The sequence below is a fragment of the Rhinoraja longicauda genome, chromosome 2, assembly GCF_053455715.1.
Source record: "Rhinoraja longicauda isolate Sanriku21f chromosome 2, sRhiLon1.1, whole genome shotgun sequence".
NCBI classification, from domain to species: Eukaryota; Metazoa; Chordata; class Chondrichthyes; order Rajiformes; family Arhynchobatidae; genus Rhinoraja; species Rhinoraja longicauda.
In genome coordinates this window covers 84444117-84566012 of record NC_135954.1, presented here as the reverse complement: position 1 = coordinate 84566012, position 121896 = coordinate 84444117, and the positions used below count along the sequence as shown (strand labels likewise).

At 41.8% G+C, this 121896-nt stretch overlaps 1 protein-coding gene across 3 annotated transcripts; it reads left to right on the top strand.

The window, feature by feature from the left end:
- Positions 1-349: 349 nt before the first annotated feature.
- On the top strand, positions 350-99229 carry nxph1 (neurexophilin 1). Of its 3 annotated transcripts, none has more exons than XM_078428955.1 (3): positions 350-367; positions 800-952; positions 97872-99229. In XM_078428955.1, exons 2-3 carry the CDS (start codon positions 899-901, stop codon positions 98631-98633), a joined length of 816 nt encoding a protein of 271 aa, XP_078285081.1. In that variant the 5' UTR covers positions 350-367; positions 800-898; the 3' UTR covers positions 98634-99229. The 3 variants fall into 3 exon arrangements, with proteins under 3 accessions (XP_078285081.1, XP_078285072.1, XP_078285064.1); XM_078428946.1 differs by lacking the exon at positions 350-367 and adding an exon at positions 568-677; XM_078428938.1 differs by lacking the exon at positions 350-367 and having other exon boundaries at positions 578-952.
- The last annotated feature ends 22667 nt before the right edge of the window (positions 99230-121896 follow it).

Below are 121896 nucleotides of genomic sequence, written 5' to 3'. Positions count from 1 at the left end.
CAGCTGATGAAATCCTAGCAATCTAACAATTATAATCAGTGGCTGCAGAATGGTAAAGAATAGAAACGTTATTCTTGGATAAATATTGAGCGCTGTTATTGCTAATCAGATGTCGGGAATGCAAAAAGGCAAGCAGGAAACAAATAAACTACACCGTGGGTGCGCAGATTTACTTTCTTCTGCCAGTCTGCACTCTAGAAGCACTTTTACCAATGAAGTAGCCCATTACATAAATGAAGAAATGAAGAGACTGGCGCCAATTACCTCGAGACGTACATTAACTTCCCTGACCATTTGACAAAAACAAAGACTTTTAATCTTTGCTAAATAACGAGCCATGCGTGTAAACGCTGTGGTTGTCGCTGCGGTGGGTTCGCGGTCTCTCGCTTTCTCTCTCTCCCTCTCTTTCTCCCACCCCATTTGCAGGGCCGACCCCCCCCCCCCCCTTCCACTGTTGGGCGAGGGTTGTGGTGTTCGGGGGAGGGGGGGTGGGGGGGAGGAGGGTGCTCGCTGCCTCTCTCTGATAGGCAGCCGGCTGCCCGATGTCACGGGCAGTGACGTGCTCGAGTGCAGCCAACGCGGGCTGGATTGGCGTTTGCAAGCGCGTTGAGGCGGCGGCAAAGAGGGGCTGATCACCAATGATCAGATTTAATCGTCTCTGAATTGAAACTTGGCAGGCACTGAATTATGAGATTGCTTCACTGTTTTGCTGGATTAATTCGCATTTAATCGTATTTTTTTAAAATCTGAAGTAACCTTGTCTAGTGGTCATGGGGTCTATAATTTCATTTTTGTTTAGATGTACAGGCTGGTGAAAGATCTCTCTTTACTCTGGCGGATACAAGGTGGATCTATGTTAAGAAGCAAAGGGAAGGCAGAGGAAGTTTAAGAGGGGAGAATGCAGGCTGTTTATTGGTACACTGTCCTTCTCCTTCAGAGCACTCTTTACCTGGTAAGTTTAAGTCTACTTGATAATTTCACCATTCTAATAGGCTTTGTGGGAGCGATGTTGCTCTTTACATTGCAGACTTGAAAAGCACGGAATGCCGTCTGATGCTGGTGACTTCGTGGATTGATGTCGTAGGACAATAACAACGTTTAGCTCAGTGCTTCCTGAACTTCGCATTGATACCAAAAGTCCAGGTTTTTGCTGCGAGCAGAACCAAGGGGATTGTAAATGACAGTCATCTGTGCGTTCTCATATCAGTTGGTAGACCTGAGCAGAAACGCTCTCAAACTGGCTGTTTTTTTGAAAAGCAGCATAAATCTGATGATATGTGCCGGGGGAGATTCAAACTGGTGTATCATCGGGGTGGAATTGAAACAACTCCTCTCAGAGTTGCTCGTACTTCAGGTCGACCTAGCAACGAGTAGTTTCAATGTGGGAAAGCAGGTTTTCTGATGCATCCTTACCTGTACGAACTCGCTCGTTTCAAATGAATCGGATGCCTACTTTTGCTTATATTGCGAAACAAGCATTGTCGCCTTACTTTGCCTCATTGATATTTTTTACAAGCCACTTCATTTCATTTGAGTCTCATTTGGCGCCACGCATTTGCAATTATAGTGGGGGGTTTTAAACCCCAGACGGGAAATAAGCATTGTAGGAGTTCTGGCTGCTTACTCTCGTGGTCTCTATGGAGTTGTTTCTTGTTATGGCGAGGGGCAGTGGTTGCAGTTACAAAATTACGCCGCTAGAGAGTGCAGGAGTTCTTCATAGGCACAATTCACTGAATGTGAAGAGGTTAGGAAAGAATACATTTTGTTGATAATACTCTTTTACTACAGTAGACAAATGCATAATTTCAATTATTTGTGTTTTTAGCACTGTGGCATTCTGAGGTTGAAATTTGACCTTAAATCTCTAACTGATTACCCTCATGTGCCGGAACAAAATATTGTGCTGGTAGGTTTCCGGGATATAATTTAATTGTCCCTTAACTTGTTTGAACGACCAGATAAATAATGTAGCAATGGGATAAGTTGCACGAAAGTAAACTCAGGATAGAAAAGGGGCAAAAGATAAAAGGGGCAGAAAAGGAAAGAGAAACAAAATGCTGCTGGGAAATTCCATGGTAAAACGAAGGGAAACAACTGCGACGTTAAATATATATCCATTTTATAGATGTACACACATCGTACTCTTAAACAAAATCAGACAGTTGGAGCCCATCTAACTGGGACTCGTTCAGGATTTAGATATCTACTGTTCAACTTCTGAAACGCACCGAGTTGGCTTTTCTTACATAAAGTACGAACGCTTGATTCCATAATTTAACAGTCTGGGACACTCAGCACACAACCACTCATCGTTTAAAAAATATTTTTAAGGGAAGATCCTAGTGGAGAAATAGGTTACTTTGTAGCACTTTAAAATCTAAACACATCATGGGTCGTAGCGCTTGGTGAAATTGCCGCATTGGAATCCGGTCTGTTTTCATGTACTGTTTTCACGTTAGCTCAATCCCCCCCCCATGGGGGGGATGTTCAAAACCATTCCATTTTCAAATTATGCTGATTTGATTAACGCTTAGTTACAGACTTCATTGGGTAAATTGCTTTCTGACTACAAACCCGTTAATACAAAAGGATTTGGCTAATACTTGCCCATCTCAAGTGAAAGTAAGTTTCCAATCAATTATTGCATTGGAAAAGTATGCATTTAAAAGAATTGGTATTTAAAGTCAAACGATTGCAGAAAATGTTTCAAGCACCCTAATAGAATAAATAAAATAGATTAACTTGCTCAGGGAGTTCGTGTGGGGCTCGACCTAGTGAACAATCAGGGATTAAAATGAACTACAAGGCTTTAAACACACCGGCATCATTTCTGCTGGGGGACGCCAGGTCTGACTTTGAGGATTAGACGAACGGTTAATTAACACATGCTTGTGGAATGTATGCGAGACTCCTTTATTCCCCAATAAATACTGCATTTAAACACGGACGTTTCATGTTACCAGACAGAATTTTATAACTGTAAACTATAATATCTTGTGTAAACGTAATCGTCAAAATAATATCCCAGCAACACAGAAATAGGCATTTAAAATAAAACTTTTCTTTAATTCCGATGCACCCAAACGGGGGGAAATACTTCACAATGAACAATAAGGAATTGCAGACACAACGCGATCCAGTGTGCTGCGAGGTGGATCTAACACTTTTATAATGTGTAGGCCTGTACTGAAAAGAATAGGTTGCTTTCTTTCGCAGCTGGTTGTCATGTCCCAATCATCACCGCCTCACCTCCACCACCACCCCACAGGACACTGTCCCCGGGCCAGAAATCTCTCTTCCAAGGTATCTGCCGGCTTTAAAGGACGCATTCCTGGACACCGGCCAACCATCGGACAGACACCAGGCCTCGGGCAACAGAAGCAAATGACGAAGCAACGGGTAGCTGTTTTATGAAAAAGGACGAAGACAATCTTCTGGGAAGCGTCTGGAGCATATGGCACACGCTCCGCTGTCAGAATGGGCAGGAGCCCAGTTATTCCTTCCAGCTAGACTCAAACTGGGACTCAAAGATGTGTAAGGATTCCCGCCACATGAAAGCATAGGGAGGATATGGTATATTTTGGTAGCACAAAATGGACATGCACTTGCAAGCTAATGCATGGATATATAGCATTGTGCAGCCCCAACTGTTTTGCTGTTATTCCCACATCTTTGCGCCGATCAGGGGAAATCCGGTATAAATTATCCTGATGCCTAAAATAATGATTGACTTGTTTTTCTTTGTACAATTGACTCCACTCTTAATGCAATATGCACCTGTAAAGGCCATGGGCTCTCGGTTTACAGCTCGTAAATGCCATGTAATTACATCATGGGACTCAAAATAAGAAAGTCTTCCAAATTATCAATAATTTTGTCGACTGCTTCACCAAGGTTTATTACCACATTCCGAAGATCGTTCTGCATTCTTCCGGATGCATTTTTGACAAGTCAATGCGGCATTTAATTGTGTATTTATTGTCCGTTAAACTGCATAACTCACATCCTCGTAAGCAAATGACAATTGTTGCCCTTTCGAATATGTCGGCTGTCGGTGATATAGATGGCTTAGCCTAATCGACATCGCCTCGAACATTTATAACTAATTCATTGAATCGAGATTTTTATAAAACACCATTCTGTAGTGTTGTAGCGAGGAATGCCAATATGCAATTAATAAAATTAATATGACTGATATATTCAATATTTTTCCCTTGAGTTAGAAAGTGTATTTTCTGCAGAGATATTTCAGCTCCGTTTCGGAGTTGGTTCGTTATTTTTGGGCACAGCCACCATTCTCTCGTCATCGTTTGATCAATGGTTGGCGCTGTTCTGTGTCCCCCCCCCCCCCTCCCCACCCTCCCTGGTCCATGTTACCGATATCCGATATTGACTGGATCACCAAAAGTCAAACCCAATCTAAAGGGGGTAGGAAGTACACACCCTACTACCAACAATATACATAGACTAACTACCCTGGTGACTTTAATTTGATTATATTTGGTTTCCTGTCGAGGCCTGCTCGCACGTGTGAAAACGAGTGCATCAAACATGTTGTCCTCAGGCACGCATGCTAATTTCCCTCCAATTTCCCCTCCTGCGATTGTATTCATTTTGTCTAGTTCATTTGATTAAAATCGTGACGCCAGCGTAAATAATAGTAGCAGGTGTTTAGTTCTGTTAGGATCCGGTGAATAACTTTTTAATATTGAAATTAAATGAATAAATGACTACAGTTTGAATGGATATCGGCAAGACAAAAAAGCGTTGAAATGTTGGCCATAACGTTAACTAAGGATGATTAAAATAAACCATAGATAGCATTAAGAGAGCGCGTTCAGCTTTGCATTACTTTTCTTTCCCGAGCATTGTTTCGGGGGTAGGCGAAGACTAGGCAAAGAACAAGGTGAACGTAAATTTCATTAAGATACGACCAAAAATTGAAATCTCGGGCGTGTCTCCACCCATCAATTTCGGCACAGTTTGCGCTTACTTAATGCTTTTCATGGCATAGGTAATGTTTTATTGCTGGTTAATACGAGCAAGAATATTGGGAGCTGCTGTTTCTGGAAATGACAGCCGGCCCTTAACAATCTGATCTGTCAATTGGCATGCAGCAAGCAGAGCATTCTCAATAACACAATGCAAGATTATTCTGGCGTTTTACAACACGTCCTCTGTAATCCAAACACAAGCCTGCACATCACTCTGTCAGAAATTGTATATTCACCAATGTGGTTTGCATTTTCTCAACGTGACAATAAAGTCAAACGCAAAAAGACCTTGCCAAATTTGCCAAATGTAAGGAGCTTTCCAGTCATTCAATGAATTCAGCTCGAATGAATTGTCTCTCATGAACATGTTTCCAGGATGAATATTATTAGCGTCTTTTTTTTCTATTTACCCTGTTACTCACAACTCCAAGGACTTGCGAAGCGTTTAGCCAAAAGACGGGGAACCTTATTCAAAAGACGCTCTTTTGATTTTCATAATGTTCTTCAAAGTTGATTAGCGAACTGCATGTAAAGAAAGATGGTAGGGCAAAAGATTGGAGTTGAATGATGCATGCACAGTCAGAATTCCTGTAATTAATAATGCGAGGTGGAATGAATATTATTTGAAAAGTTGTCACTCGGCCATTTGTCGGTAATATATTAAAGGCACTATTTGTATGATTGCACCATGATTTGTTCGTTTAAATGTGACATTTTGCTCATCTGTTCGGGGCTGACCCTCAGCGTAGGCCAGTAATGCGACCTATGGGTAATATTACTGTTGGCAGAAACTTGTTAATTCAAGATTTTTCTATCACATTCCATTAAAATGCACCATTTCAGCAGCAGCCTGAAGCCATGATATTCTAAACAGGGAGCTAAGGAGAATGATATTTGATAGGTGCCGAGGGGCTTTCCATCACTGTGTCCGTGGTCATGTTATCAGTGCTAGTCGTTCTAACGCATTCCCATCCAAATACATTGGACTAGGAATGAGACGTTCCTCTCCAGTGCAGAGGGAAAGCGAAGATTTCAGCGAGTGGGCCAGAAAAAAAAGTGACAGCCATGTAAAAGCCTCGACTCTTTAACACCAATTTAAATGCAATACCGAAATGGATATTCACTGCACCGTTCACATTACATGCTTACTTAATGGATATTAATTACAGTGTTTTGCAATGGAATAGACAAAATGATGGATACAGCTTCTGGATTTACGATTGAGAGAAGTGCTCGTTTAGTAATTCTTCTGATTTATTAAGTGTCCCGGCGATGTAGTCATCTTTACATACAAAACAACAGCTCCCACTGACACAGTATTGTGGCCAATCTATGTTTAGAAGGTTAAGGACCGGTATTCCACTGGCGATTTTATGCTTTTCTTAACCAGATGGAATAAGACGAACTTCATTTAAAATGTGCTGCATCTAGTTTTGAAACACAGAGGCGCTTTTCTCTAAGGACATCTGGCATGCAACGCAAATGCATGGTAACGCTTTCAAATCGTTCCTTATAATTTAAGGACAGATGCCATCTTACTGAATTTTCAGGACATCTCGCTCTTAGGCACTAAGAACTAAAATGAATTTGAATGCACTGTTTTAGCGTTGACTTAGTTCGTAAAACACACGCTGCCGACGTTTTCTTTGTGTGTGTTATTAAATATTTGCACAGTTGTCATTTGCCAGATAATGCACTTCAATTTCCCTCCTATTCTCTTTTGATATTAGAAAAAAATAAATGAAATAACTTTAGATTTTTGAGAGTCTTGAAAGCCGCGTCTGACCTGTAGATTGGACATGCTACCAGCGAGTGGCAGGTTCAACGCCTAAAATTGTCTCACTAAAATAAATATTGTCCCGGGAAATAAATGACTAACCCATCCTGTCTCACCCCCTCCGATCAAAATAACCGCATTGGTTCTGATGCATACAAAATCATTAAAGTATTTTGTTCCCGATTATCGGGATTCAGATCGATTACTTTTCTGATGAAAGGTTCTCGACCTGAAACAATCATTCTGTTTCCCTCTCCACCGATGCTACCTGACTCACTCTGTATTTGGGGCATTTGTTGTTCGTATTATTGAGAACAAGGTGTGAGATGCATGTTGCCAAACGCAAGACTAGTTAGTGCAGTACGAAAAGGCAACCCTAATGTGAAAATCTGTTAGTCATATTTATGGTGGTATTTATTGTTATTTACACCTTCAGTGCCGCAAACACGACTACAAAGGGAATAATATACAGCCCCAGAACCATTCTTGAAAGACGAACAGACAATGACAAAGAACAAACAAGATTTAATTCCAGAAGTTCAGCTATTGAGGCGAATGGCAATATGCACCAAATGTCCTTGAAATAAAAATAATCCAAGAGAGGATCCAGATTGCATTTGATAAATTAGAAATAAAGTATGTTTTAACTGTGCAAACGAATATTTCAATATCTGTCGTAAGAGAGTTTTGACCGAATTGGCAAAGCTGATTACGGCGGAGACTGCAAATCTGAAATACAAACGATAAAAATCTGAAATACTCTGTAGGTCCATGCCGAAAGAAATAGAAATAGAATAAAACCCGATTTAACATTATGAATTAATTGACAATGGTGATTGTTGTGATTGGATTGTGCAGTTACTTCATTGATACACTTAAGTCTTACAACAAACGTGAAAAGTGCTTTTTTCACCTAACCTGAGATCAAACAAGTTCGTTCCAATGAAGTAACGCACTTTGATTGTTTTACTGGAGAGAACTACTTTCAGTTTCGTTAAGCAAAGGTTGCCATTATGCGCACCGACCGCGTTCGCAGAGTTGCAAGTCCTGATGTTCTCCGACATCACTGAATGGTAGCGCCAAGATGGGCTTGGCGCTACAATGGGACAAACTATCGTATGTACATAAGCAAACGTTCGGTCGATGAGAAAAAAAGGGGGGAGGGAGTTGAGAAATGGAGAGAAAATCTGAATAATTGCTAATATCCAAACTGTTACTCCGGAAATTGTCCGATATACATATTTCCAATCTTCATGAAGATGGACACAAAATGCTGGAGTGACTCAGCAGGTCATGCATCATCTCTGGAGAAAGGGAATAGGTGAGATTTTGAGTCAGCCCTTCAGAAAACCTGTCACATTATCGTTAGTTTCTATTGTCGACGTCAACAATTTGCAAATCATGTAGTTAACGTGATATTATCTTTGCATGACAAAATAACACAGAGAATGCCTCTCTAAAATTCTCCACTAATTGTAGACTACCTTGGGAAGTGCTGACGCCATGACGAGAGGAGTACCGAGAACCCGGCTTTCAGTTAAGGATCATGAGAGGTGAAAATAACTTTGTTACATAGAAAAACACAACACAGCAATGACTGTGCTAAATATGATGCCAAGCCCAACCCTCTATACCCCTCCATTCCCTGCATATCCATACGCCTATCCAAAAGTCTCTTAAATATCACCATTGTATCTACCTCGACCACCAATCCCAGCAGCATGTTGCAGGCACTCACCGCTCTTTGTGCAAAATAACTTACACTGCACGACTCCTTTAAACATTAAACAGCCTTCTCACATTAAAGCCATACCCTCCAGTTATTTATGTCTCCTTTTCAGACCCATAATTTCAAATGCCGCGCACGATTTGCACAATTCCCCCCAAATCTTTCGCGATCAGTGAATTTTACTTTAACTCCTGTCTCCAAATAATCGCTCGCAATTTCCGAGATGTAAGCAGAGTTGGTGCAACTCTTCGACACCAACATTGTACAGGAAAGAAAGAGAGGAGGGCAGTGCAAACTAATCCAGGTCATGAAGACAAAATGCCAGTTGTGCAATGAATAATATTTCAAGGAAGATATTTCAAGGAAAATATTCATTAGAGTATTATCTGCGTTCTTCATACCCTTGCTATTCCGTCTTGCTCACAAGTTCTGGGGCTCGATTTGGTTAATATTGAGCACGAGAAGCTCCAGGGACATTGCGAACGATGTGTGGTGGTGTTAATAGAAAGTTAATGAGCGATGCCGGTTGAAGTTCGTGGCGCACAGCAATGGAAAACATAAATGCAGAGATGTCGCAGATGGCCTGTCGAATGACATTTGTCTTCGGTTACTGATCCAGCGAATACCACAGTGGGTCTGGCTTACTTAGCTTTGAATAGGTGCGTTCCTCGAAAAGTAAGAACTCTTGCTCTGGCGACCACCTATCGGAATGTGTGCTTGGGTCGTCCTTCCGGAAACCAAAACCTATGCTCGAGAACCGTGACAATGTCGATGTGCTTCGTTGTTCAGATCGGATGACAGACAACAACTTTTATGGCAACATTTTTCGAATCTACCGTTGGATGTGGCAAGGTATCCGCCCGCTCCACAGTAGCTAGGAAACCAAGTTGGCTTGTCTGTAAATATGACCAATAGCAGAGAGCTTCAAAAGACTAGACCTTGCTCAACTGGCGACCATTCTCCTCCCATTGCCCATGGAGCCCCAGCAGTACGGTCAAACACGGCACCTGTTAGCATTACTTTGGAACTATGATCACATCACCTTCCATCCCATTGAGAGCAGAGCTTCGGCCATTCCTAGAAGTTGACAGTTTAGAAAAATAATGACATTATATTGGTTAAAATGTAATTAGGCAGAACTTCTCATTCACACGGAGTCTCTCAACATTTAATGAAGAAAAGCTATAAGTGACTTTTCGGGTCGAGACCCTTCTTCAGACCTATTCTTCTGAAGAAGGGCCTCGACCCGAAACATCACCTATTCCTTTTCTCCAGAGATGCTGCCTGGCCCACTGAGTTACTCCAGAATGTTGTGTCTATCTTCGGTGTAAACCAGCGTCTGCAGTTCCTTCCTACACACTCAACGTTTAATGCCGTTGATTGTAATGCATTTCAGTACATCTAACTGGATGGAAGAAAACAAGAGCGGGGGCAAATAGTCCGGTTCTCTTCAGCTTGCCCCGTCTTTAAGATCTCTGACCTCCGCTTCTTCTCTGTACCACATCCTCACGGTCATTCCCCCGATCTTTCAAAAATGTATCTACCTCCACTTTAAATATTTCTAACGATATAGCCTTTACTATTCCTTGGGGTATAGAATTCCAGAGTTTTACTGCTACCTGCATGAAAGTTTTTCTTCCCCCTAGCTTGGTTTCAATGACCGGAAGATTGCCATCCCTGGAGCGTTAGCGGTGTGATAGGCGTATATAAAATTATGAAAAGCATAGATACGATAAGCAGTCAGAGCCGTTGTCCCAGGATGGAAATGTCAAAGACTATTTATTGTGAGGGGGACAAATTTTAAAGGAGAGGCGCGGGGCAAGTTTATTTTACGCAGAGAGTGGCCAGTGCCTGGAACGCGCTGCCAAGGGTTCTGGCGAAGGCAGATGCGATCGTGGCATCTCAGAGGATTTTGGACAGACACGTGGATATGCTGCGAATGTAGGAATGCGGTTCAGCGCATCATGATCGGCATGGATATTGGGGGCCGAGGGCCTGTCTTTGTGATGTAGTTTTCCATGTTCTCTCATTCGAGACCCACCCACTTGTGTAAACATTTCCATTCCTCCAGAGATTCTGCTTGTCGCGTTGCGTTACGCCAGTATTTTGTGACCTCTACCGCGATGCTCCCTATCCCGCTGAGTTTCTCCAGTGTTTTATGTCTATCTTCGGTGTAAATCAGTCTCTGCAATTCCTTCCTACATATCCATTCCTCGCTGTTTGCGCCATTAGGGTCTTGCTTGATTCCATAAAATCGCCCCTTGTTCTTCTGAACTCCCAAGAATACAGATTTCCCCGATATTGCTTCTTTGACGGGACAACCCTCTCGACTTAGATATTCGCCTGGTGAACTTTCTTTGAATTGCTTCAATGTTGCCACATATTTTCTTAGACAAGGAGACCAAAACTTTGTGCAGTATTCCAGGTGTGGCCTGAAAGTTTTAAATAGGATAGTTTTGGTATAAACTACCCTTCTTTTAAACTACAATCCACATTGTAATGAAGGCTACTATGCTTTTTCACATGTTCTCAATCGGAGTAAAATTAAGACTGATTTACATAAGGACACGTTCTTTTAGCTATGACGAACAGAAACTTGATGGAAGAAATAGGTTTTGACGTCCCATTTGGTAAGATTTAGAGAGGAAATTCGAGTTGAAAACCACCGTACGATTTGAGAAAAGAGAAATGTCACGCAGCAGAGGGCACAGCTTCAAGGTGAGAGGGGTAGAATTTAAAGGAGATTTTTTTTACACTGAAAGTGGTGGGTGCCTGGAGCGGGCTGCGATAGTGGCTTTGAAGAGACTTTTGTATCGGCACATGGAAGGGAATGGAGGGATATGGCTCACGTACAGGCAGAGGAGAATGGTTTAATCTAACATCATGTTGGCTACGGACATTGTGGGCCGAATGGCCTGTTCCCGTACTGTACTGTTCTATGCTCAATGCCCACTTTGTTTTAGTGATGGATCTTGTTGGGGATGCCACCACATTAAAGGCGTAAATGGATTATTCCGATACCAACACACTAAATTCACGCACGCGAGTAAATAGCACATGTGCAAAGTTTGGGAAGTAAGAATACATTCGAAAAAAATAGTTTTCATTCACTCACATACAAGAAATAAACTCTCGCCGCAATAACAAAGTAGAGCATTAGAACAAACTTAACAAAGCTACACTGTGAAAAAAAGCTGAGAATGCGTGGGTTGGGTAGAATTTCCAATGCCAACGCTTACTTAGACGGTATTTTATGTACAGTGCCCTCCATAATGTTTGGGACAAAGACCCATCATTTATTTATTTGCCTCTGTACTCCACAATTTGAGATTTGTAATAGAAAAAAATCACATGTGGTTAAAGTGCACATTGTCAGATTTTAATAAAGAGTATTTTTGTACATTTTGGTTTCACCATGTAGAAATTACAGCAGTGTTTATACATAGTCCCCCCATTTCAGGGCACCATAATGTTTGGGACACAGCAATGTCCTGTAAATGAAAGTAGCCATGTTTAGTATTTTGTTCAATATCCTTTGCATGTAATGGCTGCTTGAAGTCTGCGAGTCATGGACATCACCAGTTGCTGGGTGTTTTCTCTGATTATGCTCTGATTATGTATTGCAACTATCTTTAGCTTATGCTTGTTTTGAGGGCCAGTCCCCTTCAGTTTTCTCTTCAGCATATAAAAAGTATGATCAATTGGGTTCAGGTCGGGTGATTGACTTGGCCACCCAAGAATTTACCATTTTTTAACTTTGAAAAACTCATTTGTTACTTAAGCAGTATGTTTGGAATCATTGTCTTGCTGTAGAATAAACTGCCGGCCAATGAGTTTTGAGGCATTTGTTTGAACTTGAGTCGATAGGATGTGTCTATACACTTCAGAATTCATTATGCTACTACCATCAGCAGTTGTATCATCAATGAAGATAAGTGAGTCAGTACCTTCAGCAGCCATACATGCCCAGGGCATAATACCCCCACCACCATGTTTCACAGATGAGCTGGTATGCTTTGGATCTTGGGCAGTTCCTTCTCTCCTCCATACTTTGCTCTTGCCATTACTTTGATATAAATTAATCTTCGTCACATCTGTCCACGAGACATTTTTTCCAGAACTGTTTTTGCTCTTTTAAGTACTTCTTGGCAACTTAAGTACTCTTTTAAGTACTTCTTGGCCATCCTATTTTTGCGGCAACCCAGTGTTTTTTTAAAACCTTGCAGTGTAGCCTCTGTATTTCTGTTTGTGAAGTCTTCTGCAGAGAGTGGTCATTGACAGATCCACACCTGACTCCCAAAGTGTGTTTCTGATCTGTCGGACAGGTGTTTGGGGATTTTTCTTTATTATAGAGAGAATTCTTCTGTCATCAGCTGTGGAGGCCTTCCTTGGCCTGCCAGTCCCTTTGCGATTAGTAAGCTCACCAGTGCTCTCTTTCTTCTTAATGATGTTCCAAACAGTTGATTTGGTAAGCCTAAGGTTTGGTTGATGTCTCTAACAGTCTTATTTTTGTTTCTCACTCATAACGGCTTCTTTAACTTTCATTGGCACAACTTTGGACCTCATGTTGATAAGCAGCAATAAAAGTTTCCCCATGTGATGGAAAGACTGAAGGAAAGACTTGGTGCTGCAAGCTCTGTTATACCTGCATTAAAGAGGCATTTAAACACACCTGAGCAATTACAAAACACCTGTGAAGCCATGTGTCCCAAACATGATGGTGCCCTGAAATGGGGCGATTACGTATAAACACAGCTGTAATTTCTACACGGTGAAACTAAAATGTATAAAAATACCCTTTAGTAAAAGCTGACAATGTGCATTTTTACCACATGTGATTTTTTTTCTATTACAAATCTCAAATTGTGGAGGACAGAGGTAACTAAATAAATGATGGGTCATTGTCCCAAACATTATGGAGGGCACTGTAGTTGCTGTGTGCATTTTGTTCTATGAGGAATATGGGGAACCATCCAGTGCTTGTGCTGGCTCGCTTATCCAGAGCCTGCCCGCTTATCCACAGCCGACCCATTGTAAACACCTTGGTCCTGCATAGTAACTTCTGCAAAGTGTCAAACATTTGTTTCTGAAAATTGAATGAAAAATAAAACGTAGATACCTTAAATGCACCATTATTATTTCTGTTATTCAATGTTTAATATTAAACTTGATTAATAGAACAACCCGCGTAGTTACTCCAGTACTTTGTTCTTGCGCAAGATTCCAGCATCTGCAGCTCCTTGTGTCTCAAAATGCCGCCATTTACACGATCTTCAATAACCGGAAGATTAGACTTTCAAATGCCAAGAACGGTCTTAAGGAGAGATCTGCACTTCCTATCTGAGTGTCGCTAATATAGTCAGGTGTTTTATTAGGCCCGTATGTGTAAATCCAAATGACGTAGCAACGTATCACAGCATACAAATCTCGCAAACTATTGACCGCACTAAAACGTTAAACGATTAGTATACAATGTAATAGCAAGGATACTCAAACTTATTTAATGGAATAAACAAGCTTGGGATTGTTCCTCGTAGAGTCCGAGGTTTCGCGTTCCATTCTTAACCCTATCTTCTATCTTACCCCTATTTCCTCGATATATTTGCACTGTAAAATTGCAACATCTCATAATTTAGTACAAAAGCTGCACCGTAATTATCGAGTAAATTTGTACAATGACGTGTAGCATTTGATACTCGTGATTGTTGCAATAGGAATGTGAACAATATTTTACAATTATTTATTTTCATAATTGTATCTTTCCCTCGCAGCTTTCTCTTCGTCATTCTATTACCTGCATGACACCAAGGATAATGAGCAGTAGTCCATTTAGAGGCTATTTCTGATTGGTATCAGTGGGCTAATTCCCATTCTGGATTTCTACTTCAGATGCACAATAATGTAACAACGTGCCCCAGAACAGTTGGGTAACGACTACTTCTTTGCTATAATGAGCTATTTAACTAAAACATTAACAGCTTAATCTCATGCTTTCATGTAACTCCCACTGTGTTGGCAGGATTTGGACTTGCACCTCACTAATATTTGGAATACACATGAATTCGGAAACTCCGCGTCTTCTTCTCCCATCAGCTGTTAATTAGCCCTTAAGATTTACAGCTCCATAAATCCACCATCCAGTAATTAAGTCTATGCCGGAGACAATAAAATGTCTGAGTGTTTCAGTTATAATTTCTGAATTTGCAGCAGACGAGGGAACTGGTCAAGTGATATTTATAATCTATGGAAGAGCACCGATTTCAGTAAGGTACTTCATAATGTCAACACTGCATACACAGTGCTTTATGTTTGATGGCAGCAAAAAGAAAAAAAAAGTTTCATCTCACTATAGTCCGCGAACACCCCCGCCTTCACTTGCCCACCAACTCCACTTCCACGAAAAATCGCTTTCAGCAGATACTTGTTCCCAAGACCCAGTCACCGAAAAGGCTACTGATAACCTGCCAAATGCAATACTTTCAAAAAGGATCAGTACTCAAGCGCAGTGATCGTACACAGCACTTGACATTATTTGTCTCTTATTGTAGTGCGTCCTGTTTGAAAATAAGAAGGGATTCGATGTAATTTAACACAATCCTATGAACACTAATCTGCTATTGATACAACGTCCTCCAGAGAGCAGGCTGTGGAGGAGTCTCTGCCACTGAATACATGCTTATTGATAGACTGGACTGTGATCCATCGTGCGTTGATCAATGAAAAGTAATTGTAATTGAATATTATGAAAATATTATGAGGGCATCTTTCGCAACACATTCAGAATTCCGATGCAAGCAAGGAAAACATATGCAACTTCGCAGTAACAACCCGCATTTACATCACGTTTCACACTTCACTATTTGAATTGAATAGCATGAAAACTGTCATGAATTATGCATGTCTTGACAAACGTCAGATTATTGTTATCACCAGGATACGGATTAACATTTTATACGTTGTAACGAAGAATAGTTTTTATAACCAGTGACCACTTTTTTTCAAGAATAGTAATACGCAATCTTTATTAACACATCCCATTTAACGTACATTTCAGCTCCAAATTTCCGATTACTCCAGCTTTGTGTGTCTATCTTCGATCAACACGAGGTTGCGTGCATGGGGGGGGGGGGGGGGGGGATTCTTCCCAGATTATTCTGAGACCATGGATTACATGGTTTGAGTGCATCATTAGATTTTACCGAGACGTACAAAAAAAATGCAGTTGCTGCAATCTTGAGCAGCACAGAGCAGTACACGAATTCGCCAAAGTAACTCGGCGGGTCAGGCAGCATATGTGGAGGGGATGCACAGACGACATTTCGGATCGGGCATCATCAAGTCAAGTCAAGTCAAATTTATTTGTCACATACACATACTCGATGTGCAGTGAAATGAAAGTGGCAATGCCTGCGGGTTGTGCACAAAAATAATTACAGTTACAGCATATAAATAAAGTTAATAAGTTACTAAACATAGCACAAAAAGTGTCGACAAAAATTTAGTCTCTGGGGTTATCAAAGTTGACAGTCCTGATGGCTTGTGGGAAGAAGCTCCATTTCATCCTCTCCGTTTTCACAGCGTGACAGCGGAGGCGTTTGCCTGACCGTAGCATCTGGAACAGTCCGTTACTGGGGTGGCAGGGGTCCCTCATGATCTTGCTTGCTCTGGATCTGCACCTCCTGATGTATAGGTCCTGCAGGGGGACGAGTGTAGTTCCCATGGTGCGTTCTGCCGAACGCACTATTCTCTGCAGGGCCATCCTGTCCTGGGCAGAGCTGTTCCCAAACCAGACTGTAATGTTGCCGGACAGGATGCTCTCTACAGCCCCAGAGTAGAAGCAATGGAGGATCCTCAGCGACACTCTGAATTTCCTCAGTTGTCTAAGGTGGTAAAGGCGCTGCTTAGCCTTACCCACCAGTGCGGCACTGTGCGTTGCCCACGTCAGATCCTCTGAGATCCTCTGAGATGGTCTTATCTTTTTTTTTAATCGTCAAGTGATCGCCTATCGTCGCTTACATTTAGTGGCCATCGGTGCTGTCCTCAGCAGACCCAAGGCCTTGCCAACCTCAGCAGCACGAGGGTGGTTTCCCCGTTGGGTCCAAGGAGGGAAGTGGAAGTGGGGATGGTGCTGGAATACTCTTTGATTTAAGTTGTTTTTAAACGGGTTGCGATGTGGTCGTTGTCACCATCCGCAATGAAAACGTTTCATTTGGACCGCCAGACACTTCTGCACTCTGGTCGCCACCAGGTTCAGCAATTAGCTGTTGAAAGACCAAAGAGTACATTGGAGACAGTGGCACGTTATTAACGTGCCTCCAGCTGGATAACTTCGGGTGATCTTCACCCTACTCTGTGAAAGAAGAGTCTTGCGGGACCCTGCTTGTCTTCGGTCCCCAGTAAAGTATAAACAGAATCACGAGATGGTGTTGGGCCATCTGAACGGGCCAGAACACCTTCCACCATCAACTGGAAAATGTGTTAAACCAGGAGCACAGAGACGGAGTAAACGAGCAGAGGGAGGGGGTGACGAAGGAACCAGGCAAATGGGAAGGCTTGGGAGAGGAAATCAGATAGGAGCACAGGAAAGTATGTGGGAAGTGTGATGCAGAGCACGGGCGGATGGTGATGGTACGAGCAACGCATCCTTAGGTTTGCAGGATCCTCCGGGTGCTCCGGGTTCCTCCCACATTCCAAAGGCGTGCAGGATTATACGATAATTGGCCTATTTAAAATCGCCCCTAGTGTGTAGGTAGTGGATGCCAAAGTGGGATAACATAGAACTAGAGTGAACGGGTGACCGATGACAGCGGTGTACTCAGCAGTCGTGCTCCGCAAACGTGAGCAGAGGCTGGAAAGGGAGTAGGATGCCAATGAAAGTAATTAGCTGGCGACTTGGCGCATTTTCCCACTCTTGCCCCAGATTAGGAGTCCATATCCGATTTTGTTCGTCATTCTTCAATTATAACAATTTGCTGGTTGCAAATCACAATTTAACCAAATATAATAACGTTACCAATAGATAGACACAAGATGCTGGAGTAACTCAGCGGGACAGGCAGCATCTCTGGATAGAAGGAATGGGTGTCGTTTCAGGTCGAGACCCGTCTTCAGACTGAGATACCAATATGTGGAGTCTGCAGGTTCTCCGTTTTGACTGCATGGGGTCCCTCCCACATCCCAAACACGTGCAGGATTGAACTTTAATTGGCCTATTTATAATTGCCCCGAGTATGTAGGGAGTGGAACAGGCGAACGACAACAAACAGAGAGCAGGAGCAGGAGCAGGAGCAGGAGCAGGAGCAGGAGCAGGAGCAGGAGCAGGAGCAGGAGCAGGAGCAGGAGCAGGAGCAGGAGCAGGAGCAGGAGCAGGAGCAGGAGCAGGAGCAGGAGCAGGAGCAGGAGCAGGAGCAGGAGCAGGAGCAGGAGCAGGAGCAGGAGCAGGAGCAGGAGCAGGAGCAGGAGCAGGAGCAGGAGCAGGAGCAGGAGCAGGAGCAGGAGCAGGAGCAGGAGCAGGAGCAGGAGCAGGAGCAGGAGCAGGAGCAGGAGCAGGAGCTCTGTTGTCTCAAACGCAAGAAGAAGAAGCGTGAACTGGTGATGATGGTCGGCATGACTTGGTCGGCCGAAGGGCCTGTTTCCATGGGGTATCTCTAAACTAAAAAATGAAACTGATACCAACAACCAACCATCATTTACCTTCCCGATCTCCTTCCTCAAAGAACACCATTCTTCCACTTCTATCTCTGTTGTCCCCAGAATAAATGATGCTAATTTCCATTTCAAGTCTTGCCATTTCTGGTATATGTGCTAACCCTGTTTATCTCTTCATGGATACAGCTTTGTGTGTTAAGCATTTCTAGCTTTCTCTGCTTCTATTACAGCTTTCTTCCATAGGGGGTATTTTCCTTTTAAGTATTTTTTTTATATTCCTAAATTTGTAATGTAGCAGATGGTGGTAAAGCTTCCATTTCGGAGATATTATTTCTGAGTGGTATTTGAGTGACTGCTATTGAGTTATTTTTGTTAATGATACTGGTTTTACTCAGAGCCATGCTGATAGATAAAATCATTGACTTTATAATGAAGGGGCATAAAGGAGAGGGTCTGAAGAAGGATCTCCACCCGAAACGTCTCCCTTTCCTTCTCTCCAGAGATGCTGTCTGATCTGCTGAGTTACTCCAGCATTTTGTGTCTACCTTCGATTTAAACCAGCATCTGCAGTTCTTTTCTGCACATTTGCTTGTTAGGTTCATGTACAATGGTGCGCCACTTGAGGGTGGATTTTTCAGCCTTTATCAGTCAGTAATGCTCATTTATTAATCATAAATGTGCATCAGTAGCCATGTCTTGTCTCAGATTTGCGTTAGCACAAGTTCATTCTTAGTGCATGTCTCACCTGCTGGATCAATAGGTGGGAGACTGAAGTTGCACCAGAACTTCTAGAAGGTGCTGTGTGGATGTCAAAAGCAAAAAGTGTAAAAAAACCCACTTCAAGCCACCTTCTCTCTCTTTCCCATGGCAATCATTTCCAGTGCTTTCCCCATAAATAGACAGATGTACTAAGCTTTCATGACCAATACATGATTGCAGGACTTTGTTACCCTTCAGAACTAGGGCATAATGCCTGGGGAACAATTGCCAAGCATCATGTTGATCACATTAGATGAGATATGCTGATGTTCTTCTGGTACAAAGAAGAGAGTAGAAAAAAATCCACCTTTCAATGCAGGCTGCATGAATAAGAGCAACATTTCATGCAATGTATTAAATGTTTCCAGAGAGAACACCATCAGCTGCACTGGCCTATGCATTCCAGTTTTGTTTTACTCAATCTAAGGCATGCAGACATATCCGGCAAGGCAGCATTTACTGTCCACCACAGATTGTCTCTGCATTGAGTGGTTTGCTAGGCCATTTCAGTCAAGGGTCAGCCACAATGCTGTTGATTTGAAGTCACATATAGACAAGGGCAGCAGATTGCTTTCCTTAAAAATATCATTAGACAACCAGATAGGCTAACAAATAACAACCCAATGGCTTCATGTTCACCTCTATCACAGGCGATTTTAAATCCAGCCATTTGGGTTGCTAGTCCAACAGCACAATCCCATGCTACCAAATTCTGTAGCCTGAGAAAATCAACTCAAAGCCATTGAAAGTGGGTATAGACTGAAATGCTCCACCTGATTTCATAAGTTCATAAGTTATAGGAACAGAATTAGGTCCCTTGGCCCATCAAGTCTACTCCACCATTCAATCATGGCTGATCTATCTTTCCCTCTCAACCCCATTCTCCTGCCTTCTCCCCATGTCCCCTGATACCCTTACTAATTAAGAAACTGTCAATCTTCACCTTAAAATATCCATTGACTTATCCTCTGCAGCTGTCTGTTGCAATGAACTCCACAGATTATCCACCCTCTGACTAAAGAAATTCCTCCTCATCTCCTTTCTGATGGCACGTCCTTTAATTCTGAGGCTGTGGCCTCCGGTCCTAGACACTCCCTAGTGGAAACATACTCTCCACATCCACTCCTTTAACTATTCAGTAAGTTTCAATGAGGTCCCCCCTCATCCTTTGAAACTCCAGAGACTGCAGGCCCAGTGCTGTCAAACCCTCATCATATATTAATCCAGTCATTGTTGGGATCATTCTCGCAAATCTCATCTGGACCCTCTCCAACTCCAGTACATCCTCCCTCAGATATGGGGCCTAAAACTGCATACAATACTTTAAATGTGATCTGACCATTCCGTTGTAAAGCCTCAGTGTTACATCTCTGTTTTTGTATCCTAGTCCTCTCAAAATAAATGCTAGCATTGCGTTTGCCTTCCTTACTACTGATTCGACTTGCAAATTAACTTTTCGGGAATCCTGCACCAGCACTCCCAAATCTATTTGCAATTCTCTCCCAATTTAGAAAATAGTCTATGCCTTTATTCCTACTACCAAAATGCATGACTCCACACTTTGCTGCACTGTATTCCATCTGCACTTCTTTGCCAACTCTCCCAACCTACTTCTGCAGAGTCCCTGCTTTCTCTACACTACCTGCCCCTCCACCTCTCTTTGTATTATCTGCAAACCTAGCCACAAAGCCTTCAATTCCCACATCCAAATAATTTATCTACACACCGTGAAGAGTGGCAGCCCCCAACACCGACCCCTGTGGAGCACTACTAGTCATTTGCAGCCAACCCAAAAAAACCTCCTATATTGCCACTCTTTGCCTTCTGCCATTGAGCCATCATGCTATCCATGCTAGCACCTTTCCTCTGAAACCATGGGCTCTCATCTTTTTTAGCGGTCTCACATGCGGCACCTTATCAAAGTCCTTCTGAAAATCCTGCTACATTCACATGGAAAGATGGCTAAATCCATCTGATTCCAAGGTGCTACAGCTATTTACTACAAAATAAGTTTTGGTAGTTTCCAAAGAAAATCCATTTTTAACATGGCTCTACTATGTCATGCATTGTAATAGTAGTTATTCACTGTTCGAATATAATTTTATTTTGAGAATTTGCCATGTCATTTTAGCTGAGGCATGGTAGAGTCTCTTGAAGTAATCCTGTAATTTCTTTCAAAGCACTGCTATCACACCATATCTTACTTTTTTTGTGAAGGAATTTGGACTGTTTAGTTTTAAATTAATGTGATAATAGTTTGGTTATAAAGCCTCATCTCATACAACTTATGACCAACCCAACATATCCCATTTCTACTGCTCTGCTTGTTTGATCAATTTTCCAAAAATATGTTTGATAATAATACAGGATAATTCTCTCAGACTCAAAACCTTTTTAGAGATGGAAAAACATTTTTTTTAGCTATAAGGAACAATTTAGGTTATGCACATAGGATTAATTAAAAGAAACTCAAAATTCTGGATTAACACAGCGAGACTTCTTCTTGCGTTTGAGGCAGGTTCTGTCTGTTATGAAGCTGCTTCTGCTTCTGCTGTCTCTGTTTGTTGTCGTTCGCCTGACTGAGGTCAGTTGACAGGGTTCACCACGGGGAGGTCGACAACATGAGCCCCATGCAGCGAGTCAGGCAGCATCTCAGGAGAACTTCATGGGGTCCTGACCTGAAACATCGCCTATCCATATTCTCCAGAGATGCCATCTGACCTGTGGAGTTACTCCAGCACTTTGTGTCTTTTTTTGTAATCCAGTACCCACAGTTCCTTGTGTCTCTATTTAGCCCAAGTATCAATACTCCCATTAGTTTATATATATCTAAAGTTTTAAATACTAAAGAAACTAATTTCTGATTTAGTATAATTCAGACCTAAGGCAGTGGTAATAAGAATAGTCCTTTCCAAAGCAATAGAATACAACATTAAAACAGGTACATTTCAGCAATAATCAGAATTTAGTGGCCTGGGCTTCCCTGAATTGATTGCAGCTGCTGGTAGGATGTGTATGTTCCAAGGGCAGAGATATCACAGAAACATAGAAAATAGGTGCTGGAGGAGGCCATTCGGCCCTTTGAGCCAGCACCGGCATTCACGGTGATCATGGCTGACCGTCCCCAATCAATAACTCGTGCCTGCCTTCTCCCCATATCCCTTGATTCCACTAGCCCCGAGAGCTCTATCTAACTCTCTCTTAAATCCTATGTGGCAGAGAATTCCACAAATTCACAACTCTCTGGGTTAAAAAAAAAATTTCATCTCAGTTTCAAATGGCCTCCCCTTTATTCTAAGACTGTGGCCACTGGTTCTGGACTCGCCCAACATTGGGAACATTTTTCCTGCATCTAGCTTGTCCAGTCCTTTTACAATTTTATATGTTTCTATAAGATCTTCTCTCATCCTTCTAAACTCCAGTGAATACAAGCCTAGTCTTTTCAATCTTTCCTCATATGACAGCCCCGCCATCCCAGGGATCAATCTCGTGAACCTATGCTGCAATGCCTCAATTACAAGGATGTCCTTCCTCAAGTTAGGAGACCAAAACTGTGCACAATACTCCAGATGTGGTCTTACCAGGGCCCTATACAACTGCAGAAGAACCTCTTTACTCCTATACTGAAATCCTCTTGTTATGAAGGCCAACATTTCTAATATCCTGCTCCACATCCTCATGCTCAAATGACAAATGTCAAAAAAATCCCAAGGTTAAGTCTGAGACTCATAATTCACGTCACACTGTTCATTTTCCTAATATGAATAGACCTACCATTGCCTGATATGATGGCAGTCAGAACAATACTAAGATGCACTGCAAATAAATCTTGATGTGACCATTGCACAACAATACTGCCAACTGATTTGCACAAGGTTTTGTTTATTTGATATTGTTGCCTACTTTTCTATTATTAATTTCAGCTTACTCCTCTTCCGAACCTGCTAACGCCTCGTGAAGTATTGCACCTCTCATGCATTGAGTGTCTTGAGCTTCACACCGTCTGAAGTCTGAACAACAGTATCTTTAATGTATCATGGATTCCACATATATTATAGAGGGATGCAAGTGTATGTTTGAGATATGCTGCATAACAAGTAGAGCATCCTATGTAGAAGAGCAGGAAAAGAGACAAATGATTTAAAATGAAGCATTTTGTTCTTTAATTGCCTCAAGGTGCTTTGTTCTATCACAAAATACGCTGAACATTTTGTGAATATCAGGTAATAGTAATTTTATGAATAAAGATTTTTACTGTTGGTTGACCATATATTCACACACGAACTGTGTTCCTGCATTCGACACCAACACCATTGTCAAGTTTGCAGACGACACAACGGTGATCGGGCTTATCACCAACGGGGATGAAACAAACTATAGAGCGGAGGTGCAGAACCTGGCGGACTGGTGCTCGGATAACAACCTGTCCCTAAATACCACCAAGACCAAGGAGCTGATCATCAACTTCCGTAGGTCACATAACGGGGAATATGCCCCGATCTCTATCAACGGGGACAGTGTGGAGAGAGTGTCCAGCTTCAAGTTTCTGGGCACTCACATTTCGGAGGACCTAACATGGTCCAATAACACTGCTGCGCTGGTCAAGAAGGCACAACAAAGACTGTTCTACTTAAGAACACTGAAAAAGTCTGGTCTACCCCAACAGCTGCTGTTGACCTTCTACCGCTGCACCATAGAGAGCATCCTAACGCATGGCATCCCTGTGTGGTACCTCAGCTGCACGGAGGCAGAAAGGAAAGCTCTACAGCGGGTAGTCCATAGAGCTCAGAGGGCCATCGGAACACAGCTACCAGACTTGGAGGGCATCTACAACACACGATGCCTCAGAAAAGCCACCAGCATCCACAAAGACTCTTCACACCCCTGCAACAGTCTGTTCGAACTCCTTCCATCGGGCAGACGATACAAGGCCTTCTACGCCCGCACCTCCAGACTCAGGAACAGCTTCATCCCCAGGGCCATAACTGCTATGAACTGGTCCTGCTGAGCCGGATGGCCGCAACGCATAGACCAACTTGCACTTTACCCTGTCTAAAAACTGTTCCAACTGTTTCGTTTCGTTGGGTTGCTGTTAATTACTTAAATTATTGCATCGTATGGGAGGCGCATTCCCAATCTCGTTGTACCCCTGGGTACAATGACAATAAAGATATATTGTATTGTATTGTATTGTATTGTATTGTATTTACATATATCACTGCTATCCCCTGACACAGATCTTGTTCCTCCTTTCTTTATTAGCAAATTTAGTTTATATTTTGCCATTGAAATGTTTTTCTTTCCATTTGGTTGGCATGTGTCCCATAACAGTATTTGCCACCATTGAATGGATTGTGTCTACATTACCTTTCTCCTACAAGAGCACCCGGAAACAAATTTAAGGACGCCTTAGATATCTTTGGCACTTTTTCATCATCTCCTCACCTGATTTGGCAAATGTATTCCTTTTATAAAGCAGAAAGCAATTAATGATACATTTTTGTTTGTTTTTTGCCTCTTGTGATATTTTCTCTAGTGCATTTTCTTCCAAAATAGAGGTTGGAAAGTCCTTTCAAGCCTCTGTCAATATCACTCAATGACAGGATGCTGAAAATTGGATGAGAGTAGCCTGAGATGTTTAGATTTCCAAAGGTTGGGAAACATCTTTGCACTTTCTCGTAATGTATTGAATTGAATTGAATACATTTTATTGGCCAAATATGTATACATACAAGGAATTTGCCTTGGTGCTTTGCTCGCAAGTAACAACACGATATACAGTAGACAATTAAAAATAAAACATTATAATTTAAACATGTGAAGAAAGAAATAAAATACCAGAGCACAAGGAGGCTACAGACTTTTGGCTGTTGAGTAGAGCTACTGCTCATGGAAAAAAAAAGCCGTTTTTATGTCTAGCTGTGGCGTCTTCGAGATTTATTTCAGTTTATTATTGTCATGTGTACTGAGGTACAGTAAAATTCTTTTGCTTGCATGCCATCCAGTCAAAGAAAATGCTATACATGATCACAATCAACCCATGCACAGTACACAGATAAAGTGTTCAAGGCACAACATTGAAATCCTATAAAATCCGATTAAAGTTAGTTCAAAGTTCTCAAATGAGGTCAGGATCACACTGTAGCTGATGAGAGGACTGTTCAGAATAGGAGAACAGCTGGGAAGAAATTGTCCCTGAATCTGGAGCTATGTGATTTCAAACTTCTGCACCAGTTGCCTGATGGGAGAGGGGAGAAGATGGAGTAACCGGGGTGAGATTGGTCCTTGATTATGATAATGGACTTGCCGAGACAGCGTGAATTGCTGATGGAGTCAATGGGAGGGAGGTTAGTTTGCGTGATTGTCTGGGCTTCATCCACAACTCTCTGCAATTTTGTGGTGACTTGGATGAAGCTGTTATCCAACCATGCTGCCATAAAATACATTCTACTGTGCATCTGTAGAAGTTGGTGAGGATTGTAGGGGACATGTTGAACTTTGTAAGTGTTCTAAGGAAGTTGGTGCATTTTCTTTGCCACAGCTTTTATGTGGCTGATCCAGGACGAATTTGGGTGATATTTATTCTTAGGAACTTTTAATAAATTAAAAAAAATTTAATTGATTTTTTTAAGGACAGGTAGTGTGTCGATTACAATGGCAGCACTCAGTGTGAAACATAGAGGCAAGATAAAGTAATGTCCAGTTAAAACAAAGCATAAGTATTGAAACAAAGTATAGTAGAACAAACAGCAAATAAAGAAGAATAAAGTAAAACAGTTACCTTATTTTTTAAATAATAAATATTATCCAGGAAATAAATAAAAAACAGAAGACAAACCAAAACAAAAACTAACATTGGCAACAAGTGTGGGCCCAAAGATATGTGGATGTGATACACCATGAATAGGACCTTATCTCATCCTGTCAAGCACATGAGGCACATGAGTCAGTTCATTTCTGCTGAGTTATTGACCATTTATCGAGAAGCAGTTTCCAGATTTTCAGGAAGACATTTTCCTTGTTGGCAAGTTTATATCGGAGGCCTTCCATGTGAATCATATTTCCGAGCTCCCTCAGCCGTTGGTGGAATGTGGGGCTTAACTCAGATTTCCATTGTTGTAAAATGAGACGTTTCGCTAGCAGAGTGCAGAGTGAGATGGCCTGAGTAGTAAGAATATCTAAGACAGAGTTCACAGGTAATCCAAATATGGCGAGAAAGGGGTCTGGTGTTATTGAAGCTTTCTACCATCTCTACTATAATGCCATCAATGTATATTGGGATGTGTGTACTGTTTTGCTTCCTGAAGTCAATCACAATCTCCTTTGTCTTGCTGACATATGTATAAATATACTCAAACCATATATGATGTGCCACCTTGGCTCCAAGAGTGTTCTTGCATCTAGGCAAACATATCATGAATTCAAGAAGATTTTAGATACGTGCTTACAGGAACTAAAATGACACTCCAAAACAGTGTTAAATGATGGCTGATTTGTCAGAAATGTAATCCTTTTGATATGAAACTAGTTCCTGTCCACCAGCAACATTAAAGATCCCACATTTAGTCTGGGTACCTCAACAAATATTCAATCTCTGACTTTATGAAGCTTAATAGAGGCATTTCCTGTTACAGGATGTGTATTAATCACGAGTGCTGTATTTCTAACACACTTTGTCAGTGCATTGAAACGATAAGTTATGATATTGATTTCGGTGAAGTGAATTTTGAGGCACTGGCTTGATGATAGAAAATATAGAGAAGATTGTGAGATACTGGCTCTGGCAATGATCTTTTACTGTGATGTAGAGGTAGAGATATTGTAACTTGAAGTAAATAGGTTAACAATTTGGCTTAATTGAATGAATATTAACGTGAATGCAATTTGGGATTCAATGTTTTTAGACTGGGAGGTGGGAAATGTTCTTAAGTTGTAGAGCGGTGGGCTGCATTTCATGGTTGGAGATGAATAACAAGCCGTACCCGTTCACATGTTCATATCTTCCACTTTGCAAGGACTTCATGTGGGCTTTGGTTTTGAAAGTACATTCACGGATGCGCAGCACTCTATAGTTTTTGATTCTGTGTTTCTAACCAAAGATTAGTTATTTAACAGTAGAATCTGACACAGGGAGTCATCCAGACTATTCTACTCAATGCAGAATCAGGCATGGAAAACAGAATTAAAATAAGGAAAGAACGATGGGATGTTAACTCTGTGATTGTGGTCCAGACATTGAATCCCCCCACCTCCCCCTGCCAAATGGGTGGAATAGATGAAAAGTCAGAAAGCACCATGAACTTTAACGCAATTTTACTTAAGTTAAAACCTATATCTGAGCATGCAAAAGCAGTGATGGACGTTGAATGGTTCAGCTGAGGGTTGGAGGTCTTGAACTTCTGACGTGTGGTCCACCCAACTAGGTCTAGTTGCCCAACTCCATTGGATTTTGTAATTTGCTATTGTGGGTTCCAGTTTATTTAGGTGTGGTTGTAAAATTGTGGAAGTGATTCTTTTAATTATGGTGGAAATTACATTCCACAGCCAGTTGGGGGCTTTGAGTATTATGATGTTAATTATCACTCCCGGGTCATTGAGAAGCATTTTCCCACCTTAAAGAAATGTCTTCACCTTGTTAAATGCTGTTATCTTGTCATTCCAAAGGCACTTTAATGAAACGGATACCTAAAATGTTCAGGCCTATTTATTGATATTCTAAAGTGTTGATAAATGGGTTTTGACTGAAGCAGATATTTTTGATAATATTATTTCCAAGAATTAAATAAACAGACTCATACTTCATGCAGGCATGTCTGTGACATACTCTACTATTTGGAAATCCCATTGTTAGCCTGACCCGCTGGGGTTCAGCAGATATGTGTATTGGCCAGCTTGTGTGAACAAACACATATTTTTGCATGGGTTAACAAGGTTACATACCAAGTACAGTTTGAAGGGTTACAAAATGATTTGTAACATATAATCTGGGGCAGGTGTGAGACCAGATGATTCTTGCGGTTTGGGTTGGTGATGGTGGAGGTATGGGAATAGGGGTGGGGGGGGAGGAGGAGGGTGGAGGGGAAGGGCGTGAAAAGAAAGAGAGATAAAAAAGTGACCAAAAAATATAAACAATTCGTTTTAACACCTTCAGTCATGGGTAAAATGTGACAAAGTAACACTCCCCTTTTTTAGACACAAAGAACTGCAAACGCTGGTTAAAAAAAAAGAGACACTGGAGTGCTGGAGTAACTCAGCAGGTCAAGCAGTATCTCTGGAGAACATGAACAGGGGATGTTTTGGGTTGGTACCCTTCTTCACACACACATTTGTTTCAGTTGGTTTTGCAGTGATTAAAACCTATCATAATACTAAAAAGATAACAGCACTGGAGCGAGTGCAGACATTGAGATCAGCATGATCTTCTAGGCATGGCAATGATGACATTCTCAGCAAGATACACCTGAGCAGCTTCTTTGGAAGAAAATTCCAAATTTATCTAATTGATTGTTCATGCACATTATTGTCTTGTATCCTTATTGTTTTGATATGGTTATGCTTTATTCTTAGTTGTTAACTGTATGTTTGTGTTGTCATTTGAGAGTGGAGCACCAAGGCACATTCCTTGTATATGCACATACTTGGCCAATAATATTCATTCATTCATTCAGTTGTTGTGTGAGATTTTCCTGGACACCAAATTATATGTGTATCCAGGTCTACTGATGGAAAATGCACATAGGTGTATTATTCCTCCAGTAACACTCTGGAATTCGCTGTCCAGATTTACTGTTCAGTTGTGTTTATTGCAAAATCTAGCAAAATATTATTCCTGATGTATGGTTGATTTTAGGCCACAAATTAACTGATTATTGAAGAAGGGTCTGAAGAAGGGTCTGACCAGAAATGTCACCCATTCCTTCTCTCCATAGGTACTGCCTGTCCCGCTGAGTTACTCCAGCATTTTGTGTCTAACTGATTACTGAATTTTGGTCTAAATTTGGGATTGGGAGAGAATAGTTTTCCAAGATAAGGCAGATAACATAACTTATCTCTAAACTGCTGGACTTAGCCTTGTGGCCATGGGCTTCAGGACTTCTTGACTGGTAGATCTCAGGCAGTTAGAATTGATCATAATATTTCTTCCAAATTAAGCTTCAACACTGGTTTCTCTCGGGGTACTGTGTTCTATCCTTTGCTCTGCTCCCTGTACGCCCATGACTATGTGGCCAAGTACAACACCAACTTGATCTCAAGTTTGCCAATGATGCAATTGTTGTCGGCTGGGTCTACAGCAATGATGAGACGAAGTAAAGGAAAACGATTGTGAACCTTGTGTTCGGACAATAACCAAGCCCTTAATGTCTGTAAGATGAAAGAGTTGGTTGTAGACCAAATGAAACAAGGGGCTGAACTCAACTTAATCCTCATCAATGGAGCTGCTGTAGAGATCAATAGTCAATAGTCAATAGTCAATTTATTTGTCACATACATGGTCGACAGCTTCATGTTCCTGACCATCCATATCAGCAACACTGTAAACTGGTCCCTTCACACTCATGCGGTAACCAAGAAAATTCACCAGCATATTTGTCAGATGTCCGACAAGATTAGGCATGTCCATGAGGATTCTTTTGAACCTCTTCAGGTGAAATCTCAAAAGTATTCTGGGATACGTCTCTGTTTTCTGGGACACGTCTCTGCTCTTGACTGCCTGAACCTGAGAGAGTGGTGAAAATAGCTCAGTCCATCACAGGCATCACTTCCTTGCATCCAGTCTGTCTTCATGGTGCATTGCTCTGAAAGGTTGTAAGTATCATAAAGGATGCCTGTCATCCCGGCCATTCCCTTTTCTTTCTTCCTTTTGGGAGAAGATACTGGAACGAAGGCTCAGATGCCCAGACTTAAGAATAGCTTCTTCCCCACTGCCATCTGACTCTGAACCAATCAATGTTTCCACACCCCATTGCCAGAGGTGCTGCCACACACTCTTAGTATTAATTCTACTTCATTTGGTTATTCCACTACTGTACTTTAATATTCTTTTGCACTACTCAGAATTTACAGTACAAATTTGTATCATTCTGCTGTTTTACACCTGTCATTTGTTGTATTTAATACTGTATTTATCATTACTGAATGTACACTGTTTAGTCTGTGAGCTTCATGTGAACAAGGAATTTCATTTTGCCCTGATGTATATGATAATACACCAATCAAATCTAATCCTTAGAAAGAAGCACTGGTTTTACCACAACTCTCCAAATTTGTTGAAGCACAGCCAAATCTTGTCGTTTATCTGTATAATCTGATTGGACCTTATACATTGCTACTTCATTAATATTTCCAGTTCATCACCAATTGTTATAAATTGCATATTTCAGCATTAATAGGTAGTAGATATTGAGTTGTGCAACATTTATTTCTGCCCTGACCATCAGAATATTGAATTGGTTCATCAATATAACTTTAACAGAGGAGGAGAGAGGCATGAATTTTGGCTTCTCGTCTTAGTTAATTTTTGTAAAGCCTCTCTAATCATGCTGAATAGTTTTCTGTCATTGGTATTTATTCTTATATACAGCAAATAAAAGGTAATTCAGAATGAAATTCAGCATAGCTGTCTCTGTGGCACTATCATTATTGCGTTACTAAATGTTGGCAGGCACATTTGACAAAGTTGTATGGACTGCTTTGAACTTTGCTTTGTACAATTCATTTGCAAAATTATAGTGCTTATTACTATTAGATATCATTACTTACAGCCAAAATTGGTTATACTTTGTTTCCATAAATTTTAGAACTGTGATGCAGAGACCTCTGGGTAGGCAGTATTAATTTTTGACTCATGGAAGACTAGTCTGCAGGTACAGCAAGTAATTAGGGGATTGGACAGAATGTTATAGTTTATTGCTCGGGAAGTTGATACAAAATGAGGCAGGTTGTGCTTCAGTTATAAAGGTCATTAGTGAGAGCGCACCTGCAGTGCATCTTGGTCATAAAAGTGGGAAGTGGTGGAGGCATGTTTCTCTCAAGGGAGGTCTGTGACCAGTGGTGTTCCACATGTATCAGTGCTAGGACCTCTGTGTTCGTGATGGATGTAAATTGTCTCGATGAAAATGTAGCTGGTCTGGTTCATTAAAAATGAAAATCGGTGGAGTTGAAGATAGTGAGGAAAGGTGTCAAAGGTTACAGATCAACAGGAGATGCAATCTCTGTTTCTCCACTCTGTATTGGACTACCTGGACAATGAGAATACATATGTTAGACTGTTATTTACTGACAACAGCTTGGCATTCATTACCATCATCCCCTCCTAACTTATCATCAAACTCAGAGAACTGAGTCTCTGTTTATCCCCATGAACTGGATCCACGACTTCCTCATCAGGAGACTACAATCAGTGCAAATTGGCATTTACAGCTGTGTGCCCAATCCCCTGATCTTTTATCTCTTTATATCCATAACCGTGTAGCCAGACACACCTGCAACACCATCTTTATATTTGCGACGATACCACCGTTGTTTAATGAATAACAGGTAAAGAGGGGCAGGAGTACAGGAGGAAGATTAAACATTGGATTGACTTGTGCTAGACCAACAATCTTGCTCTCAATGTTTGCAAGACCAAGGAACTGATTATTGATTTCAGCTGGGGAGAGCTAAAGCTCCACAAACCTGTAGTTATCATTGGGATGGCGGTGGAGAGAATGAATACAGTACCCTCCATAATGTTTGGGACAAAGACCCAACACTTATTTATTTGCCGCTGTACTCCATAATTCGAGATTTGTAATAGAAAAAATCACATGTGGTTAAAGGGCACATTCTCAGATTTTAATAAAGGCCATTTTTATACATTTTGGTTTCAACATGTAGAAATTACAGCAGTGTTTATACATAGTCCCCCCATTTCAGGTCACCATAATGTTTGGGACACAGCAATGTCATGTAAATGAAAGTAGTCATGTTTAGTATTTTGTTGCATATCCTTTGCATGCAAGGACTGCTTGAAGTCTGTGATTTATGGATATCACGAGTTGCTGGGTGTCTTCTCTGGTGATGCTCTGCCAGGCCTGTATTGCAGCCATCTTTAGCTTATGCTTGTTTTGGGGGCTAGTCCCCTTCAGTTTTCTCTTCTGCATATAAAAAGGCATGCTCAATTGGGTTCAGATCGGGTGATTGACTTGGCCACTCAAGAATTGACCATTTTTTAGCTTTGAAAAACTCCTTTGTTGCTTAAGCAGTATGTTTGGGATCATTGTCTTGGTGTAGAATGAACCGCCGGCTAATGAGTTTTGAGGCATTTGTTTGAACTTGAGCAGATAGGATGTGTCTATACACTTCAGAATTCATTGTGCTACTACCATCAGCAGCTGTATCATCAATGAAGATAAGTGAGCCAGTACCTTCAACAGCCATACATGCCCAGGCCATAACACCCCCACCACTGTGTTTCACAGATGAGGTGGTATGCTTTGGATCTTGGGCAGTTCTTTTTCTCCTCCATACTTTGCTCTTGCCATCACTCTGATATAAGTTAATCTTCGTCTCATCTGTCCACAAGACCATTTTCCAGAACTGTGGTTGTTCTTTTAAGTACTTCTTGGCAAACTGCAACCTGGCCATCCTAATTTTGCGGCTAACCAGTGGTTTGCATCTTGCAGTGTAGCCTGTATTTCTGTTCATGAAACCTTCTGCGGACAGTGGTCATTGACAAATCCACACTTGACTCCTGAAGCGTGTTTGTACTCGCTGGAATTTAGAAGATCGGCTTGTACTCGCTGGAATTTAGAAGATTGAGGGGGGATCTTATAGAAACTTACAAAATTCTTAAGGGGTTGGACAGGCTAGATGCAGGAAGATTGTTCCCGATGTTGGGGAAGTCCAGAACAAGGGGTCACAGTTTAAGGATAAGGGGGAAGTCTTTTAGGACCGAGATGGGAACGTTTTTTTTCACACAGAGAGTGGTGAATCTGTGGAATTCTCTGCCACAGAAGGTAGTTGAGGCCAGTTCATTGGCTATATTTAAGAGGTAGTTAGATGTGGCCCTTGTGGCTAAAGGGATCAGGGGGTATGGAGAGAAGGCAGGTACGGGATACTGAGTTGGATGATCAGCCATGATCATATTGAATGGCGGTGCAGGCTCGAAGGGCCGAATGGCCTACTCCTGCACCTATTTTCTATGTTTCTATGTTTCTGATCTGTTGGACAGGTGTTTGGGGATTTTTCTTTATTATAGAGAGAATTCTGTCATCAGCTGTGGAGGTCTTACTTGGCCTGCCAGTCCCTTTGCGATTAGTAACCTCACCAGTGCTCTCTTTCTTCTTAACGTTGTTGCAAATGGTTGATTTTGGTATGTCTAAGGTTTGGCTGATGTCTCAAACAGTTTCATTCGTGTTTCTCAGTCTCATAATGGCTTCTTTGACTTTCATTGGCACAACTTTGGTCCTCATGTTGATAAACAGAAATAAAAGTTTCCAAAGGTGATGGAAAGACTGGAGGAAAGACTGGGTGCTGAGAGCTCTCTTATACCTACATTAAGGAGGCATTTAAACACACCTGTGCAATTACAAACACCTGTGAAGCCATGTGTCCCAGTCATTATGGTGCCCTGAAATGGGTCGATTATGTATAAACACAGCTGTAATTTCTACATGGTGAAACCAAAATGTATTTAAAAATCTCTTTAATAAAATCTGACAATGTGCACTTTAACCGTATGTGATTTATTTTCTGTTACAAATCTCAAATTGTGGAGTACAGAGGCAAATAAATAAATGATGGGTCTTTGTCCCAAACATTATGGAGGGCACTGTAGCTAGTGGTTCCTGGGTGTGCAATCTCTGAACATGTGTTCGGGGCCTAGAACATCGATGCATGCACAAAGGAAGCTCATCAAAGATTGAGGAGATTTGGTATGTTGACAAATACTCTATCGAAGATTGTGGGAAGAAATGTTGTAGAGCTCTATCGAACCTCTGCAGGTCTATGCTAGAGAACATACTGGCTGTTTACATCGTGGCGAGGTGCAGCAACCCAAACGCCCACATATGAAAGGTACAATAGGGAGTGTAGACATTGACCGGTCCATCATTGGTACTGACTTCCCCACCATTGAAATGATTTGTAGGAGGCAACAATATCATCAGTGACCCTCACCATGCTTGCAATGCTCCTACTGTGCTACTACCATGGTACAGGTGCCTGATAACCATGACTAGCAGGCTTAAGAACAACTTGTCTGAAGAAGGGTCGCGACCCGAAACGACACCCATTCCTTCTCTCCAGAGATCTGGCTGTCCCGCTGAGTTACTCCAGCTTTTTGTGTCTATCTTCGGTTTAAACCCGCATCTGCAGTTCCTTCTTACACATTTTTTCCAGCAACCATCATCTTGAACACAGCATAGCACTAACCTCAGCAACTATGATCTGTTGAGGGTTGTGTCTTTGGTTGCACTATTGACTTTAGTTTTGCACCATTATGATTACCTGTTATTATATTTTAAAATATATTATAGTATGATTATTATATACTTATCTGCGTGTTTTTGTGATTATGTGCCTGTAAAGCCACAATTTTTATTGTTCTGTTGTCGATATGATGGGTAAACATTCTTGACTCTTGATCAATTGGAAATTTAAATAGAGAAAAGACAGATGGGGTTTATTCTGGAGCTGTTTGAGGTGCTGCATTTTTGTAGGTTAAATGTAAGAGGAAAATATACATTAAATGGCAGGACCTTAGGAGGCATTGTTGTACTGAGGAATCAAAGGGGACAAGTATATAGCTAATGGAAAGGAGCAACACACCTTGATAGAAAGGTAAAGTAGATATATGCATGCATTCATCAGCTGGGGCATTGAGTATAAAAATAAGGAAGTCATGTTGTGGCTGTATAAAACTTTGGTCAGACATTTGGAGAATTGTTGCTGTTCTGGTTGCCACGCCATAGGAAAGATGTGATGGCTTTGGAGAGGATGCAGAATAGGTTCATTAGGATATTGCCTGGATTGGAGAGCATTGGTTATGAGGACGGGTGGAACAAATTTATATTGTTTCCTCTGGAGTAGTGAAGGCTGAGGGGTGAAATTATAGAAGTATATAAACCTATGAAGGACATAAATAGGATAGATAGTCAAAATCTTTTCCCCAGGATAGAAATGTCAGATCCAGAAGACATAGGTTAAAGGTGAGAGGGGGAAAGTTTAAAGGAGATTTGTAAGGCAAGTTTTTTTTACACGGAGAATGGTAGGTGTTTGGAACTCCATGGCAGGGAGTTGGTAGAAACAGATATGATAATGATGTTTTTTTGTTTAAAAAATAAATAAATATATTATTATTATTAGTTTTTTTTAAAGCATATGTACAAATAATAATAAACGACAAACTGGTTATAGTATTCTTACATAGCTTCAATTTTTAAATTTTTAAAGAAAAAATAAAGATGAAAAGAGACTGAAAAAAAAGACTATAAACTAATAGAGAGAAAACAAAGAAAAAAGAGAATTACAAATATAAAGATTATGGGGATAGATCCGGGAGTTAATGAGTATAATTGTACATCCAACCCTAAACTCAAGTTTTAACTTTAGTTTTAAATTTTAGTTTTGTGACAAACCCATTTACTTTTTTAAAAATTCAATAAATGGAGACCATATTTTAAAAAATAGATCTGGTTTGTCAATTAAGGCAAACCTTATTTTTTTCCAAATGCAAGGTCTCGGTCATTTCCGTAATCCACATTTTAATTGTGGCGGTTACTGTTTTTTTCCAAAATGTAAGTATTAATTTTTTTGCAGGTATTAAACTGTAGTCAAGAAAGCGTCTTTGACTTAGCGTAAAGTTTGTAATGTGTTCTGATAATCCTAAAATTATTAATTTTGGATCTAAATCCAGTTGGTTATCGATAATGGTGTTTGAGAGGCATTTATGCCAACACGTGAACAAGCAGGATGGGATAAGTTAGACTGGCATCATGGTAGGTGCAATCATGGTGGACTGAATGATCTGTTCCTATGCTTACCGTTCTATGTTCTCTGATCTGTGATCTATGTAGATTAATGGTCTCCTGATTTAAGGGAAAAGTGTATTGAGAGCAATTCAATTAAGGTTTAATAGATGAATATCTGGATGGGCAGGTTGTCTTATGAGGATACAGGTTGGATGTAAAATTGGGCAGACCAGTGTCAGATGAAATGTGATCCCAACTATGGGTTGATGCATCTGGAAAGTCAAATAGGGAAGCAACATACAGGTATATGATAGGGTACTAAGGAATTTTGATGAACTGAAGGATTTTGGAGGTCATGTCCACATTCCCCTGAAAATGGCAACATAGGGTAATAAAGAAGGCATATTGCATTTCATAGATTGGCATAGAATGCAAAAGTTGGGATGCTCTGTTGCAACTTTACAAAACACCGCTTAGATTACAGTTGGAGTCTTATGTACAATTCAGGTTACCACACTGCAGGAAGGATACAGTTACACTGGAGAGAGTGCAGAGGAGATTCACTAGGATGTGACCTGGATTGGAGGACTTTAATGGGGAAAGATTGAGCAGGCTGGATTTGTTTTCTGTGGAGTGAAGGAAGTTGAGAGCTCACCTGATGCAGGTAAATCAAATTATAAGGGACATATATAAGGTAGATAAAATATTTTCTTCATGATTGGGATTTCAAAAACAAGAGGGAATAGGTTTCAACTGAAGGAAGGTGTTTTATAAGATATTTAAGGGGAAAAGATTTTACACAGAAAATTGTTGATATCTGGAACAAGTTGCCAGAGCAAATAGTGGAATTAGGTAAAATCACTATGTTTAAGAGACATTAAGGCAGGCAGTTAAATAGACAAGAGATAGAAAAATATGGATATGTTGCAGGCAAATGCAATTAGTGTAGATGAGTACAAAGGCTGGCATGGACATAGGGGGCTGACGGCCCCATTTCTGTGCTGTAAAACTTTTAACTGTCAAAGGTTGGTCATGCTAGGCTTACATCTGCCAGAGTTTGAGTGATTTTGACTGAATGTTATGGAGATGATGTTTTCTCACGGGAAAAAAGAACTCGGGTCATTGTTTAACAAAAAGGGGTCGATCATTTAATGCAGAGATGAAGGGAATTTTTTCTCAGAAGGTTACGAGTGTTTGGAATTTCCATTCCCAATGGGCATAGAAGCAGAGTCTGATATTTTTAAGGCAGAGATAGATAGATTCTTGATTAGCAATAGGATGACAGGTTACTGGAATAGGCAGGGATGTGGAGTTGAGATTAACCATGATTTTATTGAAGGGAAAACTAGGACTTTGAGCCTAGTTTAAATACTATTATTATTGGTTGCTTGTCTTTTCTAATTTATTTCTCCAAATTTATCTCTGATGTTAAATAAATTTGAGTTTGACGATTTGTTTTGAAGTTGGAGCTTGTTAAATTTAAATGAGATTAGTGGCACCAAGAGAAATTCCTTTTACTCAATGTTATGTCATTTAATTGCATTGCTTCATTCATATATTGGTGATGTGAGTCTATTACTGCCACAGCAAATGAAGATTAGTTCTGTGGTTCATAACATGAGAAGTGTAAGAAGTGTAAGAAGTTAGAAATACACCATTCTATTTCCAATCCGTGTGAATGATAATGCCTGTTGAAAATGCAGGCTCTCACCTCTGTTATAGATTATTTTGTGCAAGTAATGTAGTTACGTGGAACAGTGGTTATGTCATCTCTGGCGTATTGTGTACAGTATACAGAATGTAAATGCAGTTCAGAGAATGTTTATAACACTGCCACCTGGAACAGATGCGTTTCATGTGGAAATGTTGGCAGGCTAGGCAGTGAGACGGAGGCAGAAAATCCTGAAGGGATGGATGAGGAGAAGATGCTTCCTCTTGTGAGAGAATGATAAAATGAGAAGCACTAATTCTTTCAAAGGCAGTGATAAGGCAAATATGTTTGCTTGGAGGGTTGTGAGACCTGGAACTATTCCTCAAAGGTCTATGGAAGCAGAGTCCTTGAACATTTTTGAGGCAGAGGTGGATGAATTCTTGATAATCAAGGGGTTGGATGCTCACCAGGGGCAACCTGGAATGCAGAGTTAAGTTTGTAGGTCAATCGTGATCTTATTACATGGCGCAGAAAACTGTTGCTAATTCTGAATGTACTTAGAGTCATAGTGTAGGGTGCAGTATTGGACTACCAGTGACATCCACCTATGGAGGTTAGTTCATCACTTGGCCATGGCACATTAATGTGTGATTTGATCATTTTTGGAGGAGGTATAAAGTGATCTTCCAATAGTGATCTATTCACTGTCAGAATTCAACACGAGTATCTTTAATACTTCTAACAACCATAATTTTTTTTAAAATCAAACTATATTGTCTGAATTCTGTGTCCTCAAGACCATCAAAATGGATGGGTTAAAGCCAAGAGAAAATCAAAGTGTTAAAAATCTAGGAAAAAGAAACAACCTTCTTCACATTGACCCACATCCAGTTTTAATGGAGGTGAAATGAATTTTATTTTCAGAGACTGACTGAAATCTCTTAAGGAGGGTACATCTTTACATTTTCATAGCGTTCTGAGACAGGAAGACTTCAAGAAACTGGCAGATGAAAGCAGATGGGAAAGTCTCAATATATCTGGATAATTTGTTTGCAGTTCAGTTTGTGAGCAAAGGGATTATTAATTTTTCATTTAGGCCCAACAAAAATATCTGTTAATAGGGCCATTATTCATCTTCCCAACCTCCCTCAATTAGAGGGTTTGACAGCCTAGTGAGGCGAAAGTCTCCCTTTGCTAAGGAGTCCAGAATTAGGGGCCACAGTCTCAAGATTAGTGGAAAACCATTTAGGAACTGAAACAAAGAGAAATGGGGCTTCGGCACTGATAGTACATCCAATGCATGTTTAACGTCTGCATGGGGTGGGATGTAAAATGCAGGCAGGGTAGCTAAAGTGAATTCCCTCACGTAGTAGGGACGGATATTGATTTATTCAAAACTGGGATCAGTAAACTTCTAGATAATGGAGGAACCAAGCGGTGTAGGGCAAGGGCAGGGAAGCAGCATTGAGGTAGAAGATCAACCACAATCAGACTTGGCCAATGGCCTATTCCTCTTATATTTTGTTTTAAGTCCCTCCATAACGGATTCTTCTGAAAATTGATCCACTGATAACGTGGAACTCGCTGAATCAGGTAGCATCTATGGAATGAATGGACGTGATGTTTCAGGTCTGGACTCTTCCTCAGACTCAACAGGTGGCATTTCGGATTGGAAACTTCTTTCATACAATCTGAAGACAGTTTCTGACCTGAAATGTTGCGTGTCCATTCTCTCCACAGATGCTGTCTGACCTGCTTAGTTCCTCCAGCACTTTATCTTTTGCGTAAACTGATTTTTTGTTTAATTGGGGACATCAAATGGCTCAGATCACAACTCCAATTTATTGTGTGATTGTTTTGCATTGATTCCTTCATAAAGATGCAAATTTTACCTTCCGGACAAAATTAATTATTACCTAGACAATGTATTGATTCGAGTATTAATATGCTAACGTGCAGATTCGCTTTTTGTACATTGTTCCAGAGTTAGAATATTAAATTGGCTCTTTTTAAATCAAGCTGATGTCCTGTACCTACTTGTTATGGAACATACAGGGGTTTTAAATGCTTACTCTACAATCTGGTTAATACAATGTTAAGTCACCAGTTATTCTTCTCTTGCCTCCAAGTTGAAATTTAATATTTAAGACTTTCCATCCTTTGCTGGACGTTAAGTTGTAAGGAATCAACCTATCTTCTTTTCATAAGGTTTGCATTTTGTTATGCATACCATACATTATTTTCTTTATTTAACTTTAACTAATTGTTGTTCTGTTTGCTGCATTTCCAAGCACATACAGATATGGACACTTTTCCACAGTCGTAAACTAGTACTCGTGTATTAACATTTCCAGGAACAAAGCTCTGACTGTTCATAGGTTCATAAGTTTTAGGAGCAGAATTAGGCCATTCATTCCAGGCAACAGATGGGCCTTTCTGAGAGTGAATCCATGGAAAGCAACTTACCAGGATGGAGTCTCTTCCTGTACAGGAGTGTACAAGGGGACCTCTATTCCAGTCTGAGATTCTCACTTGTTTTAAGAAGTCCCAAACAAAACAAGGTGGCATGTCTCATTGACTATCATATGGTGGCTCTTACATCCACCAAGTTCTTTGCGAGGCTGGTAATGATGCATATTAGTTCCAGCCTCCCAGACAGTCATGATCCACTGCAGTTTTGTAACAGGTCCATGGCAGACACCATCTTCCAGGCCTGACATGCATCCCCAGAACATCGGGATAACAAGGACATCTCCACCAGAGTCCTATTGATTGATAAATATCCTGAAAGATGACTGGACTTTCAGATGCATTTAGTGATACTTCCTGCGCAACATAATATTGTAGATGACTGCAGGCCTTGCACTAGACCTTAGGTATGTCATTGAATGATATGAAAAACACTGAAACTGCGTGCTTTTTGTTTGATAAATTATTATGGCAAGTTTTGAATATTATGTCGGTATTGATCCTTACTATTTTAATATATCATCGGGACTTCATGACTTCATTGATGGGTTGATTTGTTCATTCATGCTGTAACTAGGATGTTTGGACTAGGATGTTTACTTATGGAGAAACCAGGGTAAATAAATATCACCCTCTCCATGCTATGTCCCTAGTATTAAAAGGCTTCCATGGTACTGTTGGGCAAGGAATTCTAGGCGGCACGGTGATGCAGTGGTAGAGTTGCAGCACCAGAGACCCAGGTTCAATCCTGACTATGGCTGCTATCTGCACAATGTTTGTATGTTCTCCCCGTGCCCTGTTGGATTCTCTGGGTGCTAAAAGTTTCCTCCCACACTCCAAAGACATACAGGTTCGTAGGTTAATTGGCTTCTGTAAAAATTGTAAATTGTCCCTAGTGTACAGGATAATGCTAGTGTACGGGGATCGCTGGTCAGCATGGACTCAGTGGGCCGGGCGTGCCTGTCTTCACACTATATCTCTAAACTATATCTCTAAACTATATCTCTAAACTAAACTAAATTACAACCACTGATGATGAAGAAATTGTGATATATTTCAAAGTCAAGATCTTGTGTGCTTGCAGCATATTCCAGAGAGCTGGTGCTCCATGTATTTGGTGTTCTTATATGTGCAGGTTTTTGAGGTGCTGTTGAAGCCTAAGGAGGTGCTGGAGTACCCCCTGTATGTGATACAAGCTGCTGCTACAGTTTTTACCAGATTTAACCTGGTGGATTTGTTACTAATGATGCCACTTGCTTCGTCCAGGATGGTGAACGAAAATCAGAAACAACTACGGTTGCTGGAAATCTGTAAACAGAAAATACTGGGAATATTCTGCAGGTCAGACAACATCTGTTGACAGAGAAAATTTGTTTTGTTTAGATTAGTTTAGAAAATGGCCCTTCGGCCCACAGAGTCCACGCCGACCAGCAATCTCCATACACTAACATTATCCTACACACACTAGCGACAATTTACAATTATACCAAGTCAATTAGCCTGCAAACCTATGGGAGGAAACCAGAGTTTCCGGGGAAACCCTCTCAGGTGATGGGGAGGACATACATGGGGTGCACCAGTCATTGAAAGCAAGCGTGCAGGTGCAGCAGGCAGTGAAGAAAGCGAATGGTATGTTGGCATTCATAGCAAGAGGATTTGAGTTTAGGAGCAGGGAGGTTCTGCTGCAGTTGTACAGGGCCTTGGTGAGACCGCACCTGGAGTATTGTGTGCAGTTTTGGTCTCCTAACCTGAGGAAAGACGTTCTTGCCTTAGAGGGAGTACAGAGAAGGTTCACCAGATTGATCCCTGGGATGGCGGGACTTTCATATGAGGAAAGACTGGATAGACTGGGCTTGTACTCGCTGGAATTTAGAAGACTGAGGGGGGATCTTATAGAAACATATAAAATTCTTAAGGGGTTGGAGAGGCTAGATGCGGGAAGATTGTTCCCGATGTTGGGGGAGTCCAGAACCAGGGGTCACAGCTTAAGGATAAGGGGGAAGTCTATTAGGACCGAGATGAGAAAACATTTCCTCACACAGAGAGTGGTGAGTCTGTGGAATTCTCTGCCACAGAAGGTAGTTGAGGCCAGTTCATTGGCTATATTTAAGAGGGAGTTAGATGTGGCCCTTTTTGCTACAGGGATCAGGGGGTATGGAGAGAAGGCAGGTACAGGCTACTGAGCTGGATGATCAGCCAAGATCATATTGAATGGCGGTGCAGGCTCGAAGGGCCGAATGGCCTACTCCTGCACCTATTTTCTATGTTTCTATGTTTCTAAACTCCATACAGACAGCAGTAGAGTGGATCGAACCCTTGTCTCTGGTGCTGTGAGGCAGCAACTCTCTAGCCGCACCACCGTGCTGCCCAGAATGAATGAACATTTTGAGTTTAAGACCCTTCATCATAGGTGGAAAAGAGAGTTTTAAGTTGGAAAGAGGGAGGAGGAGGAATGGACAGGACAGAGAGAATTCTTCCCTTTGGATAAGAAGTTATTTCTTCCTAAAGGGAACGAATGATTCTAGGATTGCCCAGGCCATTCCGATAGTTACAAAACAGTTTAGTCAATAAATGAATGGGAGAAGTGAGAGTGAGAGAAAACAGCGGCACATGTTAAAGTTGTGAAATGCAGATGAGAAATATGGTGGAATCTGAAGCCAAAAGGAGACTGTTGGAAATAGTTAACACATCAAACAGTGCCTGTCGAGAGAGAAAAGCTGAAGTAATATTACAATTGGGTAACCTGCATGGAACTATGGAACTGGTTAGTTCTGATACAGCAATAGAGTTGCTGCCATACAGCATCAGAGACCCGGGTTTCGTTCCTGACTACCAGTGCCATCTGTACGGTGTTTGCCTGTTCTCCCCGTGACCTGTATGGGTTTTCTCCGGGTGCTCCAGTTTCCTCCCACACTCCAAAGCTGAACTTGGTTTGTAGGTTAACCGGCTTGGGAAAATTGTAAAATTGTTCCTAGTATGTGGGGATCGCTGGTCAGCCGAAGGGCTGAAGGGCCTGTTTTCGTGCTCTATCTCTGAACTCAACTAAACAGGAAAATCAAATTTCCTGAAATTGTTGGTTTTGATAGAGTCCTGAAGGCTGCAACATGCCTATTTGGAAGCTGAAATGCTGTTTCTCAAGCTTATGTTGTGCTTTGTTGGAAAAGTGCAGGAAGCCACACATAGATAGAACAGAGCCAGAGTGGGAAGCAGAGTCCCAGTGTCATGAAACCAGGTCATATTGAGCTTAAAGTGTTGTTGGAATTGTGATCAATCCATGCGAGTTGAGACTAATCTATTGCACCTCTGACAAAGGGTCATAGAGAGTGAAAAGATTTGAGAAGTCAGCAGTAAGGGAATTATTAACAAAGAGCAGCCAGCAAGTTTGAACTTGCAGGTAATTCAAGGTTGCAGCAGTTACATGGAAAAGTGCTGGTGGTATTCCCAAAACGTTATGGCTGAATGAATCTTTTTACAAGTTTTGTGTTTGAAACTGAAACTGTGCAGCCACGGTGGCACAGCTATAGAGTTGCTGCCTTACAGTGCTTGCAGCCCCGGAGACTCAGGTTCGATCCCGAATACGGGTGCTGTCTGTACGGAGTTTGCACGTTCTCCCCGTGACCGCGTGGGTTTTCTCAGAGATCTTCGGTTTCCTCCCACACTCCAAAGACGTACAGGTATGTAGGTTAATTGGCTTGGTCGATGTGTAAATTGTCCCTGGTGTGTGTAGGATAGTGTTGGTGTGCGGGGATCGCTGGTCGGTGCGGACTCGGTGGGCCAAAGGGCCTGTTTCCGTGCTGTATCTCTAAACTAAACTAAGCTATTTTGTTCAAGTGAAAGTAATCAGAGACATGGACTTGTTAGGCCAACTGGACCTTACAGTGCTGCAGCTGTTTCTTTGCTCACGTCCTTGAGTGAGCCATCAGATTTTTCAAAGTAAAGATCATCCCATGTATTTATTTCCAAGAACATCAATAGCTCATCATCCAACATCAGTGTGTGCAGGATTCATCCTTTAGAGAGCCTGCTGATCTTCCTGACGTACATCCATTTCCAGGTCGCTTGTTACAATTCTAATGCTGTCTCACACGATCTTCTTAATCCCATCACACTGTCACACCGTGATGCTGATGTTATTATTACTGGAGCAATTCCATGGAATTACTTAGAGTGTGAACAGCAGAGAAAGGTGATTCAGGTCAATGCTGAATATTTATTGCAGGCCTCTCCATCTCACTCTAACAAAATATACTTTGATTCCTTCAACCTTCATTTTTCACTTTAATCACATCTTTGCCATTGCCTCAACTACTCCTTATAGAATTGCACAGTTCAATCAATTACTGGATGGACTTCTCCTGATTTCATAAGCGAACATGAGCATAGTTATGGCCCTAGTTTTGTTCTTTGCAGAAGTGTAAACATTTTCTCTGCATCCATGTTGTCAAACCCTTCCAGTATTAAAAAAAAAACACTTATCTTTTTTTAAAAATTTAGTATCAGGTCACTATTCAGCCTTTTATTTCAGTTAAAAAAACATTGATTTATCGATTTTTCCTGATTGTTTCAGTCTTTTAGTTCTGGTATCTTCCTTGCAATGTTCCTCTGCCACATTTTCAGGGCTTTGTGATCTTTGAACTCTGGTCAACCGGGTATTAACCACATGAGGGGTGGCACCGCATGAGATGCTGTACCTGTCCTTTGTAGAAACAAAGACCTGCAGACGCCGATTAACACACAAAAGGACACGAGTGCTTGAGTATCTCAACAATCCTGGCAGCATCTCTGGAGAACATGGACAGGTGACGTTTCGGGTCGGGTTCCTTCTGAAGATTGATTATGGGGAGGGGGAGGAATGGAAGAAAAGGGGAGAGGCAGGACAAAGCGTGGCAGGTAATAGGTGAACATTCGAGGGAGGGTCGGATAGGCAGATGATTGGAATAAACACCAGAGATAAAAAACAGAAGGTGTGAGGCAGGTTTGAAGAGTTGCAGAATGTGAAACCAGATAGAGGAAAGTAGCGGGTGGGGGATGGGGTGCAAAATAATGAGTCCAGGTGGGGCACAAGGAGGGAGGAGGGGGGGGGTTTGGTGAGAGAAGGGGGGCAGGGTAGTTAGAGAGTACCTAAAATTGGAGAATTTATACCGTTGGGTTGTAAGCTACCCAAGCGGAATAGGAAGTGTTGTTTTGTGTTGTTCTCTGTAAGCGGAGCCTCCTTAACAGCCTCCCACCAGTCTGTCAGCAGCCCTTGTTCTGAGTCCACAACAGACCTCAGAGCAACTTGGGGGTTTCAAAGCAAGTGCTTGCCAAGCACTCCATGGAGCCCGCGTGGAGCCTGAGCTGCTGGCAGCCTATGATATCAGTTAGTACTAATAACAGTTCCCAGCTTGTCATATTTATTTGCTTGGTGCATTCTGTAAACTAGCTGAACCATCAGTAACTGTAAAATGCAGGGAGAAAAGTCAGTTGTCAGGATGGCAGGGTGGCGCAGCGGTAGAGTTGCTGCCTTACAGCGCCAGAGATCATGGATTCGATCCTGACCACAGGTGCTGTCTATACGGAGTTTATACATTCTCCCCATGGCCGTGTGGGTTTTCCCCGAGTTCTACTCCAAAGATGTATGGGTTTGTAGGGTAATTAGCTTCAACAAAAAATGTCCTTAGTGTGTAGGATAGTGCGAGTGTACAAGGATTGCTGGTTGGCACGGACTCGGTGGGCCAAAGGACCTGTTTCCATGCTGTTTCTCTAAACTAAACGAAAAGAACTAAACATTTCCCACGTTTCACCCTTCTCCTTTCAAAAATGTGGTGAAGTCAGCTACAGGCCTTTTGTCACCTTGGTGTTAGGAGATATACTTGGTTCTAAGTATACATAACTCCTTCACCCCTTTTGCCTATCCAGTGTCAAACTCTCCTCTGATAAAGTTTTCTGCACTGCACCAATAGGATGTGACACCATGCCAATGGTGCAGCACAAGTACAGCACAAGAACAGGCCCTACAGATCATAATATCTGTGCCAAACATGATGCCAAGCCTAACACTTACCTGCCTGCATATAATCTATACCCCTCCATTCCGTGCATATCCATGCGCTTTTCCAAAAGTCTGTTAAAAGCTACTATCATATCTATTGGATTGCAAGAACATGTATAATAATCATTTGCTTGTGTTTTATTTAACATCCATTTCATCCCTGTCTTACTGAATACAGTGCATACTAGACTGCTGCTCAGCATGTTTACCTGGTCATTATCTCAATAATTCCCAGCATTGATAACGCAATGAAAACAGATTACATTGCCCATCAAGCACATTGTATGATATGGTGGCCAATCTCTAGTCTCAGCTCACAATGCTGTTCCCATGATCAATAATAGCACTCGTGTTATCTTCCTGCAGTAGGACAAGACTTTTTGCTGTATTTATAACTATTGTTTTGTGTTTTTTTATTTGCTTTTGAATGGTAACTTTAAAGTGCAAAGCCATCTATGTTGGTACATAATTGTTGTACCATCTGAAACATTTGTGATGTTTAATGATATTAAAATATTCCCTGCATGTGATAATACCTAACTCCTGCATTGTGTCCATTGATATCCTTTTAATCACTGCCTCCTTTCTTCCTCAGCAGAAATTTCCTAAAGCCATTATCTTTTATTTCATTTCAAGGTACTTCTCCATATTATAGATAACAGAATAAAGTAACAGAATAAAGCTTTGAAACAAACATCCTTCATGAATGACTAACAAATCCCACCTCACAGTAGTGACCGACAGCACATGTCAAAAATCTATCTCACATGGTACACATTGTTGTCAATGGTATCTACATAGCGAATATAAAATACATCAGCCAATGAAGACATTTTCAAATCCATATCCAAAGAGCTTTAAAGAAAGAAGTTTGGGCTTTAGTTGACACATTTAATCAAGAAGAGTGTGTAAGGATATGACATGGATGTATTTTTTAAATATATTTGTCATGATAAAATTTATTTCTTTGTCTGAAGAAGGGTCTCGACTCAAAACGTCACCTATTCCTTTTCTTCAGAGATACTGCCTGACCCGCTAAGTTACTGCAGCATTTTGTGTCTTTCTTTCGTGTAAACCAGCATCTGCAGTTACTTCCTACACATTCTTTCTTTTCATATTGGTTTAGTCTGGTTGTTTGTCTTGGCATCATGAAATATCTTGCTCACTTTCTTCTTTGTGGGGATAGTGTAATGGGATGTGCATCAACTCTGTCCTTATCTGTTTCTAGGTCGGTGTCACTATGGTGATGATTCTGCTTCTTATGATGCCTGGGTGTCCAGCAGCTGCATCAATAGTGCCATTGACATCATTATAGGTGATGGATTGGCCATTTTCTGTGTAAAATGATGTTTAACTTCACTTTCATGTGTCAGGAAAACAGAGGTTTTATTCGGGCTATTTAAAAATGGAGAAGTGTGATGGTTTTATCTTATGTTTTGACACAGCAGAAAAGAATTCTGTGTTTAAACCCAGTTGGTAGAGCAATCAGTCAATAAGAATCTGCAGTGAAAGAGCTGGTATTTATTAGTCTAGCATTTAAAGAACTCACATAATCTACAAAGATTTATCATTTGCTTTTGAATGCATGTGCTTACTGGTAATATCTTCCATTCTGTGTGTAGTGTCTTTTATTGCACTTCATCCAGAAGGTTTTGGCAGCACTATCCATTTTTAACTTTTTCCAATATCTTCTTTGCCTGACCTTGACTGGGAGTCAGAAAGATCATTTTTTTCAGGTGTAAACAACGCTACTGGCTGAGAATGGTTGAAATTAGCTTTAGGTCCAGATGAAAGTGTAGATCTAATATTCCTTAACACAAATGCAATCTGAAGGTACTAGAAAGCTACACAAAAAATGGGGATTGTTTAAAAGTAAAAATATATAATAAACATAACAATGCTCATATTCATTGAGGAACACCTCTAATGCCATCTTAACAAACTAGTGACAATAAACCACAGTTATCTTCTTGCACATTCTGCAGAGTTTCAAATATATAATTTAATTCAGTGTCTAAAATGACTGTTTTTGTGTTCCTGAGGCAAGCAGAGTGGGAGGACTCATGGCCTGTGATGAATTAGTTGGGTAGCATTGGAGACATTGCAAATGAATTCTGCAGGGTAGGCAGGAGAAATAATATCAGACAGGATGCTACACTCCTGATTACTGATCACTCTGGTAATGTTTCCCCTATTTATGACAACCTTGTATTTATGCACACACACTGCAACCTCATTCTCCAATAGAATAATCTCATGATTAAAACTTTATTGATTCATTTGTGAGTTACCATTGCATTTGGACCACTATCCTGAATAAGTTAGATTCTGAAGAAGATAGGAGAAAATAAAAATCAATTATATGAAAATGTGAACGATGAATATATACAAATGGTATCAATTGTATTTGAATAAAATAGCTTAGTTTTGTTTAGAGATAGAGCATGGAAAGAGCCCCTTCGGCACACTGAGTCTGCACTGACCAGCGATCCCGGTACACTAGCATTATCCTATACATTAGGGACATTTGTAATTTTTATCGAAGGCATATTAATCTACAAACCTGTACATCTTTGAAATGTTGGAGGAAACCGGAGCACCCGGGGAAAACCCACATGTTCACGGGAAGAATGTACAAACTCCCTACAGATAGCACCCATAGTCAGGATCAAACCCGGGTCTCTGGCGTGATCAGGCAGCTCTGTTAATTATAAATTAATAGAAAAAATATTTGCATCTTCCTTGTTTAATGGGCTCCTGAATTGCTGTTATTTCAACATGCTCATGCTGCTCGATTTCTCTTGCTTAGCCTCCCTGAAATCACTGGAGTTCAGACCAATGTGTTTTTATTACATTGTAAGTGAGATAAAATCGTGGATAGCTGAGAAGATTTTGCTTGGCAATTTTCTTTCCTCATGTAATCTTAATATATATATTTCAGCATTGTTAAATGACATAATTTTGCCACCTCTATCTCCTAATATTTTTTTGGCAATTCCGCCCCGCTGTTCACTAATACATTGACTGCGAGACTGACTGAAATACCATTTTCCAAGAGCTCTCTTAGTATTATTCATATTTCAATTAATTAAAGTGCATAAAATGATAATGGATTTGATGAAGTGGCCACAGAGAAATTACTTCCTCTGCTGGGGGAATCCAGATCAAGAAGGCATAATTTCAATATCAGATCTGGGTGATTTTTTGAAGTAAAACTGGGAACACAATTTCATGTAAAAAGTAGTGAAAATATGGGGAATGGTCTTTCAAGAGGTTTTGGATGATGGTCTAAATTAAAATTTAAGACTTAGACTGAGTGATCTTTGCTAAGTAAGCACATTGAGAGATATGAATCAAAGATAGATAATTAGAGCTGAGGTACAGATCACCCACAATCTGATTGAATGGTAGCTAATGCTCCAGGGCCAGAATGGCCCACACTTATTCTTATGTGCAAAAGATTATTTGTTCTTGGTGCAGTTCAGAAGCAGACAGAGATTGGTGTAATGTACGGGGATCACTGGGCGGCACGGACTTGGAGGGCCGAAAAGGCCTGTTTCCGGCTGTAGATATATGATATGATGATGATAAAGTAATTCTGAATTAATAAAATCATTGTACTGTTAATATGCACCTTGCAATTACTGAAATAGGAAATCAAGAGTTTAACCATCCTTGTTTTAGTTTAGTTTTTGTCACGTGAATCAGGTACAGTGAAAAGCCTTTGTTGCCTTCTAACCAGTCAGTGGAAAGACTATACATGATTACAATCCACCATCCACAGTGTACAGATGCATGATAAAGGGAATAATGTTTATTGTAAGATAAAGCCCAGTATAGTCTGATTAAAGATAGCCCAAGGGTCTCCAGTGAGGTGAGACTGCTCCCTAGTTGTTGATAGGATGATTCTGTTGCCTGGAAACAATATTTACAATGATCACTTGCACTGTGTTTGCAAAAATTCATGAATCAACTTATTTTATCCCTCGAGTGGATTCCAAGGTGAAAAGTTACTTGCTGATGTAATTAGGATCTTCATGGCAAGTATCCCTACAGCACAGAATCTTCTGAATACCACAACGTAATGATCCCAACATTAGTCCAACCACAGAACTTCTACAAAAGATTTTCATAGTCAGAGAACCTGTCCTTTTTTTAATCCAGATATCCAAACCACCAAAGACTGAATATTTCTGAGTTGTTTGCATCATTCAGAGATGTTATAAACAATTAAACACTAACCAAAGTGTTCACTTTGATTGGAAAACTGACATTTTAAAGTGCTTGAAACCAAATGAATTATGATGTAAAGTTGATTAATTATCAGGAAATATGCTCAATACATTATGGGTGTTCCTAATGAAATGAAGGGAGCTACTGTGCTTACACTGGGGCTAATCTGATGCATGTAGAGCAGATAGATTTCCCAGCATAAAGGGTGGAGAATTGCAGGATGTACATGTAGGGAGCAGCCCAGCAATAGAGCCTAGTCTGAACATTCCAGCAACACATGAAGTCTGGAGCTACCTCATTCATGTGGGAGTTCTATACTTCATCCTATTTATTGGAATACAAGAGGCCACCGTGTATAAAACTGGTGTATTGCAATATGGTGCAAATATTCCATGATTCCAACTCTGCTCTAAAATCTTTATTTTCACATGATCAATAAATGAAAGTTACATGTTGTAGCAATTCTTGAGCCCAGTGAGTGTCTTGTGTTATCAGGAGAAGAACCTTGAGCAAATGGAATCTCATTTTCTAGAGAAGGTATTTCATCTTCTGTAATCCCTTCCCAGAGAGCTGTGAAGTCTCATTGGTCTGTGATGAATTAGTTCGGTTGCATTGGAAACATTGCAAATTAATTTAGCTGGTTAGAGGGCAGGAGAAAACCTATCAGATAGGATGCTATCTATGCTCATGATTACTGATCCTGATTCGCTGATTTTAGATACGCCTCCATCCTTGAAGACTGCATACATATTCTTGAAGGTTGCATTCATGCTTGTATGTTTCAATGACCATGCAAAGCTGATGAGCTTCTTTGCTGTCAACAGCACTGACAAAACAATTCTGGGAACAATTGTACACAGGTGGGAAATAGTAAAAGGTTTTGGAGGACAAAATGGAGCAATTGGACTCATTGCACCTGTTTCAATGTGAGCTGAATATTCAGTCCCATTTTGATATCATATCCTCGATGACTAACTCTGTCTGCCATGACAATGGTGCATGTCACCAATTCCCGAAAGGGAAATTTCAGAACAGTTTTCCAATACCTGAAATATAACATGGAATTCTTGGAGTGTTCTGCTTATTGCTTCAGAGTAGAATTAGTTGGAAAAATCCACAAATTTGACCTGATGATTTAATATGAGAATTAGTTCCCCACATAAGAATCTCTGATCAAACAGAAAGCATTAATAAAATTATGGCACCCCAATAAGAGATACCATTGAATAAGGTGGCCCAGATTTTCCTGATCTGGCAGTTCAAACTCACAGCTGGTAGAACTGCTGCCTCACAGTGCCAGAGACCAGAGATTAATCCGGACCTTGAGTACCTCTGTGTGGGGTTTACACTTCTTCTTGTGACTGCGTGGATTTCCTTGGGCTGTTCTGGTTTCCTCCTACATCCCAAAGATGTGTGGGTTTGTAGGTTAATTGACCTCTTTAAATTGCCCCTAATGTGGGGAGTGGATGTGAAAGTGGGATAAGATGGAACTAGTGTGAACGAGTGATTGATGGCCAGTGTGGACTTGGTGGGCCGAAGGGCCTGTTTCTGTGCTGTATCTTTCAATCAATCAACATGGAAGGTCAATCCTGCTTGTCCAGAGGGTCCTAGAGTTGAACAATAAGGGTCTGAGCAGCAAAAGGGTCTCAAACGGCATGATGGAGTGACATGTGTGGGACAAAATAAATCCCTTCTTAACTATTAGAGTCATAGAGTCTGTCTATTTGACACCTTACATCAGCTTTGCCAGTTGTCAAAGCTGTCAAAGTTATAACAGTATAACAGTATAACAGAGCTTTATTTGTCGTTCGGTACCGAAGTACCGAACGAAACTACATAGCAGTCACAGAAAAAAAAAAAGAACACAAGACACATAACCCCAACACAAACGTCCATCACAGTGACTCCAAACACCCCCTCACTGTGATGGAGGCAACAAAACTTCCCCTCTCTTCCCCACGCCCACGGACAGACAGCTCGTCCCCGACCAACCCGCACAGTCCCCGCACCGGGCGCTGAAACGTCCCGCGGCCGAACCGGGTGATGAAAGGCCCACGACCAAGCCTTGCGCAGCTAAGTCCCGTGAAAAAGAAATAGAAAATGCTGGAAACACTCAGCCGGTCAGGCAGCATTTGTGGAAAGAGTAGTGAATTACATTACTGATCTGACGTCCTTCGCCAGGTTATAAATGTTGCTGAATGCTTCCAGAACACTAAGGGTAAAAAAAAGAGTAAAGTAAAATTATTGTTCAAGGTCTGAAAAGCATGCAGATGCCAGGAGTTCTATCAGTCTTAGAGCAATTAAATGATTGGATATTCAGGATCCCTGAGGAGAGCCAATAGCACAGGCTGGTGCTGCAATGCACTCTCAGATCTAGGAGACCCGCACCAGCCTAGGGGACTCTGGTTGGAGTTCCCGGCTCTAAGGCTGGGTTAGACCTGCCACAAGGACAGCAGCCCCATCAAAATCAATGGGAATAAGTAACGAACGCAAACAATGGTGGCAAATACATCCTTTTATTGAAGGTCAAATTACGTAAACATTTCTGGATTTCTGCATTTAATTGTTTTAAGTTTGTGCACATGCACTCGGCGTTTTAGTTCTTTTCAAACGGAATTTTTATTCAATAGTTGTCGAGTCTTTTTGAATGTTTGTGAATGTCAGAGACACTCACAGTCCATTTAAGTAATAGGGTTGGCAGCCAGTGAACCAGGGAGCCGGGCCGTATGACTGGCAAAGCCATTCTGGGCCATTGTCCTGGTGGGAGATCAGTGCCATACTATGCTGCTCTGGGTCACACTGACGTGCTGAGATACAGCTGCCCAGACAGAGTCTGCCTGTTCCATCTCAGACAGGCTTTTGGGAAGCTTCAACTGATTGTATAGCAATTGATTTTTTGCTTTATTAGACTCAAGAGCTCCAGGCAAGGGGTGTCCTTAATTAAGAAGTGTGAAAATTCCATGGAGTCTCACTATCCTGCTCAGTCCCTGAATGCTGGGATTGCCATAGCTGATTGGTTCGCTGAACAAATCTCCTGTCTCCCTCCCTGGTCGGAGAATCATTGCCCGACCTGGAGCTATATGAAATCTGATGGTGCTGTTAATAGAGTTGTGAACATTATGTTTAGCCCTCTTGAGGTTCCTGAGCATTTAGTCTGAATGGGAAGCTTTATTCTGCGTTGGCAGCTGGTGGAACTGATCTCACAGCATGGACAGGTTCTCTGCTTCCCTTCTTTTGGCTCAAAAACATATAATCACGCTGACGTCTTGGGGCCTTCCCACAGAATCTATTGTTAGTCCTGGTGATCAAACGAGATGATAAAAGGTGAGGGCTGGCTATCTCAGTCTGCATTCTGAGGAGAATGTTTTCCACCAGGGGCTTCAAACACGACTGTAAATCGCATGGACTGCACTTTATTTTCACAAAGTGCTCTTCCAGGAGGTGAGGCTGCCTATTGGGAACAGTAATATGGATGTATTGAACATTTATCCTTTGGCCACATCCAACCACTTGCACCATCCCTAATGACGAGCTGAGGGGTAAGACTCCTATCTGGCTCCTTAGTTTTATGTCAGCCATGTATCTACCATGAACCCATTTATTTACGTTGGGTCACACGCCCTAATTAAATAGGTAAGTGAAGTAAATTTTTCATTTGTTTTCCATTAAGAACAGTTCAATGTGCCCTAAATTTATTTATTTTTTACTCTTGAAATATCTCTGTTTTTGCATTTATTTAAATTAAACTGTTTTTAAATGGCACGGATTATTGGAGACATTCTCTCTGCCACCCTCTGCTTGTGGCATTCTTAAAGCATGCAGTACTGTGCGGTGATTGGGAATTGCTTGGCTGCTAATGGTTCCAGGCCAGTGTGAGGCGGAGATTGGATTGTCACCTTGTCGTGGTGGAGAAGCTTGTGTGGTCCTGAGATCCTAAGAGCGATGCAAATCAGATAATACTCTGCTTAAATACAATGCAGCCAAACTCAAATACAATAGGTAAAGTGAAGGGAAAGATAGATAGTGGAGAATATAGCTGTCAGCATTGTAGCACAACAGGTAGAGCTGAATTGGACTGTACCCTAACCTTGGTGTCTAGGTGTTCCTGAGATGAGTTTACGGTTGGAGCAATGGCGTCTGCAATGGACTTGTTGCGATGGTAGGCAAACTGCTGTGGATCAAGGCAGCCTGGTCGATTAATTCGGATTCACTCTAAGGGAATGACGATCTTACGTCTGCCACAGTGACTGTTGGTTCAGGCGCACCGGTGACTGGAGGGGCACCATCAGATCACAATTTGCATCACCCACAAAGTAATTTATTTTTCAGTGTTTTCTACAAAGTGGATGGACTCAACATGTCTTCCAAATGATATTCCATCTGTTGGGTCCTCAGTCATTCTTTTAGCATCTTCAAACACCCTTGAAGCCTCCATAACCCATGATACCACCCAGCTTTCTTTCAACTTTGAAAGAAGTCAAGTCAAGTCAAGTCAAATTTATTTGTCACATACACATACTCGATGTGCAGTGAAATGAAAGTGGCAATGCCTGCGGGTTGTGCACAAAAAGAATTACAGTTACAGCATATAAATAAAGTTAATAAGTTACTAAACATAGCACAAAAAGTGTCGACAAAAATTTAGTCTCTGGGGTTATCAAAGTTGACAGTCCTGATGGCCTGTGGGAAGAAGCTCCGTCTCATCCTCTCCGTTTTCACAGCGTGACAGCGGAGGCGTTTGCCTGACCGTAGCATCTGGAACAGTCCGTTACTGGGGTGGCAGGGGTCCCTCATGATCTTGCTTGCTCTGGATCTGCACCTCCTGATGTATAGGTCCTGCAGGGGGACGAGTGTAGTTCCCATGGTGCGTTCTGCCGAACGCACTACTCTCTGCAGGGCCATCCTGTCCTGGGCAGAGCTGTTCCCAAACCAGACTGTAATGTTGCCGGACAGGATGCTCTCTACAGCCCCAGAGTAGAAGCAATGAAGGATCCTCAGCGACACTCTGAATTTCCTCAGTTGTCTAAGGTGATAAAGGCGCTGCTTAGCCTTACCCACCAGTGCGGCAATGTGCGTTGCCCACGTCAGATCCTCTGCGATGCGGACTCCCAAGTATTTGAAACTGCTCACCCTATCCACAATAGACCCATTTATCTCCAGTGGCGTGTACGTCCTTGGATGTTTAGCCCTTCTGAAGTCCACAATCAGCTCCTTTGTTTTAGTGACATTCAAGAGGAGGCTATTGTCCTGACACCAGAGTGCCAGATCAGCCACCTCCTCCCGGTAGGCCTTCTCATCGTTGTTGGAGATCCGGCCCACCACCACAGTGTCATCAGCAAACTTGATGATGGAGTTTGAGCTGAACCTGGCCCTACAGTCATGTGTGTACAGGGAGTACAGTAGGGGGCTAAGGACGCAGCCCTGGGGGGATCCTATGTTCAGGGTGAGGGAGCTAGATGTGTGTTCCCCCATCCTGACCACTTGGGGCCTGGCAGTGAGAAAGTCCAGGACCCAGGCACACAGAGGGGTGCTAAGCCCCAGTTCCAGCAGCTTTTCAACCAGTCTGCTGGGGACTATTGTGTTGAATGCTGAACTAAAGTCAATGAACAGCATCCTCACATAGCCCCCCTGGCTGTCCAGATGAGAGAGAGCGGTGTGTAGAACCTGGGAGACCGCATCATCCGTGGACCTGTTCGGACGGTATGCGAACTGTAGTGGGTCCATGTTGCGAGGAAGGAGGGCGCAGATGTGCTTCTTGACTAGCCTCTCCAAGCATTTCATGACAACCGAGGTGAGGGCCACCGGTCGGTAGTCATTTAAACACGCTGGAGAGGCATTCTTTGGCACCGGTACAATGATGGATCTTTTGAAGCATGCAGGGACCACGGACTTTGCCAAGGAGAGGTTGAATATTGTGGTGAGCACTGGAGCAAGCTGAGTAGCACAAGACTTTAGTACTCGCCCAGATATACCATCTGGGCCTCCAGCTTTCCTCGTGTTCACACGCGTCAGAGCCCACCTCACCTCATGCTCGGACACCGAGAATGTGTGCACATCCCCGGCGGTGGATCCCCCTCCAGCCTCGCTAGCCAGCGCCCTTTCGGTGCTGTTTTTAGACGGCGAGCTGGTGGTGTTACCCGTCTCAAACCGTGCGTAAAAAGAGTTCAGGTCATCAGCTAAGGAGGAGCCGGCACTTCCGGTTGAGGGGGTGCTGGACCTGTAGCTAGTTATAGTCCGTAGCCCCTGCCAAAGGCGCCTGGTGTCCTGCTGCTCCATCTGTGACTCCATCCTGTCCCGGTACCTCTTTTTTGCATCCTTCACTGCCCTTCGCAGTCGGTAGGACTCTCCCTTGTAGTCGTCCATGTTGCCGGATGCCAGGCCGGAGTTGTAAGCAGCGGTGCGAGCATTCAAGGCCACGCGAATAGACCTGTCCACCCAGGGTTTTTGGTTAGGGAAGATACTGACCCTTACCGTGGGGATGATGGTATCGGCTATAGTGGCAATGAAGTCCGTAACCACTTCCGCAAACTCATTTACGTCTCTGGAACTTTCTTGGAACATGTTCCAGTCGACTTCGCTCAGTGCATCCTGCAGCATGGCCTCTGAATGGTCAGCCCACCGCTTTACGTCCCTCGTCACTGTCGCTTCCCGTACTATCCGTTGTTTATACTCTGGCAGCAGGAAAATGGCAGCGTGGTCAGATTTCCCAAAAGGAGGGAGAGAAACGGCCTTGTAGCCTTTCCTGAACGGCGTGTAGCAGTGGTCCAAAGTTCTTTCCCCCCTGGTGACACACGTGATGTGTTGGTAGAAGTAAAGGAAATCAGTGCTTAACGTCCCACTTGGGCGTAAAATGTAAAACAAAGTTTGTTTTTTAATTAGTAACTGGTTCCTTTTGCTCTGATACCTTTGCTCTTCCCTCCTTTCACCTGTTGCATCAGCTGTGCCCCCTATTCTTCTCTCCATAACTTTCATCTTCACCATTTTCTGCTTCTTTGTCTGCAGTTCCTTTTAACTTTCTCCTTTCACATCCTGTTCTTTCTCTCTCCTCGTCGTTATCTCTTGCCTGGGTTTGTTTTCCAAGCTCTCAGTTCTATTTCAGAGTTTCATTGAAAAACAAACCTTTTCACTGAACCTCTATACACGTGACAATAATACACCTAACCCTAAACCTAGTTTCTTTTCTGCTACTTTTTATTCTTATCTTCCATAGATATTTGGAGTGACATGGGAATGTGTAATAGCAGAAAAGGTTTTTGCAGTCGATGTAAAGTACTCCTGATGCTAGCTCTTGTACTCTCGCACAATTCACAGAACTGACATCGTCTCTTTTACATGTGAAAGTTGGAATGGGGATAAGGGGAATAGACTGGGAGGATGTATCAACCAAGTCTGATAAATTTGCACCCTCTCTTTTAAACTTCTGCAGTTGTACAGGGCCCTAGTGAGACCGCACCTGGAGTACTGTGTGCAGTTTTGGTCTCCAAATTTGAGGAAGGATATTCTTGCTATTGAGGGCGTGCAGCGTAGGTTTACTAGCTTAATTCCCGGAATGGCGGGACTGTCATATGTTGAAAGACTGGAGCGACTAGGTTTGTATACACTGGAATTTAGAAGGATGAGAGGGGATCTTATCGAAACGTATAAAATTATTAAGGGGTTGGACACGTTAGAGGCAGGAAACATGTTCCCAATGTTGGGGGAGTCCAGAACCAGGGGCCACAGTTTAAGAATAAGGGGTAGGCCATTTAGAACAGAGATGAGGAAAAACTTTTTTAGTCAGAGAGTTGTGAATCTGTGGAATTCTCTGCCTCAGAGGGCAGTGGAGGCCAATTATCTGAATACATTCAAGAGAGAGCTAGATAGAGCTCTTAAGGATAGCGGAGTCAGGGGGTATGGGGAGAAGGCAGGAACGGGGTACTGATTGAGAATGATCAGCCATGATCACATTGAATGGCGGTGCTGGCTCGAAGGGCCGAATGGCCTTCTCCTGCACCTATTTTCTATTGTCTATTGTCTATTAAACTATAGCCGTGCACAAACTTTACCCCCCCCAGTTATTTATGTCTCTGCTGATGGAAATAGGTTCTTTCTATCCATTCAGTCTAGCTGCAGTATCATTTTATGTGATGCAATTAACTCACTTTTCTCTTCTATAGATAACATCCTCAATCTACTAAATAGAGTCAAATAAATGAATAAATAAATAAATAGATATTTTGCGACATATATCATGAAAAGCAATGAACCTCGTACTGAGCCCTGCAGAATCTCACTGGAAGGATCATTACAGCCATGAACCATTTTGCCTACTTGGGTCCTGCCACTGTGCCGAAGTTGGCTAAAATTTATATTCCTTTGAATCTTATGTGCTTGAATCTACTTTTGTTCCAGCTTTATAAATAAATTGGTCCATTGAGCTTACTATCCTTTGAATAAGATCAAGACTAATCCAATGTTGTCATTAACACCATTTACCTGCTCTTTCCCCATTCCCTTGACTCCCTTGTGGTTTCACCGCCTGTCAATTTCTATTTTGAATGTCTGCACCTTAGCAGCTCTCTCGAGTAGAACATTTAAATGTTCATGACCCTCTCAGAGCAGAAATTCCTCCGCTTCTCCTTAGATGGTCTACTCTTTACTCTGAAACCATGTTGTCTAATTCTAGATAACTCACATCTTCTCAGCATCTACAGTATCCTGTCAATCATCCTTAAAATCTTAATTCCTTCATAGAAACATAGAAAATAGGTGCAGGAGGTGGCCATTCAGCCCTTCGAGCCAGCACCGCTACTCATTGTGATCATGGCTGATCATCCACAATCAGTAACCTGTGCCCAACCTCTCCCCATATCCCTTGATTCCACTAGCCCCCGAGCTCTATCTAACTCTCTCTTAAATCCATCCAGTGATTTGGCCTCCACTGCCTTCTGTGGCAGAGAATTCCACAAATTCACAACTCTCTGGGTGAAAAAGTTCCTTCTCACCTCAGTTTTAAATGGCCTCCCCTTTATTCTAAGACTGTGGCCCCTGGTTCTGTACTCCCCCAACATTGGGAACATTTTTCCTGCATCTGGCTTGTCCAGTCTTTTTTATAATTTTATATGTCTCTATAAGATCCCCTCTCATCCTTCTAAACTCCAGTGAATACAAGCCTAGTCTTTTCAATCCTTCCTCATATGACAGTCCTGCCTTCCCAAGGATCAATCTCATGAACCTACGTTGCACTGCCTCAATTACAAGGATGTCCTTCCTCAAATTAGGAGACCAAAACTGTACACAATACTCCAAATGTGGTCTTACCAGGGCCCTATACAATTGCAGAAGAACCTCTTTACTCCTATACTGAAATCCTCTCATTATGAAGGCAGTAAGATCATCATTAACTCTTCTCAGCTCTAAAAAGTTGTGCACTTTAAAGTTTAGAAGAATAAAAGTAAAGCAAGTGTGCATTACTTCTCTTCATACATCACCCCTTCATCCTTCAACCCAGTAAATCTTTTCTGCCCTGCCTCCAACACAAGCATAATTGACCAGTTTGAGCCTTTCTAAAATTAGTCGACTACATCAAATCCACCTTCCTCAGTGACCACTAAGAAATATTAAATCAAATTTCTCATACAGTCAGTTAATAAATCCATGCTAATTGTTCCTGATGAATCTGTCTCTTCTTAAATAATCATTAACACTGTCCTTGAGAATTGTTTTAATTTCTCAATGTCAAGGTTACGTTGACTGGTCAGGAATTCAGAGATTCATCCCTTTTACCTTTTATAAACTGTGATATAATGTTATCAGTCTTCCTATGGTTCAGCCCATGTCTTTAGACAAGGAAGATTGGAAATTAATTTTTACACCACGTTATATCCTGCTTTTTTGCCCATTACTAGCAAGGTTTCCCCTTGTCAAAGGCTAGTTATTTATTGATTGTCAAAGTTGCAAAACTCCTCAATATTTTATCTCTCACTATGGTTACTTAATTGAATATATCGCTCTGTTCCTCCATTGCTCGCAAAGTTTCTTTATTTTTTTGCAATATGCAGATGTTATTGGTAATTCATTGCTCATTTGTAATTGCTGCTGAACCAAGAGGCAGAGTAAGTGCCTTGCTGGATCTGGAGACACATCGATGCCAAAGCAAGTTACAATGGCAGTTACAAAACATGAATGAACCAAAAGTGCAGTTTGGATAATATAATAGTTTCAAACTTATTATCACTTAAACACACTTTTTGTTTAGATTCCATGTTTATTTAATGCATCCACAATCTCTAAGCCACCTCTTAATGTCTTGCGTGTAACCTCACCAGCTGCTATGGGCGAATTCAAAGTCGTGACCCTTTGAGAGATGAAATTTCTCTGGATTTGCTAATCAGAACTCAGGCTGCTGGGCCTGAAGCTGAACCAGCAAGACACTACGCCTTCTAATGTCTGCAGCAGCCTCCTATTTTGTGTAGAGCAAATGAGGTCTTTAAAAACACTAATCACAGCTTTTACCTTCATACACAGGTTTTGAACATGCAGATATATGAATATGGAGCAGGAGTTTGTTACTTGGCCCCACAAGCCTGCTCTGCCATTTAAGATCACCACTAATGTGATTATTATCTCAACTCTGCTTTCCAGTCCACACAGCCTAACTTTTCACTGCCTTGCTTATCTACCTACCTGTCTTAAAAATATTCATAGTTTTTTCTCCAACTGCTCTTTGATAAAGAGATTTCCAAAGACTCAAAAGTTGGAGAGAAAAAAACATCACTGAATCAGTTCTTTAAATGGCCAACTCCTTACTTTCATTCATGAAAATAAGAACAGCCTTAAGGACCTATGAGTACGTGTAAAGTTGAGGTTTTACATCTGACACAAACGTCCTCTTTTTGCTTTATTCCACCCTGTATACTCTTGGCATTAATAAACACCATGTCGGTAAGAACAATTAGTTCCATTTGCCTACAAAAACCTAGCAAAAACGAGGCAATAGTTTTTAACTCTGCAAGAAATGTAATGGCATTTTTTTCAGTAATGCTTGGCAAAAAGCATGTATACCAGAGTTAATCAGGATTGAGGTCTCCAATTGTATCCTGAACAAACATTGTTACAATTTGCCTTCATTCCATGAGATTAAAGAGAGGTTCAGGTCCAGCCAGTAATACTTTTGAAAGGTACCATTTGCTTCTCACCTATGCAGATTGTCGTTCGCTTCTCAGTTACAATTTTACTCTGAGTATAAACAGGACTCGAGGGCCTGGGCCATAGGGAGAGGTTGAGCAGGCTAAGACTCTATTCCTTGGAGCGCTGGAGGATGAAGGGTGATCTTATCGAGGTGAACAAAATCATGAGAAGAATAGATTGGGAGGACGCACAGTCTCTTGCCCAGAATAGGAGAATTGTGAACCAGAGGACTTAGGTTTAAGGTGAGGGGGGAAAGATTTAATCGGAACCTGAGGGGTAACCTTTTCACACAAAGGGTGGTGGGTGTATGGAATGAAGAGGCCATTGAGGCAGGTACTATCGCAATGTTTAAGCAACATTTAGACAGGTACATGGATAGGACAGGTTTAGAGGGATATAGGCCAAACGCCGGCAGGTGGGACGAGTGTGGATAGCCATGGTGGTCAGTGTGGGCAAGTTTGGCCGAAGGGCCTGTTTCCACACTGTATGACACGATGACTCTAAGAATTTTACCCTGAAATTGCTAAATAATTCCACATGCTTGTCCCCCCTCAGAACCATCAGATTTACACCAACCACATTGTCACCAATTTCATTCTCAGTGTTCTTTTAGTTTTCAGCTTTAGTTTTGGAGATACAGTGTGGAAACAGGCCCTTCAGTCTACTGAGTCCATGCCAACCAGCGATCACCCCATACACTAGCACTACCCTACACACTAGGGACAACTTACAATTTACAGAAGCCAATTAACCTGCAGACTAGTACGTCTTTGAAATGTGGGAGGAACCCAGGTGAAAACCCACGTAGTCATAGGGAAAATGTACAAACTCCATGCAGACAGCACCAGTAGTCAGGATTGAGCCTGGGTTTCTGGTGCTGTAAGGCGGTAATTCTACTGCTGCCCCACTGTACCGCCCCTGTTCTGTAATGATGCAATGGTTTCAGCAGTTCCAGAAGATGTTTTTGCACACATTTCGTAATCTGCGGGTTGCCATGGAGCCACTGTTCTCCCTCACCCTCCCTCTTCAGCTGCTTCACCATTTCAGACAGATTTTTTTGTTTTCGCATTTCAAACTTAGCTCTCTTATCAGCCTTTTCACTGGCAATTTGTTTAGCTGTTACTGTTTCATAGTTTCAAGATTTTACTTACTTGCATATATTCATGATTGAAATAAAAATATTTATTGTCATATTTGAGTGGTAACCTTATTAATAAAGCTGGAAACCGGTTATTACAAGTTTAAGGATTATTGTTAGTGTGCAGTCCATCATGTGCATTAGGTGATTTATTTAAATAAAATCAAAAATGAGTTTAAAATAGCTTTAATAGTTAGTTTAATGGTTTAATAATATGCTCTTGTGAACTAAAAACAAATGAAACTTTTAACATAAGTAATTGTTCCAAAAAGAACTTGTTAACAAGCTTAATTAATGATGTTTTCAAGAGAGACCAAGATATAGCTCTTAGGGCTAACAGAATCAAGGGATATGGGGAGAAAGCAGGAACGCGGTACTGATTTTGGATGATCAGCCATGATCATATTGAATGGCGGTCCTGGCTCAAAGGACCGAATGGCCTTCTCCTGCACCTATTTGCTATGTTTTTATGTTTCTATGAAACACCCAACACTGATTCAAGCTGGAGGTACAGCCATTTTCTGGTTGGTGCTAGTGCAATCATCTTCGAGCGAGTTTCTATGTGTGCCGACTGCAATATGCATTTTAAATTCTGCAGTCTTTCCCCTGGTTATACTAGTTTAAACTGAATTGGAATCTTCTCACTCGAAACAAGCCCGCAGGCTATAATCAGTCTGAAGAAGGGTCCTGACACGAAACATCACCTATTTCTGGGAACAATTCGGAAGATGCAGACTTTTTTCATCTCAAAGAGGAAGAAAGATTCAAAGGGGAGGATGAGGTGACTGTGGCTGACAAGGAAAGTCAAAGACAGCAGAAAACTAAAAGAGAAGGTATATAATAGTGGGAAGCTAGAGGATTGGAAAGCTTTTAAAGACCAGCAGAAGGTAACTAAAAAGGGCAATACAGGGAGCAAAGATTAAATATGAAGGAAAACTAACCAATAATATAAACGAGGATAGCAAAGGTTTCTTCAGATGTTATAAAGAGGAAGAGAGATGCAAGAGTGGACATTGGGCCACTGGGAAATGACTCTGGAGGCATGATAATGGAGTATAAAGAAATGGCTGAGGAATTGAATAAGTTTTTTTGCATGAGACTTCACAGCAGACAACACCAGCAAGGCACCTAAAATTCATGAGAGTCAAGGGGAGGATGTTATTGGAGTGGCTATTACTAAGGAGGATGTTCTTGGGAAATTGAAACGTCTGAAGGTGGATAAGTCATCTGGACCAGATGGACTACACCCCAGGGTTCTGAGAGGTGGCTTAGAGATCATGGAGGCATTAGTGGTGATCTTGCAAGAGTCAGGAGTGGTTCCAGAGGACTGGAATATTGTAAATGTTGCTCTGCTGTTCAGGAAGGGAGTGAAGTGAAAGAGGGAAAACTATAGGCCGGTTAGCCTGCCTTCAGTGAATGGTAAGATTTTAGAGTGCATTGTGAAGGGTGAGGTTTCCGAGTACTTAGAAGTTCATGACAAAATAGGCCAAAGTTTTTTTGTTTTTTCTTAAGATGCTGAATAATTTGGAATGATCTTTATAATCATTACAATATCAAATGGTCCTTCAACAATGACTTAGTTCTTTTCACTAATGTTACAGTTCAGAGGTTTGCTACATTATTGCCTTATGAAGAAAGGTTGGATGGTTCGGCTTGTATCCGACTGAGTTTAGGAGAGTGAGAGTGATCGAGTGTTCAAGTGTGTCATCTGCACCAGGAGTGGAACAATGAAAGTCATACTTACTGCAGCATTCCAGGCACATTAAGTGCAACAACGCAACAAATAAATATACAATAAATTATCAGATATTCTAAGTAAACCAGACCATGATAGTGCAAGCAAAAGTACATAGTGTGAGGTGCAACCTTAGTCGTGCATCCATAGTATTTTCGTGCTGAGTTAGGGTTGTGCAGAATAGTTCAGATGGTTGATGAGAAAAATCTTTTCTTGAACCTGCTTCCAAACGATATCTGGGAGATGAGAGCGTAGCCAGGATGGTTTGGGTCTTTGATCATATTAGCTGCCTTCTTGCGGCAGTACTTCCTGCCGATCCCTTCGATGGTGGTGATGGATCTTGAATGAAATATAATATCCCCACAGGTCTTGCAGGTAGAAAGGAACTGCAGATGCAGGCTCACACCGAAGATAGACACAAAATGCTGGAGATCCTTCTATCCAGAGATGCTGCCTGTTCCGCTGAGTAACTCCAGCATTTTGTGTCTATCCTCAAGTCTTGACAGGATGGATTAGGAAACAATCCTGATCTCTGGGGATATCCATTTAGGACAGAGACGAGGCAAAGTGGGTTTTTTCTCCCAGTGGGTCATGAATTTTCGAAATGCCTTTCGTCATTTGAGGGCGGAAGTAGAGTCTGTGATGATTTCAAGGCTGGGGTAGATTTCCACCTGCCAAGCAAGGAGGTGAAAGGTTACTGCAGGTGCAGGGGAAAGTGGGAGTTGAATTTACAGCCAGATTAATGATAATATTATTAAAGTAAGGCGTATGCTCTAAGGGCTGAGGATGTGACTCTTGTCCCCAATATATTTGTTTGGATGAAAGCACCTCCCTCTCGTAACATTAATATAGTTTGAGAATAAGTGGGGTTTCTCAGGTACACTTTGTCTCATCCACTTTCATGCTCAATTTTCATATCCTCTGATTAATCTGTATAAGGCAGGAACTTTCAAAGATGTTTTATACAATCAAAAACCTTTTTTTTCTGTCATCTTTTCAATAAACCTCCCTTCACAGAAGTAATAATATTTATTACAGGGAGTATGGGGAGAAGGCAGGAACGGGGTACTGATTGAGAATGATCAGCCATGATCACATTGAATGGCGGTGCTGGCTCGAAGGGCCGAATGGCCTCCTCCTGCACCTATTGTCTATTGTCTATTGTCTATTATGAATATTAATTTGACTTGATACTCTGAAACTGTTCGTAACATAACATTAATACAAATATTGTCATGTCGAACTTGATGAATTTTACAGTGCGATTGCTTGCCAGATGTACATTTCTTTCGTTGAAAGTCACACAATATGGTACGAATAATTGTTTTCTGAAAAGCTTTATATAATGTTAACCAGTCTCTGTACAAAGAAATTTGATGTTGAAGAAAGCAATTATTTTCAACAATATATTGTGTATTTTTAGTTTTTGTGAATTTATTAACGAGCATGCTTTAAATTGCATAAATTATTTATCCATTAACAAATTTCCAGCTAGTAGAATAAATGTGTTGAAACAAAGAACTGCAGATGCTGGATAACATGCAAAAGGACAAAGTGCTGGAGTAACTCAGCGGGTCAGGTACTTTCTCTGCAGAACATGGATACGGGATGTTTCGGGTTGGTACTCTTCTTCAGACATTGTGTCTTTGTGTCAAAGATAGACACAAAAAGCTGGAGTAACTGAGCAGGACAGGCCGCATCTCTGGAGAGAAGAAATGGGTGATGTTTCAGGTCGAGTGTCACCAATCCATGTTGTCCAAAGATGCTGCATGACCTGCTGAGTTACTCCAACACATTGTGTTCATTTGAGAATGAATATGTTGACATCTACAATGTCAATTCCATCCAAAATCCTGCTTGTTTTTAATAAGGATCCTTAATTACTCTCAGATATAGTGTGTGCAGGCTAGTCTTGCTCAATCTCTCTTCATAGTTCAACCTACCCTTAAGCCAGGAATCAATCTGGTGAATAGCTTGGCACTAATGAACCAACTATATCCTTCGTTATAAATGGAAATCAAAACTAAACATAGTGCACAATGTGAGATCTCGCCAAATCTCTGTACAATTTCAGCAAGACCTTTTTCAGTTCAATCCCTTGCTATGAAAGCTAATGTACTGTTTGCCTTCAGCAAGAAAAAATCTGCTGGAGGAACTCAGGCAGCATCTTTAAATTAGACTTTAGAGAAACAGCATGTAAACAGGCCCTTCGGCCCATCGAGCCTGCACCGACCAGCGATCAACTCGCACACTGACACTATCCTACACGCTAGGGACCATTTACAGAAGCCAATTAACCTACACACCTGCACTTCCTTGGAATGTGGGAGGAAACTGGAGCACCTGGAGAAAACTCACGTGGTCACAGTACAAACTCCATTCAGACAGCACGTGTAGGTAGGATTGAACCTGAGCTTCTGGCACTGTAAGGCAGCAACTTCACCACTGCACCACTGTGCCACCCTAACAATGGAGAGAAATGAGTAAACAGCATTTCTTCAAACAGATGGAGGATGGAGGAAAATGGAGAAAGGAATTGGTTGACAGAGTAGAGTGTGGACTGGAAGCAAGGTTTATGCGAGCGAGGTGAGTGGGGTGAGGGAGGGAGGGATTTGGGTGGATGAGGAGGGGCGAGTATGCTATCTAGGTGTAAATGTCACCTTGTCAATTTGTTATAGTCTAACCTCATTGATGTAATGACCAAGAAGGCACACCAATGCTTCTACTTCCTCAGAATGCGAAGGAAATTCAACATGTCTCCAATGACTCTTACCAATTTGTAAACATGGACTGCAAGGAGCATCATATCCATATGCATCACAACTTGGTTTGGCAACAACTCTGCCCAAGACCACAAGAAATTTCTGCGAATTATAGTTGTAATCCAGTCCAGCCTGCCCGCACAATCTTCCCACCCACCACTCCCATTAACTCCATGCACACTTCACGTCACTTTGGGAAATTACCCATCTAGGACCATTTACATCCTGGCCTTCTCTCTTCTTCCCTCTCCCATCGGGGCAGAAGATTCAAATCTTGAAAGCACATACAAACAGATGCAGGCATAGTTTCTACCCATCTATTACTGGACTATTGAATGGACCTCTCCTCTATATGTTGACCATTTGCACACTCCACACAGATACATACTAATCAGAGTGTTTTAGTAGAAATAGATCATTTAAAAATAAATATTTTATGCTAAAATTGGTATGAGAAACCTGAAAACAAGTGATGACATTCATTATTACATTAATTTGATTCCATGTAGATTTACTAAAACATGAGGTGATCTCCTTACTGAATAACATCTACATAAGTCAGATAATAAAACTAACATCTGCAGTTCCTTGTTTCCACATTTCACTGCTCCATTGTGAAATCTCCTTAAAGTATGCCTACTTTGAGGAAGTTTTCCTCCTCTCTCTAACAGTTCTGTGAGTCCCTCTCTCACTGTTCCCCCTTTATGGATACCTGCAGCACCCATGTTCTCCTAAGATGCTGCCTGACCCATTGAGCTACTCCAGCACTTTGTGCCGTCTTTGATAAAACAATATGTTACTGGATATTTGGATAAGCACAGGACCAATCTAGGTTACTGTTCAGTGTTGAGTTCAGTGTCAAGTTCAGTATTGATTTTGGAATGAGTTCTGATTGGAGTGCTGCTATTGTTTCATTAACCCTGTATTAGGAAATCAACACTAAAATAACATTCCTAAATTACAATCTCGTCACAGTGTATGAATGAGAAAGTGCATAAAATGTGGATCAAGATCAGCATCAATCAGATGGCTTAAAAAGCTCATACATAATGAATGAGCACTTAAATAATTATCAAGAGGACAACAGGCAATCAAGCAGTATTCCATTAGGAGCCAGGAAATGTTTTCATTTATTCTTTTTTTTTGTGCAGAATTTGCTGCCTTTCTGGTTTACTGCCTATCCCCAATTGCACTTGAGAATGTGATGGCGATCTCTCTTCTTGAAGTATTTGGTTGCAGTTTAATCTGGACAAGTGTGAGATGTTGCACTTTTGGGGGCCAAATGGACAAGGAAAGTATACAATAAATAGCAGGACATTTCAGAGATTGATGAACAGAAGGATCTTTGATTGCAAGTGGATAGAGTGGTAAAGAAGGTGTATGGCATGCTTGCATTCATGATTTGGGATGTTGAGTATAAAAACAGAGTTCCTGTTGCAATTGTGTAAAACTTTGGTTAGGCCACATTTGGAACATTGTTTGTAGTTCTAGTTGCTGCATTACAGGAAGGATGTGGAGGTATTGGAGAGGGTGCAGAAGAGGTTCTTCAGGTTGTTGCTTGGATTGGAGAGTATTAGCTATAACGAGGGGTTGAACAAACTTATCTTGTTTTCTCTGTAGCATTGGAGGCTGAGGGATGACCTGATAGAAATCAATAAACTTGCTTTGCCTTTGATGGTGTTAAGCTTCTTGAGAGTTGTCTCCACAAGGAGATGAGTTGCTGCTTCTGACCTTTTCGTATGATTAGCTTTTTAGTATGAGTGCAATGATATTGCTAATTCACTTTCACTGCCTGCATTATAGTGACTTTGACTTCATCTGAAAACCTGTGCTTATTTGTGAGTGTGTGTCCATTCATGTATGCACATGTATGCCAAGTCCCATGTTTTACATGCACATGCCCTGTTAGTTTCAGGAATAAACATGGTGGCAAATGACTCAAAGATTTGTGATTTAATATATATTGCAGAAAGAAGAATAAAATTTTAAAGATTTTTTTTGTTTTCTTGGAATGGAGGAAGTTGAAGGGAATCTGATAGAGGTGTACAAAATAATGAGTATTTTAGATAGGTTAGATAGTCAGAAATGTCTCTCCATAGCAAATATGTTTAAAGTTATAGGGTATAGGTTTAAGATAAGTGGTAAGAGGTTTAGAGAGGATCTGATAAAGAATTTCTTCACCCAGAGAGGGTTGGAATCTTGGATGAACTGTTTGAGTAGCTCACAAAATGCTGGAATAGCTCAGCAGATCAGGCAGTATCTCTGGAGAACATGCATTGGTGACGTTTTGCGTCTCAAATCTGTAGTTCTTTGTTTCTACTGCTTGTAAAAGTGGTGGAGCCAGGTATTACAATACATAAAAACATTGCAAAAGAATGTAAGTAAAAATACATTTTAAAAAATCCACTTAAAAAAATTAGGTCTAAGAATTAAGATTAATTAATGAAACAAAACACTGAACTGCACTTATTTTTCTAATCAAGGTCAGTGACTATTGTTAACCATGGGCTGTATATATATTGTGCATCTAAACCCTCAGCTCATTTGGTCTCACACTTAGATACAGTGTTAATTCCAGTAGTGGAAGTGGGAGATTAGAAACCAGTATCTAAGTGAGGTGTAGCAGGAATATTTTATGCAGCTTGGTTTTTGTGTTGTATAGTGTTCAGGCTACAATTATACTGTCATGGCAGTATTGGTACGAAGCTTAAATTGTTGGCATTGATGTTTGCACACATTGATGTTCTAGGTATTTATCTTTAGCAACTATCGTATTGTAGGTATTACCTCCATGCTTCTATTTCTACTAATACATTTGCCAGAGCTGGCTGATGATCCTTTGGAAATGTGGAGAGATAGGCTATGAATTGATTTGCTTGGAAAGAGCACATCTACTCTGTCCAAGCCCTCAATGTGAACCGGACTGTGATAACTTGCCAAAGTCTTTATAGAGTCATAGAGCACGGAAACAGGGCCTTCGACCCAACTCATCCATGCTGACCAAGACGCTACATCTAAGCTTGTCCCATTTGCCCGCATTTGGCCCATATCCCTCCAAACCCTTCCAATCTACACCTATCAGCCAAAACATTTTGACCACCTGCCTAATATGCTGTTGATCCTTCGTGTGCCGCCAAAACAGCGCCGACCTGCCGAGGCATGGACACTACAAGACCCCTGAAGGTGTCCTGTGGTATCTGGCACTAAACCATTAGCAGCAGATCCTTCAAGTCCTGTAAGTTGCGAGGTGGAGCTGCCGTGGATCGGACTTGTCGATCCAGCACATCCCACAGATGCTCAATCAGATTGAGATCGAGAATTTGGAGGCCAGGGCAACACCGTGAACACTTCATCATGTTCCTCAAACCATTCCCGAACAATGTGTGCTGTGTGACAGGGCGCATTACCCTGCTGAAAGAGGCCACTGCCATCAGGGAATACCATTGCCATGGAGGGGTGTACCTGGTCTGCAAAGATGTTTAGGTCGGTGACACATGTCAAATTGATGTTCACATGAATGGCCGGACCCAGGGTTTCCCAGCAGAACATTGCCCAGAGCATCACACTCCCTCATTGTCATCTTATCATCTTCGCACAGTCAATTCGGACCAGATGGGATAACCTTCGTTGCCCTCGCGCATCAATGAGCCTTGGGCGCCCTGTCGCCGGTTTGTGGTTTGTCCCTCCTCGGACCACTGTCGGTAGGTAAGTGCTGCTGGTCACTGCTGACCGGGAGCACCCCACAAGCCTTGCCGTTTCAGAGATGCTCTGACTCAGTTGTCTAGCCATAACAATTTGGCCCTTGTCAAAATTGCTCAGGTCTTTACTCCTGCCATTTCTCCTGCATCCAACACATTAACTTCAAGAACTGACTGTTCACTTGCTGCCTGATATATCCCACCCCTTGACAGGTGCCATTGTAACAAAATAACCAATGTTATTCACTTCACCTGACAGTGGTCATAATGTTTTGGTTCCTCGATGTATGTACCTGTCCAATTGTCTTTCAAATGCTGTTTTAGTATCTGCCTCAACTACCTCCACTGGCAGCTTATTCCATATACATATCACTGAGTGACTGTATGCAATTATCAACTATGTATGGTGTCAGGGAATTTAAGGCAGTTTATCTCAGCAAGAAAAATGAAGTGATACCACTAGTACGTAAAATCAAAGAAACTTTAGATGCCAGAAACTTGATTCTAAATAACAAATAATAATGGAAATACTCAGCAGGTCAGATGTTGAGATGTAGGAGCAAAGAGGTCCTTCTACAGTTGTACCGGGCCCTGGTGAGACCGCACCTGGAGTACTGTGTGCAGTTTTGGTCTCCAAATTTGAGGAAGGATATTCTTGCTATGGAGGGCGTGCAGCGTAGGTTCACTAGGTTAATTCCCGGAATGGCGGGACTGTCGTATGTTGAAAGGCTGGAGCGATTGGGCTTGTATACACTGGAATTTAGAAGGATGAGGGGGGATCTTATTGAAACATATAAGATAATTAGGGGATTGGACACATTAGAGGCAGGAAACATGTTCCCAATGTTGGGGGAGTCCAGAACAAGGGGCCACAGTTTAAGAATAAAGGGTAGGCCATTTAGAACGGGGATGAGGAAGAACTTTTTCAGTCAGAGAGTGGTGAAGGTGTGGAATTCTCTGCCTCAGAAGGCAGTGGAGGCCAGTTCGTTGGATGCTTTCAAGAGAGAGCTGGATAGAGCTCTTAAGGATAGCGGAGTGAGGGGGTATGGGGAGAAGGCAGGAACGGGGTACTGATTGAGAGTGATCAGCCATGATCGCATTGAATGGCGGTGCTGGCTCGAAGGGCTGAATGGCCTACTCCTGCACTTATTGTCTATTGTCTATTGTCTATTGTCTATTGTCTATTGTCTATTGTCTATTGTCTATTGAGGCTTTGACCTGAACCAATTGCTCTGTTATTCTTCTCACTGATACTGCATGACCTATTAAGTATTTCCAGCATTTTCTGTTTTTATTTCAGAAATGATATAATAACTAAAATAATTTAACAGAGAAATTTAAAAGGAATGTTAACAGAAAAAGAGCAAATCAAGAAAAATCTAAACATAGCAATAAAAGATTAATGGCACATTGGCATTTTATTGCCATGCTGTCTTTGCCATCAGTTATCTTTATCTTTCAATGATTTATTGATAATATGCATGGACTATGATGAATTTTGTAAAGTGCACCCCTAAGGACATTGTGAATATGATGTCCTAACAAAGACCTGTTTCTATATTGTTATAACATTATCCGTGTAATTTACTGTATAAGAGAATCAGAACAATCTCATCAAGAGTGCATTCCAACAGAAGCCAATTTATGTGTGCTGAAATATGTCATTATCTGTTTTGTTTATATAAATAATGTTGATGCGTACTTGCTTTCTATTTGTAAAGACTGGCTGAACTTAAACCTCAGAGCATTCTATATAATTAAAATATGAGATCAATGATGCAATGTAAAATGGATAGAGGACAAAGGTGTAGCAAACAGATTGATTTATACATTCTTAAATGATAAATTATTTCTGCCATCCCAGTGACTCTGAGAGTAGATGCACTCTGGCGAGCCACAGAGAGGAGGTAAAACTCAGGCCTGATCACTGAATTTATCAAGGTGAGTTTGGATCACTATGAGCTAGGGAAGTCAGCATTTGCAGATTTTGTTGCTCTGAATGAAGGGCAGCATGGTGGCACAGAGTTGCTGACTTACAGCACTTACAGGGCCAGAGACCCGGTACGATCCTGGCTACGGGCGCTGTCTGTATGCAGTTTGTACGTTTACCCCATGACCTGCATGGGCTTTTTCAGAGAACTTTGGTTTCCTCCCACATTCCAAAGACGTACAGGTTTGTAGGTTAATTGGCCTGGTATAAATATAAAAAATGTTCCTAGTGTAGGATAGTGTTAATGTGCGGGGATTGCTGGTTGGTGCGGACTCAGTGGGTCGAAGGGCCTCTTTCCGCGCTGTAAGTCTAAACTAAAACTAAACTGAGTTACTATTCAATGAAGCTGATAATGTGTAAATATATGGATGTTGGTTGTTGAATGTAATACTCTAACCTAGCTGTGGATTGGTTCTGATATTTTGGGTGCAATACATGGAGCATATTGTGCTCCAATGCCCATTGGGGGTTGTGCCTTGATGGATTAATTTTTGATTGGCAGATAGTTCTTTAGTTTTTCTTTTTGATTTGGTTGTAAACATTACCACTTTGTATTCCTGTTCTGTGCCAAAGTATGCATTTGGATGCGTACTTGCATTCTTCAGCTAGAGATAATCACCATAATGTTCACACTTTTGGATGTGATTTGCAGCCTTTTTTGATGTTAAACCGTAAATCACAACCTAGCCATAAAATAACGATTTTGTTTCTAGCATTGGCATTGCCATATATTTCATTATTTTGACAAAAATTGTGTTCAGATTTGACTAAATTTAGAGCAATGCACCCTGTGCAATGTACATTTGATATCCATTCGTAACCTTTTTCAGAGTTTAGGTGGTCCTCGCTTGCGATTTAGCATCTGTACAGATCCAGTTGCAGTTTTATGTCATTCCTGGTTTGTGACTGTTATGACCCCCTTCAGCTTCAAGGAAGTATTGGCACACAGTAGAGAACAATGAAGGGTTTGTGAGAGGTGTTCCTCGTGTTTACACAGAGAGGGCAGAGCAGAGATGAGCACAGATTGGTGGTCAGAAATACCCGATTAACAAGTTCCCCTTGCGTTTTGTACTTAATCAAAACAAAATGAATCAGATCAAAACTATTACACAGACAGAGTCCAAACTAAGATACAAGGATCCCTAGTGATGTTGAATGTACCGTATTGTTTAGAATCTATTCATTGTTTATAGCTAGTTCAATTGAGAAACTGATGGCGTAAACCTTTGGTACCAAGCCACTCTATTGCCTCTATCAACAGGCACTGATAACGATGATTTTACTGAATCAACCATTAGGATCGGGGAAACATTTTCCACTTTGTATATCACTAAATTATTCCCCTTCTGTTAATTAAAAGGTCTAACATTTCTTCACAGCAAGTACAGAAAGGGATTCCACCTCCTGCAGTGTTAATGCAGGGTTGGGCAAGTACGTAGGTATAACTCGTGAATCTCTAGTGGATTAGTGGATTAGTAACATGTTCACAAACATACATTTTATGATGGAATGTCCTCGGCATAATAGATTCCCTCGTTCTGACATTTTAATGTTTGAGCATTAAATTGAAAAGGAAGCCTACTTAACCAAAAATATACTTGCTCAAAAACAATTAATCTGTTTAAAATCTAAACACAATAAAATGCAATTATTTTGTTCCATCATGTAATAGGTTGTTTATTTCCATATTGCATCCATACATATCAGAACATCACAGCTGATCTTTCAAATATTTGCATCCTATACATCATCTAAATATCCACTGCTGATTGGCATTTATAGCTGCAATGTTTGGGAATGCTTATTTCCTCCCACATTGACATAGAATTTGAATTGTTAAGGTTTCAGTGACATACAATTGTAGTTACTACATCATTTTATTCAAGTTTCTGTCTGGAAAATGTAAAGGTAATGAAAAGTATACCTAGTTGTAAATTTTAATTTGCAATGTTTCATGGCTGTAGAAAGAACAACAATTAGTATGTATGAATAGAAATTGCAGTGTACCTCCGCTGGTCTGTACAATTCCCTTTATCACCTGCTTTGGCTAGGGCCAACTTGAGACACGTGCTGATTTATGAATTGTAGTGATAAGCATCAATATATAATCAGTATTTTTGGAAATGGTTGAGCACTGGGAAACCTTGAATGAATGACAGATATTATTATAGTCTATTTTGATCATGAAAGTAGAAAAATTATATCAGCAATTGATTATGAAAGGCTGACTTCTCATGTAATACCATATTTTGTCAGCAGATGATGCTAGGGCAAGTTCATCTTAAAAAAATGCAAATAGAAAAATATTGTGAAGAAATCAGTAAGAAAGAATTCCTCGAACAAGGAGAAATGATATAGCCTACAGCCAATTGACATGAACTTTGAATTCTCCAATTTCACGTACCCTCCTACCCCATCTCTCCTTCTCATCCACTGAGTTCCTGCTCATCACTGATCCCTCCCCCACCACCCCGTGCACCCCTGCTTTCCACTCTCCCCTACCTATGCCGACGTTCCTTTCCCCTCCTCCACCTCCTCCACCAGCTCGTTGCTTCTATCCCTCCCTATCCTGATTCTCCCATTTTTCTTCTCCCTCTGTCCTCTCCTACCACCATTCTTCTCTATGGCTCTACATTTCACTCTCCATCTTCTTCCCTCGTCAGATTCGACCATTTTCTCTACCTCCTGCCTTGGTTACTATCTCCACCCAGCTCTTCTGCACCTGACTCATCTGCCGATCAACCTCCCCTTATCCGGATCCACTTATCCCTTGCCAGGTCTTGCCCCACCTCTTCCCCTCACCTCTTTCCACGAGCTATCTCCCTCCTCCAGTCTTGAATGAATCCCAACCTGAACTGTTGTTCATCCACAGATGCTTCCTGACACACTGAGTCTCTCCAACTGTTTTTTGCTCAAGGTTCCAGCATCCACATTTTCTTGTATCTCAAAATTATATAATTATTATTGTAGACTATTTTTATACAATAATGAACATAGATTGTTATCCATATTGTGGTGGGGCAGGTAAACATGGGATCTCAAGAGCAAGGAAGGCATAAGTTTTATCATGTAGAACCATGCAATGGAGCGCTTATAATTGAATCACCAACCTGATCATGATGAAGGAGCAGTGCCTAAGGCAGATCATGTACACCAGGGAATCTTGTCTGAGGTGGTTTATGAAGACTTACAGGGAAAGTTCACCACCTGCAATACATCTGCAAATGTTCCCAATGGCAGCGAAGGTTACCAAGGCCTCCAGCTTTTAACTCACACGTTCCCAGGCACACAGAAGCAGTGAGCTGCTTTTCCAAGTACTACTCCCATAAGGGTAAAACACTTGGGTATTCCATGAAAACTCCAATATTCTCTTGAGAGTCATGTTCTGAATTACACAACCACATTTGTGATGATGCACACACAAAACCACTCTGCATCGATGTCAATTTAATTGGATCCGAGAAATTGGGAACTGAGGGCATTGGTGAGTCATGGTGAGCTCAGCACTTTGTTAAGATGATTCCCTGTGTTACATTCTCAACATCATCATAGCTCATCTGCTGCTGCAAGTGAGTGTGATGGCAGTTGAATCTCAGACATACAATGTCTTCACAGCACAGCTGCTGCTGCTTGTTATTATTCTTGTTCATGAAGTGAGCACACAGCACACTAAGAGTACTGAAACTTAACTACCTATTTACCCATTTAAGTACTGCATTGGACACCAATACATAACAATCCATAGCAATCTATGTGTGTGAAAATATTTAGTACATATCTCATGGGGTAATCTTGTTAATATCGTGCTGACCAGCGATTCTTGATATAACTTCCTGTGCCACAGACTTGACTGCACTAGTGATGAAGAGGAAGATGAACAATGCATTGTCCAAGAGATTGAATAGTGAACATTTTTGTTTTATGCGATGGTCTAAATATAGATCATGTTTGCAATAGTTGAAAAGTTTAGGAGGCATCAAATAGAATCGAGCTAAGGCGAATGTATACAAAGACTTTATTTTTAGTTTAAGAAATTAGTTGAAATTGTTGCAAAATGAAAGCAGTTTTGCTCACTGTCTGCAATCGTGCATTGTACAAGAATTGAATTGTTCCTGACCAGGTGGAAAACAAGACACTTGAAGAGTCAGCCCAAGTGGTCAAAGGGCACCTGAGCCTAAAGACACTCAGTCGTGGAGATATATTTTTTAATATGACAAATCAACAGGATGATGTAAGTATTCTCATGTTAAAATAGAACTGAAGAAATTCTAAAATATATTTGGATGAAGGACTGAGAAGAGGTTTTCTTTGCAGTTTGAAAGAGAGGCCGAAGGCAGCACAGAAAGCTGCTTCCACAAGTGTTGTTGAAATAATGCTGGAGATGGAGGCTGTTTTCAAGGACCCTTGGGAGTCAGAGCAGGGGCAGTGATCAGAGTTGACAAAGTTGCTCGGCCTTCTTGGAGGCAAAACTGATCAGCATCCATGTGAGTGTGGAGCTTTTACAACTCCAGGAGATTCGTGTGAGTTATAACGACATACTTTCACCAACTTTCAGATATTATAATAATAATAATAATACATTACATTTATATAGCGCTTTTCTAACACTCAAAGACGCTTTACAAGGTTTACTAAGCCATAAAAGAAAAAAGATATTAAAGTGGCTAAGTTCAGTGGACACCAAAATCAGTTGGGGGGATTGGGGCGGATGATGAATTGGATCTGCTGACTGCAAAATGGAAGCATGACAAAGCTATATTGCGAGTCTGTCTCTCCCTCCACCTCTCCACCAGCTGCTTGTGTTGTTGTATGTGCCTTCTGCTCTTTCTATCAATCACGCAAGGGGAGCGCGACCCAATGCAGCTGTGGCTGGAAACAACTGGTTGTTGGAAAACCCTTGAAACCAACAATATGTCCTTCAGCATCTGCTGTTGCCGTGCCCTGGAGATTTAGCTACTTAAAAAAATATCTAGAAAGCGCAAAACATTGGTAGAGTTGTAGCAACTGCCAGATGGCAACCAACAGGTAATTGATGATTTCTTTAAATAGCATAGGCTGAAGAATGGTTGGATCTTTTCTGCTTTTGAACACAAGTTCAACAATACAACATTGAAAAAAGGTCTCAGCTGGAGAAATGGTTTCCAATTCCTGAAAATGCCGCTGCACACTGATTGAGATTATTGTGTGGCGCTTATTGTAAATTTTGCTCATATTCACTGCACATTTAGTGTCTTAAATGGCATCTCACTGCACCAGAAAGATCGAAAGAGTGGGGATTTAAAAATGTGAAGCACAGATAAAAGTTGATGGAGAAGAGAATGCAGTCTCCCCCTCTCCTGGTTAGCTGATATTGGAAGTATGTCTGAAATTGGTATTAGTATTAGTTGCCTTTGGACAAATTATCATCTGTGAATCATCTGATAGGTGAGCTCTACAGAATAGTGCAGGGCGTGGAGAGAAGCCACTAGTTGTACCTGGCTGTTGTTATCCAGAATATTGTTGACAGGGGTCTTTATAAAGCTTGGTTTATGCTCTTCTGTGGACCCAGGCTGTGGGGAGCTGAGGGTGAGAACATCACAAGGCTCCTATGTACTGTTGCTCTATATTGGCAAATTGCTCCTTCCCCTCTCCACAGCCTAATGCAATAGCAATCCCAGCACTTCCCATTTGTGATAAAAGATTGTCTGCAATTGGAATCTGAGTTAAGAAATCGACTGACTTTAACTTCGAGTGTGATTCATTTTGCCTTAGTTACTGGTAGAAGCACAATTTGTCCTGTGAAAGAGGCCTTTTACCCGTGCAGGTCACGATAGTTGGGAGTTGCTGTTTCCACAGGCCTTCCTTGGGTTATAAATGCCAGACTTATGGACACTGTACATACTGTATGAACAAGCTCTCATAATATTATTGACTTCAGAAATCAATATATGAACTGTTGTTTTTTTCCTATGCACAGCAAAATTAGTTTCCTTTCTCTCTCCGCTCTCAGTAATTGTTCACTCTCATCAGGCATAGGTGCTTTTATGCCTTTCATTGCAATACTGTGGAGGCAAAGTTACCATGTTGAGTGATTTTTCAGTGTGTTTCAAATTATGGACAAAATCGACTTATGGGCGCCTACAAAAACAGAAGTCTTTTTGTTATCCAGGGATGGCCTACATCTCAGAGTTGCTACAACGACACTTTGGGAATGACAATTGGGGAAGGATGAAAAGGAGAACAGGAAGAGAGGGGACACATCAGCAACAAATGACACATTCACAGAAACATGATCTGCTTCTATCTGCCACATCAACACATTTGACACATTTAGTCTCGCCCTGAGCAGAATATTGAAGACGTTTCTTTACCCATCCCTCCCCCATCTTCTCTTTAACTGAAAACTAACTTGGTTTCTTTCTTTCTCAGTTCTGACAAACGGTCTTGGACCTGAAATATTAACTCTTATTCCCTTTCCACAGATGTTGCCTGACATGCTGTGTTTCCAGTATTTTCCTTTTTTATTTCAGAACAAGAACAGACTTAGCCAAAAAAAAATCCGTCACTCGGATGATGTGTTATGCTGAGATTCTTTTGTTGGGGCACACATACCTATTGGGGCGATTCCACAACTAGAATCTGTAGGGTGGTGCAGCTGGTAGAGCTGCTGCCTCCCAGTGGCAGAGATCCAGGTTCAATCCTGACCTCGGCTACTGTCTGTGTGGAGTTTGCTCATTTTCCCTGTGACCCCGTGGGTTTCTACCAGATGCTCTGCTTTCCTCAAAAATGTGTAGGTTAATTGGAATCTGTGAAATTGCCCCTTGTAATGGCAGTTTCAATATGTAGGAAGTGGATTAGAGAGTGAGATAAAATTGAACTAGTATGAATGGGTGATTAATGTTCGGTGTGGGTCTGTTTCCATGCTGTATCACTGAACTGACCTTTTAGAAGAACAATTCCACTGGGAAAGCAGATGGAGGATGGTGCTAAAATTCTCAAGGGGTGTGTATGTACGTTCAAAGGGAAATGGTAACTAACAAACTGGATGTTAAAGAAACTAGATTTGAAAATATCAGAAGAAACTGATTGTGAATCAGTGATTGAGATCAGGCATTAAAAACATCACCACAACCTCCTCTCCCTTCCAGCAGTCCTAACAGGTGATAATGCATGGTCACTCTTCCATGCACCTCTTCATGTGCTTGTTGCCCCTCTTATTTTGTTGTATTTTCCTACTTGGAAAGCTTGCAGAGTTTGAAACTCAAACACTAAATGAAAGGGACAGCACAATTCATTCTGCTAACGAGCCCTGGTCACTTAACCTCACTGCCTCGATAATGACAACAATGATGCCACAGAGAATATTGACTGCATTGAATTTTGAAAATAATGGCTCCTGGCCATTATTTCTATGTTGCATTGAGTTGGTGAAACTTTGTAGGAAAGAAGAACTCCAGACGATATCCCATGCCATCAATCTTGAGCTCTCTGGAATTATGGCTAGGACATTAACAGCTGATTGATTTCATTTTAGTTGTAAGGTAGAATATATTTATCTGTTCATTTCCAAGATAAGCCGAATAACTATTACCTGGCATTCGGCTATTGGCTGTGGGAATCACTGTAGTCGAGAGATAGTGCAGTATATAAACAGAGCATGGTAACAAATCAGCAGTAATGGCATGCTAAAGATCCTGTGCTTGAACAGATATGTGGGCTCACATACTCTGTCACAGTGGCCTGCTTATTAAGATCACGAATGAGATCTAAGCATAGATAGGGGGGAGTTTCATTTTTCGGTTTCTCTAAGTAAAATCTCTTTTTCGTTCTGCAGTTTTTTTAGTTTAGTTTAGAAATACAGCGCGGAAACAGGCTCTTCGGCCCACCGAGTCCGGGCCAACCTGTGATTACCCGTACACCATCCTACACACACTAGGGGCAATTTACAATTTTTATTACCAAAGCCAATTAACCTACAGACCTGTATATCTTTGAAGTGTGGGAGGAAACTGGAGCACCTGAAGAAAACCCACGCAGGTCACGGGGAGAACGCACAAACCCCGTAGAGACAGTAGTCCGGATCAAACCCGGGTTTCTGGCGCTGTAAGGCAGCAATGTTACCACTGTGCTACCATGCCGCCTTTCGAGTATAAGGAACCCTCAGCATGCAATGTTGCAGCATCACATGGCTTTGAGACCATCTGTTATTATAGTCTGCATAGTTATATCAGCTTGAAGAACTGACCATCAAGCATCCATCTGTACTAATCCAATAACAGACCCATTTTATTCTCCCCACATTTTAACCAACTTTCCCTAGATTCCACCACTCAATACGGTTAACTGTCAGTGTCCAATTGGCCTGCTAACACAGACATATTTGATATGTGGGAGAAAACAAAAATGCCATGGGAAAAACCCCAATGTATTCCTAGCAAAAATATGCCAACTCCAAAATGGGGCTATAAGGCAGAGGCTCTACTACCACTCTGCCACCATTGGGTCAACAGTGAGCAGTTGGCTGCTGAGGTCCCAGCTGGATTACAGAGTTGCTCTTGGCCAACAATGTTTGCTTGATGGAATCCTGTAGATGGGTTAATTGGCCAGTGAAAATTGCCCTTCCAGTGTAGGTGAGTAGTAGAATCTGTGGAGAGTTGAAGGAAATGTGGGGGCTGGGGGAGGGGGAGCGGAATTAAAAAATGTGATTAATCTGGGAGTAGTGTAAAATGGGTGGTTGATGGTGGGTGCAGATTCAATGGGCTGAAGGGCCTGTTTCTGTGCTGTATCTCTGTGATTGCGATGGCACATACCCACTTGCTGGTTGCCATGCATGTTCCAAAAAAGATTATCAGTGTGTGAGATCAAAAGGGTGAATAGCAGTAATGGATGTTAGATGGGGATGTGAAAAAAAACAGCATTGAAGGAAATAAATTTAGAAGGATGGTGGGTGAGAACACTTGTGTAACAGCACTGGCGAGATCCATGAGTCGTTTATTTGGACACGTCCTACACCAACTCCACATGCTCTTGCGCACATCCTGCTAGTCCCTTTTGTTATCAGATTTCCTCTCCCATTGCTAGGAAGGAGTTACTCACTATCCCATCCATGATGAAGCTTTACCTTCTGTCTGTACAACCTCCCAACTCATCCACATTCCACTTTTGGATTGGATCCTTGAATGAGAGTCAAAAGTCAAAAGTCAAGAGAGTCAAGAATGTTTAATTGTCATAGATGCTGACACCAGAACAATGAAATTTTTACTTGCAGCAGGTATTTACACAGAGAGTGGTGGAAAGCGATGAGAAGGATGGTGGTGGTTGCAGATACTATAGTGGCATTTAAGCGGCTTTTAGATAGGCACGTGGATATGCAGGGAATGGAGCAATAGGGAGCATATGTAGGCAGCAGCATAACAGGCCTATAAAAGCAATTCACACAGATTATATATAATTAGGACCGGATTAACATAGTAGCAAAAGTAGCATTTGCTATGGGTCCCGCTCCTATGAGGGCCTCTTGCTGTGTTGCGAGCGCCACTCCCCCAAATGCTGCAGTTAGAATGTGTTGCCAATGCCGCGGTTAGAATGTGTTGGCGGCGGGGCTGCACGGACCAATGGGCAGCCGACACGTCACCGCCCAACCGCCAACCCCGAGACACAGACCCTCACCCCCCACCGGGGGTGCAGTGCTGCCGGAGCTCATCGCAATGCCGCTCCGGCACCTCTGGTCTGAAGAAAGGTCTTGATCCGAAACATCGCCGATTCCTTTGCTCCAGAGATCCCGCTGAATTACTCCAGCATTTTGTGTCTATCTTGGGTGTTTCCCGATGGGCCGCGGCAGTGGACAGGGAACGCGGCTGGAGGACTTTATCGTGACGCCACGGACTCGATGCCTCCCGGATCGCTGCGTAGAAGCCCGGGTCGGGGCCCGGCCTTGCGGATAGAAGCCCGGGTCGGGCGAAGCGGCCGATGGAGCCCGCAGCTGGAACCCGGGTTGACACTACAGAGGCGTGAAGTGGGGCGTCGACAGCGCTGAGCCCATGGCGGCGGCAGCGGTGACGCCTCGTGCCGATGGGGCTGCGGCGGCGGTGATGCCTCGCGGATCGACCCACGGTCGACGGTCAGTGAGAGGGTATAGGACCGCCGTGAGGGGAGGGAGGGTAAGAACAATGGAGGACCCGGCATGGGGAGATTGCTGTGTGGGGGAGGGGGGAGGGGGGTGACGACAAAAGGGGAAGCCGCCGTGCTTTGTAACTGTCATTTTTTGTACACTGATTCAAATTTGAGATTGAAATGCATTAAAAGCTAAGATGCCAGAAATATGAAATAGAAATGTAAAAAATGCTGGAAACACCCAATCGGACAGGCAATATTATAATAAGCGTAGCGTAGGTTCACTAGGTTAATTCCCGGAATGGCGGGACTGTCGTATGTTGAAAGGCTGGAGCGATTGGGCTTGTATACACTGGAATTTAGAAGGATGAGGGGGGATCTTATTGAAACATATAAGATAATTAGGGGATTGGACACATTAGAGGCAGGAAACATGTTCCCAATGTTGGGGGAGTCCAGAACAAGGGGCCACAGTTTAAGAATAAGGGGTAGGCCATTTAGAACGGAGATGAGGAAGAACTTTTTAAGTCAGAGAGTGGTGAAGGTGTGGAATTCTCTGCCTCAGAAGGCAGTGGAGGCCAGTTCGTTGGATGCTTTCAAGAGAGAGCTGGATAGAGCTCTTAAGGATAGCGGAGTGAGGGGGTATGGGGAGAAGGCAGGAACGGGGTACTGATTGAGAGTAATCAGCCATGATCGCATTGAATGGCGGTGCTGGCTCGAAGGGCTGAATGGCCTACTCCTGCACCTATTGTCTATTGTCTATTGACACTGTAGGCCCGGACAGTGTAGGCTAACTAGGGTTGCCAACTGTCCCGTATTAGCCAGGACATCCCGTATTTTGGGCTAAATTGGCTTGTCCCATATGGGACCACCATTGTCCGTATTGGGCCCGGGGGGGGGGGGGGGGGGGGAGGGGGGGGGGGAGGGGGGGGGGGCACTATAGGCCCGGACGTCGCCTAATGGAGGTTGTGCAGCAACCCGCCTCCTGGGCCGGGAGGGCCGCCATTGGTGGAGTGGGGGTATAGGTGGGGGGAAAGAAAGAGTCCTGTCCCGTCCTGGTGAGGGGATGTTCAGTGCAGTGGATAGACGTCGATGGCATTCCCACTGACTGCCCTTGGGGTCCAGAGCATGTTGCTGCGCCTATGCCACTGCATTCTGGGCGGCGTGGGGAAGGCGCTGAGCCAGCTGGGGAGAGGAGGGGGGACAGGGGAGCCGAGGGCAGGCCCAGCACCAGGCCTAGGCCTTGGCCTCCACCTCCACCAACGCCCGGCCTCACCGCCGCTGCTGCCGCCTTTCCCCCTGGCCCACCTCAGGCTCACGGTTACCTGGTCACGTCCAGGGCCTGGCTCTGGCGGCTTCCCCCAGCACCAGGCCTGGCTCTCCCGCCACTACCGAGCCAGCAAACCTGCCCCCAAGAGACAAGCTCTTCATGGAGGTCCAGCCAGAAGATGGGTGACGCTTTGGGTTGAGACACTTTGGAAAGGTAGGGAAAAAAATCTGCAGATGTTGGTTTAAATCGAAGAAAGACACAAAATGCTGGAGTAACTCAACGGGTCAGGCAGCATCTCTGGAGAGAAGGAATGGGTGACGTTTCGGGTCGAGACTTCTCCCTTCGGAAGGGTCTCGACCCAAAACGTCACCCATTCCTTCTCTCCCGAGATTCTGCCTGACCCGCTGAGATACTCCAGCATTTTGTGTCTACCTCCAGGCACTGTAGGCCTGGACGCCACCTAACGGAGATTGCGTAGCAACCCGCCTCCCGGCCCAGGTGGCCACCGTTGGTGGACCGGGAGCACCTGGCCGCTGGCTGAGTGAGGTCACATGGGGGCAGGTGGTGACGTCACCTTGTCCCGTATTAAGCGCCCCTTTATAACATATGCTATGGGCCCTGCACTAGCTTAATCCGGCCCTGTATATAATAAACAGTTTAACAAATTAATAACTACAATACCAGTGCAATAAAACCCCAAAGTCCTTAGTGCAACCACAGGCAGCATCTCTCCAGAGATGCTGCCTGTCCCACTGAGTTACTCCAGGATTTTGTGTCTATCTTTGATTTAAACTAGCATCTGCAGCTCCTTCCTACACAGACAGTCCATAGCAGCACATTGTTTGAGGATCGTGTTGTGTTAGTATTGCGTGGTGTTCAGGAGCCTGATGTTTCTTGGGAGGAAACTATTCTGGAACCTGGTGGTTATGGTTTTCAGATGCCGATATGTTCTTCTCAATGGTGAGAGTGTGGCCAGGGTCCTTGGTTACTTCAGTTGAGTTTGTAATGTGCTGGGACACATAATTTAATGACAAGCTATGAGATAAATGCTAAGGAGTTGGCTGTGTGAAAACATCTCAGACATTCTTAAACAGCTTTAAGGTTTCCCAGCAGATATTCCAAAATCCTGGCTCCAAATGTGCCTAGTGTTAGTAACCCTCCATTATGAAAATAGCTGATATTGAAAAGGAAATCGTATTCATTTATATAGCTTTGTAAAAGGCCACTTGCAGTTTAGGACTATCACGGCATTTAATAGCAAAAGATCTTTTTTTTTCCGGCCCAAATAAAAATAGATGTACAACGCATATGAATTTAGTTTGAATTTGGGTTTGCATGCTGCAGAACAATCCTTTAGTCAAAAAATATTTCTCACTATCAAGCAAGCAAACTTCCATTGCACGGATACACTGGAATTATTGGTCAAAATTGTGTGCCATGTCTAAAGGGTTAATTTATGCTCTACCTCGCTTTCATCAAGGAGCCAAGCAAATGACTTCCTCAGAGCTGTTTGTTGCTATTGAGTCACAGCAGTACATTATGAGAGAAAATACTTTCTCAGTCTGAAGAAGGGTCTCGACCCGAAACATCACCCATTCCATCTCTCCAGAGATGCTGCCTGTCTGGCTGAGTTACTCCAGCATTTTGTGTCTATCTTTACTTTCTCATCTTTACTTTTTAGGTTTTACTTGTCAGCTTGAGAGTGTGCCTCATCAATACCTGGAAATGCACTGCTAAAATGTTGCATGCTCATTTAGTAGTCTTAAATAAGCATGCTGATCATTAGCTCATTCAAGAAGGTAATCAATGGCCTGCACATAAATTACCCAGCAACTCAGTTTGACATGAAATAAATCCAATAGACAGCTGCACTGGCATAATTTTTGTTTTGGATATGTACAACAGGTCCCAATGTCTAACAATTTCCTTCACAGCAACAGGTGTTAATGAGAAGACTTTTATGTTGTCTAAGGATTTCAAATCTCAGACCCCTATAACCTGACACAGATTTAAACATCAGTGAGAGTAGGCTAAATGTGCATGAAGGAACTGCAGATGCTGGTTTAAACCGAAGATAGACACAAAATGCTGGAGTAACTCAGCAGAACAGGCAGGATCTCTGGAGAGAAGGAATGGGTGGCGTTTTGGGTCGAGACCCTTCCTCAGATTGTAACTCGGACTCGGAGCGAGTGTAGGCAGTTCTCTTCATACTGCCCATTTACATTGGCTTGTCAGACCATAGATGTCTTTACCAGTTATTGACATCCAAGATTTGTAATCAGCTGAAACAAATAGTAAACCCATGGAGAGGCAAAGGACTGCAGATGCTGCAACTTTGAGCCAAAACACAAATTGCTGGAGGAACTCAGTGGGTCATGCAGCATTGGGGAGGGAATGGACAGGCAACATTTTGGGTTGAGACCCTTCTTTGTACGACACAAATAGCTGGTGGAATTCAGTGGGTCAGGCGGCATATGTGGAGGAAAATGGACCCTTTTTTCAAGACGGGAGTAAAGGGGAAATAGCTGGCAGAAAGAGGTGGGGAAATTGGGTGGGGCAATAGCTGGAAAAAGAGATTGCTCCAGATAAGGAGTGGTTGATGAACAGATGAGTCAACATGGATGAGAGAAGGTTGGAGGTAGTAACCAAGGCAGGAGTGATGAGTGGAAAAGACAAAAGACTGTAGATGGTGAAATCTGATAAGAAAGGATGGTGATATTTTCCGAATGGTGATTGGATTAAACTGGTAAATGAAAAGGCCTGGATTTTGAAATAGATATAACAGTGAGGACATCGGTACATAAAATAAATTGGAAGCAAAATTGTTGTCCCTTGGGGACTATTCATGTTCATGTGAAAATCAAGAAGTGTCTCAGGTTTCTATTCCTTCAGAGAATTAGCCTTACAATATATTACTGTGTAGTCTTCATGTAAATACATTGCAGAGTGTAAAGTTCCTGTATTTCCATGATCAACACCAAATAAACTCACCAGAAAACAATAGTGCTTAAAGATGCAAATGATTTTTTAATGGCATGGTAACACTCAGTTTGTACCAAATAATATCTCTAATACTGTAAGTATACTTTCAGATGTGTCAAATTTTATTCATTCAGCCATCAATTATTGTTTTTTTTAAAGTTACAAATGATCAACGTTGTGATCTATATATCAGTTTTTTTTAAACAGTACACTGTACTTAAACTACTGTTGGAAACTCAACTAATTATGTCTTGACGGTTTAGTTTAGTTTCGAGATACAGCATGGAAACAGGCCTTTCAGCCCACCAAATCCGTGCTGACTATCGAGCACCTGTTCACACTAGTTCTATGTTGTCCCACTTTCCCATCCACTCCCCACCATCTAACCGGCAAACATTTATGCATTGGATATGAACGAGAACAATGAGATTGTTACCTGCTGCTGTTTTACTTACACATTTGTTGCAATAACAACAACAATGACAATAATAATACAATAAATGATCTGTTATATTAATGTTTTCTACTGTCAAATTGTATTTTTGGCTTTGTCAACTTGCTGAACTTGGTCATTCAACATACTGCAATTCTAGTGCACGTCAAGAAATCCCAAGAAGGTAAATGACGTGCTGTGTTGTACTAAATTAGATAATGAACTGTAATTTCCTGAGAGAGGGACAGGTTTTGTAGTAAAATATTGATACAGTTAGATCTTACAGTGTGTAAAATCTATTCTCCAAATTGCTTTCATTACTCTTTAACAACTGAACACCAGTATGATATTACAATTCAGACCACCTACTGGTGTTTTTAATCAGCAATAATTGTAAATGGATGACATTCATCTTAAGACAAAAAGTTTCATGTTAATTACATAAACAAAAGATGCATGCTGTACTGATTTTCAATTATAAAATAGGGCTGATGGAATTACAAAATGCAATTGCTTGAAATGAGGTTGTGGGATTCTAATGTACATCCTGAATTCCCATCCCCACTGGAAAGATTAACCAGTTAATATTTCAGCGAAGTAGTGGAAAGAATCACAAACAACTGCGAAGAATGCCATTTTGTTGGTGTATCAGGAAACCATGCAAGATTATGGTCACAGAGCTCATTTTTAAATTCAGTATAATAGAATGGAACAGTCTTTAAAATATGAGTAGCTTCAAAAGTGAGGATATTCTAAATCCATTTATCAGGATCTGGGATAGGCACAAAAAGCTGGAGTAACTCAGCGGGACAGGCAGCATCTCTGGAGCGAAGGAATTATTGACTTTTCTGGTCGAGACCCTTCTTCAGACTGATTAGGTGATAACAGAAACGAGAGATGTAGACGGTGATGTGGAGGGATAAAGAACAATGAATGAAAGGTATACAAAAAAGTAACGATGATAAAGGAAACGGGCCATTGTAAGCTGTTTGTTCGATGAAAATGAGAAGCTAGTGCAACTTGGGTGGGGGAGGGATAGAGAGAGAGAAGGAATGCTGGGTCTACCTGAAGTGAGAGAAATCAATATTCATACCACTGGGCTGTAAGCTGCCCAAGCAAAATATGAGATGCTGTTTCTCCAATTTGCGTTTAGCCTCACTCTGATAATGGAGGAGACCAAGGACAGAAAGGTCTGTGTAGGAATGATGGGAAGGAGAAAGTGTCCAGCAACCGGGAGATCAGGTTGGTTCACGCGGGCTGAGCGAAGGTGTTCCGCAAAACGATCACCCAGTCTGTGTTTGGTCTCTCCGATGTATAAGAGTCCATATCTTGAACAATGGATACAGCAGATGAAGTTGGAGGAGATGCAAGTGAACTTCTTCCTAACGTGAAAGCACCGTCGGGGACCCTGGAGAGAGCCAAAGGAGGAGGTATAGCAACAGGTGTTGCATCTTCTGCGCGGAAGGTACCTGGGGAGGGGGTAGTTTGGGTGGGAAGGGATGAGTAACCAGGGAGTTGCGGACAGAACGGTCTCTGCGGAAGGCAGAAAGGGAAGGAGATGGGAAGATTTGGCTTGTGGTAGGATCCCGTTGGAGGTGGCAGAAATTTCTGAGGATTATGTGTTGTACGCGACGGCTGATGGGGTGGAAGGTAAGGACTAAGGGGACTCTATCTCTGTTGTGACTAGGGGGAGGGGAAGCAAGGGCGGAACTGTGGGGTACCGGGGAGACACAAGTGAAGGCCTCATTTATGATGGGAGAGGGAAACCCGTGTTCCCTAAAGAATGAGGACATCTAGGATGTTCTAGTATGGAACACCTCATCTTGGGCGCAGATGCGGCGTAGACGGAGGAATTGGGTGTAGGGGATAGAGTCTTTGCAGGAAGCAGGGTGGGAAGAAATGTAGTCGAGATAGTTGTGGGAGTCAGTGGGTTTGTAATAAACGTCAGTCAATAGTCTATTTCTTGTGATGGAGACCGTGAGATCAAGAAAGGGGAGGGAGGTCCAAATAAATTTGAGTGCAGGATGAAAATTGGTGGTGAAGTTGATGAAGTCCATGCGTTCTACATGGGTGCAGGAGGTAGCATCGACGCAGTCATCAATGTAACAGAGATAGAGTTCAGGGATAGGGCCAGTGTGCAGGATCTGGGCATTGCTAGCAAGGTCAACATTTGTTGCCCATATCCAATTGCCCCTGAGAAGGGGGTGAATTGCTGCCTTGAAGTGCTACAGCTCTTTTTGTGAAGATATTCACATAATGCTGTGACAGTTTGCTTTCTATGTTCATAAGTTCTCGGAGCAGAAATCGGCCATTCGGCCCATCAAGCCTGCTCCACCATTCAATCATGGCTGGTCTATCTTTCCCTCTCAAACCTTTCTCCTGCCTTCTCCCCATAACCCCTGACACCCTTACTAATCAAGAATCTGCCAATCTCCGCCTTAAACATATCCAATGGTACATCTGTAGATGTTTAAGAGTCACTGGAGACATGCTGAATTTGCACAATCTCTCGAGGAAGTAGTGGCATAGATGTACCTTCTAGGCTGTCACTTCAGTATGATTATTCATGACAGAACTATGGTAATATTTCCTCCAAGGAACTTGATGCCAAAGATACTAGAGGAGCAAGATAGCCCACTCGACCCTAAAAACCGTAGCATGTTATGGCACCATTTTAGTAGGCAGAAACTTGCAGAAACATTTAAAAAGAAAAATAACGAAAATCTGTGAATTGGTAGATGAGATATATTCTGCATTTTAATGGTATCATCGCACATACTGTTCCCCCAAAACACTGATTACACTGCGAGAGGCAGAGCGGACGGCGGGGTTTGCCTACTAAAATGGCGGACGTTATGCTCTTTTGCATGCTACACTTCAGTATAAGCGATTTCAATGGAGTGGTTCATCTTGTTCCTCTAGTATCTTTGCTTGAAGCTCTCAAGCATTTTCATTTTGGCACTATTGATGTTGATGTTAGCATGTGCTCCACCACGCTTCCTGAAGTTGATAACGTGTTCCTCCTTCTTGCTGATATTGATGGAGTGGTTGTTGTCCTGACACCATGTTACTAAATTCTCTGCCTCTTTCCTGTACTCTGTGTAATCATTGCTCGTTTTCCGGCTGAACATGGCGGTGTCATCTGCAAACTTGTAGATGGAGTTAGAGCTGAATTAGCCCACACATTCGTGAGTGTATAGGAAGTATAGTTGGGGACTGAGAACACATCCTTTGGAGCACTGGTACTGAGAGTTATTGTGGAAGATGTAGACAATAGACAATAGACAATAGGTGCAGGAGTAGGCCATTCAGCCCTTCGAGCCAGCACCGCCATTCAATGCGATCATGGCTGATCACTCTCAATCAGTACCCCGTTCCTGCCTTTTCCCCATACCCCCTCAATCCGCTATCCTTAAGAGCTCTATCCAGCTCTCTCTTGAAGGCATCCAACGAACTGGCCTCCACTGCCTTCTGAGGCAGAGAATTCCACACCTTCACCACTCTCTGACTGAAAAAGTTCTTCCTCATCTCCGTTCTAAATGGCCTACCCCTTATTCTTAAACTGTGGCCCCTTGTTCTGTATGTCACATATCCTCACTAATTGTGGTCAGAAAGTTGAGGATGCAGTGGCAGAGGGGGATGGCGGGGTGCTGACTCAGTGGTAAACCTGCAGGTGATGGTGTTTACATTTGCCTAGTGTAGTTATCCTTCTTGGCGTTGGAGATCACACATTTGGGATGTACTGTGCTGTTCATTTTACAAACAGTAATGCTGCAGCCACTGTATCCTTAATAATAAAGGGAATGAATGCTGGATCACAGCCAATGATGAAACGGAGTTCAGGAAGGAGGTAGATAACTTAGTAACATGATAGCACGGTATCTATCAACTGGGGCTGCAGGGATGAGTTTGGGTTGGATCTGCAGTTAACCAGGGCAAATGGAAATTATTTCATATACTCCTGGTTTGTGCCTTGTACATGGTGGCAAAGTTTTGCAATCTCAGGAGCTGAGTAACTCGCCATAAGATACCCAGCCTCCGGATCTGTTCCTCCAGTCACAGCATTTATGTTCTTGCTCCTCCATCTCCAGCATCAATAATGTTCCTCCATTTGTTGGTGACAGTTGTTTTGGATGATTGCACTTTGTTCAGTCTTGGTGTCTTTACTGCCATTGAATCTCAAGGCTAGGTGGTTTGAGTCTCTCTTGCTGGAGATGGTCTTTGCCTGGCACTTTCAAGGCACAAATATTATTTACCATTTATCACCCTTTTATAAGTTTTATCGCACAAGGCATGGTTTTGCTTATTTGCTAAGGTGTTGATAGCAACCACCTTCATTTGTGAGATTTGATTCAACCATTGAGGTGTAATCCCCTTGAGGCCCATTGACCATTGTTTCATGATCTGTTTGATGCAGTTTGAGTTGGGAAATGCTGTTCTGATGTCAAAGGCAGTTAATCTCACCTCACCTCTGGAATTCAGCATTTTGTTCCATGTTTGGACCATGGCTGTGATGGAATTTGGATTGAAATCGTGCTGGTGAACTTCAGACTGGGCTTTTGTGAGCAGGTTATTGATGAGTATGTGCCTCTTAATACTACTGTCAATGACATCTTCTGTGGCCTCACTGATGATTGTGAGCAGACATATTTGGCAAATCCAGCACAGACGTGTGCCACACAGTTCGGTAGATGCCAATGTTGTCACCACACTGGAATAACTTTTCTAAAGGTGAAGCTGGTGCTGAATTTCAGCACTAATCTTTTATATTACAATTAAGAAGCTTCCTGCTCCTACTGTTGCATCCAGTAAACTCAATAATTTTGCGATATCATGTGAAACTAGTTTAATTGCCTGAGGACAGGCGTCCATGATGGTGCTGACCTTCGGAGGAAGCTGAAATGAAACATCTACTTGGCAGATTTGGCTGAACACAGATGGGAATATTTGAGTCTGCTTTTTTCTGCTCACATAGTGGGTCCTGCCATTGTTCAGGTTGAGGATGTTTTTGAAATCTCCTCTTCCCATTCGATCTTGAATTCTTCACCATCCATAATTAAACATGGCAGGACTGCGGAGCTTTGATCTAATCATTGGTTGTGAGATTATTCATTCATGAGTATTGCCTGCAAATCTCCCAAAATGACTCCAGATAGTGGACGTCTGAAATAACCCACTCTGATGAAGGGTCTCAGACTTGAACCATTAACTCTGTTTTTCTTTTTATTGACGTAGCCTGATCTGTTGAGTATTTCCAGCATTTATTGTTTTTGTCTATTGCATGCTGATTTTGTTGTTTTGCACTCATGTTCCCTGTGTTGGAGCTTCAGTAGAAAGACACTTCATTTTCAGATCGGCCTGGTGGTGTTCATGGCATGCTTTCTGCTCTCCTCCTCACTTAACCTCATAGTCAGGAGGTTTCCTCACCATCATTGATCTGTTACTATGGGCTCTGTTGGGTCAAGAGTCAATGGCGAGGACTCCAAGGACTACTTATTATCTCAATGGTGTCAGGTTAGGTAAGGGGGAAGTGCAGCGAGACCTGGGTGTCCTTGTACACCAGTCACTGAAAGTTGGCGTGCAGGTATAGCAGGCATTGAAGAAAGCTAATGGCATGTTGGCCTTCATAACGAGGGGATTTCAGTATAGGAGTAAAGAGATTCTTCTGCGGTTGTATAGGGCCCTGGTAAGACCACATCTAGAGTATTGTGTACAGTTTTGATCTCCTAATTTGAGGAAGGACATCCTTGTAATTGAGGCAGTGCAGCATAGGTTCATGAGATTGATCCCTGGGATGGTGGGACTGTCATATGAGGAAAGATTGAAAAGACTAGGCTTGTATACATTGGAGTTTAGAAGGATGAGGGGGGATCTTATAGGGACATATAAAGTTATAAAAGGACTGGACAAGCTAGATGCAGGAAAAATGTTCCCAATGTTGGAGGAGTCCAGAACCAGGGGCCACAGTCTTAGAATAAAGGGGAGGCCATTTAAAACTGAGGTGAGAAGGAACTTCTTCACCCAGACAGTTGTGAATTTGTGGAATTCTCTGCCACAGAGGGCAGTGGAGGCCAAATCACTGGATGGATTTAAGAGAGAGTTAGATAGAGCTCTGGGGGCAAGTGGAATCAAGGGATATGGGGAGAAGTTGGGCACAGGTTACTGATTGTGGATGATCAGCCATGATCACAATGAATGGCGGTGCTGGCTCGAGGGGCTGAATGGCCTCCTCCTGCACCTATTTTCTGTGTCTATGTTTCTATGTTTCTACTCCCTCCCACTCTGCTGCCACCTCTGGCGGGTCTGTTCTGCCGAGGAACGTGATGTTTCTAGAATATGTGATGGAAGAGCTGATATTGTCTGTAAGGAATGACTCTGTGCAACTATATAAAGCTGTTGCTGTTGGCAGTGTTCTCCATATTTTGGCACTGATTCCCAGATGTTATGAGGAATATATTCTGTTGTGGGAGGGACATACGACAATAAAACACTCTTGACTTGGCAAGGTTGACTGGGTTGGGAACGTTAACCCCAATAGGCCTTGCAGATGAACCAAAGGTTCACATGCACCTCCTCTAACCTCATCTACTTTGTCCCGTGTGCTTGATGTGGCCTAGCGAGACGAAGCATAGGCTCGGTGATAGTTTTGTCAAACACTCGGTGCGCCAAGGCTACTGAGTATCTCGGTATCACTTCCCATTCTGATACTGACCTCTCTGTCCTGGGCCTCCTCCATTGCCAGAGTAAGGCCACACAATTGGAGGAACAGCACCTCTTATTCTGCTTGGGTAGGTTACAATCCAATGGTATGAACATTGAATTCTCCAATTTTAGATAATTTAAACCCTGTACCTTCCCGCACCCACTCCTTTCTCCCCCCCACCTCCCACTCTATCCATGCCCCAACGCACACCTACCTATTTCTCTCCCACTCCTCCCCGTCCACCTACATTCCTTCCTCTAGCTTCACAATTCACATCTCTTCAATGCTTTTGTCGTACAGCATTCTGTATTTTCATCTCTGGCCTTTGTCCAACCATCTGCCTATCAAAACCCCGCCTCATCTATATCCACCTATTACCTGCCAAACTTTGTCCTGCCCCTCCTCTCTTCCAGTGTCCCACTCCATCTCCCCCCTACAATCAGTCTGAGGAAGGGTCTCAACCCAAAACATCATTCATCCATTTACTCCAGAGATGCTGCCTGACCCACAGTTACTCCAGCACTTTGTGTCTCTATCCTGACCTTTATTCAGCAAGTTTCAATGAGATTCCCCCCCTCATCTATCTAAACTGCACCGAGTACTGGCCCAAAGCTATCAAATGCTCATACACTTCCTTTCCTTCTCTACTTTGGATTATTTTAAGATATCATAATATGGTAGCTATCTCTCACTCCTATTATTTTCCAAGGTTGTATCTAGCTACATTCTAATCATTTGTAACTTCCTATAGCTCTAAAAGAGTGTTTCTTTGCAATCATACAAATTTGTCAATGCTACAGGAATTGACATATTTTAAAAGTCCATTTAGAGGTTCATGTACCATTCAGATGAGACTAATATTGAACTTAACAAATCACAATGACTAATTTTTAATGCTGTGAATGCATTATTCATTAAAACATTACAAAGTTCTGTAATGTTTTTATATACACTACATTCATAGACATGTAAATGTTCTTTTGCCATCTAGTGTCAGACATTCATAATGCACCAGTCTGAATGTTGTTGATGTTTCTATTAAGTCGCTAACATAAGCAATCATTTGGTCAATATTGAGATGTCAACTGTGAATTTGGCAGACTGGCACATGACAGCTCAAACTCGTGTCTTCAAACGTGTTTTATTTGAACGTAATAAAATAAAAAGTTGGCTGCCTTCTCATTTCTTCTGCTCCTCATGAGTTGTGTGAAGCCATGACTTTGAAATGGGATGCATATTACATTTAGTGATGTGTGTAAGCCAAGCCAACGTCTGAAAGTGCTAGCAAGCTGTCATGCATTGTGTGAAATGTAGGTGAAAAGGAAAGGGTGGTGCTCTCCAATGAGTAAGGTTTTATTCTCCCAATACTCTCTTTGCTCATAATGTCCCTCAATTGTGACAACGTGTGAAGGAAAAGGAGCCCGCTCTCCTGCCAAATATTGTTGTGAATACGGAAAGATGACACAAGGTTTTGGAAGATGGGTTACTAATACTGGGAAGATTAGCAGCTGCAAAGAGCTGCAATGGGAGCATAAGAAAGTATGGTGATGTGAGGTGGGATTTGGATGAATATGCTGATAGTTGAGGAGACAAAAATACTGAGACTAACGGTGGAGTGGAGCTAAGCGCAACCAGTAAAGTGAAAGCCTTGTCATGGGTTTTCTTAAGAAGTTATTGATCTTCCTCCACTGCAGCCAGGTTCTGTGGATCATTATTCTGACCTGCTTGAAGAGATGAGGGGGGGGGGGGGGGGGGGGGGGTGGGGGTGGCAGGGCAAAGCTTTGCAAGTGATAGGTGGATACAGGTGAGCGAGTTTGTTGGCATATGGGTGAACCGAGGTCAGAGATGGGCAGAAGATTGAAGGCTGTGAAATAGGAGAGAGGTGTTGCAAAATGTGAAGCCAGAGGAAGGGTTATCAGGGGAAGGGGGTTTGGATAGTGGGGAAAAGTTAGGAATAACATTTGAAATATGGAAAGACTCAGATAGTCAGGCAGCAACTGTGGAGGGGGAAGAGATCACAGTTCAAGTCAATGACCTTTATCGAAATGTTGGACCTAACTAGAGTATAGTTGGGTGATATGTTTAGGTGGGGGCAGTAGGGACTTCATTTCTTGATGAATTAATTACTATTGACCATCTGATGAAACCCACTTATTAGTTCACATCTGGTTCTAAATCTGATCTTTTAGCAGAAGATTGTTGCACTGAAGGGATACTTTGATTAGTTTATTGGAGATATCCTTTAATTCTAATATCTTGAGCATCGCTAAATCTGGCAGCTGTGTTTCTGCAGCCCTGACCTTAAGTTTCACAACTACCCCACCACGCAATCTTATTTTAAGAAGTCTGAAGAAGGGTCTCGACCCGAAACGTCACCCATTCCTTCTCTCCCGAGATGCTGCCTGACCTGCTGAGTTACTCCAGCATTTTGTGAATAACGCAATCTTATTTTCTTCCTTCAAAACCCCTAAAATTGGCATCTGGCCAAGTACTATATCTCCTCGTGTTGCTTGTTTCTCTACTAATGTTTGTGAATGCCTGATGAAACACCCCGGAAGGTTAATGATATTTACATTAAATAACCTTGCCGTAGACTGATGTTCTTTCATAAAAGACCTCAATTTGAATTATTTTTACATGTACATTAATTTTTTTGCTTTTGACTTTAAAATATCTCAAGGTGTAATAAGTTTGTGAGATGTGGATTGCATCTGATTGTGTATGTACGTGTGGAGGTTGTGGGTGTGGTGGAAGGAGAAATATCATGGCCTCAAAAATTCCCATCAGAATGTGATAAAGTTATTTTATTCACAAAATGCTGGAGTAACTCAGCAGGTCAGGCAGCATCTCGGGAGAGAAGGAATAGGTGACGTTTCGGGTCGAGACCCTTCTTCTTCAGAAGAAGACCCTTCTGAAGGGTGACGTCTCGACCCGAAACGTCACCCATTCCTTCTCTCCCGAAATACTCCAGCATTTTGTGAATAAATCGATTTGTACTAGCATCTGCAGTTATTTTCTTATACTACGTGATAAAGTTCTTAATCTCCCGAGGGGAATGTGATTGCTGGCTCAAATTCTATTGGGTACTATTCGTTAATAATTATACCATTAATAATTATTTTGTACTGATACTCAACCAAGACAAGACTTTGCTAACTTAGCAAATATTAAGAGCTCATTAGATATGGCCACTACAGTGGATCATAAGGTTGAAGGCTTTATGCAACTGAGGGGCAGCTCCGTGTTCAAGCTGCTATCTTTGAATGTGGTGCCTAGTTCATGACAATGTGCCTGTTGTATACGTGGATGTGAAAGATTCTCAGCTACTGATCAAATAACAGAGAGCTTGTCTCATTCCCATAGCAACATTCATCCCTCAATCAAACAATCTTTAAATTTTTGTTGTTTTCAAGACACTCTGTAAGAAGAAAACTTGCTATATTTCTCTTTTTAATAGCAATGTACATCAAAGAAACTTGAACCACTTTAAAGAATTTCTTTCAGTGATTTTGTCTTATAGAAATGCAAACTGTTTTAAAATTATCAATGTTTGTGAAATAATATCACCAGCAGAGCAAATGAGATACTTTTCTCATATTTCTGATAACTGTGGAATAAAAACAATGCTAATTCTTTTGTTTTCTCCATAACTATAGGTAACATGTGTTCATGAAAATAACCCTCAAAAATCAGACCTTCTAAAAACTGGCAGCCCTAAGAACACGCAAAAGCATATATGGACAGAAAGTACCAAAGATCTGTCTATCAGTCGCCTGCTTTCACAGACATTATCTGGCAAAGAGAATACAACTGCTGTGGACCTGCACTATGAAACTCCAGTACCTTATTCTGACCAGGATATTTGGGATTGGTTACGAAATGCCTCAGATCAGAAGGAACCCCACCCCCGTGCTAAGAGACGCCCTATAGTAAAAACAGGAAAATTCAAGAAAATGTTCGGCTGGGGAGACTTTCATTCCAACATCAAAACAGTCAAGCTGAACCTACTGATCACGGGCAAAATTGTGGACCATGGAAATGGTACATTTAGCGTCTACTTCCGTCACAATTCCACTGGCCAGGGGAATGTTTCGGTCAGCTTGGTGCCCCCTACAAAAATTGTGGAATTTGACTTGGCTCAACAGACAGTGATTGATGCCAAAGATTCAAAGACATTTAACTGCCGCATTGAATACGAGAAAGTGGACAAGGCGAAGAAGACTACGCTTTGCAATTACGATCCATCGAAAACCTGTTACCAGGAGCAGACCCAGAGTCACGTTTCATGGCTCTGCTCCAAACCCTTTAAAGTCATATGTATTTATATTTCATTTTACAGTACAGATTACAAACTAGTGCAGAAAGTGTGTCCAGATTACAATTATCACAGTGACACTCCTTATTTCCCCTCTGGCTGAGTGGGTCTGATAAAACGGTTATTGTAATTATGTTACTGCAATGAATTCTATATCTTTGTCTTCATTTGTATGAATGGTTTGTACTGTATATAGTTAATCTAGTGTTATTTGAGCTACCTATTGTGTAACCGTCTCTCTTGCTTGTTTATGGGTTTAAAGAGCAAATGCAATGAAAAATAGCCTTTTATTTGTGTAGCAGTTATAGCTTACAACAAACTCATGTACAAAGAAACAATTATTAAAATTAATGTAACTGGTGAAAAAACAATTTAAGAGGTATACATATGCCATATTACTCATTGTCTGTATTAAAGTATTTTATTTCTGGAAGATGATATGTAAATAGGAATAAAATACTAAAAGATTTCAGTTTGAAAATGTGGATACACCCTAATTATGTCACATTAATAACCCCTGCCATTTTCCCAAGGAATTTCCTTCTTTAATTGATGAATGTGTGAATGTGATCTTTTTTGCCGAAGGATATTATCTGGCTCGATCTTGATGGGAGAGGCAGAGTTTCAAACAACACAATTTTACATTGACCAAGAATCTGATATTGCTGCTGATATAATTATTCTCAATGGGCCCAATGACTTTGAGTGCTGGCGTATCCTCTGTGTTAGCTGCAGCACCCTCACTGTTTGACAAATATATTCAACTGCTGACAAAGTTGACTAATCTGAATCCAGTCATTTCTTCGAAGTAATTGTTCTCGAAATCAGACTGCACATCAGACTCCAGAAACAGATAGTTACAATACTTTACAGTCGAACCTAATTGGGGCTCACGTTATCGACCTCCCTGTGGTGAGCCCTGTCAACTGACCTCAGTCAGGCAAACGACAACAGAGACAGCAGAAGCAGCTTCATAACTTCTGCTGCCTCACATGCAAGAAGAAGAAGTCGAACCTAATGCGACAACTAAAATTGAACACAAATTGTTTAAATACCATGATAGGGTCCAATCTTTAACAATGAAAACAAAAATCCTATATGATTGTAGAAAGAAATATGATATTTATTTATCAATGAGTTATGACAACCCTGTTATAAAGTATAACATTTTTTAAGTGGCTCAGGTAAATGAGGAGAAAAGTTATTGTAGAGATCTTGACTTCGAGTGACAATGGATAATAATAAGCCAATAATTTAATTCATAGCCAATTTTACACACACCAATTACATTTATAATTCTAAAATAATTATTTTGATAATTTCATCAGGTCTAGTTCAGCTTCTGCCTATAAATTAATTAATTGTGCCTAATATTATTTAATTATTTTTATACATTTTTATTAAGATTCCTTATTGACAGGGTGTATGCTGTTCTGTGATTTAATTCTCAATGCAATAGCAGTTTCTGTAAATATTCCTCATATATGGCACATTCTAAACCTTTTTATTTGCACTGGTTGGTCACTCGGCATCAGGAATTGCTTGATGGCCACTGCCTATACCTGTCTCACCTGTTCAGTACTGCCTTCAACCACTGAAGGTCACCTCACCTTCTGTCTCCTTTCTCTGTTCATTTACTTATTTATCTATTTATTCACTTCCCTATGTTCTTTAAATCCCTGTAAAGCGTCTTTGAGTGTATGAAAAGCGCTATATAAATGTAATGCATTATTATTATTATTATTATTATTATACTTAACATAACACAATAGTTCCCAATTAAATTTAAGGTGTGCAAGACACCAGGGGGAAAAAAAAAGCTACTGCAATAAAGAACAGGAAGAATGAGACATCAATATACAGAAACATTTTTTTAAAACCAGACTTCTCCTAGGCTCTTGTAACATTGTTCCAGTTGCAATATGGAATTTCCCCAATATTTGCACTGAACCTATTGCCCAGGATACAAACTCCACTGCATCGCTGTAAGTGACTTGAAGCAACCACTTATTTCGTTTTTCCAAGGCTTTCACCAACCTTGCACAAAAGGATTGCTTGCAGATCACCCATTTGAAAATCTCTCCAGGGTAATTGTGAACATGCACAGACATTAGAGGCAAAAATGTCATTGTTATTGCTTCACATTGAAGCAACAACAATGAGAAGCAACAACACTGCATTGCAACTGTCAGGTGTTAAGAGATCACAGGAGCAAGTTTCAGGGCTCCATGTCCACGAGACATATCTGTCGGGTGGAGGCACCCCTATTAGCCCCTAATTGATTTCTAATAGCAATCAAATAATCAGTCCACAATTAATCACAAGAATGGGCAATTAGAAATGGTGCAGCTCAGTATTAAGCAATTTATATTTAACCATTGTAAAATCCTGTATGTTTTCTAAGGAGTGAGTCCTGTGGGTTTAGGTATTTCTAAAATTACATTGTAGTCAACAACAGCTGAGCAGAACACATCTGATATGATCAAATAATTTACTTAATGGTAAGTCAGAGAAAGGCAAATGATGTAGGGAAATGCTACCTACAAATAGTTTGCATTTAGAATCAGATATTTTAAAGTTTAAATAAACAAGAAAAATGACAATCAGGCTCTGGAAGAGTGGAAATCAGACTCCTGTTCCATTTTGCTATATGGTTATCCTTGCTGAAAATAGCCAGGAGCTACTTTTGATAGCTTTGAAAATAAGTAATAGATAAAGAAGCAAATTTCTCCAATCATTGCCCTCTCACTTCAATTATTTCACTGTCCAGATAGTGCTAAGCACACTGTTGCATATTGGATCCCATCAGTAGAGGAGACATTGTCATGAATGATTTTCTCCAGCTAAAATTTGCAATTGCTTCTCACAGCATGTCCTAAAGGGAGGGGTCAGTAGGTGGGATTGACATTTTGTGCACGAAACGTTGCAAAATGACGCAACATGGGAGAGATTGAGTTTCAGGTTTATCAGGTACTGAACTGGAGACCTCACTAAAAAAAGGTGCAAAGTAGCAGAAATACTCTGTATTCACAGAGGACTAGAGGATCGCCAGGTGTAAATGCAGTTACAAAGGTTAACCAGGATGCCAAAAAGCTAACACCCTGAGATGAGTGGCCAAGGTTGATGAATGCATTTTTAGGATCATGTGTTCCCATCTGCATGACCGACCTTGGATGCAGCTCAACTATCACCAATTCTATCAATGTGCATCATGTCCATGACTTATCCAACAATGCAGTGACATTCCACTTACATACCTGTATATTTCATAACTTGCACATGCTGACAATAGCCAGGATTCCACCCTGACAACTACATAACCCAGCAGTCTCGCTGAAAGAAGCAGGAAAAGATAATGGATGGTGGAGGTGTGACTGCAGTTTGGACTGGAGATGCTGATGGTCATTATTGAAATACCCTTTGCTGAGGCTGTGGGGAGGCTCATACTAATGAAGGTAATGAATCATTACATTCTCCTTTTCATAATCCACCTCCAGAAACCCCTTAATATACGCACACTTCTGATTTCCAAGCATGGGTGGCATAAACATCTGCTCCCCCTTCTCCATACCACATCCTTGATCTTTTTCATCCCAGGTAGTCAAGTTCATCCCAGATAGTTTAGTGGATGAAGGTTCAGTTGTCACACATTCCATACTCCATCAGCTCATTTGCTGACACTGCAGATAATGTAGAGGACTAGAGAGACAGGATTTACCCGTGGTAAAGGACTGGGCACGAATGACCTACAACTGGTGCAGGGTAAGGAGTTAGGACATGTCACACAACAATTTGGCACGTTAGTGCTCAGAATTTGGAGCCCTCCCCTTTCAGGTCATGTTGCAGTTATATATGACGTTGGTGAGCCGCACTTAGAGTATTGTGTTCGTTCTGGACAGTATGTTATATGAAAGATGTTGTCAAGCTGGAAAGGGTGCAGAGAAGATTTACGAGGATGTTGCCAGAGCTCTAGGGCCTGAGCTATAGGGAGAGGTTGAGCAGGCTAGGACCCTATTCCTTGGAGTGCAGGAGGATACAATATCATGAGAGGAATAGATCAGGTAGACGCGCAGAGTCTATGTGTGTTTAAGGCGAGGGGGGAAAGATTTAAAAGGAACCTGTGAGGTAACCTTTTCACACTAACGGTGGTGGGTATATGGAATGAACTGCCAGAGGAGGTACTTGAGGCAGGTACTATCTCAATGTTTAAGAAACATTTAGACAGGTCCATGGATTAGACAGATTTAGAGGGATATGGGCCAAACGTAGGCAGGTGGGACTAGTGGAGATGGGACATGTTAGTTGGTGTGGGCAAGTTGAGAGGAGTTTACACTCAGTATGACTCTATGACTTTATGACTATGACAATAGAACTCCATTATCACAACTGTGGACCTAACCACTGGTGTTTGAAATTGACATCATAAGAAGATAAGAAATAGCAGAAGTAGCCCACATGCCCTTTGAGTCTCCTCCAGTATTCACTTTTCTGTCTATCTCCACGATTACCTATGTTGGTCTTAAATCTGCTTAATGACACTGTTCTCCAGGATCCTCTGATAGAAGATGTTTCAGCATCATCTCCCTTTTGCTGTGTCATCTTGAGATGATGCTCACTGGTTCGAGACTTCTCAGTGTGGAAACACCCAGCAGCCACACAGTATTCAGGTGCAAAGATGGCACAGTTGGTAGAGCTGCTGCCAGAGACCTGGGTTCGATCCTGATCCAGATGCAGTCTGTGTGAAGATTATATGGGTTTCCTCCAGGTGCACTGGTTTCCTCCAAAAGCCCAAAGATGCATGGGTTTGTAGATTAATTGGCCTATGTAAATGGCCCCCAGTATTAAGGGAGTGGATGTGAAATGAAGGATAACATAGACCAGTATGAATTGGTTGGTATTTTCAGTTGACTAAGGGGCCTGTTTCCTTGCTGTACCTTTCAATTCAATTCAATTCAATTCAATTCAATTCAATTCAATTCAATTCAATTCAATTCAAATCTCATAGAGGGATCCATGCAGACGTCCCAGTGCAACCCAGGCAGACGTGACTTGTGCTGGTTCACATGCAACAAAAGCTTTTCACTGCAACTTGGTACACTTGACAATAAACTAAACTTAACTATTCTTGCACCCATGTCAGGGAGCAACCAGTTTATGCATAACTCTGAGATCAACATTGAGTTCCTAGCACTTCCCATGTAATTCTTTATACGATTTTGCGATATTAACCACAGATAGTACTGGATTTGTAGAATTGTACCAATGAACAAAATGAATGAATCTGTCATGAATTAGAGACCCTTTATTTAGTATTAGCGATGCACAGGCAGAGTAATGGTGTGGGAGGAGTCCCTAACTGCATGTTCATTCAGCCATGCAAGTCTATAAGTGGAGCATTGAATTCCACAATTACATGAAAATGATATTCTTCCATTGTATGCTAATTTATATAATCTCCCAGACTCAAATAACTACTCTCCATTTCTGATCTATCCGGATGTAGCTGCACTTCTGGAGTCACCCAAGGAACTCTCCTTGAAATTCTGCCACTCGTCCACATCACTTCTGTTGGTCTGATTAAGAGATTTGCAAGCAGTTCCTCCACATGCAACTACAGTGACCTCGGTACATCTGACTGTGGCCATTGGATTCCCTACCATCAGCTGTCCAAAAACCATGCTCTGCAGGATACATGGCAAAACTCCATTACTTCCTCCCTGAAGGGTTTGCTTTAAAACCCATGACTAGATCAGACATTTGATCACTCTTCCTACTATCAGCTTTATTGTCCAATTACACTTTACATTTGTGACGCTTCTTGGAATGGTTTCTCACATTAAAATTACCACATTAAAGTTCCATGAACTTCTTATCCATCTTATTGTTTCAAGTTCTATATTCCAATGAACCATTTTAGACAATAGACAATAGGTGCAGGAGTAGGCCATTCGGCCCTTCGAGCCAGCACCACCATTCAATGTGATCATGGCTGATCATTCTCAATCAGTACCCCGTTCCTGCCTCCTCCCCATACCCCCTGACTCCGCTATCCTTAAGAGCTCTATCTCGCTCTCTCTTGAATGCATCCAGAGAATTGGCCTCCACTGCCTTCTGAGGCAGAGAATTCCACAGATTTACAATTCTCTAACTGAAAAAGTTTTTCCTCATCTCCGTTCTAAATGGCCTAGCCCTTATTCTTAAACTGTGGCCCCTGGTTCTGGACTCCCCCAACATTGGGAACATGTTTCCTGCCTCTAACGTGTCTAACGCCCCTTAATAATCTTATATGTTTCGATAAGATCCCCTCTCATCCTTCTAAATTCCAGTGTATACAAGCCTAGTTGCTCCAGTCTTCAACATACGACAGTCCCGCAATTCCGGGAATTAACCTAGTGAACCTATGCTGCACGCCCTCAATAGCAAGAATATCCTTCCTTCATTGTTCCCTCTCCCCTCTTCCCAATTTCCCAATGTTTCAAAATTTCAATTATCCTCAATGGCTCTCGAGTAACAATTTATGCATTTTGTGAGAAATAGTTATGCTCCAAAATGCACAAGACTTTGAGTGTGCTAACAGAATAATTTTCACAATTGACTGCAAGTCTTATCGGCTGACTGTAAGCATGCAGACAAAGTCACAGTGAAGCATATCTATGCCAAGTCACAGAGTAGCTGTAAACTTTTTTTTCCTTCACATTTGTCTTATCTCTTTAGCACAGTGCTCAGCTTGGTGAATGCATAAATTTCTATGCTGTTATCAACATACTGGTTGATAAATTGGTTCTTGAGTGATATGTTTGCCAGTGCACATAATGACCTGTCAGTTTATTAATGTATCACATTACACAATACAGTTCAGTTCACATAATGACTTTACAGTCATTACTGAATCATGGTTTGATGCTGCTGTAACTCCCAAACTCAAATAATCTCTGTGCCATTTTTAAGCAGGGAAACGACTGAGATGAAACTAGGAGATGTTATCTTGAACAAAGCGAGCTAAGGGAGAATGAATAACATTAACAATGTACACAATATAGGCTTGTTTGCTTTGTAACGGTCAGAACATGGAACTTGAAAGAAATTATGCTTCAGAAAGATATATCAGAAACGTGGATTTAAGCTGGACAAGAGTGAAGAATGAATATTGTTCCAATTTCAGCCATGTCCAGTAGTTAGAAAGCACAAAGATGCCCATTTCAGTCAAACAGAACATAGGCACAAGAGCTGACCATTGACTTTTCAGGGCTGCTCCACTGTTCAATATGACCATGGCTGAGAATTCTACTTCAGCGCACCAGTTTCTGTCATCACCTTGCACCCCAGAGGGTTATATCTTGGAAGGACAATTCAGGCACGCAAATAAAGGAGCTTCACCAGCTTTGATTTTCATTAATTGCACTTGGATTAGTGGAGTGGGTAACAGGCTGATAATGGAAATAGACAATAGACAATAGACAATAGGTGCAGGAGTAGGCCATTCAGCCCTTCGAGCCAGCACCGCCATTCAATGCGATCATGGCTGATCACTATCAATCAGTACCCCGTTCCTGCCTTCTCCCCATACCCCCTCACTCCGCTATCCTTAAGAGCTCTATCCAGCTCTCTCTTGAAAGCATCCAACGAACTGGCCTCCACTGCCTTCTGAGGCAGAGAATTCCACACCTTCACCACCCTCTGACTGAAAAAGTTCTTCCTCATCTCCGTTCTAAATGGCCTACCCCTTATTCTCAAACTGTGGCCCCTTGTTCTGGACTCCCCCAACATTGGGAACATGTTATCTGCCTCTAATGTGTCCAATCCCCTAATTATCTTATATGTTTCAATAAGATCCCCCCTCATCCTTCTAAATTCCAGTGTATACAAGCCCAATCGCTCCAGCCTTTCAACATACGACAGTCCCGCCATTCCGGGAATTAATCTAGTGAACCTACGCTGCACGCCCTCCATAGCAAGAATATCCTTCCTCAAATTTGGAGACCAAAACTGCACACAGTACTCCAGGTGCGGTCTCACCAGGGCCCGGTACAACTGTAGAAGGACCTCTTTGCTCCTATACTCAACTCCTCTTGTTACGAAGGCCAACATTCCATTGGCTTTCTTCACTGCCTGCTGAACCTGCATGCTTCCTTTCATTGACTGATGCACTAGGACACCCAGATCTCGTTGAACTCCCCCTCCTCCTAACAAGTAGATTTACCTGCAGGGATAGAGGCATTGTTGGATACAGTGATGGGCACAAAATAGATCAGGTGGATGTGTTAAATGTAGGTGAGCACTCTGGAAAAAAAATCCTGCTACATGATGAACTTAAAAGGAAAAAATAGAGAGAAAATAATTTCATCAAGAGTACAGTCCAGAGAACAGGGCACCTCTGGGCAATCAAAAATTGTGCTCAACCAGAGCAGTGAAGGTGAGAGAAGCATTAACCTTAGGGTATTGCATAGAGTGGAAGTGGCAAAAAGGTAGCTTTACATTCTGCAATATGAGTCCTGCATTACATATTGTCTCCCTGGTGCCAGGGTAAAGGACATCACAGAGTAAGAGCAAAGTATTGTGCAGTGGGAAAGGGACTGAGTCAGCAGATGTGGTGCATGTCAATGTCACATATGAAAACAAGGGATGAGTTCTACAAGCAGATGTCATAGAGTCATAAGTCATACAATGTGGACACAGGCCCTTCGGCACAAGTTGTTCACACCGACTAACATACTAGTCCCACCTGCCTGCGTTTGGCCCATATCCCTTTAAACCCATCCATGTATCTGTTTAAATGTTTCTTAAATGGTGTGATAGTACCTGCCTCAACTATCTCCTCCAGCAGCTCGCTCCATACACCAACCACGCTTTGTGTCAAAAGGTTGTGCCTCAACTATCTCCTCCAGCAGCTCGCTCCATACACCAACCACGCTTTGTGTCAAAAGGTTGTACCTCAGGATCCCATTAAATCATTCCCCTCCTCACCTAAAACTATGTCCTCTGGTGAAAAACTCTGTGCATTCACCCTATCTATTCCTCTCGTAATCTTATACACCTCTATAAGATCACCCCTCATCCTCCAGCGCTCCAAGGAATAGACCCAGCCTGCTCAACCTCTCCCAATAGCTCAGGCCCTGGAGTCTTGGCAACATCCTCGTAAATCTTTTTTGCACCCTTTCCAGCTTAACAATATCTTTCCTGTAATAGGGTGACCAATACTGAACACAATACTCTAAATGTGGCCTCACCAATATCTAGTACAATTATAACATGACCTCCCAACATCTATACTCAATATTCTGACTGACGAAGGCCAATGTGCCAAAAGCCTTTGTGACCACCCTATGTACTTTGTACATCTGAAGAAGGGTCTCGACCCGAAACGTCACCCATTCCTTCTCTCCTGAGATGCTGCCTGACCTGCTGAGTTACTCCAGCATCTACACACTCCCCAGAGCCCTGCCATTCACTGTGTTGGTCCTGTCCTAGTTTGACTTCCCAAAATGTAACACCTCGCAAATCTCTGTATTAAACTCCATTATACATTCCTCAGCTCCTCAGCCCTCCTGCCCAACAGATCAACATCTTGCTGCAATTTTTGACAACCATCTTTGCTATCTACAATACCACCCACTTTAGTGTCATCTGCAAACTTACTAATCATGCCTTGTACATTATCATACTAATCTTTGATATAGATGTCAAACAGCAGTGGGTCCAGCACCAAACCCTGAGGCACACCACTGGTTACAGGCCTCCAGTCTGAAAAACAACCTTCCACAATCATTCGCTGCTTCCTTCCATGAAGCCAATTTTCTAATCAGTCAGCTAGCTCTCCTTGGATCCCATACGATCTAACCTTCCAGAGCAGCCTACCAAATAGATCCTTGTCCAATACTTTGCTGAAATCCATATATACAAGATCTAAGTAGTTAGGAAAATGTTTTAAGAGCCAGGGCCTCATGAATGGTAATCATAACCAAATATAGAAATAGGAGGAGATAAACGTGTGCGGCTGGAGCTTTCTGAGCATGCAGGGAAATTGACAAATGTGCAGAGAAATTTAAGCTAGTGTGACAAAGGGGAGGAAAATGGTTAGGGTTGAGATGGATCAGAAAGCACATAATCATTAGGAGAGGTAGATGGCACCAGAGCAAGAAGACATGTCCTTTCGATAGGAGAGGAGTGCAAGAAAGTACAAGACGGAAAGTAGGCTACAGTGCATTGTATATAAACACTTGAAGTACATTATACAGGGTTGGAAAGCTATACGTGCAATTAGTAACATGGGAATATAATGTGAATGCAACTAATACATGACTAGAGAAAAAAACAGGGCGGGGTGCTAAATATTCCTGGATATATGGTGTCCAGAAAAGGTAAGGAAGGGAAGAAAGGAATGAGGGAGAATGGCCGCGTTGATTGAGGAGAATTTTGCTGTGCTGGTGAGAGAGGAAATTCTAGAATGGTCAGTCACAGAATTGATTGGGGTAGACTTAAGAAAAAACATTTGTGATTATACCACTGGGGAAATGGGCACAAAGCTAGTAAAGAGTAGGGGCAAGTTGGCAGGAACATTTGTAAAAGTGTGGCACAATAATAACTGGGTACTTTAAACCATTCCATTATAAAGTGTGAGAGTAATAATATAAGGACGAATGAAGGAGAGGGATCTTTGCTTTCGTGAAATAGAATGCCATTAAAGATCTGATCCTAGGGCGGCACGGTGGCGCAGTGATAGAGTTGCTGTCTTACAGCGTTTGCAGCGCCAAAGACCCGGGTTCGATCCTGACTACAGGTGCTGTCTGTACCAAGTTTGTATGTTATCCCCGTGACCTCGTGGGTTTTCTCTGAGTTCTTCAGTTTCCTTCCACACTCCAAAGACATGCAGGTTTGTAGTTTAATTGCTTTGGTATAAGTGTTTAATGTGTAAACGGTATGTGTTATTGTTCCAAGTGTGTGTAGAATAGTGTTAATGTGTGGGGATCACTGGTCCATGCGGACTCGGTGGGCCGAAGGGCCTGTTTCTGTGCTGTATCTTTAAACTACACTAAACTAAACTAAACTAAACTAGGAAGGAGACGGTGCTAGGTGGGCCATGCGGAGGATGTATGGACGGACATTTAAGAACCAGTAACCATGGTATGATAAGGTTTAGAATTGCTATGGAAAAGGTTATGGATTGCTTTCAGGTAAAAATAGTCAATTGAAGAATGGGCAATTCTAGTGAGGTGAGGGCTGATCTCAACTAGATAAACTGGAATTAAAGGTTTCAATGCAAAGTTGAAAATGAGCCATAGATGGCCTTTGAGAACAGATGGTTCAGATATATTCATGTTGTTAATAGAATGGGAAGAAAGAAAAGTAAAATGGGAAATGAGGGAGCATATCAACCAAGATGGGTGACAAGCATAAAAAAGTGATCCATTGGACAGCTTACAACCCAGGGGTATGAATATTGATTTCTCCAACTTCAAGTAACCCCGACATTCCTTTTCTCTCCACCCCTCCCCCAACCAAGTCGCACCAGGTTCTTGTTTTCACACAACAAACAGCTAACAACGGCCTGTTTCTTTTATCATCGTTATTTTTTTGCATATCTTTCATTCATTTTTCTATATCTCTCTACATCATCGTCTATATCTCTCGTTTCCCTTTCCCATGTCCTTCAGTCTGAAGAAGGGTCTCGACCCGAAGCGTCACCCATTCCTTCTCTCTGCCTGTCCCGCTGAGTTACTCCAGATTTTTGTGTCTATCTTCGGTTCAAGCCAGCATCTGCAGTTCCTTCCTACGCATTTTGTCTGCTCCAATAATCTTCTCTAGGTATGAAAATATTAGGAAAGGGAGAAAGCAATGACTGACTAAAAAGATTTATTCATTGGTCTTTAATCTGAGTATATATTTTTTTAACTGTAAACCCTAAGTACATTGATCTTTTATTCCGATCTCTGGTGCAACTTGTGGAAAGTTAAACATCCATAGAACAGTACAGCCCAGGAACAGGCCATTTTGTCCACAATGTGTGTTAAACATGATGCTAAGTTAAACAAAGTGATCTCCTCTGTCTGTATGTGATGTTTAACCCCAGCATTCCCTGCATTCCAATGTGCCTAACGAAAAGCCTCTCAAAAGCTCCTATTGTATCTGCCTCCACAACCACATCTGATGGTGGAAGTACATACCAGACACCCGCCACTCTCTGTGTAAAAACTTGCCTCATACATCTCCTTTATACTTTTCTACTATCATCTTAAAGCTGTGTCCTTCTAGTCTTTTATCTTTCCTGTCTGGGAAAACGTTTTGATTATCTACACTATCTATGCATGTAATTTTAAATACAGCTAAAGATCTCTTCCCAATCTCATATGTTTCAGTGAAAACAATCCAAGTTTGTCTGACCTCTCATTGCCAATACTGTCTAATACAGGCGGCTTTCTGGTAAACCTCTTCGGCACCCTCTCGAAAGCTTCTACATCCTTCCTGTAATGGAACAACCAGAACTACACACAAAACTCCAAATGGGTTCTGACCACATTTCTGTAAAGCTATAACATGACTTCCTGACACATACTCATTGCCCTTACCGATGAAGGCGAGCAAACCATACACCTTCTTTAGACACTCTATCTACTTGTGTTGCCACTTTCAGAGAGCGATGAACTTGGACCCCAAGATCCATTTGTACATCAATGCTGTTAAGGGTCTTGCATTAACTGTATACTTGCCCCTTATATTCGACCTCCCAAAGTACAATCCCTCACACATACTTGGAATAAACTCCATCTGCCATTACTAGGCCCATTTCTACAACTGATCTATATCTTGTTGTTTACTTTGACAGAGTCCACAACTCACTGTCCTCACTGTCCACAACAACAACTTTTGTGTTCCCTTCAAATTTAATAACCAACCCATCTTCTTCTTGTGACCACTTGCATTTCATTTGTACGCTCCAATGTCCTCCCATATCCTAAAGACGTGTAGGTTGGTGGGTTAATTGAGCCATTGTAAATTCCAAGTGAGTGATGGAATGAGGGAGAATAAAGGGAGAATAGAATGGGAATTGTGTATATTAGCATAAATGGCTTCCTAACGGTCAGTATGGACTCAATGGGCTAAAGGGCCTAATTCTACGCTGCATGACTCGATAATGCTATAAGAAAATTGTGTGGAGTCTTAACAAAAGAGGATATTATTGAGATATGGATAGGTTAAAAATTGATAACAAGGAGGTAGTGGAAAGGCTAACTGTATTTAAAGTAGATAAATCTCGTGGTTCATACGGGGAGATTCCAAAGTTCTTCAGGAAAGTAAGTAAATAAATTGCAGAGGCCTTGCCCATAGCCTTCCAAGCATTTGTAGATTCAGGGGTGATGCCTGAGAAAGTTGCAAACGGTACAGCTTTTTGAGAAAAGCATGTTGGGATAAGCCCAGTAATTACAAACCAACCACTCAGTTGAACCCCAGTCTTCAGGAAATTTTAGAGACAAATAATCCAATTAGAAGCAAGATTCACTGACACTCGGATAAGCACAGACTGATTTAAAGAAAACTGATGTGGATTTGTTAACGGCAAATCATGTTTAACTACCTTGAAAGGGTTTGTTGACGAGCTAACAGAGAGGATTGATGAGGTAAATGCAGTTGATGTGCTGTGTATGGACTTTGATGAAGTGCCGCATTAAAGGCTTGTCATCAAGATTGAAACCCATGGAATAAAAGGAGCTGTAGCAGCAGGGATAGGAAATTGGCCAGATGACAGGAAGCAGGACAGCGGCAATGGGCTGTTTTTAGGAGAGTGGAGGGAGGAGTAAGGCGTATTCCTCATTGTCTGGTACTAATATCACTTAATATGACTTGGAGTTGGGTGGACACAGCTCAGTTTCCAAATGCTCAAATGATAGGAAATCTGGAAATATAAATAACCATGCGGAGGTAGGTAGTGATCAGACAATCTGGTGATATTGGCAAACGTATGACCATCAAAACTTAAGGCAGAAAAATATGACGTGACAATTTGGAGGAAAGAAAAGCAGGGGTGCTGGAGCTCACCGGAGCACCGCTCCGGCACCTCTGTACAATAAACCCAAAATAAACAGCGGGGAATTTTAACTAGTGGGGAATTTAACAACGGCCACTCCGGCAACAGTGACAGCTCCGGCACCGAAACAATTAGCACTGCAACAAGGAGGGAAAATGAATCAGATTGTACAATATTAAAAGGGGGTATAAGAACAGGAGGATTTGAGGGTATACATGCATAGGTGGTTGAAAGTGGAAAGGTAGGTTAACAAAATAGTTTAAAAATGTCTGGGATCCTGGTTTTTACCTATGACATACAGTACCACTACAGAAAGGGTGAATCTTTATATAATAGTAGCTTGACACAAGTGAAGTATTGTGTCCGGTTCTGCGCATCTCTCCACAGGAAGAATATGAAGACCTAGCATGGTGGTACAGCGGTAGGGTTTCTGCCTTACAGCGCTTACAGTGCCAGAGACCCAGGTTTGATCCTGACTACGGGTGCTTGTCTGTATGGAGTTTGTACGTTCACCCCGTGACCTGCGTGGTTTTTCTCTGAGAGCTACGGTTTCCTCCCACCCTCCAAAGACGTTCAGGTTTGTAGGTTCATTGACTTGGCATAATTGTAAAATAAATGTCCCTAGTATGTAGGATAGTGTTAATGAGCTGGGATCACTGGTCGGTGTGGACTCGGTTGGCTGAAGGGCCTGTTTCTGCACTGTATCTCTAAACTAAACTAAACCTTGGACAGGGTATACAAAAGATTGATTCCATCGTTGGAGGACTTCAGTAATGCTTATATTTGGGAAGCTAGTTTTGTTTTCCATGGGACATAAGAAGTTGAATATGAAGTTATTAAATTCATGAAGAGTCTGGATAGAGGAAATAGAGAAAAATCTTTCTATTGGTGAAAGAGTCAGGAACCAGAGGCCATATATTGAAGGAGAATGGCAAAAGAACCAAACAGTGCTTGTGGAGAATGGTTTTACACAGCAAATGGCTAAGGTCGAGATTGTACTGCTAGAAGTAGGTAGTGGAGGCACATCCAGCTGCAGCATTCAATTAGGTGATAGATGATAATTTAAAAACAAACACCTTGCAAGGATATAGGTCTCGAGTGGGCAGATGGCACTCGGAGGATTACCATTGTGAAATACCAAACATACACCAAAATGGCCAGGTAGCCTCTTTCCTTTTATGTGATTCTGTGAAAAAACAGAATATTGATAGATCTTGAATGCTATGCAACTCTAATCTCAACTGTGAAATATTGCTGTGTTTGGTTGCACTAAAGACTTCAAGCTTTTCTGTAGTAGTATTGGGATTGTTAATTTACTCATTGTTTTGTCTTATTCCAGTATATATTATCTATGCACACTGAGCTTGCAGGTCTGTTTTCCTGCTGCAAGTTAGAATTTCAAGGTTCCGTTGTGGTACATATGATAATTAAACACTCTTGATACTTGATCCAGGATAGATTTTAGAAAGCGGAATGATTTCACCAAAGAAATATTGAGCCAAAGAAAATATGATTTTTTAACAAAGGATTAAGCATTCATGTCATTGAAATGGATCGGAAGGAACTGCAAATGCTGGTTTAAACCGATGATAGACACAAAATGCTGGAGTAACTCAGTGGGTCAGGCAGCATCTCTGGAGAGAAGAAATGGGTGACTTTTCGGGTTGAGACCCTTCTTCAGTCTGAAGCAACATTACCCATTCCTTTTCTCCAGAAATGCTGCCGGTCCCGCTGAGATGCTCCAGCATTTTGTGTCGATCATTAAAATGGAATTTGGTTCAACATTATTCACTAATTTTTTATTTAGTGAATAGAAATAAACTAAAATCAAAGATATATACAATCTGTGATGGGTGGAAAGTACTAAAGTTGAAAATAAATTAAAACAAGGAATATGAAAACAAAGAGGAAATATCAGGAGAATATTTCAGAAAAATGCATAGTATCGTATCCCATAACTGTTTCAATCAAAGGAGAATTGTTTGATGTGCAGTGGAAGGTTAAAGGGATTCAAGAGAGCTTAACTGGGAATAGCTTCAAAAGGATGAGAATCCAAGAAAAGTGAAGGGGCAACTCAGATAAGTGTCTGTACACAAGTCACTAAAACCACTGTTGGACAAATACGGAAAAAAGCAATAAAAAGGGGATCATGTAATGTTGACCTTTCAAGGGGCTGAACTGAAAAGTTGGGATAGTGGTGGGGGAGGGTGGTCAAGTTTTAATGAGACAGCTCTGAATACCATACTTCAAGAGTGAAATTTCTTAATCAGTGCTGATTAAATATATATAGCTGTATATACATGTATATAGGGAGGGATGCTGTCACAATATATATGTATATGGGGATCTGAGGGAGAACATGCCGTCACTCCTTTCCTCCAATGCTGCTCTGATCTCCATCACACGCAGACAGGCCAGGAGAGGCCAAACCTCAACATCATTGAGCCTCCATGCTAGCTAGCTGTGTGCCCTTGTTGAAGATTTGGAGGAAGACTGAGTCACTGGGACAAACCTGAGACCACCAGCGCCACCGTGTGGTTAAGACTGAGCTTCCAGGACAAGGCTTAGATGGCCAGTACCTCCACTGAAGCCAAGACTGAGTGGCCGGGGCAAGTCTGAGGCCGCCATTGCCGCGAAACTTCCCTCAGGCAAGCATGAGATCGCAGTGCCTCCTCCTACGAGACCAGGACTGAGCTGCTGGGACAAGCCCGAGATCACCTCTCGTCCCCCAAATGGAACTAGACCTTGTGACTATAAATAAGCCATCTTGCATGAGTTTGCCCTGTTGCGAGTGCCAGTGTAGTCATTATCGACCCAGAGTGTATATAACATTTTAGATACTTGGTCTACTTGCATACAGACTCAGTGTAGATTATTGAAGGCCAATGTTGTGTTATTACCCCAACACCATTTTGATGTTCTTACTGCAATGCTGCATGTCACCTCATATTTCTCACTGTAGTTGTGCTAATCGACAGGAGAAATTAGAAATTACTGAACCTATGATTCCTTCATGCCAGAACTAAGGTTACCCCAACTTCATGCATCAAGTTGCAATGTGCAGGTAAGGCTTGCATATGCACACGTCTGGAAACTCCAAGTCACTAAAACATGACAGCATGGGCCTATTCCTAACATCTACAGTGCAAAGGTCTTTTACCAAACTGCCCTTATACCTTCCATAAATGACGGTTCATGATAAAGCCTTGGAAAATGTGGACCTTTTCCCATACCTTGGGAGTCCACTTCTTAATGAAGGCAGATATTGATGACGGCATTTACTGTTGCCTTGAGTGCAGGGGTAGCCTTTGGCCAACTGAACATCAAAATCTCAGACGCTATGTTTATGTGATATATCATCGTGCAGGCAGATAACAGTTGATCTTGGCATCATGTGTAAGAAGGAACTGCAGGTGCTGGTTTAAACCAAAGATAGACACAAAAAGCTGGAGTAACTCAGCAGGACAGGCAGCATCTCCGCAGAGAAGGAATGAGCGACCTTTTGGGTCGAGACCCTTCTTCAGACATCATGTTCGGCACAGACATTGTGGCTGAAGGGCTTGTTCCTGAGCTGTACTGTTCTATGTTCCAAAAAGCTCATTGTCACTGAATGATCCCTACCCTTCAGTAAACCTTTGGATCATAGACTGACTTGCATCTGAGGTGCTGGATTGATCCCACCAATGGTGCATTTGCAAAGACTCCAAAAGCAGGTTGAATGGACCAATGTGAATATTCTCTTCTATGTCAACATCCCCATTGTTAAACCTTGATTACACTACGTCAGGTGGCTGATTTGACCTACATTGGTTTGAGAGGTGGGGTGTTCCACCGATTACGTTGACCTTCTGTGGATTCAACAAATAGACTTGAGGTTCTCAATGCGATCATTAATGTTTTTTTGAGCAGTTTGTGGCCAGAGATTCCATTGAACTGGGAGGGGTCCGGTGATGTTAAATTTTATTTTCAAGAAGACTTTGAGAATATCCTTGAATGATTTCCTCTGGCCACCTGGTATCCTCTTGCCATGACAGTCTTCTGAACAGTGTGTCCATTCCAGGAACGTGCTGTTGTGCATGTGAATAATGTGTCGGGTCCATTGCAGTGTGTATTATCTTTCCGGTGACTGGTTAGCACAGAACAAAAGCTTTTCATTGTACCTCGGTACACGTGACAATAAACTAATCTCACTCAATTATTCTTCACCCTGAGGGATTCTCTCAGAAGGAGAAGAAGGAGAAGGAGAAGGAGCCATATGATATTTTAAGAAATTATTTGTCTGGATTGAACTGCACAAATCATGATCTGTCTGCTTACAGCTGTGTGTGCTTGTAGAATGTTTTGGAAATGCCAGTTTTATACAGTGAAGGACATTTATTAGTCAATGTATGTTTTATTGTGGTAATTATCTAGAGATACAGTATCTTGCTATCTTTAATTAAACTCAAGCTTTCAAAAAATTCAGATTGATTAAATGCCAAAACAGAAGATTAAAACCTGAAACTTGGAGGTGTTGATGCTATTTGTTTCTTGTAAAAGGATTGATCTATTGAGGAATAAATAAATTTTCTTTCAGTTAAAGTCCTAGTTTACTGATTGCTGAAGGGTTATTCAATGCAACAAATTCTCGTTAACATTATTGCACAGTTAATTTGTTTATATTAAGTTCCTCAATTCGTCATTTTGAGGTAGACATAAATGCTTGCATTAAAATGGTGGCCAAAGCGTTTTGATATAACTTAATCAATAATACCTGTACAAATTTGCAGATTAAATTTCCTCCATTTTAACTTTCGAATTTGGGTTGGAAAAATATTTAATTGATTTCAGCTGATTGCAACCACTGATTAGTCTGAATCATTGAAGCAAGTCGCAAAGAAAAAAACCCAGAAAACTGAGTTGTGATTAGTGCTCGCAGTATGAAAGTGCACCTGCCAATTAATTGGTAACTGCACAATTTTTCACATTCTGCTAGAACAATTAAAAGCTTGTTAGCTACTAATGATTCTAAATGACAGCAAAACACTAAACTGGTGGTGGTTCAAATAAAGGGCTTTGCATGGTAATTTCTAATGTATTAGGTAGAATATGGTGGTTAATTCAAAAATTCTAAACCACTTATCAACCATGGTGAAGCACATTAATGCAGTCATTCCTTCTCTTTGCATTTAAAGTGGCTTCACCAAGTGTGTGGATGAGGCAAGTAAAGTAACAACAATGGTTGGATGTTATGGATCAAACCCAGATATTTCAATGTAAACTTTGGGTAAGTATTAGCTTTAGAATTAATATAAACATTGCAGACCATGGAACAAAAGTAATAGGAAAGGATATCTGGAAACAGAGACAGCAGCATATCAGCACATCCAATTTAATTAGTGGTTTACTGAATACAATTTTAATGAATTTAATTATATCAAATGATAAAATAGGTATCATGATTGATTCCAGTGCTTCTTTATTTAGTTTTGGACCACTAAAATAAATTATTTCGTAGCAGCTAAACTGGCTGATTTTTTTTACTGACAATGCAAGAAATGTCATCAGAGAACATAGAGCGACGGATTGCAGCAGATTATCGTTTAATGTTATAGAAACTGCTCATTACATTATGGATTAAAATGCACATTGCTGAAAAACACTCAGCAGGACAGGCAGCATTTGTAGAAAGAGAGAGACAGTTAATTTTGCAGGTTAAAGACCTGACTCTGTTTCTCTTTCCACAGATTTTATCTGAGCGAGTGAATGTTTTCAGCAGTTTTTTTACTATTACTGTATTTCAGATTTCGAGCATATGCAGTGTTTTGATTTTCATTTCCTATACTTATATTGTTAAGTTTAAAGAATGAACTGATGTTTTTTTTTTTTCATTAAAGTTCTATACTTGTGGAATCTTTCATTTCTCATTTGCAGCAATATAGAATGGTCATGTTAATGTGTTGGCAGGAAGATGATGATCCTTTTTGCACTCGGAAGGTGTTGGAGTTTTGGAAACATAGAAATGTAGAAAATAGGTACAGGAGTAGGCCATTCGGCCCTTCGAGCTAACACTGCCATTCAATATGATCATGGCTGATCATCCAAAATCAGTACTCTGTTCCTGTTTTCTCCCCATATCCCTTGATTCAGTTAGCCCTAAGAGCAATATCTAACTCTCTCTTGAAAACATCAAGTGAATTGGCCTCCACTACCTTCTGTGGCTGAGAATTCCACAGATTCACAACTCTCTGGGTGAAAAAGTTTTTCCCCATCTCAGTCCTAAATGACCTACCCCTTATTCTTAAACTGTGATCCCTGGTTCTGGACTCGCCCAATAACAGGAACATTTTTCCTGCATCTAGCCTGTCCAATCCCTTAAGAATTTTATGTGTTTCTATAAGATCCCCTCTCATCCTTCTAAATTTCTGTGAATATAAGCCCAGCCGATCCATTCTTCACTGAATCGACTGAAAGGAAGGTAGAGTCAGAATCCCTCATAACAGTTTACTCCCTGTAAACAGCGAATAGACGTTGACTGGTGTTTTGGTTGATTAACATTTGGTTTTGACTGGCACAAACATAATCGACTGAATGAGCTCCTCCTTTGTCTTTGTCTTAAATTCTCAACTACTTTATTCTCTAGCACCTGGCATTCCAGATATTACTAGATTAATATCTGAAATGGGTGGATTATCTTGTGAGGAACAGTTGGATAGCCTCGGCTTGTATCTGCTGGCATTTACAAGAGTGAAAGGCCTTCATTGAAACTTCAATGACCTTGCGGTATCTTGATAGATTGGACGCAGAGAGGATTCAGATTAAGATTGGTTTGTGTTCATGTACACCAGTGTGCAATAAAATTCCTTGTTCACATCAAGGTCAAAGTGTAAACAGTGTACATGCAGCAATGATGAATATAGAACAAAAGAATGTTGCAAGATTATAGTGCAAACAAAATTAGAATACAATAACAATAACTGAATGCAGTGCAGTTAAGTACACATGCCAGCAATTTCGAGAAGAGGGTGTGAAAGAGGTGATTGGCTCAGGAGTTTGACAGCAGTGGGGAAGAAAGTGCTCTGGACATCTTGGGTTTCAAGCTCCTATACCTTCTCCCAGAAGGTAAAATGGAATGACCAGGGCAGCAAGCATCCTTTACAATACTTCCATCCTTCTCCATGCATCACACCTTGAAGATGGATTGGATGGAAGGAAGTGGCAAGCCTGCCTGTGTGAGAATCTAGAATTAGGAGCCAATGTTTGAATTAAGGAGATAAGGTACCCATGAGAAGAAATGGGTCTGAAGAAGGGTCTTAACCCGAAACGTCACCCATTCCTTCTCCCCAGGGATGCTGCCTGTCCCGCTGAGTTACTCCAGCATTTTGTGTCTACCTTTGATTTAAACCAGCATCTGCAGTTCTTTCCTGCACACGAGAAGAAATGTTTGCTTTACTTTTTTCAAAGGAAGTAGAGCATTTGAATGCAGTGGACTGATGCTTTATGCTAAGAGTGAAAGATGATCAAAGATTGCTCAGAATATGGAGATGAGGTTGCAATTGGAACAGTTATTAATAGTGGAGCAGGCTTGAGGGTTCAATTGACCTGTTGCTGATATGCAAGTTTGAGATTTCTGAAAAGATTTTATAACTAAACATCCGTTGATGTTTAGATTTTAGGCCAACCAAGTCATGGACATTAAACATGTTGAACCAATGTAATAATGACAGTATGATTTTGTCTGGTGAAATTGGCTGAAGGGTTAACATTGATCAAGACACTGGGTTAATGCCAATCCTCTTCTTCAAACTAGTTTCATTGGATTTTTCACACCAATGGAGAATGGATGAGCCCTCTGTTTATCATATCATATCATATCATATATATACAGCCGGAAACAGGCCTTTTCGGCCCACCAAGTCCGTGCCGCCCAGCGATCCCCGTACATTAACACTATCCTACACCCACTAGGGACAATTTTTACATTTACCCAGCCAATTAACCTACATACCTGTACGTCTTTGGAGTGTGGGAGGAAACCGAAGATCTCGGAGAAAACCCACGCAGGTCACGGGAAGAACGTACAAACTCCTTACAGTGCAGCACCCGTAGTCAGGATCGAACCTGAGTCTCCGGCGCTGCATTCGCTGTAAAGCAGCAACTCTACCGCTGCGCTACCGTGCCGCCCATTGGAAAGACAACACCAATAGTAATTCACCACTCCCTCAGTACTACTCTGGAATGTAGCCTCATTTTTTTCCTCAATGTTTCAACCTATGCTACCTGAAACAGATTGTTAGTCTGTGTCTGAACATCACCATGCAAAATCTTAAATCATTTCTCTGGTTGAAGAAAAGGGATATACAAATTAGAGAATGGGTAAATACATTACAACAGGATACCTGCCTGGCTGTGCTGCTTTCCAGTGGGTGCCACATTGGGACCTGCTCATGTAAATCTTTAAGTATAAAATGAGGCAGGCTGCACAGATATTGAAGCATGCTGTTCCTGCAGAAGTGGCCCCAGCTTCTCCGTGGATTGTCACCTTGCCATGGTGGAGAAGCTTGAGTGGTCCTGAAATCCTGAGAGCGATGCCGTCTGGAGCTATGCTTCTGGTAGGGTCACCCATGGCGGTAAGATCGAAGGGGAGGTCCCTGACATGGAGCAATCCAACCAAGACCTCAACGGTGGAACAAGCGGAGGATGATGGCTGACTTTAGTGGGGCGTCACAATGGCTGGGAAGGCGGATGAAGGCTGCAGCAGAAAAGGGTCCCCGGTCGTCTTGGATTCCATGCCACTGGATCCTGACCCAGATCTGTCAAGGACCGTGTGGTGGCTGTCTGTGCAACAGTCTCCCCACGTTAAACAAAGTCTAGCACTGGCATCCTCCACAGAGAGGACAGTCATACTCACTTCGAGTGGTTGCCAATGATGATGATGGCCCCAGCAGAATAAGGGCCACCCTTGAATTAATTGCAGCATTTGGATAGCATTTATCCTCACAAATGATCAGATTATTCATATACGCCATTTATCTGGCTACTCCTACTCCCACTTGAGAAGGCAATACAGCTGCTCAGAGACATCCTTGCCACGTGCACCAGGGAGGCAACACACAATTCTGGAGACCCATTCGTGGCCACGGACCTTCCCGTCTGTCCCCCTAAATATCGACTCTCAACCCTCCCTAACTGTGCACCAGAGCCAGTTGTTGTGCCACTTACCTGGCTGCTGCTGCTTCCCTCTGTAATGCCTTTGCTCCCCCTTCCCACTCCCCACCCCCTACCCCCGACAGATTCCAAAATGAGATGCTTGTTAGAGAGGGGAATGGCCACAGAGGAGTCTTGCATTCTCTGCCTTTCCTGGAGG

Excerpts from the sequence above, each read along its gene's own strand:
- nxph1 (XM_078428955.1), top strand. The coding sequence starts at position 899 with ATGCAGGCTGTTTATTGGTACACTGTCCTTCTCCTTCAGAGCACTCTT. Across the intron at positions 953-97,871 it reads TTCAGAGCACTCTTTACCTG|GTAACATGTGTTCATGAAAA; the intron begins GTAAGTTTAAGT and ends CCATAACTATAG.